The sequence below is a fragment of the Anolis sagrei genome, chromosome 6 (genome assembly GCF_037176765.1).
Source record: "Anolis sagrei isolate rAnoSag1 chromosome 6, rAnoSag1.mat, whole genome shotgun sequence".
Lineage (NCBI taxonomy): Eukaryota > Metazoa > Chordata > Lepidosauria > Squamata > Dactyloidae > Anolis > Anolis sagrei.
The window spans coordinates 80,494,995-80,619,121 of NC_090026.1; the positions used below are offsets into that span (position 1 = coordinate 80,494,995).

The following is a 124,127-nucleotide window of genomic DNA, read 5'->3' on the forward strand; positions in this document are numbered from 1 at the left end:
TATTGATCTACTTATATTGCATGCTTTTGAATTGCTAGATTGGCAGAAGATAGGGCTGACAGTCAGGAGCTCACCCTGACTAGCGGCTTTGAACTGCCAAACCTCCAGTCAACAGATTTCCTGCAGCTAGCAGTTTATTCCTATGAGGAGTGGCTTAAAGAGCTTGGAATGTTTAGCCTTCAGAAGAGAATGCTGAGAGAGATATGATAGCCATGTACATGTAAATATGAGAGAGAAAGTCATAGGGAGGAGGGAGCAAGCTTGTTTCCTACTGCCCTGGAGACTAGGATGCAAAACAATGGCTTCAAACTACAAGAAAGGAGATTCCATCTGAACATTAGGAAGAACTTCCTGACTGTGAGAGCTGTTTAGCAGTGGAACTCTCTGCCCCAGAGTGTGGTGGAGGCTCCTTCTATGGAGGTTTTTAAAAAGAGGCTGGAAGGTCTCCTGTTGGGAGTGCTTTGAATGCGATTTTCCTGCTTCTTGGCAGGGGGTTGGACTGGATGGCCCATGAGGTCTCTTCCAACTCTATGATTCTGTGATCAGTTCAATGCAATGTATTGTCTCTCATGGAAAAGCCCCAGAGGGACACACCCAAGCATAATATATTGTTAAAGTTTTTCCAAAAGACAAATTCTGGACTGAATACGTGCAGATATGATTTCCTGCTCCAGCACATCTTAGGTTTTTAAATATATATATAACATATATGTGGAGGTCCCAAAGGCTTATAGCCATTTAAGTGTTATAAGTTATTTTGAATGAGACCGAGATGTATAATTCTGAAACCATGAGCAAAACTCCTGAATTTGTACATAAGCTCTTTGGGTTTGGGGACTATATATTTCCTCTTCATTTTCAGTTATATTGGTGAAAGGTTAATTAATCTTCTCTGGAATGTGCAGTTTCTGGGCCAGACTACTAGAAATGAAGTCCATTATGGGCTGGGGAGATGTTAATATTCTGATACTACGAAACTTCATATAGGGTAAACATATAATAAAATTTATATATAATTTTTGAAATCATGTTGAGTATATCTTTTGGGAAGGGGATTGACAACACAGTTAGGGCAAAAAAGTGTTAGCATTTTAAAATGATTGCTATGCTCACCTTTGAACTTCAAAATATATTGTGCTACTTGAGTAAGTGTCCTAAAGGTACGATATTCTGTATGATCTTGGAAACTAAGCAGGGGGTGGCCCCAGATAATACTTTCAATTGAAGACAGCCAATGAACACTAGGTGTTGTTCACTATATTTTCAGAGATACGCACTGGCAAAGACTTGAATATCAATGGATTTGGATATCTACTGGGGATCCTGGAACCAAACCCCAGTAGGTATCAAGGGGCACACTGTCCTTCACTTCGAAGGAAAGGTGTGATTGAAATGAGAAAAATCTCTAGTTTTTTGAATATCTGTTTGGATCAGTTTCCATAATGAGGCTTTTTTTTGCTTTTTCATTCTCAGGAAAAAACATAGTCCTCCACGATTGAATGCCCTGGCCCAGTTTTGAAACAGTATTTGACTTTGCTTCAGAAAGACAACTGGTTTGTCTTATGATGTGTTTTTCCAGTTCCCCTCTCTCAACAAGAGATGGCAGTCATATTCATTTGTTATTATTTTTCCTGTTGAGATAGGAGTCTTCTCACACTACACAATTACAGCAATGTGATCCTGCCACAGCTCCATCCTTAGCACAGCAATCCTGGAAATGCTGTTTTCAGAATTCTCCACCAGAGAGCTCTAGTGTGTCTCCAGACTGAAAATCCCAGAATTTCATAGGGAACAGCCATAGGCATTGAAGGAAATTATATTAGCTCAATTCTGTATATATATTTCTGTGCCAAATACTGCCCTGGAAGGTTTCCAGAAATTTGAGTAGAGTTCGAAGACTGCACAGAAATCTTTGTATTGCTTTGTTCATGTAGCATATTCTCCAAGCATCCCCATTTGACAGGAAGCATTCAAATTAATCCACATATTTCCCATTTTCCAGTTGCTTTTAAAATCTCCCAGATTACACTATGTAACACAATTTTTGTTCCAGGGTTATAAATGACATTTTGTAATAGGGTCCATCATAAAAGAATGGAAAAATGTATTGAACTATTTTTGTAGAACATCCTGCAGCACATTTGGCTATATATTGTCGAAGGCTTTCATGGCTGGAATCACTGGGTTGTTGTAGGTTTTTTCGGGCTATATGGCCATGTTCTAGAGGCATTTTCTCCTGACGTTTCATGTGCATCTATGGCAAGCATCCTCACCTCACTACCTCTGAGGATGCTTGCCATAGATGCAGGCGAAACGTCAGGAGAAAATGCCTCTAGAATAGTGGTTCTCAACCTAGGATCCCCAGATATTTTTGGCCTACAACTCCCAGAAATCCCAGCCAGTTTAGCAGCTGTTAGGATTTCTGGGAGTTGAAGGCCAAAAACATCTGGGGACCCCAGGTTGAGAACCACTGCTCTAGAACATGGCCATATTGCCCAAAAAAACATACAACACATTTGGCTATCGTTTTTTAATGACTATCTCATAGAGACTCAATCAGTTCAAAATACTTTGTGGCAGCCACAAAAATGAAGTTTCTGGAGTATAACAACTACTTTCAAAGTACGAACCGCACATTTAAACAGGAAATAACACTTCCAAACCAGGAACAGTTTTTTTCCAAATTTTGTTACATAGTGTTATATCGACTCTTCCCACTTACTTCAGTTGATGCAAACTGGGTTCAGAGTGCAAAATTAGTTTCCAATTGACTCAGCAACGTGAAAGTAGATAATCCTTGCCTTCTTTGTAGCTTAAGGCAAAAGTAAACTGTTACAGCCTCTTCTATCTTGTGGGTCTTTCTGCACAAACAGCTTTGCCATCTTGCCCACACTCTGCTTTGTTTAGCCACATGTCTCCTGGTTTTCATCTGTGAAATATTGGAAGGAATGAAATAATGAGGCAGTTGGTTGTGAGAGAAAGTAACAAAAATATAGTGGTGCCTTCTCTTTTCTTAGCTCACTCTTTCTCCAAGTAAGAGAGTTTTTGATTGGTATCTGCTGTGACTGCTGCTGCTATCTCTCTACTACCCCGTGGTGACAGGTGATTGTCTTCTCATTCTTTGCACTTCAGAGTTGTCTTCTGAGTCCAGGCTTAGAACAAGAAGCTAGCCTCTTGCTCTTTGATATTGACACAGTCTTGGGGTAATGATGTCAGGCTGAGAAAGCCTGCTTTGACCGAAAAAACTCATATTGCTTCTATTGCAAGAGTGTGGATGGATATTATACGAGGGTTAGCCAAAAAGTAAGGTTACAAGATTTTTTTAAAAACATATACAAAGAATGAATATTTTAAAATAAAACTTACATGGATTGTAGTGTAGGTATTGCATTATTTTTCCACATAATCACCATTCAGTTCAATACATTTTGTCAACAATGAAATGAGTTTTTGAGGCCTGTGTCATAGAAGTTTCCCTCTACCTTTTTCAGCCAGTTCGTCACTTTGATTTTCACCTCCTCCTCATCAGAAAAGTGTTTTACTTCAAGTGTTCCTTCAATTTAGTGAACTCCATAATACAGGTTCTCATATTGTGGTGACCCCCAACCATAACATTATTTTCATTAGTACTTCATAACTGTAATTTTGCTACTGTTTTGAATCGTAATGTAAATATCTGATATACAGGATGCATTTTCATTCACTGGACCAAATTTGGTACAAATACCCAATACGCCCAAATTTGATTACTGGTGGGGTTAGAGGGGATTGATTTTGTCATTTGGGAGTTGTAGTTGCTGGGATTTATAGTTAACCTACAATCAGAGAACATTCTAAACTACACCAAGGATGGAATTGAACCAAATTTGGCACACAGAACTCCCATGGTCAACAGCAAATACTGGAAGGGTTTGATGGGCATTGACCTTGAGTTTTGGAGTTGTAGTTCACCTACATCCAGAAGCACTGTGGACTCAAAACAATGATGGATCTGGACCAAACTTGGCATGAATACTTAATATGCCCAAATGTGAACACTAGTGGAATTTGGGGAAACTAGACCTTGACATTTGGAAGTTGTAGTTGCTGGGATTTATAGTTTGCCTACAATCAAAGAACATTCTGAAGCCCACCAATGGGAGAATTGGGCCAAACTTCCCATACAGAACCCCCATTACCAACAGAAAATTTCTGATGGGCTTTAGCGACCCCTCTGACACCCTGTCACGACCCCCCCCCCCGGGGTCCCAACCCCCAGGTTGAGAAACTCTGCTTTAGGTTCTCATATAATGGACTATAATCTTGCCTTTCTTCACTCTACTCAGAAAAGGGGGTTGTTTCTTTTTTTAATAATGAGGGTACAATATTTTTATATAAAAAGAAACAATTCCCTTCTCCGAGTAGAGTGGCAGAAGGCTTTTTTAGATACGTGGGTACGAAAAAGCTGGTGATGGTCAGGGCGACTGGCTTTTCCCTTCTTCATGGAATGGACCTCAATTTATCCATGGGTCATATTAAGATCCATATTGTGCCCCCAAAACTTGCCCTCAATATGAGATTGGCTTACAACATGGGTGTATGTTGTACTTGACTAAGATATGGAGAGATACCTTCTCAAACATGAACCTACACAGGTGAAAAATAAATGAGGGCTTTGCCCCAATAAGGATTGTTCTCGCGGCAGGCAAGTAGCCGGGGGGGGGGGGGGGCTTGGGGGGCTTGGGGGGCTTCAGCCCCCCCCCCCCCCCAAATTCTCATGGTGGTTCGCGAAAAGGGCTTACTGGTGCATTATTTAAACTGTTATGTTTATTCATATCATGATCTGATCACCCTACTTAATATATCCCATATGCATGGGGGTATTGGGGTAACGATACAAAAGGTTTGCTAGGGTAAACCCTCTTTCACTCGGACTCAGCCCCCCCCCCGAAACAAACTCAGCCCCCCCCCCCCCCCCGAATCGAAATCCTGGCTACGAGTCTGTCTTGCGGTGACCAAATGTCTAGCATTGCAAAGAGAGACTCAAAACAGGGCTCTTCTATTTGCAGTGTTTGGGCTCGCTTGACAACTTTGCTTTGGATGCCTAAATTTTATTTCTGAATGCATAGCTGAGGGTTAAACCTATTGCAATGCTAGATGTTGAAGCATTGAAGAAAAATGTCATCGGGAAGGACAAAGTTTTATTGGGGGAGCAATGACCTCAACCCTCCCTTACACCCACACTATTCTTCTGAATTCTTAGTAGTGTAAAAATGGTTCAAAAGAGGATTGTGTTACATTTATTTAGTTAATAAATAAGGTGTGTATGTCTCCTTCTTATTAAAAAGCTCCAAAGGAACATCAAATAAAAACCACTCACTTAGAACAAAGCAAAGCAAGGAAGCCAGAGTCAGCAGAGCTCTTAAAAAATCTAGTGAGCAATTACATAAAAGCAGCCAAACCACAAATCCCCCATTAAAAGCCTTAGAGAATAAAATTGTTCTGTAATCTATTACATTAATGGTAATAAGTTATAACACTGATGGCTTGTGTTTCACAGTGGTTAGATAGACACAGCTCAGGAGAAGATGACCAGAAGAATTGTATGCGAGTGGCTTCTGCAACAAACTGTTACAGTGTTGACAGCAATGCAGAGAGTGGCCAGGCTTGGTGGGGAATTTTGGGAGTTGTATTCCCAAAAAGTAACACGGGTCATTGGTTCAAGCTGCACCAAAATGTTGCCTAAACATATTTACAGAAGTCCAATTCTACAATGTGGTTTAGAGGGACATAAAACCTCCTATTTCTTAGATATTCAAGCAAGTTGCAGTCATTTAAATCATCACAGCATGCATGCTACAGAAGCTGTTTAGTGGTGAGAAAAGCAATTTGGAGTTTCTCAGTATGCACAGTTGGCTTAAGCTGTCGGAATGAGTAAATACCTCAGAAAGGTATAATGACTGTATATTTGCCATCACCGTATGCTGATCTGAGTCTTAATCATAAACAGGGGACATGAGAAATATTTGGAAAATGCAAAAATGCTCCAACTTTTTTAAAAAAACCAAACAACCTTTAGCACAGATGGTATTATATATGCTAGATTAGGAATCTTATTTTATTTAGCTTTTCCTTGGGACAGCATTTTTCTTACAAACATCTGGATATGGAGATCTTTACTAAAGCTAAGTTTTAATTAATTCACTACAGAGGGGTGCTGCCCAGGTCACAGATGATCAGACTTTAAATGTCATGAGCCCATAATTACAAGTCCCCTAATTATGTTTCTTACATGATGTTTTGATCAGGGCCTGAATGTGCTGATTAAAATGACACAAATGACATTGCAAAGGTATTTATTTATTTGACTTACTGTATATCCTGCCTTTTTAAGGTACTAGGTGACCTCTGAAAGAATTCTAAAACAAGTAAAGGCTCATTCTTTTAATGATTAAAGCTTTCAGCCTTCATTATGCAGTCAACATTTGCATGGAAAAGGAATGCATTTCCCTTGCATTTGATGCTCTCTAGATCCCTTTGCATCTCCCAACAAGTACTGTATATACTCAAGTGCAAGCCTAGTTTCAGCCCTTTTTTTAGGCTGAAAACGTCCCTCTCGGCTTATACTCGAGTCAAATATATTTATTATTTTACTCTGTTATTATTATTTTTATTACAGTTATTATTTTATTCTATTTAATATTGTTATTATTGCATTTATTATTTTACTCTATTTAATATTGTTATTATTGCATTTATTATTTTACTCTATTACTATTGGCAGGATACATAATCATAGAATCATAGATTTGGAAGAGACCTCATGGGCCATCCAGTCCAACCCCCTGCCAAGAAGCAGGAATATTGCATTCAAATCACCCCTGACAGATGGCCATCCAGCCTCTGTTTAAAAACCTCCAAAGAAGGAGCCTCCACCACACTCTGGGGCAGAGAGTTCCACTGCTGAACAGCTCTCACAGTCAGGAAGTTCTTCCTAATGTTCAGATGGAATCTCCTTTCTTGTAGTTTGAAGCCATTGTTCCATGTTCTAGTCTCCAGGAAAGCAGAAAACAAGCTTGCTCCCTCATCCCTGTGACTTCCTCCCACATATTTATACATTGCTATCATGTCTCCTCTCAGCCTTCTCTTCTTCAGGCTAAACATGCCCAACTCTTTAAGCCGCTCTTCACACATAAGCAAATTTACATTGAAGAAGGTTAGAATAATGGTTTAATAAGAGTTCGACAGTCTTATCTTAGGGTTGTTGTAGGTCTTTCAGGCTAAATGGCCATGTTCTAGAAGCATTATCTCCTGACATTTTGGCTGCATCTATGGCAAGCATCCTCAGAAGTTGTGAGGTCACCTCACAACCTCTGAGACCTCGCAACCTCTGAGGAGGCTTGCCATAGATGCAGATGAAATGTCAGGAGAGAATGCTTCTAGAACATGGCCATATAGCCCGAAAAACCTACAACAACCCAGTGATTCCAGCCATGAAAGCCTTTGACAGTACATAGTCTTATCTTAAATTGCAGTTTTATGTAAATATTCAAAAACATTTAACCGACTGATGCCTTAATTAATATAATTGTATTGGTATCTATTTTTATTTTGAAATTTAACAGTAGCTGCTGCATTTCCCACCCTCGGCTTATACTCAAGTCAATCTGTTTCCCCAGTTTTTTTGTGGTAAAATTAGGTGCATTAGCTTATATTCGGGTCGGCTTATACTCGAGGATATATGGTACATGATTGCTAGTAACAGTTGTTGTTGTTATATGCCTTCAAGTTGTATCTGACTTATGGCAACCCTATCACAGGGTTATCTTGGCAAGATTTATTTAGGCGAGTTTATTATTGCCTTTATCAGTGCCTGAAAGAGCATGACTTGCCTATGGTCTCTATGGATTCCATGGCTGGGCAAGGATTCAAACTCTGGTCTCCAGGGCCATAATAGTCCAATGCTCCAGCCACTATAGCAAACTGATTTTCTGGCTAGTCCACCATTTCCCCCTCCTCCCTGAGCTGGGGCTTTGGAATAATGAAGGTCAACATAAATGGGGAGCACCAGATTGGGGAAGGCTGAAGTCATCAAATGGCTGCCAAAGCAAAGATTTAGAAAAAGCTGTGGCTTTTAGTACTGGCCTGTTTCTCAGTGAAGTCGGCTCTGCAAGTGAAACCTGTCTTGTATCAAGCACAGAAGCAGAGGGGGAGATAATGAGATTGCTTTTTCTGCCTGGCTTGCCTCACAACTTTTTGTCTGTCCTGCATGAGCTCAGACAGGCTGATGGGATTTGTGGCAGACAAGTGGGAACTCTTTAGTGTAACAACTGCCAAACATTTCCAGCTGGCTCCATTCCCAGCTTGCACATTGGCGTACCTAATTTCTACCTGGAGGGCTTGCAATGTTCACAGGAACAGTTCCCAGTGATCATGAAATGCTGGAAAGAAATACAAATAAAAATCTGTTGCTGAGGGAGGTTTAAGGTGTGCGAGTTATCCCTCCAAACCATATCCCCCACCTTCCCTTGGAGCTAGTTCTTTTGATTTTTCAGACAGCGGGTTGGAAAGTCAAGCCTGAACTCTGAGTAGATGCCTAGACAATCCAACTGAAGCTGTCAAATTTTGGACATCTCATGAGATGATTCATTAAAAAAGACAGAATGTTGGAGAAAAGCCTTGTCCCCATTTAATGCAGGATCAACCCTAATGACAACTTTGTGCACTCTACTGAACCCTCTGTGGCATTGCTTTGATGTCTAGACAGTCCATGACAGCATTGACCCCTTGTCATCCACATCAATGCTGCCACTCCTTGCCAGTCAGAGACCTCACTTCGGTGTTGCAGATGTCGTAGTTACATCTGTTGAAACCATAATGGGGTGCCCACAGAATTAAGCAGGAGTGGGCAGAGCGATTCCCTTCTTATTGCTGATCCCATGGGCACCCCATTCTGACCTCAGCAGACATGACCATAGGGAGCTCCATGGCCATTAAGCAGTAGTGGCAACAACACAGGAATGACCCCATCCCCTTCCCTGTGCCGATTAATGCAGGAAAAGGTGATAGTGACAGTATGTGTATGGATAATGGATCAGGCCAAAATAGACTCAGATATCAGAAAAGCCCTGGGATACTCCAGTTTCCTGTACATACCCAAATATTCCCCAAATTTGCATAGTGTGGAACAAAATCGAGTTAAGGGCTAAACTTTCTTTATATTTACCAGAAGTTGCCTGCATCATGAAGAATGCCAGCACCGGATTTGGGCTTTTTTTTTTGTTCCTGTATAGACATGGACAAAGTAGAAGGCAATAAGGAAAGAGGAAGAAGATGTTACAGAGGGATTGGTTCAGTAAAGGAAGCTATAGCCCCGAACTTGCAGAACCTGAGCACAACTGTTGATGACCAGGGTTTATAGAAGTTTCTTATTTGTACAGTCACCATATCAAATTGAAGCAGACTTGATGGGAGATAACAATAACAATAAGTCAGGCCTAAAGAGCTGTGGCTTTTCAGATGCTTTGGATTTTAACTCTTAAACTCTTTTGCCATCATCTGTACTAGCTGGGGCTCCAAGCATTGTGTGTTGCCCCCTCATTAGATTGATTTTTTTCCCCCTTATCACATGGGGGTTCCTCTTTGGCCACAGAACCAGATGCACTCCATCAGATGACGCAGGCCAGGGGTTGGGGTGGTGGGGTGGGGGTGGGGTCATTAGTGTGATGAGGTCCTTAGACTATTATTCTGGAACCCAGAGTTTGGATCCTTACTTGGTCATGGAACCGCACTGGGTGAACTTGGGCAAGTCACATACTCTCAGCCTCAGAGACCCATGTAATAGGGTCACCTTAGCATTGCAATAAATTTGAAATGACTTGAAGGCACAAAACAACAAAATACATCTACTTTCTTAGCAAAAGAGAAAGGCAGTGACAAATGTCCTCTGAAGAAATCTTCCCAAGAAAACCCAAGTATAGGATTGCATTTGTCCTGATTTGTTAGATAGAATCTGTAATCACACTTTTTTCAGATATTTCTAAAATGTCCCAATTTTTCTATATTCCTCCCCTTTTGTCCCAGGCTAACTTTGATTACAATAAACTGAGTTTAAAGAGCAAAAGTAGTTGACACTATATTCATCAAGGAGAAGTGAAATATTTTGGAAAACCACTGGTTACATGACCTTTTGGATATTTCATGATCTTTGAAAAGGATGACCTTGTTAGAAGTCACAACCTTTTGAAAAATAATGCCATAACCTCTTGGTAAAAAGCATGACCTATTAGAGTCATAACCCTTTGGGGAAAATGCCATTCACCAGCATTCATGCAAGGCAACTAGCTTTCTCGGTTGTTAACTGATGTACCTAAGTACGTCTTTGAACTGTTAGGGATAAAGATATTCCAATGCACAAAAATATATTGTTACTCAGCAGAGTTTCAGAAATGTACCTTTCAGTTGCCCCTCAAAAAACTACTCTTCCTTAAAATATATTTGCCTTTAAATCATGCTCTCAAGAGACAAAAATAAGCAGGCTTCTTTCAAAGTAACATAGTTGGTTTTCTCACAAACTCCATGTATTCAGCATACAGGTACTTTCCTTATCAATCCAGTTACAAGTAGTTTTAAAGTAGTTTATCTGTGATAACACAGGGCATCTGTTGCAACTCAGGGTAGTTTTCAACTTGCTCCACACCAAGGCTGTAGGTTTTTGTAGTTTATTGAGAAAAGCAAAATCAAAATAAAGAAATAAAAATGCAATAGTTCCATAGGCAAAACAGAGACTTAAATGTAAAAGCAAAGTTCCCAAGATCCAAAGCCAAAAACATGAAGCACAATCCTTTAGCAATGGTCAAACAAAAGTCCATGGTAAAACAGTTGAAAACCAGACCCAAATCCCAGACTCAGGAAGCCGAAAGTGTGCTGCGAAACGCCAGGACAAATCCCAGAAGTTAACATAGAAAGAGCAATGTTGGCCTGTCAGCTACAAGACTAAATACCCTTTGCGAACATGAAAGCATTGCGTTGACCTTGGGCACCTTTGGCTTCTCATTTGCTGGCCAAACGAGTGCTTCTCTGAAGCCTTAATTGCAAATTATCTTTTCTGATCATTAATTCATTATCTGCAAGGCTATGCAACCCCTTATCTGGGTCCAGCTGGAACGGATCCTCCACCTGGCCGTGTGGGATTTCACTCTCTCTAGCAGTCTCTCTAACTGCAGGAACATTCCTTTCCCCTGAGAACTGACTTGCTGTTTCTCCTTCAGCAGCCACACTATCAGCCCCGGCTGAAACATGTACAAGAATCTGTAACCCATCAGCCTCCTTGTCATCCTGCAGGCCAAAGTCAGGCTCAGAAGGCCCAAACAGCTCAGCTTCAGACTCAGAGTCAAGCTGAGTCACAACAGCATCAATCTTAGAAACAATAACCCATAGTCCAAAGCATCTCTCTCTTATGAGAGTATAACAGACTCTCTGTCTAATCTTAAAGTCCAAAGGAGTCTAATGGCTTTTGTACAGCATACTGTTCCTATTGAAGTCTCTACATTGAAAGTCTAAGGGCTTACACACTGCATACTTCCAAAAGCAAAACTCTTCTAAAATGGAATCTGAGTCCTGAACATGCCCAGTTCTGATCACATTGTCTGCTGCTCCTCCCACAATAAAGAGATAAAGTAAAATGTTATCCTTGAAGTGGCTGACTTGACCTTGAATGACCTGGGGGTGGCAACGGCCGACTGGGAGCTCTGGCGTGGGCTGGTACATGATGTCACAAAGAGTTGGAAGCGACTGAATTTTTTTAAAAAAACAACAACAAAATTGCAAACCATTACACAGATATTCAACACAGTAAGCAGTTATATAAATAACAAATAGCTAGTAGAGGCATGAGAAAGTTGCTATTTCCAACGAAGTGGAGGGATCAAAATCTCCTCAATAGACTCAGCCACAAGCAAGGTGATGCAGCCTCTCCTAGTTCTAGCTCTTGAGAAGTTCTTTCATATTAATAACGCTGCCATCTTGATCACACTCTGAATTTTCTTTGCTACATGTCTCCTGGTTTTCATCTTTGAAATGATGGGAGGATATTGGATCACCATAAGTCAGAATCAATCTGAAAGCACATAACAACAAAGATTTCCCTCTCCTGTTAGAAGGCTTTGAAACACGAATCTATTCACCAAAGGTTTAATGGGAAAGTCTTTTATATCTCCTAAAGGGGAAGGCATCAGGTATGACTCTCAAGATTCTTCCAGCCTTCAATTTTACAGGGCTTTTGACAGGCCCACGTCTCGGTTTCTGAGGTCAAATTCTTAAAATGTCAGGAATGCATTCAAAATGCCTATTTGCATGAAGGGACGGAAACTGAAGCAACTACACAAATCACCTGTCATGTCGCTCCCCATTTGCAGACAGAGCAACTTGATTCTCCCAGCAGGAATGAGTTTGACAGGAAATTGCTTATAAATGGAAGTGGTTCGAAATAAGAAAGGAGAAAGGAAATGAAATGCTTCCAAAAGAAAATGAAGATGGAAATCTATGAAGTAAACCAGCTGCTATTGTATTAAATTCACTTGAGATGTTATTTTTTAAAAAACAACAACAACAACAACAACAATGCACACATCAAATATGTTATCCTTTCCTCAGGTGTGTACTGAACTTTATAAAAAAACTTGAAAAGTCATGTTAATAGGGTCAAAAAGTCTCTCCTCCTGTAGAGGGAGAATTATAAAAATAGATTTTAGTGGTGTGATAATGGCAAAACAAAATCCTACAATAGATCATATAAGGTTATAAAGCCTACCATCTACCAACAGCACCACAAGCCAGCCAGCCAAATTGTGAGATATTACTATTTATTTCATGGAATTTAACCAGTGTTAAATACCAACTATAAATTGTCTTCAATGTAAATTCCCTGAAATAACCTGATATTGATTAATAAGGTGGTATGGTCCATATTTTATTCCATTGTGCTTCTGAAATAATGATTTTAATGTCTGTCTCCCTTTAAAAAAAACTTCTTTGCATTTCCACATGTTTCTTCAATTATACATCTTTATATAAATAAGAAACCAGACCATATTTATTTAATTATTTATTTACTATATTTATACTCCACCCTTCTCACCTCGAAGGGGACTTCAGAGCAGCTTACAAATTGGCAGCAATGCTGTATGAACAAACATATAAAACAATACACATATACATTAAACCATAAAAGTTAAGAAAACATCTATGTGTTAAAACCAATTATTGAAACCACACAAATCCAAAGTCAAAGTCCAGGATCCATTCCAATCGTGAGTGCACTTATTTCGTATCCACTTATTTCACGGAGTTTCTCTGTAATGGCTTGGTCTCACAGCCAAGCTTTTAATTTCTTTCTAAATATTTCGTTGGATATGGATAAATTAAATCAAGGAAAGTGATCCTTCAGATACGGGGGCCGCACTGTAATGCCCTTGATCCCAGATTTCTTCCAAGGATCTCCCAAGGATTTCTGTTATTTATTGAATTCTCAAGAGGTCATTGGGAGGTTTTTTGGACAAAGGTATGTCGTTTACTGTTGGCCCAAGACTTCTCAGTGAACTTAATGGCTGGGTCAGTATTCAACTTGTCAATGCTGACACTCTATCCACGAAGCAACCTTTTCACCTCCAGTTGTCTTCTAGAAGCTTTGTGTACTTTGTCATGTTTTGCACTATTTGAAGAATGGAGGAATACTTCAGTTAATAATGGCTCTACTTCTAGTCTGCTTTTACCTTCCTAGAAGGACAAGAGCCCATCTCTGACATACCCCAAATAAATAGAATCATAAAGTTGGAGGAGACCACAAGGGCTATTGAGTCCATCTCCCAACTGATGGTCATCAAGCCTTTGCTTAAAAACTTCCAGAGAAGGAGACTGCATGACATCTTGTGAGGCAGCATATTCCACTGCCGAAAAGCTCTTACTGTTAGGAAGTTCTTCCTAATGTTTAGATTTCAGATGGAATCTGAAATTTGAATCCATTGCTCTATGTCTCAGATTCCAGAATAGCAGAAAACAAGCTTGCCCCCTCCTCCATGTGACATCCTTTCAAATATTTAAGCATGGCTATTAGGTCCCCCCTCAGCCTTCTTTTCTCCCAGCTAAATATACCCAGCTCTCATGACCAAGGTGCCATTCTCATCAAAGAACTTGGTGATGGACTTGGTGAACTTGGCCTCCCGCTGTTGCTTGGTTCGCCCACTGATGAACATCATTTTGAGGGTGTATTTGTCATCAAACCTTTTCAGGTTTGAGGAAAGCTGCCAGATGTCATCAGGATCCATTCCTGTTGACTCTTTACTGTGTGCTACCAAGAAGATGCTCTTCTCGTTATATGAGGTATAAATGGTCAGAATCCCCATTATAACAAAATACGATACAACACATATGGCAAGGACTGGCATGGATTCAGGGAAGAGGTGAAGGTAATCCCATTATTAAAGCACAATGGCAAAGAGGCAGGAGATGGTGTAAATGATGAGGCGGCCATCAATCAGGCAGAAGTTCAGCCTTCTCTGCTAAAAGAGGTTCCTAAGACTATCAGAAATATGTTTTCTGGTGGTCTTTTCAGGTTCTGGTGGTCTTTTCAGGCGACCCCTCTGAAACCTCCTCATGACCCCCTCCTCTGGGAGAAATGCTGCTCTACACTGTAGAACGAATGTATTTTGAGCTGGAGGTCTTCAAGCTCCACGACAGCCTCCTCACAGAAAGGAAGACCAAGTAGGCAAAGCCCAGCACCCACCTTGCCAAGTTTAAGCCAATAAAGCAAAATAGCAACAAAAAAAAGTATACCCACCTCTCCAAGGCTTTCCGCATAGGGCTTGGCTTCCAGACCTTTGATCACTTTGATCACCCTTCTCTGGACACATTCCAGCTTGTCAAAATCCTTCTTGAATTGTGGTGCCCAGAACTGGACACAGTATTCCTGATGAGGTCTGACCAAAGCATTATAGATTCTTCTTTATCAACTCAGGTCAGCTTTTAAATTTTTAAGAGAAGGGGCTTTTATTGTGAAAAGAGGCTCTGCAAGCCAGCAGACCTCCGACTCCCCCTTCCCCTTCAGCCTGCCAGAGTTGGCACACTTTGAGCATTCAACAACTACAAAGTTTGTTGGCTGCTAACAAGCGTGATGCCGTCCGCCCATCTCTCCCCTCCCTCCAACTCCTTGCATGCTGTCCCCACCAGCACACATTTCAGAGCAAGTCTGCCAAGGAAATAGTTTGAGCACGCTCGGCAGAGAGTTTAGCAGCAGATCCCACACTCTGGAAATGGGAGAATTTAGTCCCACTTTTGGAATGAGCAGTAAGTGGATCAGTTAGATGTGCCAATGACCCAATTTATGAGTGGTGGCAACTGGGATGGCATCGCCTTGATGAAGTACCATCTGGTTGGTATTATCAAAAGGCAGGATGTGTGAATGAGGCTTGGAGAAATACAGTATGGCAACAGATGAAGTTCTGGACCTGGAAGTGGCTTATTTGAAGAAGCTCAAGAAGTGATGGGTATAGCAAAGCGATGATGGTAGTGCCTCAGAGAACAAAAGCAAGGAGATGATCCATGTCCATTGTCTTCTGCTGGAAGTGAAATAAGACAAAAGGAAGAGATGAGAACTATCAGCTGGAATATGGTAGGACTTAAATGTTTTATTCCTCATGGTCATACAAGAAAAAAAGTGGAGGGGACGTATCCCCCAAACTAAGACACCATAAAGAAAGGAGAAAAGGGGGAAGACAATCAACATGATAAACAAAATCTGTGCCAAAGTTGCATATGTAATGAATATGCAATATTTTGTACTTTATTTTACAGGTATAATTTTGGTGTGAATGTTGCTTGGAAGGTGTATTTCATTCCTCACCATGTCAGGCATTAGATATAGTTAGTTACTCAGAATTTATCGTATTTACTTATTTGAAATATTTATACCCTGATGTTCATCCTCAAAGGCTTACAAAACTGAGAATTAAGTCCCGTGGATCTAATTCACATTTGTTTGTGTGTAGGATTGTAGTTTGAATGCTTGTGAGTATTTAGGGAAGAGAGAGACAGTGTGGTGTTGTGGTTTGAAAACTGGACTACAACTCTATAGGTCAGAGTTGGAATTCTCACTCAGCCATGGAAAGCCGCTGGATAGCCCTGGGCAATTGACACACTGTCACCCTCAGAAAACCCTGTGGTAGGTTTGCCTTAGAGTTGTGATAAGTCAGAAATAACTTGAATTGACAACTAATGTAGGAAAAATATGGCTCATAATGGGAAACTGTAGAAGATAAGGGTGGTTTGGTGAAGTTATGTGGCTGCTGGGCTGGGACTTGGGAGGTATGGGTTCTAGCCATTATTGAATCTTGAAGCTCTTGAGTGATCCTGGTCCAATAATTTCCTTTCAACCTTCCCCATCCTCTGGGTTCTTCTGAAGATAAAAATGCAAATGCAAATACATGTACTGTCTTATGCTCACTAGAAAGGGGAGATACACACATAACTATTTTTTTTTTTAAAAAAAAGGATTCTCTACTTAATAGAGTTGGTAGCTCTTTCAGGGCTTTCCCAGTTGGGAACTATAAGCAGATGTCCCAACTTCCACATCACTACATTGGCTTCAGGGATTCTGCCTTGGAGTTGGGTGTAAGTCACACACAGGGCATGAATTCCCACCTGTGATAAGGGGCGTCTAAGACACAAATGTTCTATTTCTACCTCATCTCTCCCTGTCTAATCAGAATAAATGGGACTAAATTAGGGAGAGCAGGCATGAGGGCCAAGTCAACTGAAAAGGAAACAAATTATTCTGAATGTGGGAATTTCAGGGATAGCAGTGTCAACTTGAACTCTGTTCCTTCACTGTGGCATTGAAGTGGCCTACAAGACCAGAAGGTTGCATGTTCTGGGAAGTTCTATCAAAATAATAAGGCTTTGAATTAGGGTTAGAAAGAATACTAAAAAAAATCCAAAAGAAAAAAGTCTTATAACAAAGATTTCTTGAATCTCAGGAAACACTGATGAAGATCATCCTTGACTTGTAAGAATCTTTGCAGTACAGGACTTATTATGCATACCAATTGAATGTGTTTTCCTCCCACCCTCTTTTATATAGATTGTGAAGAAAAGCTGTTTGGAAAAGCCCTTCCCCCTGCCAAAAACCCCACCAAAAAAAAAAAAACCCTACAGTTCCCGCAATCTCTTATGTTCCATATTGGATTTTTCCAGGCTTTGGAATACAGGAGGCCCTGGGTCCAATTCTAGAATCTCTTTTTAGGGCCAAGGAAGGTTGCCAATCAGCCGGAACAATAATGGAATATTTGGACCCATAGTCTGAAAGCTTCTGAATACTACGGTGCTTCTCTGTGAAGGAGAAATAAAGTTGCTTTGGTCTTCAAAATTATATCTTTTTTGTATATAATACATCTGGTAGACATCTGTGGCCTAGCATTCCTGTTTGATTTACACACAAAAGTAAGAACTCAGAAAGAGGCTTGAAATATTTTATATGTTTTAATGTGTTTTAAATTCTATCTTAAAATGTTTATTATGATTGTACATTGTTTTAAGGCATCAAATAGTTGCCTATGTGTAAATCTGCCTTGAGTCCCCTTCAGGGTTGAGAAGGGTGGGGTATAAATATAGTAAACAAATAGATAATAAATAAATGTTCATCAAATGGAATGGTTCATCGAATGGTTGCCTGACTGTAAAGCTGCCTTGAATCCCCTTTGGGTTGGAGAAAGGTGGGATAGAAATGTTGTAAATAAATAAATAAACAAACTTTGTAATGCCCACTTAACCACAGAATGTATGCAGTAGGCCAGGGGTCCTCAAACTTTTTAAACAGAGGGCCAGGTTACAGTCCCTCAAACTGTTGGAGGGCCGGATTATAATTTGAAAAAAAAACAAAACATGAATGAATTCCTATGCATACTGCACATATCTTATTTGTAGTGCAAAAAATGCTTAAAAGCAATACAATAATTAAAATGAAGAACAATTTTAACAAATACAAACATTGGTATTTCAATGGGAAGTGTGGGCCTGCTTTTGGCTGATGAGATAGGATTGTTGTTGTTGTTGTTGTGTGCTGTCAAGTCTTGTCTGACTTAGGTTGACCCTGAGCAAGGGCCGGGTAAATGACCTTGGAGGGCCGTATCTGGCCCCTGGGCCTTGGTTTGAGGACCCCTGCAATAGACAATTGCTTTCACAGCAAACAAAATATGTATTGTCGAAGGCTTTCATGGCCGGAATCCATGCGTTGTTGTAGGTTTTTCTGGGCTATATGGCCATGTTCTGGAGGCAGAACATGGCCATATAGCCCGGAAAAACCTACAACAACCCAAACAAAATATGGATAGTGGTTTCCTACACTTGGCAGTAATTAAGGTTGTGGTTTATACCACCTGTCGCTTGTAATAGAGGTTTCATTTCAGTTTCTGCCTTGGGAAAAGTAGATTTGTTTTGGAACAAATCTAGAACTAGAAATGTTACCTTTTAAAACTAGAACTTCCAAAATAACTCAGCCACTGGTCATGTTGAATGTTGGGTTGCTGGTTGTCAAAAGGTAAGTTTTCCAAACTCCATGTCAAATTTCACTGCAGGCTTAACATAAGCTCTCCAACGTGCTGAACCCCTGCTCCCAAAGTGGTTCAGCATTGTGCAGGGCTCCTTTAAAGCTACCCAAAGTCTGGAATGAATTCACCCTTCCACTGTCATGGGAACCATAACTAACACTAGTTTATTTTGGCATTAATGGTAAGGTTGTTTGTGCTTCCCCTTTTGCAAACAAATGCTCGGGTATTTAATTATGTAATAATAGCAATAGCTAGTGATTTTTTTTAAAGAAGCCATCCATATCAGAGTCTTTTAAATGCAATGCAAATGTAATATGATGGACTTGTGCTTCCAATGGCCTTTAGAAGCACAGTTTTGGGTTATTGTCACTAGTACTTTGTTTGTGTTAATGTGTATTGGACATTTCTTTCTTTCACTTAAACATATAACCCTACATTTTCTCTAAAGAACTCATGTGTGCATAGCCTCATGTTATCCTCACTACAATCCCGTATACTAGTCAGGCTGAGAATCAGTGAGTTTCATGGATGAGCAGAGATTGACAGTTGGGTCTTGATAGTCCAAATCTGACACTTTATTTACTATACAACCCTGGTGTTAAAATACCATGAGACTTACTTACTTACTTACTTACTTAGGTGATCCCTCGTAGTCCAAGTAGAATTGTCATCCAAGATCAATGTACTGACAGTGGGCCCATAGGTGACTGTGGAGCCCTATTCTTGATCTGCATCTTCTCCTGCAGTGAGGGCATTGGTTTCCAGATGGAAGGCGGTCCCGGTTGGAGTTGCCTTGATGTACCTTCCTCGTGGCATGTTTCTCTTTTTCGCCCTCCGTTCGTGCCTCTTCAAATTTTACAGCACAGTTGGTCACAGCTGACCTCCAGCTGGAGCGCTCAAGGGCCAGGTCTTCCCAGTTCTCAGTGCCTATGCCAGAGTTTTTAAGGTTGGCTTTGAGCCCATCTTTAAATCTCTTTTCCTGCCCCCCAACATTCCATTTTCGGTTCTTGAGTTTGGAATAGAGCAACTGCTTTGGGAGATGGTGGTTGGGCATCCGGACAACGTGGCCAGTCCAGCGGAGTTGATAGCGGAGGACCATCGCTTCAGTGCTGGTGGTCTTTGCTTCTTCCAGCATGCTGACATTTGTCCGCCTATCTTCCCAAGAGATTTGCAGGATTTTTCGGAGGCAACACTGATGGAATTGTTCCAGGAGTTGCATGTGACATCTGTAGATAGTCCACGACTTGCAGGTGTATAGCAGGGTTGGGAGGACAATAGCTTTATAAAAAAGCACCTTGGTATCCCTACGGATGTCCCAGTCCTACAGATGTACCATGAGAAACTACCTTCTGAATATAGTTACAGAATGTTGCATTTTGCCAGTGTTCAAAAATGCGATACTTCATTTCTGTATTGTAATAACACGAGTACAGTTTTGATTTTTAAGATCTAGTGTTACAGTAAAGATATCTGTTACGCCTTCCTTTTTACCCCAAATATTTTCATTGTAAAGTACCCAGGACAATTTTCTTAAGCTCACTGTGCATTCCTATTCATATCAGTTCCAGAATACTTCTTGGAATGTTTGTAAGGAATGTAGATTTGAAATCAGCATTGTTCTTCCCTCTTCTGCTGATGATTGTCATTTCAAGGTCATTAGCAAATTGTATAGAACTTAGCATTGTCATTAGTTGGTTGGGGATTCTAGGAGGTCTAGTAACATTTTCGTGCTCTGCCTAATACAACAGAGGATAGCAGTTTTGGCAAGGATGGTGAACAATGCTTGATGGGAATTGCTTAACAATGTAAAAAATGGTAGCCTCGCTCGGAAGACATGAATGCTGAGCCTGATTGTTTTGTGGAGTGAAAGAATTGTTGGGTTTTCAAAAAATGTGCAAGGTTGCACATTTCGAGCATTGATGTAAACATGCAGTCTGCATATTAAAAGCAGCCACAGTATTCCTGGCATTTTTACTCCAGTGTGGCCTCAGTCCAGAACTGACAACTGCACAGCCAATGCTTGCCAGTTGCTGAAGAAAAGCACTGCCAAATGTGGGTCTGTCATCTCAGGACAACAGCTGTTTTGGAAACCGGATACTGTGCTTGACTTGGAAAAGTTACCATTTTGGACTACAACTTCCCAAATCTCTAGCTAACATGATTTGTGGCAATGCCAGCTGTGGGGTTCTAGGAGTTGACATCCAGGAGAGTAACTATTTAAAGCTCTACATCTTTGCAATCTTGCTCTTGGTCAGTTGCACAAAATCAGTGGCTCCTCTATGAGGCAGTAGCACACAGTGGGGGAATCACTCGCCACCTGTGATATCATGCTCATAGGTCACTTTATTTATTTATTTATTTATTTATCGTGTCAGGAGCGAACCAAAACAGTTGTATTGTATTAAAAACAAACAAACAAACAAACAAAACACAAAGTTTGCAGACTTGGTATTCTATTAAATGTCCTTTGACCAGTAGCTGGCCACGTGGAGTGCCTCTGGTGTTGCTGCAAGAAGGTCCTCCACTGTGCATGTGGCAGGGCTCAGGTTGCATTCCAGTAGGTGGTCTGTGGTTTGCTCTTCTCCACACTTGCATGTTGTGGATTCCACTTTGTAGCCCAATTTCTTAAGGTTGGCTCTGCATCTTGTGGTGCCAGAGTGCAGTCTGTTCAGTGCCTTCCAGGTCACCCAGTTTTCTGTGTGCCCAGGAGGGAGTCTCTCATTTGGTATCAGTCATTGATTGAAGTTCTGGGTTTGAGCCTGCCACTTCTGGACTCTTGCTTGCCGAGGTGTTCCAACGAATGTCTCTGTAGAACTTAGAAAACTCTTTCTTTATTTAAGTTGTTGGCGTGCTGGCTGATACCCAAACAGGGGGTGGGCTAAAGATGTCACTGCCTTGGTCCTTTCACTATTGGTTGCTACTCCCCGGCGGATGTCAGGTGGTGCAATACCGGCTAAACAGTGTAATTTCTCCAGTGGTGTAGGGCACAGACACCCCGTGATAATGCCACATCCACTGTTTTAGCATGGTTAGATGTGTTCCACACTAGGCATGCATACTCAGCAGCAGAGTAGCAAAGCGCAAGGACAGATGTCTTCACTGTGTCTGGTTGTGATCCCCAGGTTGTGCTAGTCAGCTTTCGTATGATATTGTTTCTAGCGCCCACTTTTTGCTTGATATTCAGGCAGTGCTTCTTGTAGGTCACTGATATCACATTAGTGATATAAAGTGGAGGGACTCATTTCCCTATCACCTGCCTTACTCCTGCAGAATTCTGGGAAATGTAGTTTATTTTTGGAAAAAATGGCATTCATAATCTTTTTGAAAAGAAAAATAATGTCATATTTTTTTAGCAAATGTGAATCTCCATGAATATCTGGAAATCACCTTTTGAAAACCACTAGTCAAGGAAAGGCATGACCTTGTTAGAAGTCAACCCTTTGAAAAAGTAATGTTCACAAGCATTCATGTAGTGGCACACAGGTAACTCAGCTGTTAAACTGGATAAACCATGTCTTTGAACTGCCAGGGACAAAGACATGCCATTGCACAAAATCATATATTTGGCTAGTAGAGTTTTTGAAATGTTTCTTTGAAGATGAAGTTGAAATTGCAGTTGCCCAAAACATATGCTTCCCCTTGAAACCGCTTAATTTAAAATATGCACTCAGAGACCAAAAAATGAAGTCATCTTCAAAAAGTAACATATTTTGTTTACTCACAAACATCTTGTATTAATTCACCATACAGGCACATTTCTTACCAAAGTTCAGTTATAGATAGGATGTAGTTTCTCTGTGTTGAGAGCACAGGGCATCATTCTTAATCAACAGTCCATACTCTTTAAGGCTACATCTTATGAAAGTCCAAACTGTATAACTGTACTCACTGCTTCTCAAAGCAAACATATAGTAAACTGTTCCTGCATAAGTCCAAAATGACATCTGCTTTCATTAAAGTCCAAAAGCATACTTCATTCACCGCCACTGATGTCTAAAGCGAATTGCTAACATTGAAGTCTAAAAGCATACTGATAACAAAATGGAGTCTTGAGTCTGAACATGTTTACTACAATCACATTTCTGTAGTCCTTCCCACACCAAAAAGGTCAGTCAAACTGGCAATACAGGTTAGCAAATATATACATTAACAAACAAATAGTGAAGGCTTGGAAGGTTGCTATTTCCAACAGTTTAGGGAAGCCAGGGACCTCTCTGACTGGGAATTCCAAAGGCCTTGCTCCAAACTACATTTCCTAGAATTCTGCAGGAGCAAAGTGGGCAATAGAAAAGTGGGGACTTCTGCTTTAGAAGACTAATGGAGGATGATAAAAGCCCTAATTTAAGTTGTCTCCCCAATGAAATTTTCATTCACTCCCCAAGTATCATTGATGCAGCGGCAACAATGTGATGTAGTGGCAAAAAAAGCCAACGGGATTTTGGTCTGCATCAATAGGAGTATACTGTCTAAATCCAGGGAAGTCATGCTACTCCGCTATTCTGCCTTGGTTAGACCACACCTGGAATACTGTGTCCAATTCTGGGCACCACAATTGAAGGGAGATGTTGACAAGCTGGAATGTGTCCAGAGGAGGGCAACTAAAATGATCAAGGGTCTGGAGAACAAACCCTATGAGGAGCGGCTTAAAGAGCTGAGCATGTTTAGGCTGAAGAAGAGAAGGCCGAGAGGAGATATGATAGTCATGTATAATTATGTGAGGGGAAGTCATAGGGAGGAGGGAGCAAGCTTGTTTTCTGCTTCCCTGGAGACTAGGACACGGAACAATGGCTTCAAACTACAAGAAAGGAGATTCCATCTGAACATTAGGAAGAACTTCCTGACTTTGAGAGCTGTTCAGCAGTGGAACTCTGCTCTGGAGTGTGGTGGAGGCTCCTTCTTTGGAGGCTTTTAAACAGAGGCTGGATGGCCATCTGTCGGGGGTACTTTTCATGCGATCTTCCTGCTCCTTGGCAGGAGTTTGGACTGGATGGCCCATGAGGTCTCTTCCAACTCTATGATTCTATGAGTGTTTCAACTATAGTGTAGGCATTCCAAAAAAGAAAACAGAAAGAAAAAGAGAAGCATATATTAGAATCCTACAAAACCCAGCACTAACACTTCATTAACTTACTAAACATTATGTCTGTATAAGGCAGTCTTTTCATGCATCTACAACTACGTGTGAAAATTCATTCCCAACTTTGACACGTAGCCTGTCCCTCATGCAAGTGTTCAATGGTTCACCTGAGAACATTTTTTAAAAAATCTTGATTTTTAATGGAAAACTACTACACATTACGCTTTTAAAACAGTTCAGATCATTATCGAATAACTTACCCCAATGTGCATTTACTTCTTAGACACTTGCGCAGTTATTTTGCATGTGGAAAATATTGCAGTTTCAGCGGTCTTACCTTTGGGGGGAAGAAGCTTTACAGCACACTTTCTGATTAAAAATGCATCAACTGGGAATTATATTTTTTTTATTACTTATGAAAAGGGTTTTGCTACACAGACCTCTCTTACAGGGGTCAGTGTCCATATCATTTTTTGGTTTGCCTCTCCAGTTTTTGTCAGTGAAAATGTCTGCTGAATGGTAAATACTATCTAGAGCAGTGGTTCCCAACCTGTGGTCCGTGGACCACTAGTGATCCGCAAGAACTAAAATATGGTCTGCGGCCTTAACAAGAGTGACTGGTCTCATGAAACTCTCTTATAGTGCTGAGGTTTATTAAATACTAGCTGTCCCCTTGTCTGCCTCGTTGTGTTTTGTGTGTGTATATGTGTATATATGTGGTTTTGCGCATGCACTGTAGTGTCTTTTTGTTTTTGGCTTTTTAAGTCCTTTATGCTGTGTTTTTCAGTGTTTTTGTGAGTGATGGTCATTCATTGGCCTGATAGGCATGTTGTGTCCAAATTTGGTGTCAATTCAGCCTGTGGTTTTCGGCTTATGTTAATCCCACAAATGAACATTACATTTTTACTTATACAGATGGTTTTCTGTGGGTGAGCAGATGGCATCTACTGGATGGCATATGTTCTGTATCAGAAACTAGAGCTGATGTGGTCTATCCAATGCAATTTTTGGAATCAGCATCTCAAATAACCAAACCGAATCTAAAGTTCATCAAAAACTGACTCGTACCTCTGTTGGACAGTGGTCTCTGGTCAAAGTGGTCGCTGATCAAGGGGTCCCTGGTCAAAAAAAAGGTTAGGAACGACTGATTTAGAGACTCAGTGAGCACTGCCTTTCTGCTGCCACCAAAAGGATAGTTAGCTGCCCCTATTGCTACTAGTTCCCATGCAACAGCTTTCCTTTCACTGCTTCCACTGGACTGAATCAACAACACAATTGGTGTCATGGATCTCTACTCCAACCTACAGGTTTATCTGCTCCTCCAATCTACTCCACAGGTGTAGTAGCCTCAGGGGCAGATGCAAGAAGTGTAAGGGTTTCCGTAGAGAGGAGAGGAGGTCCTGATGTGAGATTCAGAAGACTGCTTAGACAGCAATGAATGGAGCCACAACATGATCATTCCAGCTACAAGATTCTGGAAACTGCAATCCACAAAGCAAAATTTCCAAACTCTGAACTGAATCCCTTATTACTGCTCAATAGAAAAACAATTCTAGGATTAAGAAGGGAATGAAATATCAGCAGCATCACTTACAATCTCCCACTCTTGGCAACTGCTTGTCCTTTCAAATGCTAATTTATGTCCATGTCTCTGAAAAAGCCTTGCAAATGTAACTGTGAAAATGACAATGGCAGACGTCCCAGTCTGGCCTGCACACTCAATCCTTTCTCTTCTAGTTTTCCTGGCAGAGAAACTCTCAATTTGGGTCACTCCAGCAAGCTCAGAAATCCACAACCTATTTTTTAATCTCTTTAATCTCTTTTATTTTAAAAGTGTTTTGTTGACTCACATGGAGCAAGTCATGGCAAGGACCAAGCCATGGAAGTCCCAGGAAGAAAACTTCCCTGTGTTTGTGTGGGCCTTAGGATTGTGGCCAGAATATTCCTCTACCATTGAGACAATCTATGAGATCAAGATGACTCTGACCTTTCATGAGTTGAATTTTTGGGCTTCTAGATGTGAGACTTTGATGCCTTTTCCCCCTTGTGGGTGATAATTGGCAATAGATGTTGCCAGGTGTTCCTTTGCTAAGATGGTGGGAGAAAAACATTCGAGAAATGAAACTGATAGGGAACAGTGGGTGGTAAACAAACATACTCAACAGAAATTAAAGAAAATATTCTATGGAGATCACTAACTGCACGTAGATTACTAAACTGTGGGAAGATCTGAGATAGAGGGTAAAGCAAGAACATCTTCTTCTATGTGCATTCATGTTCATCCATGTTGGTTTCCATGGCTGCAGATCCATCATTTGGTAGCTGTTGAACCAGATACCGTTGATTCATGTTTGTGTAATTTACTTTTTGGTCATGGCAAAGATCAGAATCCTCTACTAACGCTCAGTATTCAAATTATCCTGACCCACTTTTAGTTGCTGCAGACCTTCATCACCAACCCAGCCACATTCACCTCAATCTGAATCCAATCCACAATCAGCATGTTCTGAAGCCACAAAGTATAGAATGGAGCCAACTGTAACAAATGCTACTATCCATTTGGGTAAATCAAATCACACAGTTACATTTCCCTCTTTGTTTTTTTAAAGTTGGCTGGTCTTTAATTTGCAAGACATCTCTGTATTTTTCTCTTAAGAGATGGGCAGCAATGTAAACAGTACTAGCTGTTTGACTGGTTTCCCCCCTCTCCTCTCATTGGAGCTTTAGGTGCCTTCGTGAATTCCTTCCACCATTCGCCTCCTCTGTCCAAAATGGACTAAATGTAGTTGCAAGCAGTGGTTTTCCCTTGCCCTTCAATTGAGTGCAGTGGTGGCTGGTGACTTCCAAGATATTGGGTTGGTGAATTCAGGTTCAATTGGGCCTTTAAAGGCACTGAATACTAGTTCTAAATAAGTTAGGCATCTTGGAGTGTTCCTTTGAAGCTACCAGAAACCTACAATAGATTCACTTTCCTCATCACACTAGAGAATGAATCCACTTTAAATATGGTTGCTGTCTCCTGCAGAATTCTGGGGTTTGTAGTTTAGGGAGGATCCTTTAACAGCCTTCCCAAACTACAAACCCCAGAATTCTGCAGGAGGCAGAAACCGGATTTAAAGTGGATTCATTCCCTAGTGTGATGAAGTTCTCAGTGAGTTTGCTGCTGGACTTGTTTGCCCTTGGGGATTCATTAGGGGATGATGTGCAGGAATGATGCTTCCCTTGAACCTATTTCTGTGCAAATTGAAGTGGTCTGAGGAATTGGTGAAATCCAGGCCTTAATACTGAATTATTATTATTTCCCCCTGGTGTAGAGGCTAGGACAAGAAGGAAATACTGGCCAATTATAAGCTGTGGAAATGATAGAATCGGTGCATGCTGAGTGAAGAGAGAGGGGGGCAGAAGACAGTTCCATCTTGTCTCCTGCCTCTATCATCAGTTGGGAGGCCTCTCCCCCACCCCCTGGCACCAACTGCTGTTCTAGCCAGAGTGAATTGGGGGGGGGGGGGGCATAAGACAGTTCCATCTTGTCTCCTGCCTATATACCCAGTCGAGAGGCCCCCCTCCCCGGTACGAACTGCTGCTGCTCTGGCCAGAGTGAAGAGAGAGGGGGCTACAGTTGAAGATAGTTCCATCTTGTCTCCTGTGCTTTACTAATAATATAATATAATGTATTGTATATACACATAATATTTAAAATATTATAATGTAATACAATATAATACTACTACTACTACTAATAATAATAATACAATATTATAATTATATATTATATTACATTTAATATTACCAATAATATTGCAATATAATGGTGTAGTACAATATAGTAATATATAATACTGATATTGTACTATGCTAATAATTTAATATATTGTATGCATATATATCAGGAAATAAAGCCCAACTGCTCGCTGGAGGGAAAGATATTAGAGGCCAAGATGAAGTATTTTGGCCACATAATGAGAAGACAGGAAAGCTTAGAGAAGACAATTATGCTGAGGAAAATGGAAGGAAAAAGGAAGAGGGGCCAACCAAGGGCAGGATGGATGGATGGCATCCTTGAAGTGACTGGCTTGACCTTGAAGGAGCTGGGGATGGTGACGGCCGGCAAGGAGCTCTGGTGTGGGCTGGTTCATGAGGTCACAAAGAGTTGGAAGCGACTGAACGAATGAACAACAACAACAAATGTATATATATCTTGTAAGCCGCTCTGAGTCCCCTTCAGGGTGAGAAGGGCAGCATAGAAATCTTGTAAATAAATAAATAAATAAATAAAACTGATGGTACCTTCAAAGTACAGCCTGAACCGAAATATGTAATTTTGTTTACACTATTTAATAAAGCACTATTATGAATCATCTCTAAACCACAATAGATGTTAGTTGCTTATCTGTCAACTCCTGTATTTTGGCACTCCAGAATACTGGAAGCGAGGAGAACACTTATTTCTCTCTTAGTATTTCAGTATTGAAACAGTGCTCACATTTTTCAAAAATCAGGAGTCAGTGGAATATTTCTGAGACAGCCAGGCCTCCGAGGAAAACCTCCATAAAACTTGGTATGGGCAACTTCCTTTGTCTGGGAGCTGCATTGAGCTCCCTTGAACTCATTTGTTGTATCATTGCCAGAAAGCAACAGCCATCTTTGAGCTGGTTTCTTCTATACAGTGGAGGAAGGTATAACAAAGTGAAAAGGAGCAGGAAGGATCTTTCTCTGTAGTGGGAAGGCAGACATTTGATACAATCCTCATTGTGGGACAATGCTAATGACTTAATTTAGTGGCATTAAGGCAACACAACGGGGCAAAAAAAAATAATAATTAAAAGCCACTTCTTCTGCATTTCACCCACCCAGATAAACAGAAATTAGACTCTGTTTCTTTTGAGTAAGCTCTTTCATCAGGATATCTTGGAATCTGAAGAATGCACTTTATTCCTCCTCTGGAGGGAAAAATGGAAATCGGATCTGCTGACTTGTACTCTCTATCCAAAATGCCTTTGAGGGAACCTGATGCTGTCCCCTGAGAACACCTTTTTAAAACCAGCATAATGTAGATTCTTGGAGAAGATAATTGAAAGTCTCTATGCAGTTTTCTTGAACTCCTTTTGAAAACAGACCATTAAAAATGAAGTTTTTTTCTTTTTTTAAAAAAAATCCAAATCATTAAGGATACCATGACAACATAACAGTGCTTTTAGGGCAGCTGGTGTCATAGCTGGTAATCTCATCAAGAAAGAATATAAATCAAGAGCACTATTTGCTTTCCCCTGTTGCTTATGGTTTAAACATATGTGATGGTGTGTGTAAGTGCTTTCAGCTTGCCGGTCGACTTATTGCAACCCCAAAACTTTCAAGGTTTTGTAAGGTAGTTTGAGTTATCTGCTACAGAGCTCTGGTGCGGTACAATGGGAGAGTGAACACTAGAACTCCTTAGAAGAGGATTCCAATTCCTCCACCAAACTGCAGATCTCAGGGTTTTGTAGAACAGAGCCAGGGTGGTTATATTGGTACTGAACTGTGTAGTGTCAATAGCATCCCAAAAAAACAAAAACAAAAAAGTCCAGATAGCAACTCAAAACATTCAGCAAATTGGACTGCAAATCAGCATGGACACTACCAGTTAGTTAGTTAGTTATTAGGGTGATCACTCGTTGTCCGAGTATGATGGTCTTCCAAGTGTAGTCTCTTGATGGTAGGTGACTTTGAAGCCCTACTCTTGATTTGCATATTCTTCCATAGTGAGATCATCGGTTTCCAGGTGGAAGGCAGTCCTGGTCAGGGTTAGCTTGACGCACCTTCTTCTTGACATGTTTCTCCCTCCATTTGAGCCTCTTCGAATTCCACAACACTGCTGGTCACAGCTGATCTCCAGTTAGACTGCTCAAGGGCCAAGGCTTCCCAGTTCTCGGTGTCTATGCCACAGTTTTTAAGGTTAGTTTTAAGCCCATCTTTAAATCTCTTTTCCTGTCTACCAACATTCAGTTTTCCATTCTTGAGTTGGGACTATAGTAACTGCTTAGGGAGACTGTGACTGGACATTTGGTCAAGGTGGCCAGTCCAGCGGAGTTGATGGCATAGGAGCATTGCTTCAGTGCTGGTGGTCTTTGCTTCTTCCAGCACACTGACATTTGTCCACCTGTCTTCCCAAAAGATTTGCAGGATTTTTCAGAAGCAACGCTGATGGAATCGTTCCAGGAGTTGAGTGTGACATCTGTAGACAGTCCATGTTTCGCAGGCGTATAATAGGGTTGGGAGGACAATAGCTTTATAAACAAGTACCTTGGTATTCCTACGACTATCCTGATCCTCAAACACTCTCTGCTTCATTCAGAAAAATGCTGCACTTGCAGAGCTCAGGTGGTGTTGTATTTCAGTGTCAATGTTGACTTTTGTGGAGAGGTGACTACCAAGGTAGTGGAACTGGTCAACGCTTTCTAACGTTACACCATTAAGCTATATTTCTGGCATTGCAGAGGGATTGGCTGGTGACTGCTGAAGAGCACTTTGGTTTTCTCGATGTTCAAGGAGAGGCTGAGCTTCTTGTATTCTTCTGCAAAGGTGGTTAGAGTGGCTTGTAGCTCTTTTCCTGAATGTGCACAGACTATGTTATCATTAGCATATTGGAGTTCTATAACATATGTTGTTGTGACCTTAGTTTTGGCTTTCAGTCTTCTGGGGTTAAATAGCTTGTCATCTGTCCCATAGATGATTTCCACTCTGGTGGGAAGCTGCCCATCAACAAGATGAATCATAGCGATGAAGATGGAAAATAAGGTTGGGGCAATAGTACATCTCTGTTTGACACCCGATTCCACCTTAAATGGGTCACTTTGGGAGCCACTGCTGTCATCATGGAGGAGCTACAGAATGTTCACAAATTTGACAGGGCACCCAATTTTTTGGAGGATGGTCCAGAGAGCACTGTAATTAACTTTGTTGAATGCCTTTACAAGGTCGATGAATGCCATGTACAGAGGTTGTTTTCGTTCCCTGCATTTTTCTTGGTGCTGTCGTGCACTGAAGATCATGCCCAGTGTTCCTCTGCCAGTAATTAACTGAGCAAGTAGCTGGTGATTTGGGATCACTATTTGTGTATTTTTATTGATTTTTTTGTTGTGTCAGGAGTGACATGAGAAACTGCAAGTCGCTTCTGGTGTGAGAGAATTGGCCGTCTTCAAGGATGTTACCTAGGGGACGCCTGGATGTTTTGATGTTTATCATCCTTGTGGAAGGCTTCTCTCATGTCCCCACATGGAGAGCTGGAGCTGACAGAGGGAGCTCATCCATGCTCTCCCTGGATTTGAATCTGCGACCTGTTGGTCTTCGGTCCTGGCGGCACAGGGGTTTAACCCACTGTGCCACCAGGGGCTCCTTTTTATTGAATAATTCATGTATTCATTCAATGAAATTCCACATAAGAAAAATTATCTAAAGTGGTCTACAAATCTTAGTGAAAATGGGTATTTAATTTGATTTCTACCATGCCTTATTACCAAAGAATTACATTCAAGGTCAGCTATTTGCTAACAAAAACCTTTAACACTATGAACTGGTTGACTTAAATAGGCTCAGAACCAGAGACTTAGCTAGAGGAGATGACAAAATGCTCCAAATAATAATTGCATCATCCAAAAAAAATTCTTCTCCAGTCCACAAATTTCTGGCATTGCAGGTAGTGAGAAATGAAAACCATTCATACCTAGAACTCTGTTCTCATTCCTTTGGTAACGTTGCCTGCTTCTTCTTTTTTCTTCTTCTTTTGGATGTGTAAACTATATCTCTGAAGCTTTAAGTTATTACAATAATAGAATTTGGGGCTGAATAAAAATTTAATTTGGGGGCAGAATTGTTATTTTGGGTGGAAATGTCCTCATTTTGCTCTCTCCAGTAGCTACATCCTTGCTTTAGGGACTGACTATGTAATACCACTTTGACAAGTGAAAGCAATTTCCAAAGATTTTTTTAAAGCTTTTAAACGAAAGCATATCCCATTACACATTGGCCAGATACAGCAAATAAATATTCCTGGAGCATCTTTGCTCTGTGGAATAATTGTGCTCTTCTGAAAGAGCCACGTTTCCCCAGTCTTTTCCAGCTTTTTTCATTGCCCAGCTAAGTTGCACTGCCAAGGTTTTACAAAAGAACGAAAGAGAAAAAGAGAAAGACTTTCTTTCCATTAAGAAGCAAACAAAGTGAGACTTCTGAACTTTTCCCAATCCCTCAGCCCTTGTGTTTGAGAAAGAGCTGAGAGAATAGATGGAATTGAAAGCAGTTAATATCAAGCAAACAGGGCTTGCAGAAAGCTGTTTACTTTTTGAAGTGAGATACATTGGCTTTCAGGATTAAAGCTGTGGTTTTGAGAAGGTAGCCGACGGTGCGTCTGGCTGAAAAAGCTTCACTTTCCATGAATCACAGGCTGTCTTGAATCTCAGTTCCCCACAGGCAGAAAGATTTATAGCGAAAAGATGCAGATGGCGGAGAAGAAATGAAGCTTTTTCTCCCAGGCCAAATCTATAAAGCATTACTGTATAATTGTATAATGGGTTTGTTTGAAGAGTCTTCTCCTTGCATGTGAGAGCCTTCATCAGACATACATCTCCTACCAGAAAACTACTGGCTGCCCATAAGTCAGTATTATGCTTGAAGAGATCCTGGGTCCATGTTGCAGTTGAGTAAATATATGTGGGATGCCACTTGCTATTCAGACATACATGTATTTATTGCTTATTAATTATGTGTATGGATGTTTTGTGTGATTAGTGTATTCTGAAAGAAACCTCAAACGAAAGCATAGTTTTCCACTACATGATAACACAACAGGGATGCCTCCGCCCTTCACTCACACCTTCCCGGTGAGGAACCCCTTCACCTCACCATCGGGACAGCATTCAGTCCACAAATCCTGATGAATGGTTTTTTTTCTCAGTTCTTGTGGGTTTTTTCGGGCTATATGGCCATGTTCTAGAGGCATTTCTCCTGACGTTTCGCCTGCATCTATGGCAGGCATCCTTAGAGGTGAGGTCTGCTGGAGCTGGGAAGAAAGGGGTTTATATATCTGTGGAAAGACCAGGGTGAGACAAAGGGCTTTTGTAAGTTGGGCTGGGTGTGGATCTTTCAGCTGACCACCTTGATTAGCATACAATGGGCTGACTGTGCCTGGAGGAAACTCTTCTTGAAAGGTGATTAGATGTCCCTGCCTGTTTTTCTCTCTGCTGTTTTGCTGTTGCAATTTTAGAATTTTTTAATACTGGTAGCCAGATTTTGTTCATTTTCATGGTTTCTTCCTTTCTGTTGAAATTGTCCACATGCTTGTGGATTTCATTGGCTTCTCTGTGTAGTCTGACATGGTGGTTGTTGGTGTGGTCCAGCATTTCTGTGTTCTCAAATAATATGCTGTGTCCAGGCTGGTTCATCAGGTGCTCTGCTATGGCTGATTTCTCTGGTTGGAGTAGTCTGCAGTGCCTTTCATGTTCCTGGATTCTTGTTTGGGCAATGCTGCGTTTGGTGGTCCCTATGTAGACTTGTCCACAGCTGCATGGTACACGGTAGACTCCTGCAGAGGTGAGAGGATCCCTCTTGTCCTTTGCTGAACGGAGCATTTGTTGGATTTTCTTGGTGGGTTTGTAGATTGTTTTTTTTCTACCATACTTGTACAGCGCCACCCTTAATGCTTTCATACAGTCACAGCATACGGCATGGTCGCAGCCACAGCCATTTTTGAGCTCCCCTCACCATATGCAGCAACCACAAATTCTCCAATCTGGATTGGAAGTTTCAGCACCCGCTCAATAAGACTCCCGGCATATAAGACTGCTCCCACGTATAAGGCCACTCCCGCATATAAGATGACCCCTGACTTTTGGGAAGATTTTCTTGGGTTAAAAAGTAGTCTTATGTACCAGAAAATATGGTAATTCTATGGAGGCAACTGGTGTTTACTGAAGAATTATGCTGAAGGGCCTAGAAAATGCCCAAAGTGGTATCTCTAGGTTCTCCAGAACAATGCTATTTAATAATATTTATAATATTATAATGTAATACAATATAATACTACTACTACTAAGAATAATAGTACATTTATAATTATATATTTTATATTACATGTAATATTACTAATAATATTACAATATAATGGTATAGTGGAAGTAGGAGGCCACCCACTCTGATGCTTCCTCTCATGGATCTGATGATGAAAATGACCTATGTCTCTCTAATCCCAGGGGATCTGGTGTGTGTTTGTATGGAGGGAAGAGCTGAAGACTGTGGCAGGAAACTGTAAGTTGGATGCCTTCTTTGCTCTACTCATGAGTAATTGGACCACGCCTTTCTCGGCTGTATAGCGTTCTTGGCATTTCCCAGGGCATGATTGTGAGATCACGCCCTTCACAGTTCTACAAAGAAACAGGCACATGTAGACACAGTTTTGGTGATATGTATATAATTTACAAAGAAAAGGATGCCGCTCTTTCCAAGGAAAAGCAGACAAGGAAATTAATAGCAGATTTTTGGCATAGCCCCTCTCTATAATTTATGTTAGTTTCTTTTTTTCATGATGCGAGACCAAGTTTACAGCAGAAGTCATGGGCAGAATATATAATAATAATAAAGAGGGACCTAGAGGAGTAAAAGGTACAGATGGAGAAAATAAGATACTGATGTTATTCTAGAGTCTGTGCAGGTAGGAATACAAGATTCCTCATTCTATCAACATGGACCTCACATAACTTTAATATGTTTCCAGACAGCAGAGTGAAGTCCTAAATTCTCGGTGCAGAAACTGTCTTGTGTTCTTTTTGGTAAGAGTCCTCTGTGCTCAGCAAAAGTCCCAGCGGGGGGATTCAATTTGGTCTTCAGGTCAGAAAAATGGGAACTCTGAAACACTTCAGTGCTCATAAATATGCCTGACACTAGCATATTTGTAAAGCTCTGGTTCTTGGGCACCTATGAGAACTACTTAAGAATTAAAATCAAGAGACATATAGTCATATAGGCTGGTTTTAAGGATGGCTCCAATGGAAACTGAACTTGTCTCTGTAAGATACAGTGGCCAAAATTCCAGGAGTTTCCTAAAGTAATTACTTGGATCTGGTTTTGAAAGGAAGTGAGCCTTACAGTGCTACTGGGACCAATAAAATAGTCAAATGGTTGGGCAAGAAGTAATAAAACAAAAAAAAAGCCTGATTTTTTAAAAATGATTTTGAGTTCATTGGAGAGGGAGGAAGCAAAGCAAGCCTGCTGTTTCACATGGAAATCTCTGTTTCAGCACTGGGCACGGTCAGGCAAATGCTGAAGGGTCCATGTGTTTCAGTAGGGCCTATTGCCGATGTTAGCCTACCCTACTACATCATTATTGCTTGGCCAATACCATTGGTATTAGTTCATTTCCCTGCTGTCATTCACCCTTTTTCTATGATGGGCTGATCTGGCACATCACATTTTTTGAATGAGCTGAAAAATGTCTATCTGTGTTAGTTTGCAGAAGGTAGTTGCCTCCTTAGCAGGCATGTAGCTGGGGGGGGGGGGGGGGGGCTTGAGGGGCTTCAGACCCCCCCCCCCCAACCCCAAATTCTCAGGGTGGCCCACGAGAAGGCCTTACTGGTACACTATTTAAACTGTTATGTTTATTCATATCATGACCTGATCACTATGCTCAATATATCCCATATTCATGGGGGTATTGGGATAACAATACAAAAGGTTTGCTAGGGTAGATCCTCAGCCCCCCCCCCCCGAATCAAACTCAGCCCCCCCCCATCAAATTCCTGGCTATGGGCCTGCTCCTTAGATTCCCTCTTGTTCTCAATTTTTTTAATTGTTGAAAAACAGTAGTTGAGATCATGTTTATCACTAGAATACTTTACATGTTAAGGTGCAGAAAAATGACAATACAAGATATATGGAGTAGTTACTGATAATTCTGGGTGCATCTACATTATAGAATTAATGTCGTTTGACACCACTTTAACTGTGGTGCCTCAATGTTATGAAATCCTGGGATTTGTAGTTTGATGAGGCACCAGTAGTCTTTGGCACAGAAGACGAAAGACCTTGTAAAACTACCGCTCCCAGGATTCCATTGCATTGAGCCATAACAGTTAAAGTGCTGTCGAACTGCATTCATTCTACAGTGTATTCACCTAATATTGCAAACAGGGAAGCAAAAAAACAAAACAAAACAAAACCCAACACCCCAAAACAAAATGGAATCCTGGAGCTAACAGAGGTAAAAAGGTAAAAGACCGGAAGACTTGGATGTTCCAATGTTCCAATGTGCCTTTGATGAATAGTTCAGTACTCCTCAAATTCTGCCTAGCCCTATTCTTTTATTAAGATCTCCATCACTTTATTCCCAGCCCCCGGCCCAACAGCCTGTGCTTGCACTAGCCCTTGTCCTTCCCCGTTAGCCCCAGATCTGCACATGCCCACTTTTCCCAACTATTGGTTGGCTGTTGCTTGGTTTACGTTTTATGATGTTTTATATTTATTGCTTTTATTGTTTTTTAGATGTTTGTTATAAGTTTTTAACCGTGAACTTTGTAACCTTGTTTATATTGGGCTTGGTCCCCATGTAAACCTCCCCAATTCCCTTCGGGGAGATGGAGGAAGGATATAGGAATACAGTTATTATTATTTTATAAATTTGGTAGTGTATGGAACTTCCTGGCTTCATTTGAAACAGTCTCTCGTGGGATCTGCTGCTATTGAACTGACATATAGATCTTGCAATTAAGTTAAATTTCAATTTTGAATTTATTTTGGAGTGTATATCTATATTAAATTCTCTAAAAGGCACTGCTTCAGGGCTGCATTAGTCATTGCATTTTCTGTTGTTTTTATAGTTATTTTATTCATTTATATTCCACCTTTCTCTCAATAATGAGACTCTAGGTGGCTAACAATATATTTAAAAACATTACAGATTAAGGACTTTATCACACAAGGTAGGCAAATTGCAATTGCAGCAAGGGAACAGTGCCTTTGCCTTGGAGGGAAATTGTTCAAATGTGTGTCTTTTGCAAAAGGATGCCAATAACGGATTATTAGTATTTGCAAAAGAAACACTTTCCTGACTATTTCCCACCAGGGGAGCGATAGGAGAGTAACAACATCATGTGGGAATTCCAAGGCTATTAAATAGTGATGTGACCAGTCAGTGCTTGCAGTAGAGAAGGAGATATCCGTCAGAGTCCTGCTACATCTAGGTCAAAGGCAATGGATTGGATACAGAAGTGTTGGGCTCCTCCCTGTGCAGTATCTCCAAAAGTGTTTGTGCCACATCACCGGGAGTTATGCCAGTATAATCCACTAACAGGTTTCTAACCACAATATCCAAAATAAGCTATTTCCCCCTTGTTTCATTAAGGAGGCTGTTATAGCCAGGAGGAGCATCCTTTCCTACAGTTTCATATTTGTGTCTGAGCATCAAGGGAAATGATACATACCTTCTCTTGCTCTCTAACCAGAGTTTACAAGGAAGTTATGTTAGGCAAAGTTTGTGTTTGCTGAGCACATACTCAGTTACAGCTCCTGTATAACCACATGCAAACATCCTGACCCCAAATTGGTAATGAGAAGGCACTGGCAGGTGGCACAACGGCAGAGCAAGATGGGGATGAAACGATCCTTTATCAAGGCTTCATGTTTTAGCTGTAGCGACACAAGATACCTGGAAAATGTGTGCATAGCTGAATATTTCCTTTATATGCATTGGCTTTAATAACTAGAGTAAAAAAGAACCATGGGATATAGAGTAATGTAGTGTATTAACACTGGGCGCAGACTCCAAAGACATGGGTTCAAATCGTCAGGCAACAATGGAAATTCACCGGGTGATCTTGGGAAAGGTACATTGAGAGCTTTAAAGGAAGGCAGTGGAAAAAACCCTGTAAACAAACTACATCATGAGAACCCTATCATAGGATTGCTGATTATGGCAATCTCAACATGATGTACGTGATGTTGTAGCATTAGCAAAAAACATGTAGTTATTTAGAGACTATATGAACAAGGAGAACTCAGAAGACAATGTTTGAGATTATTAGAAGACAACTAGAAAGTTACGATATTGGCAGATGAAACGAAAGGAGGAAGGAATGTGGAATTAATGTAAGATTTTAAGAGAATACATATAAACCAAGAAAGAAGACTGGAAGACCTGAGAAAGACCCTATCCACCTACCCCCCCCCCCCTTTTTTTTTCATTTTTCATTTGTAGTTTTTTTTCCCCTAGTTCCCTAACCCCTTTCCTGATATTTTTCCCGGTGATTTCCTTACCCCTTTACCCTCCCCATACCCACTTTCCTAACCGAGTTTGTGTCTGAGAGCAGCAGATTTGTCCAGAGCATCCTGGATATTTAATTGTCCATGGTAAGATGAGATGAGATCGAATGTCTCTATAAAACAGGCACTGCAGAAGCACATGCTCCATTGTTTCTATGTGACCTGAGTCACAGGAACATAGCCTCTCAGAGTATGGGGTTTTCTGGTAATGACCTTCCAGTATGGCAGAAGAAAGCGAATGGCATCGTGCCAAGGTGAAGGCTCTCCAATGGCTGGCTACCTCCAAAACAGTAAGATATTCCATAGGAGAGGTACTGTGCACCAGTTATAAAGAATGGGGCCCTAGATAGATCTGTTTGGAGCACAATGTCTATTATTCGTTGTTTAATCTGGGATTTGGCTTAGTCATATCCCATGCTGGTTAGTAGTTCTGGGGATAGACCCAGAGATGCAATTTTGCCTAGTATCTCCCTTTGCCAACTGGATTGAAAGTTGTCCTTCATAATGAGAGGTGCAAGACCCAGAGGAGAGAGGGATAGTCTGAGCCAGTAATTCAATATTACCACCCACACCCTGGCCTCAACTCTCAAGGAGCCAGTCTCCAGGCGTAGGGTGGCATTGGAGACACACCTTGGTATCTGGAGAGCCGATCTTAAGAATTTGGACTGAACAGTCTCCAGTGGGGCGAAGTCAGAAAAGGGGCCAATCTGGGAGTTTAGTATGGCAGATGAACTCCTTTGTGCATTCTCAGCCACATAAATTCCATGTGCTTTTCTGCTGCTGGAAGAGTGGAGGACTACCCCCAGATATCTTGTGGGTTGAGTTAGGTTTTAATAACTACTTGTATTGGTTTTTAGCTTAGATTTTAAAATTTGTTGAAGTTTGAAGAGTATAACCCCTTGAGTTTGATGTGAATGTATGGGGTTGGGTCCCCATGTTGTGATCTGGTCATTGACCGTAATAAACTTTACTTACTTACTTACACTTTCCTAGAATCTTTCCTAACACTATCCGAAACCGGCTCCTGCTACTGCTTTTAAAGAATATTTCCTCCCCACCCCCAAAATTTTTCAATAAAGATTATTTTAAAAAACAACAAAAACATGTAGACAAGCTTTAAGTTTCCTTTGTTATGGAGTATGCTGGCAGCAGCTGGTGAGGCTGTCTGAAGCAGGGCTTCATAAACTTTTCTACTTGCAACCCCTTCTTTACGTTACCCCAAGTATAGAAAATAAGCATACAAATCAAACATTTACTAATAATAAATCAATATTTGCAAGGCTTGTTAAACAAGTTGACTTTCCTTTTTGTGCAGTACAGCTGAAGCATTTTTTGCAGATGCACAATAAACATTGCACATTGTTCTAACAGATTTGTGTAAATGGGTGGCGTTCAGAAACTTTTTGCTGTTGCCAAAATTCTGGGGATCCCAAGATTGAGCTAATGGGACCCTACTTGGGTTTAGGACCCACAGTTTAAGAAGCAGTAGTCTAAAGATCCCACACCTGATTTATACAGTGCTTTTGGCTGTGATCTAATGAATGTGGAAGTTGCAGTCCAAACCTTCTGCAGATCTATGTTTCCCTGCCCCATAAATGTTATAAATGACTATATTCCCAGGCACCGTTGGTAGTATACCTCTTCCTTGCTTGGCATAAGCACAAAAAAATACTTTGCAAATGCAACTCACTCTGTTCTCCAACACATACAGGAAGATAACAAGAAATCTCTACGTGCTTGAGTTGTTCTGTTAGTTTTCTGTGTCCCCCCCCCGTCCCCCCCCCCAATTTTTTATCCAACTAAACTATGCCAGAATTAAAGATAATTAGAATTGCCCTACAGGAGAAAATGGATGACAATATTCAACCTAAGGCGCTTTTTAAACATCATAATTACTGCAGAAGCAATGATGTGGTAGAGGACACAGTTCCAGACATGCTTTTTAGAAGCGTAGGAGCAATGAGATCATCTGCTTAAGTGTCAATAGAAGTGACAGATTCTCCTTGCACTGGAATGTGAGTGAACAGATAACAAGGTTATCAAGTTTCATAATTGTTAGTAAAAGATTAATATGGATCAGAGCGATAATAAACAATGGCTCAATACTTCTTTCTGCTTTCTTGATGCGGCCCTGTATTTAAGTTTGAATGGCAATATTTATTCTCACAATTATTTAGATTTTTCAGTTTAAAAACACAGAACTGCATTTTATTTGATGGAAGATCTTTTGTTAAAAGTGCCCTGTGCTTTACAAGTTGAAGTTGTGGGAGTCAGAAGTAATGGTCTCGGATTGTGTGATTTTAATAATGTGTTTTAATTTTTATATGGCTCTTAAACTTTTATTGTATATGTTTATTTTATATTGTTGTTAATATGGCATTGAATTGCTGCATTTGTATGGCCGCTATGAGTCCCCTTCGGGGTGAGAAGGATGGGGTACAAATACAAATACAATAAATAAGTACCGGTAAGTAAGCACCACTGAGTTCAGTAGAGCTTAGTTGTAGCAGAGCAAGTCCAGATAAACATTTCAAATGTGTCCCAAAATGACATGGAAGCATTATAAGCCTAAGTAATATTTATGCAGTTTACCGAGCCATATATAAACTCCAACATTTCACAAATAAAAACTGGGATCTGTGTGGCCAAGCAGAGGTTGGTCAAGACAGCCAAAGGTACTAATAAGAAAGCAGAGACAAGAGTCCCCACTGGGAAAATAGGGCAAGATACAAATAAAGATTTTTTTTGTTATTATTAGAGACATAACAAGATTAGTACACAGCAAACAAGATCACTATGCTGACTTTTGTATTTGACCACATATCGGACACTTCCTAAGTATCTAGGACTGTGTGATGTTGTAAAGATGCCACCAATTTGCGAAGATGCCACCAATTTGTAACAATTTTGTAAAGGAGCCACCATTTTGTAAGGGCTTATTAAATTGATAGCGTAGCTAATAACTAGTAATATTGGATTGGTCTTCAAGGTGTAGCGTAACTTAACTTGGAAAGGATTTGTAACAGAGACCGGGCTTCAGAAGAAAATGTAACAAGTTTATTGAAATGTAACAGAAGCTTGTTGGTTTCAATGTTTCTTGACTCTTAGAGGCACATATCTTCAGAGGTTACATTTATAACATTCCTTAAAACAACTCTGGAAATGACTCTTTCTTCTACTAAACACGTTTCAGACTTATTTTTCTTCAAACTGTGTTTCTTTCCTTAATACATTACTTCAGATACAAGCTTATTCTTTTTTTTTTGGTGATATTTCTGTTGCAATAAAGATTCTCACTGGGTTTCTCTCACCCCTTTCTACTCATACACTAACTACTAATATGAATAAGTCAACTCGACTTATCTAAACTACCTAAGCTAAAAGCCAAAACCTTCCTAATTCTCACTACAGTAGAATCAGCCTTTCCCTGTAGTTTTTAAACTACAGTCTACTTTCCTGGTTCTCACTACTACAGAACCAGCCACTCTTGCAGTTCACAGACTGCAGACTGACCATTTTAAAATGGCTGCCCTGCCAAGTAACAGTTGGCTCCACCCCTTTTTCCATAGCAACCCAGCTCAAAGTAAGCTGAGCTGGCTACCATCCCCCCCCCCCCCCAGTTATGCAACTTTAAATACTTACCCTTTCAAACATCTATCTATAATTATACATATTGTTTTTACATATTGTTTTTTACATATTGTTTATACATATTGTTTTTTAAGTGCAGGCCAAGGTCTTTAGGCACTACACCCAGTGTGCCGATCACCACTGGGACCACCTTGACTGGCTTGTGCCAGAGTCTTTGCAGTTCAGTTTTTAAATCCTCATATTGTGTCAGCTTTTCCAGTTGTTTCTCTTCAATCCTACTGTCACCTGGGATTGCAACATCAACAATTGTTTTTTAACACAATTGTATTATTATTATTATTATTGTTATTATTATTATTATATACATAACAAGATTAGTACACAGCAAACAAGATCACTATGCTGGCTTTTGTATTTGGTCACATGTCAGACACTTCCTAAGTGTCTAGGACTGTGTGATGTGTTGGAAAATAATGCATGCAGATCCAAGAAAGGTGGCCTTTTGTAGCTGTCAGATAGTAATTTTGTCAGCACTGATTGTTTTTAAGTGGAGGCCCAAGGTCTTTAAGCACTGCACCCAGTGTGCCGATCACCACTAGGACCATCTTTACTGGCTTGTGCCAGAGTCTTTGCATTTCTATCTTTAAATCCTCATATTGTGTAAGCTTTTCCAATTGCTTCTCATCAATTCTACTGTCACCTGGGATTGCAACATCGACGATCCATACTTTGTTGTTGTTGTTGTTGTTGTTGTTGTTATTGTTATTATTATTATTATTATTAAAATATGAGAGACTGCAGTGGTTTGCTTTTGCCTGAGCCTACTGGAAAGGGCAAGATTCAAATACCTCCACTCGTTTCCCCCTTAGTATATATATCAGACCGGGGCAAACCTCTGCAGTCTCTCATATCTTAATAATGGAGCATAAAGTACATTTGCACTTTGAGCTAAGTTTGTTCCATGGAAGAGAAAACAAGGAAAAGAGGGAAGAAGAGAGAGAACCTGGAACATTTTAAAAGTAGGATAAAAGAGGAGTAATCAGGATAGTCCCTGTCGAATTAGGACAATTGCATAGTCCACTCTATTGACATAGTTTTTGGCACTCATAATTTTACATAATGACACCCTATAAACTTAATTTTGAAATTATAATAAATGCCTGATTGGTTAGTTGGTTTCAGATCTCTGTAGATGTTTTCATAGGAATGTTTGCTCCCTCTGGGTGGAATGCATATGGATATTTTCCTGATGGACATGGCTTTGGATGGTGTCCTAGTGAGTGCCTGCACTTTACAATATATCACTACACTGTTGTGTGGGAATATAAAATTGCCACTGGCTGTAGTTTCTTTTAATACATATTCCTGAGGTTTTCAATAAACAGGATAAAAGAGATTGTTTCCATGGCAATCAGGTGAGCTTTGTCACAGCTCCTAAAAGGAATTGTTTGTGGAAATCTCCATTCTTTTTCAATATGCCTATTAGGAATAAAGCAGATAAAAGCCCCCTGAGATGCGTGCACTGTGGGAAGGTGTCCTCCATGCTTTTGTAATCTCTAGTAATGCACAGCATGGTACTCTCTTTGAAGAACCAAGCCTTTTGCTTAACTCTCCTGCCAAATTCTCCAAGTAGACGTACCTGCATATATATGTATTTATGCAGCCATACTTCTCCTGGAACCTCCCAGATGTGTTGGATTTTAGCTCATGTTGTGTCTAGACAGCAAGGCCAAACTGGGGCTGATGGGAATGTTAATCAGGCACTATCTGGCAGGCTTAAGTTCCCTAACTCTGCTTTAACAACTGGTCTGTCCTATCCAAATATTAAGCTCGGTTTCCTTTATAACCATGTACCAATCCAGATTTTTTTGTGGGGTGAATGACAGCTAGGGCTCCCATGCTGAGGATGTTGAATGGTATAACTCATTTGGTGCCAGCATGTACATTGGTGAGTCATATTTAAAAATATTGTTATTGTTGTTGTGTCCCTTCAAGAAGGTTCTGATTTATGGTGAAACTAAGGCAACCCTATCACAGGGTTTTATTGGAAAATTTTGTTCAGAGGGAGTTTGCCCTTGTTTTCCTGGAAACTGGGTGGCTTTCCATGGCTGAATGGGGATTCAAAGCCTGGTTTCCTAGGACATTATCCAACACAATCCCATCCCCCTCATCCCTTAACAGTTCTAAAACAGTTCCTCAATGAAGCATCATGGAGTCCATCAAATGATGCAAACAGTTCTGCCAGGAAATTCTAAAAGTGTTTGGGGGGGGGGGGGAGAAATAATAATAATAATAATAATAATAATAATAATAATAATAATAATCTTTATTTATACCCCACCACCACCTCCCCAAAGTGGACATGAGGCCAAGCCCAGAAATGCTTTACAACAAAATAAAACGAAAATACGAAATAAACATCACAATAAAATAAATAAAGCGTAAGAATACAATAAAATAATGCAAAATACAGCTCAGAGATCATCTTCTGAGCACACGATTCGAGTGGAAATGGGAGAATACAGGAGGGGCACGTGGGATGGGATTGGTCAAATTTGCTCATGTTGTATTGCTTTGGTGATGTGGAGTAGTGGCTGCTCCTATAGGCAGTCTCCTACTAAGCATTGGCATTTCTTTCCCAAAATCCTGCTTCATGAGACCAACATGGTAATTAAAAAAAATTAATTTAAGTAATAGAAATAATGACACTTCAAGATATCATCATTTTGTTTTTCCTGTCATTTCGCCTTCATAGTAATCTTGGCTTTTGAAATTGTGCTACTGCTAGCTTTTTAACTTTGTTTCAGTCTTTCATGATTGAGAAATTGGAAGGAAAGGGGAGAAGCCCAGAGAAGGGGGGGGGGGGCTGCCTTAAGAACAATGCCTCCTGTCTTCTCGAGAGTAATGGGATTGGAGGAGAAAGTCAAGTATCCCAAAAGTGGTGTCTGTCTTAAGAACAGTCCCTTTGGTGTCCTCTATAGTAATGGGATTGAAGAGGGAAGTCAAGTATTCCAAAAGATTTTTCCAAAGTTAAAAAAATGGAGTGAGCAGGAACTCCACTTGCTTGTGTGATAAATCTGAAAACAGATGATTTCAGGAGAAAGGGCAAGAAAAGCAATATGTGATGGGATCTGAGATATGATATGATTTTAAAGACAATGGGAAAAAACACTATGCTAAAATGCCCCCCCCCCCCCAAATGGGATGAGGTCCCTAGTGTCCTGACCCATCATTCAAACCATGCACCATGCTGGCTCATTTGAAGACATGTAGGTAAAGTTAAAGGTTTTCCCCTGACATTAAGTCCAGTCGTGTCTGACTCTGGGATTGGTGTTCATCTCCATTTCTAAGCTGAAGAGCCGGCGTTGTCTGTAGATACCTCCTAGGCCATGTGGCCAGCATGACTGCATGGAGCACCGTTACCCACCCGCCGGAGCAGTACCTATTGATCTACTCACATCCGCATGTTTTCGAACTGCTAGGATGACAGAAGCTGGGTCTGACAGCGGAAACTTACGCTGCTCCCCGGATTCAAACCTGCGACCTTTCGGTCAACAAGTTTAGCAGCTCAGCGGTTTAGCCCACTGCACCACCGGGGGCATGTACAGACATTTATTTCCCTATCTCTCTGTATCCATAGCAGTTTGATGTATTGTTTTAAATGAATCAAACAAAAAATGATGGCACCTACAATTTGCCACATTTGCTTCACACCATGGTCCACAGAAGAATGGACCAAATGACAAGATCCTGTTTCACACAGTGTCCAATGAGACATTTCAAGGAAGTCCAACTAGATCTTGCTTCCTGTTACAAGAACCTGAGAATTGAAGTGGATGGTGCAAACCTGTATCTCTCCTCTGTACTTAATGGACAGCAAGCTTTCCAAACTTGCCCAAAATTGCATGCTAATCTCAACATTGGTGCCAATAAATTTTGATCATTCTGGGTTAGCATGTGCTGGATTGCACATGTTCCTGTTTTAGTCAAATTCTATGCCCATTGACGGATATCTGATAAGATAGGCATGCCAAAAGGTTGCCACTGTGCAGGATTGACTCAAACTTGAAGTTTCCGAACTAAAACCTGAGATCTAGGTTCAACTGCTGGTGATTTTATTGCGCAATCTTTATGAAGTACCAGCCACATTTGTCATTTCTTGCTCTTTGTTTGAAAATCATGTCAAAAATCTTAGTTAAATGAGCTGTTCCCAGATTAAAGCGAAATGAGGGGATTGTTCCTTCTTCTAAGGGAGATGATAGCATAAGGGGTATAAAAACCAAGCCTATTTGACTCTAACCAGAAGATGGGCTCAGATCAGAGGATGAATCTTGCTGTTGAAAACAACTGGGAGGGAAGGAGGAAGCTAAATGCATAGACTCTTGGAAAGTCTTTGCAAGTTGTTGCGGCAAATGAATTATGCCCTGCAAGTTGTAGCAAGCTGCTACTCTATTAGCTGTGTTGGAAATTTGCATGCAGCTCTTTCCTGGAGCTGAACTCACCCAACCTGGAGAAATTACTCTCATCACCTACCAGGAAATGACTTGTGAAAAACAGTATCAGGCCTGAACCCAGAGATCTGGCAACCCTGAAGCCAGGTGGGAAGACAACTAAAATAATAATAAAGCCAATTGATAAAGGAGAAAAATCTAGGTACCGTAAGTATCCAGTCTGTCCCAAACTCACATAGAGGCATTATGAGCCTCAAGAGACCCATAAAACTTAAATCTCCAATTTCAATATTTGAACATTTCAACTACATCCCTAAATGTTACCTCTGTTAACATGGTCTCTGTTGGGAATCAGGAGCTGTTAGGCTAAAAAATAACCCTCTCTGGGGGTGATTCCACCAAAAATATAGCAGAGTGCTGGATGCACAGTTCATAAGCAACAGAAACTTACATGTAGTGAGCAAGTATTGGCTTCCATTCAACAGGATGGAACAGGATTGCAGATCCACAACTTCATAGGATCAAAAATAATATGATTATTAAAGATAAAAGAAATTCATTCTAGATAGGAAAGGTTCTTGGAGCTAACTAGCTTCACTGAGCTATCTTCTAAGGAAAAAGAAAAAGAAAAAGAATAATAAAAGTAACTATGTCTACTACATCTTGCCTTAGACAATGGAGACAGACAAAGGGAGAAGACAAAGGGAGAAGAGGCCAGAAAATGGAGACAGTCCACATGGCCAGCCCAGGGCAATAAAAATACCTTTAAAAGAGGAAGTTACATTTCCCTAAAGAGATCACATTCCTAAGTATTCAAAGGGGAGGAGACAATGGCATGCAAAGATGAGTAAGACAGCTCCCTTTCTTAACCCCTTCTTAAAATAAACTATCTAGAGGAAATTGGGGAGGAATCCCTCAGTCTATCTAGGCTAACTACTCATTGAGAGCTGGAGATTTGTGCAGTCAGGGATGAAACCCAACAGTCTCATTTTTGTTTTTATTCCACAGATCCATCGAACATGTTATAGGATGAGGCTGAACAGATCTCCTGTAGCTGGCTGCTGCTTCTTGCTCGCCTTATCAGTGATCACTCTTACTAGCTTCTCTCCAGCATCCCTGAACAGATACAAGAAGTCTAATGCCCAGTTTCTATCTAGGGATGAGCCACGTGGGGCAGCTACTCGTTCCAAGCGTATGTGGATAAACTCTACCCCTTCCATTGCCCAGCAAGTATGGCGCTTCAGCGAGAGACAATGGGCAAACCCTCTGGGAAGACAAACTCCATCAAATTCTGTCTGCAAACAGAAGAAGAGGCCAAACAATCAGGATGGGATGAATCACAGAGATTTACAAGGAAGGAAGAATAATGGGCAGCTCAGGAAACATAACATTGCATCTCAAGGCTCTGAACAGAGCCAAAGATTCCAACAGAAAGACTACCCTTCCAGAGCTAACTACAAAAAGAAAAAAGAATTTAGAGGTTTTAATCTAAAGAGTGCTAGGGAAGAGATGAGTTTCCCCCCTCACTGGAGAACTGGGAAGGAAGTGGATTGGAAACCACAGAGTCCTGTGGTCTTCCCCTCTTCTCCTTTGAGAGATGGAAAGCTTGGATCTCTTCTATTGCTTCAGAATACATCCGCAGGCCAGCTGACTGTACCACAGGAGCAATGTAAAACAGATGTGCAGACAGCTGGCGCTGAACACCAACCCTCAGATTTGATCAAAGCTGTTATCTCAGGCAAGCAGCCTCTCCAGAGCATGACAGGCGCTTGGGGACGGATGGATAAATCTCACTCTCGGAGTCCACAGAGCACTCCAACTTGGATTAGAGATACAGAAGGGCTGCAGAAATCAGCATGGTGCAAAAAGCTTCAAGACTACGACCACCTTGGAAAACAGGAGGACAGACTGAGGTTTCATGAGAAGGCGCTTCCGTGGTTTACTCTCGATGATGTGCGCAAGATGAAGTTTCTGACCAATGCTACAGTGGAAAGCAAAGAGAGAATCCCTGCTCATGGGCAAATACTCAGAGTTGCCTTGTCATCCAACCAAGATGTCAATTGGCATGACTCCAAAAGTCCCTGTTTGGAGGGGCTCTGTGGTTTAATCAAAAGGCCCACTGACCTCTATGAGGTTCTGGCTTTTCACTTGGACAGAGTGTTGGGGCTACATCGGAGCCTACCTGTGGTGGCCAGGAAATTCAGCAGCCCCTTGCTACCTTACAAGTTCACCAATGGTGCCCCTCGACCCATTGTATGGTGGGTACCTGATCTGCAACACTTGAATGATTCCAATAATGACCAGAACTCCTTTGCTCTAGGATGGGAACAGTATCAGCTGTTACTGAAACAACGATGTGGCATGGAAGGTTCTGGAACGACTCTTGGGACACCTCCGTGTTTGACTGTCCTCCATCCAGAATGGGCCAAACTGGCACTCTTTGATTTTCTGCTACAGGTAGACATGGTGGTAGAGCAACGTTATTCTTTCTTTTCCTAAAGGTGGAGCAGCTGAAATCATGCTAACAAGGAGAAGTCTTGTGACAAAACTGTGGAAATTCATGTATACAAATTTTATGTTATACAACTCAAATTAAGCTGAGAATATATTCCTATTTAGTAGAAGTTGAAAATGGTGGCTGATTTGGTATTCAATCAGGGAACAGTTACACACCTTGTGATTGTGTTATATGTATTTAACCTCCAATTACAACAATTTAAAGAAACCTTGGGGCATTAACTAAAAAGGTTTCACTCCTGTTACATATCAGTATCACTCAGGCCAGGCGGGTACTTGAATGGGAGCCCACCAACAAACAGCAGGTTCTTTAAGGCTGTATTGCTGAGAAAAACAATGGCAAACCACCTCTGAGTATTCCTTGCCTAATAAAACCACGGGGTTGCCATGTGTGGCACACAGTAGAAATGTACATAGCAATTTGATCTATTATTTATACTTTATACCTTATTATGACTATTTCTAGAACCCTAAAACCAATTGTTGTTCCTGCTAGAATGGATTCCTTGAAACAATTAGAACATGATAAGTATTTAATGCAAATTCCATTGCTTCAGAGGATCACAGTTTCCAATTTCATATGAAATGGCTGCACTATGAAGTTCACATGACTTGTGTTTATCTTCTCTGGCAGAAGTTACTGTTGTAATATTTCTCACTATCATAATTGATCAGTCTAAAGCAATTCATTGCAGCTTCTAGAAATTGTATTCATTAAAACATAGGCAGTATTCACAAATATTCAACAAAAGCCCTGTGGGTTTTTTCACCTCTTCCCTGCCCTGTCCAGAAGACTCATGAGAGGACCATGGCAGGAGAAGCTGTTCTGTGGTGCTCCCCTATTGAGGGTAAAGAAGTCGCTGAGGTAGGCTGGGAGAGTGAGCAAAAGGGATGAAGAAAGGGAACTGGATATTGGCATAAGACGAGGAGGTGAGTACAAGTAGAGTTACAATTGCCTTCAGGGTATGTGCTAAGGATAGTGGGATAGAAGGGATTGGGCGGTGCTTAAGCTTTATATTAAGGGTCTTGAGCATCCATATGGAGCCCCTGATGGTCCAGTGGGTTAAACCCATGTGCTGGCAGGACTGCTGACCTGAAGGTTGAATTGCTGACCTGAAGGTTGCTGGTTTGAATCCAGGCAGAGCCCAGATGAGCTCTCTCTATCAGCTCCAGCTCCCCATGTGGGGATATGAGAGAAGCCTCCCACAACATTGGTGAAAGTTTGATAACTGGGACCCAGTGCTGGTAGCTCTATGCTGGTTGCATAACACGGCTCTGAATTAGAGAAGGGAACACGTACATGAGACAGCGCACTGAGTGAGAGATGCAGCTGTGGCAGGATACCAGTGAAGTAATGTAACGCAGGTGGGACAGGATAACAGTGAGGTAATGTAGCAGTTACTGGATTTCTTTCATTTTTCACCACTTCTCCTATTTCTCCCCTCGTTATCCTTCTTTCCAATGCAACAATGTTGGAGAACGTGTTTAGATAGGATCTCCAGTAGGCTACATGTGTATGCTTGGCTGTTTCCCCTCCCCTTTCCAGTGAACTACCTTGTTGACTCTGTCACAGCTGTGTCTCTCATTGCATGCGGCCTCTCGCGCACATGGTGCTGTGTCCCACACACGTGTTCCCTTCTCTAATTCAGAGCTGCGTTATGCAACCAGTGTAACATTACCAGCACTGGGTCCCAGCTATCATATTTTTATCAAAACATCCGGGTGTCCCCTGGGCAACATCCTTGCAAATAGCCAATTCTTTCACACTTGCAGTTTCTCTAGTCTCTCTTGACATAAAAAAAAAGCATCCACATTTTTGGTACCCATGGGAGTTCTCGAACCAATAACCCACAGATACAAAAGACCAACTATATAAATAAATAGGCAAATAAATATTGTTTATTTTGATAACATTAAGAAATAATGAACGCTTTGTGACCTCATCAGAAGGGGGTAAATTTTGTTCACCTTACCTTTTTCCATGGATCCCATTGGCTCCCATTACATGATGCACAGTTACTTCGGCAGGGCTTCGTGGAAAAAAAGGAAGGTGAACTGGTGCATGCTGCTGCCATGGGGAGTTGATGGGGAGATTGATGGGGAGAAGCTGGATGGTAAATGCTTCCCCCCATGGGATGGGGCCATGAGTGAGTCGGGCAATGCAGGGGGTGGGGCAATGGGTTCCCAATGCCCCCCCCCCCGCTGGATTTGCCACGATGCATGGTGATTCCAGCTGTTATTAAACTTAATATCTCAAAGTACATCTTTTATCTATACCAGGTTTTGTCCTTTATCACATAGTGAGTCTTCCTCCCTCCCACCCTGGTTGAACCTCTGTTCTCTGTTTAAAAACACAACTAAATCAAAATATAAAGGAGCTGGAAAGGGGCTGAGTACATCACCTTTGAGAAGAAACAGAGATAGGAAGGTCTATGAGAGTTAAATCACATAAGTTGTCAACATTTTATTGTTGGTGGTAGTGGTGGTTGTTATTTATAGAGCACCATCACTGTCCATGGCACTCTTCAATTACAAGAACAACCAAACAGTTCTCTGTCTTCAGGCTAGCAACTAATTAAAACACAACATGTAAGGGGAAGAGAAAGGGAATGGCAGTGTGGGATATTGTGTCTCTTCTTGCTCACAAAGGCTTGGATAGTGGCAGCTGGAATGAGGAGAGCTTTTTACTCACTCTCTCAAATTACATAGTTGTGTAGGAGTTTTTTCTTTTGAAAATGGCCTCAGGGACTGTCCCCAAGACCTCTTGAAAAGCACTGCTGAATCTATCATGGTAGCAGTGACATGAAGGGGGAGGCATCTTCCTTTCATCATCAAATACAAATCTCCTGGGAATCAAGATGGATGTGGCTGCTCTGAAGGCTTATGAGATTCTAGGAAGCCTCCTGAAAGTGTTATTAGCCTTGTCAACTAGGTCCATGTGTCATTGTTGCTTCTAGTGAAGCAAGGCACATTGATGACCCATGAACCTTGTTTATGAGACTGCTGATATATCCAGGAGGTGTTCTGGGTCATTAAAAACCTTCAAACAGCCCATTTGCATCCTGCCATCCTGTGCAGATTGTATTTTGATTTGAAAAAAGAACAAAGAGAAGAAAGTGTAATCACCACTGAAGATTTGGTACCAGACAGTGCTCCAAACATTGAGTGAAACATTGCCAGGAACTCTGGATGAATCTACACTATGCAACTCTAGTACTTTGATTCTACTTTAACTACCAGAGCTCCAATGCCCTCCAACAGCCCTGATCTGGCAGGAAATCAACCTTGGTCCCACTTTCTCAACCACCTTTAAAAATGTGCGTTGCTCTACCCTCCTCCCATCCCCCCTTTCCAAATTGCTGCAGACTGAATTCATAGTACAAAGGTAGTTTAAATTCCATTAGCCCAGCAGGAGGGAGAGGAGAAAAAAAGTGGTACACAATACATAAACTCCAGGCATTCCTGGCTTAAAATAGTTGTTTTGTGTGTTCTTGTTCAAAAATACCTTTTTGCCTCTTGTTCCTGGCTCATCACTCTCTGACGTGGATTGTTTACATGTGTTCCAGATGAAATGTTGGAAGGTTTAGGCTCCATCCTGTGAAATCATGGCATTTGTCATTTAGCATTTTTTGCCAGAGATGTTGAAAGCTGTAGCTCCAGAGAGAGCAGTAGAGAAATTTCACAAGGATTCTGCAAGATGGCACTGCACTTTGCTAAAGTGATAATAAACTTCTATAATTTAGATGTACCCACCACGGGAGATTCAAGACAAGTTTGAAATGTGCCATTTTTGAAAATATTGAAACCCAAATAACGACCCTTCAAGGATACCAGTCTTGATCTGAATGGCTCCAGAAGAGATTTTGATTACAGTAGTCTTGCTTATCCAACCTTCGCTTATCTGACATTCCGCCTTATCCGATCCTCTTATCCAATGTTCCCATTTTCCTCCAGCATTTCCCCTTCAATTAAAGGAGCTCTCCCCAAGTCTCTCTCCATTTCCAATAAGTGAAAAGGCAAGATGAAGAGGAGGAGGAGGGAGGAAAGGGGAAAAGGAGGCAGGACTAAAAGCGGAAGCATCATCCCTCCTTCCCTCTGATTTCCACCGTCCTCTTCCACATGTGCATACTTCCTGCTGGGCCACTCTAGCCCTGAGACATTGCTTTTCCTTAACTCTTTGAGTCCCTGTTGTTAGTATTCTAGGTATCTAGTGCCGCGTCGGATGGAAAATAGGAGACTCTGTATTAGCCAACATTTTCGTTTATCCGATGTTCTGCCAGCCCATTTATGTCAGATAAGCAAGACTCTACTGTATGTGAATGGAGCCCTAAGATTTGTTCATGCAGAGAGTCATTCTGAGGAAGAGTTAGATTTCTCAGTCTTACAAAATGGTTTACAAATTTTACTGAGATGAGATAGTTTTTCCATTATCACGAGTTGTTACTGGACTTTACTTCAATCTCATTATTATGTATACCACATCTAGCTGTTTCGTGTAGTTTCCCACAAATCAGTTGCATTGTTTGAAAGTTATCTTATCCCCCCCACCACCTCATGAAAAGACCTCCAACTTGTAATTTTCTTTTTCATTCCTTGACTCACAGATCTAATTCTGATCACTCTGTGAATAGGTCTCCACAGAAATCAGAGCTTCCTGCCAAGGAAAACGCTCCTAACGGAGACAATTTAGTCTACTGTGAATAGCCTTTCTTGTCTTTCACATATTTCAGCTAACATCTTAACAGAATTTGAGTGAATGGAAAACCTTCAGAAGATGCATCTTATTCTTGTCCAGTTTTAATCTCCCTCCCTCCTTCCCTCCCTCTCTCTGGATCCTGTTATTGGTGTTTCTTTTAGTGAATCTTTCTGTGAAAAGGGATTCTTTCAGGCTTAACGTTCTTTGGTTCATTCAGGTGCCAAATGACTTAGATATTTGGTATGTCCACCCAAGGTGATAGAACAGAGACTCTTTTCAAAACTTGGTCTAAAACATCTGGCTATTTTTTTTAAAAAAAGAACAATTTCCATATGAAGTTACTTTGCAGCTATGTTCATGCAAATGCATGCTTGTACAACCATGTGCAATGAACTCTTTTTTTCCTTTTGTCTTTCTTTCTTTTATTTTTTTGTTCTGTAGTGATTAAATATGTGATATCTACAAATTATGCAGTTCATGAATTCTTTAAAAGAGTGGATGGACAATTGGTGTGGGCCTCTAAGTTATCTATAACTATTAACTGAAGGCGAAACCAGATTATGTTTGAGTTTGAGTTATTCAAGAACAGTGGTTCTCAACCTGTGGGTCCCCAGGTGTTTTGATCTACAACTCCCAGAAATCCCAGTCAGTTTACTAACTGTTGGGATTTCTGGGCCCTGAAGAACAAAATATCTGGGGACCCACAGGTTGAGAACCACCGTTCTAGAAGCAGTAGCATGGAAAATACCAAATAGCATAGGTGCCAGCACAAAAAAAAAATCTCATTTTCAGTCCTGTAAAACAAGCTCTGTGTGTATCTTGCATAAGAGAACCCTGTGAAATTTGTGAAGTCACCTATTAGTACAAACTTTTTTTTCTTCAAAATATGAAACAAAAAATTATATTAAAAACACAATGCTTAAATGGTTTAAAGCACATTTAAAACATACTAAAAAGATAAAAGTACAAGATATTCCAGTAAAAGTTTGATCTACAACAGATTGAAAACCCAAGGCCTGTCTAAAGGTCTTTGCTCTGGAAAGACAGCAGAGTGGGATCCAAATGAATGTCCCATTAGGACGGAGTTCCTCAAGCTGGGAGCATCCACTGAGGCCCCATCAACACTGCCATATAATACAGTTTTGAAATTATATAATACAGTTTAACACAGTTTCTAAATATGGCAATGTACATGGGGCCTGAGAAGGTTCTCTTTTACAAACATTATAAAGTCTTTGTAGCACAGAAGCAAGTCCTGAGAGAATATACAATCCAGTATTTTCCATAATATTCATGCAGAATCCCCTAATATCTGGAATTCATAAAAACAGATATAAATGTGTAACCTAAAATTGTGCATTCTCAACTGATTCATATTTGTGATCCTTACATTTGCACAATTTTTGCAATAGTGTATGAATATCCAATATCCCTGTATAATAGTCGCACACACACCCTTTCTTGAGGGGGGGGGGATAATAAAACCCTTTGAAGGGACTTTTCCATGTCATAATAGTCCCTGGTGGGTACCTGTACAGTTGTGGCCCCAAAGCAGGTGGGCAATTTCACCCGCTTGGAGGGAAGAGGTGACCCATGAAGGAAGGCTGCAATCATTATGGGAGCAATCCTAAAATACCAAAACCAGGACCCCAAAAGGGAGGGAAGACTATTATGTGATTAAATATGGTATTTAGAGATCTTAAAAGTTGTTCCATCCTGCTTTTTTATACAGTAGCTGCTGCAAACAATAGAGCTCTGTTCTTCTGTGACCAGGACCCAGATCATCAACATTTCCACCTCCTTCCTGCCAGTGACCTCTGGAAGGATCTTGCTTCTGATTTACACATTGGATATCGCTAATGGGAGAGGGTTGGAAACATCAGTATACTGTGTCCCAGTCAACGGATCTGCATTGCTTGCAATGGTTGAACATGAGCCAACAGTGTAATGCAGCAGCTAAAAAGCCAATGAGATTTTGGGCTGTATCAAAAGGAGTATAGTGTCTAGATCAAGATAAGTATTCTGCCTTTGTATTCTGCTTTGGTTAGACTTCATCTGGAATACTGTGTCTAGTTCTTGGCACCACAGTTTAAGAGATATATTGACAAGCTTGAAGGTGTCCAGAGGAGGGCAACTAACATGATCAAAGGTCTGGAGACCATGCCCTATGAGGAGAGTCTTAAAGAACTGGGTATGTTTAGCCTGCAGAAGAGAAGGTCGAGAGGAGATATGATAGCCATGTATAAATATGTGAAAGGGTGTCATAAGGAAGAGGGAGCAGGCTTGCTTTCTGCTGCCCTGGAAACTAGGACTCAGAGCAATGGGTTCAGATTACAGGAAAAGGGATTCCACCTGAACATTAAGAAGAACTTCCTGACCATGCAAACTGTGCAGCAGTGGAACCCTCTGCCTCGGAGTGTGGTGGCAGCTCCTTCCTTGGAAACCTTTAAACAGAGGCTGAATGGCCATCTGTCAGGATACTTTGATTGTGCTTTGCTGCATGGCAGGGGGTTGGACTAGATGGCTCATGTGGTCTCTTCCAATGCTATTTCTCTATGATTCTAGCCCTTTCCTTAAAATAAATCTTCATTTCTTGAAGCCTATAATATAAAAAGGCCTTAGCCTACCAGTGGAATGATTCTGGCCTCCCTAGTCAGTGAGTTCCAGAACCTAGAAGCAGCTACTGAGAACGTCCTACTTTATGGGTGGGAAAGCAATGGGTGCGAGCATGGATTTTGAGCCAAAAAGCAGTTTGAACGATCAACGTTAAGTAACTCAGTTTCTGTTTTCTCTGTTCCACCCCTTGATTTCATCTGCTTTTAAAGCTACACAGCATTGGGAGGGAGGCTGGTACTTATTTGGCCCCAAGTACCAGTGATTGCAATCATATTGGCTTCAACGTGAGCATACTTATAATCAGGCTACATGGCTAATCTAAAATGTAACAACTTCAATTTGACATTGTGACAAAAAATGTTAAACTTGCATTGTTCCTGGAATGATTCCAATTCCAAACACTTCCTTGCTTCCTGTGTGTTTTAGCATGGGTTTTCTTTGGCAGGAACTGGGAGTTTTATCAAGAGAAAGAGATGCATGTGGGACACTGTGGAATACGAAACCTAGAGGAGCAAGATTATTCTTTTTGAAAGATGAAAATCTCTATGGACTCCTTTGGCCACCTGTTTTGTGAGCTGGGCTGGCAATGAGTCAGAAAACGATATCAGGTATACTCAAAATATTACAATGCATGCGGTAGGATTTTGCATACAATTTGCTACATTTTAAGTGGATTCTGAAACTCTCCCTGGCTTCAGAAGTTATCTTCAGAGGTTTTTTTATTGTGTCAGAAGTGACTTGAGAAACTGCAAATCACTTCTGGTGTGAGAGGAATGGCTGTCTGCAAAGACATTGCCCAGGGGATGCCTAGATGTGTTACCATCCTGTGGGAGGCTTCTCTCATGTCCCATCTGCAGTGTGAGTGACATTTAGAGTTCATTTAAAAAACTGAAACAGATGATAGAAGTCATGAAGGACTTGTGTGACATGCTTCTCATTTTTCCTTGCTGGAAGGACTTAATACAGTTCCTCATGTTGTGGAGACCCCCAACCATAAAATTATTTTCATTGCTACTTCATAACAGTGGTTTTGCTACTGTTATGAATCATAATGTAAATATCTGATAGGATGTATTTTCATTCACTGGACCACATTTGACACAAATACCCAATATGCCCAAATTTGAATACTGGTAGGGTTGGGGATGGGGTTGATTTTGTCGTTGAGAGTTCTAGTTGCTGGGATTTATAGTTAACCTACAATCAAAAAGCATTCTGAACTCCACCAATGATGGAATTGAACCAAACTTGGCACACAGAACTCCCATGACCAACAGAAAATACTGGAAGGGTTTGGTGGACATTGACATTGAGTTTTGGAGTTGTAGTTCACCCACATCCAGAGAGCACTGTGGACTCAAACTGTTATGGATCTGGACCAAACTTGGCACAAATACTCAATATGCCCAAATGTGAACACTTGTGGAGTTTGGGGAAAATAGACCTTGGCATTTGGGAGTTGTAGTTGCTGGGATTTATAGTTGACCTACAATCAAAGAGCATTTTGAGCCCCACCAATGACAGAATTGGGTCAAACCTTCCACAGAGAACCCTTACAACCAACAGAAATTACTGTGTTTTCTGATGGTCTTTGGCAACCTCCAGATTGAGAAACTGGACTAGAGCCTTTGTGGTTTGTAAAAAAAAAAAAAAGCCAAGTTTTTTTTTTTGGAATTCTATTGATGCCATCAGATTCTGTATGCCCTTGAGCAACTGAACATGTGGTCAGTGGGGTGCTACAGGAATAGAAAGTTACTTTTTTGTACTACCATTTCCAGATTGTGTGAGTTGTAGCTCGCTTCTAAAGTAGTTTTCCCCAGCTCTGCAAGGATACATATATAGGTAGCTTTGCTGAGATGGATTTTCAGTCATCTTTACTTGCTCTTTATGAAAAAGATTAAAATCTAAGATACACATTGCTTTCCTCCTTTTTCTTGCCAATCTAAAGAGTGAAATCTTTTCAGATTTGTGGAAGGGTGGATTGGGGAGCCGTAATTTCACTGCCACCAGCTGTGTCATGGAGGCAGTAGGATATTTTTTTGGAAGGTGTCAATATTTCCCCTGGCAACCCAGAAGGCGAGAAAGCAGAGCGATGGTGTGAATGCCTGCCAACTCTCACAGTTGCAAATATTCTGTTAACACGCTCTCTGCTGAAATGGTGAGAATATCAGCTCAGTTTTATTAGAGAAATAACTGCATTTTCTCATGTTATGAAACCAGATGAAGAAATGTTTAGCAACTAGAGCTGCTAAAAAGTTAAGAAGGCCACAGCTCAAACCTTACCAGATGTTAGCTTTCTTCAAAGTTGAAGGTGACGTTATGAAGTCTTACATCTATTTGATCTGACCAGGGGCCCTTTCACACTACACAAATATGCTTCCACTTTAACTTCCATGACAACATCCTATGAAATCCTAGGTTTGTAGTTCAAGTGGCACTCGAGCAATCTGGTTGAGAATTCCAAGTACTCTTCCCCAACTATAAATACTAGTACTCTATAGGGTGAAATTGTGACCTTTAAAGTGGAACCATAGTGCTGTAAGGTGGAGTGTAAAGGGACCCAGGTCACCTATATGCCTACTTGGCTCCATCTGCAATTTGATGCTGTCAGTGGGTGACCTTATGGCACTCATTCTCTTTTTAATAGTTCTTTACCTTTGACCTAAACATCAGCTGTACTGCTCTTCACACGGATGACATTTGCTGATAGAGAACTGCCCTCTGACAGCTCTTCAATGGAGGAGTTGCCTCTCTAAAGTAAAATGACACAAGGCTGCCCTGGTCAGGTGTAGTAGCTCTCCACAGATACACATGATGAATATCAAGCAGGCATTTGTCTGGGAAATAGAGCAGACTTGTGCAGCTAAAAGAAGATGCAGAGGTAGCTGGCATATCACTGTTTATCTGCCATGCAATCATTCAGTGGGTTGGATGTAATATATGATAATAACACTTTATTTATATTCTGCCCTTCTCCTTGAAAGGACTCAGAGAAGATTTCTGTATATATAAAGCAGACACAGACAAACATTCAATGCCTACTTACATTCACATACAATGAAACACACAAACACAGACAAAGGCAAAGGCTTCTCCTTTCATTTCCGGCTTTGGAGGCAATGCTCATTTCTGACTCTGGGGGAGCTGCTCTTCTCCATTTCCAAGCCGAGGAGCCTATGATGTCATCTCCAGACCATGTAGTGGCATGATTGCTTGGAGAGTCTTTCACCTTTCCCCACTATTTATCTACTCACATTTGCATGTTTTCAAACTGCTAGGTTGACAGGAGCTAGAGCTAACAGCAGGAGCTCACTCCATCCCATGGATTCAAACTGCCAACCTTCAGGTTAGCAGTTTAGCAGCACAAGAGTTTAACCCATTGCACCGCTACAGCCCCTGCACCACAGGAAAAGAGAGAGAGAGCTTTCAAATATATAAATATTTTCTGGACATTCTACGTTCTTATTACTCTTTCTTTTGAGGAGCTGATGCGTGGAAATCCAATTCCTTTTTTCAACACTCCTTTCAATATGTGGATGATGGGTGTATGACTATAGCAACAGGAGTGCTGTTAGAGCCAAACTGGTGGGCATAAGTCTATGTCCACATGGCCCCAAACGACAGTAGTGCAGAGCTACTTTATTTTTTCCAGTCTCCATTTAATATTTTTTCCACAGAAGTTGTTCTTGGTATGTATCCACACTGCATAATTATAGCAGTTTGATCCTTCTTGAAGAGACATGGCCCCATCCTAGGAAATCCTGAAATCTGCAGTTTGATGAGATAAGTTAGACATTTTTGCTAGAGAGCTTAGATCTAGGCTTCAAACATACAGCAGAGAATTCTGAGTACAATAACTTTAACTCATATTACAGTATATGTTGCAATTCACATCCTCTGAAATGCTTTGCAATTCACATTCTTCTCTATCTGTGTTCTGAATCCAGAATAGGTCTTCATAGCCATTTACAGATCCACTGCCAGGACTCTACCCTTGGAAGGAAATCATACTTGACCAAGAGTGATCACCTAAGATGATTATTATTGTTTTATTTCATTATTACTTCTTGATGGGAAAGGCGTATGGCAGGGTTGTATACTCTCACCCAACCTATTCAACTTGTATGCAGAACACATCATGCGATGTGCGGGGCTTGACGAATGCAAGGCTGGGGTGAAAATTGCTGGAAGAAACATTAATAACCTTAGATATGCAGATGATACCACCCTGATGGCCAAATGTGATGAGGAGCTGATCAAGGTGAAAGAGGAAAGCGCAAAAGCTGGGTTGCTGCTAAACATAAAAACCCAAGATTATGGCAACAAGAATGATTGATAACTGGGAAATAGAGGAAGAAAACGTGGAGGTAGTGACAGACTTTGCATTTCTAGGTGCAAAGATTACTGCAGATGCAGCCTGCAGCCAGGAAATCAGGAGACACTTACTTCTTGGGAGGAGAGCAATGACCAATCTCAATAAAATAGTGAACAGTTGAGACATCACACTGGCAACAAAGATCCACATAGTTAAAGCAATGGTATTCTCCATAGTCACCTACGGATGTGAGAGCTGGACCATAAGGAAGACTGAGCGAAGAAAGATAGATGCTTTTGAACTGTGTTGTTGGAGCAAAGTTCTGAGAGTGCCTTGGACAGCGAGAAGATCCAACCAGTTCATACTTCAGGAAATAAAGCCCGACTACTCATTGGAGGGAAGAATAGTAGAGGCAAAGATGAATTACGTTGGCCACATCATGAGAAGAAAGGAAGGCTTAGAGAAGACAATGATGCTGGGGGAAAAGGAAAGAAAAAGGAAGAGGGGCAGGGCAAGGGCAAGATGGATGGATGGCATCCTTGAAGTGACTGGATTGACCTTAAAGGAGCTGGGGGTGTTGATGGCCGACAGGGAGCTCTGGTGTGGGCTGGTCCGTGAGGTCACGAAGAGTTGGAAACAACTGAACGAATGAACAACAAGAAGAAGAGTTCTGCCTCTTCCCCCATAAAATTATTTCAGTTCCTGAATTTCTTGAGTTGTCATAACTTAAAACTTGTACATTTAGGAAGGCAGTTGTGGCATCCATAGAAAAAGAGTGGACAAAGTTACCAGTGGAGTGTGAACACAGCAAATGTCATAGTTCTAGGTGTGAATGATTTTTAATGTCTCACTCAATACAAGAATTCATTGTGGGGAACGAAGGAACATTTCATTTTGCTGGGGCAAAGCCCTAATGGTGCTTCTCTTTGTCTCTATACTCCATGGCTTCTTGACCTGGATTTCTTAACAGCACTGCTCACCAGCAGGGAATATGATGTGAGGAATGGTGAGTGAGTAGAGTGTGAACATGCACATAGGGCTTGTAATATTTAGCTGTCAGTAAAAATCAGCCAGCCTGAAACCTATGGGCGATAAAATAAAAAACCTAAAAAAGCCAAGGGAAACAGTATGTTTTAATTCAAACAAGCAAAACTTTTTGTGTGCAGAGGGAAGTTTGTTCCAGGTCCAGATAAACCACACTTGGGAACATGATGTTATGAACTATATGAATGGAGAACAAAGGAAAAATAGAATGAAAAGGGGGGAAGTTTGGACTCAAGGCTTTGTTTTACTTTAGCTCTCAGAATCCCCTACCCTGCAATGGCTGGAAATTATGGAAACTGTGGTCCTAAAAGGAAATCTTCTGAAGTTTGATTTTTTTTCATGTCAGCAGCAACTTGAAAAACTGCAAGTCACTTCTGGTGTGAGAGAATTGGCTGTCTGCAAAGATGTTGCTCAGGAGATGTCCGGATGTTTGATGTTTTACCATCCTTGTGGGAGTCTTCTCTCATGTCCCCACATAGAGAGCTGGAGCTGACAGAGGGAGCTCAACCTTCTCTCCCCGGATTCAAACCGCTGACTATTGGTCAGCAGTCCTGCTGGCACAAAGGTTTAACTCATTGCACCACCAGGGGCTCCTCTGAAGTTTGATTTCTTAATAGCTTTATAGTTACATGTCACATCTTTGATTGAAATTGGATTAACATTTTGGAGTAAATTCCACTGAACATTTTGGAGTAAATTCCACTCATACAAAAAATAGACTGTATGTGTGAAAATATTAGCTTGTTTTGCTGTCATTATGTACTGCTCTATCTTCTTGATATATGAACTAAGCTGAAGATGTGACTGATGTGGGATTTGAATCCTTCTTCTAGATTAGTGTGTGATCTACACTACAAATAATCCAGAGCTGCCTTTTGTATGGCTTCCCATCAGGCCCGTAGCCAAGATTTCGATTCGGGGGGGGGGGGGCGGCTGTGTTTGTTTCGGGGGGAGGGCTGAGTCTGGGTGAAAGAGGGTCTACCCTAGCAAACCTTTTGTATCGTTACCCCAATACCCCCGTGCATATGGGATATATTGAGTATAGTGATCAGATCATGATATGAATAAACTTAACAGTTTAAATAATGCACCAGTAAGGCCTTTTCGCGAACCACCATGAGAATTTCAGCTACATGCCTGCTTCCCATCTACATCTCCCCCCCCCCCCCCCCAGCTACATGTCTGCTTCCCATCTACATCTCACTTCTGCTACCAAGTGTGGGGACCTTGGCTTGTATCTGACTGCTGCCGACACCAAACATGGGATTTACACTCTTTATGTGAGGATTCCACCTTTTATCCCATTTGCAGGTTTTTTCACTCAGATGATGCTCATTGAATGTGAGGAAAATTCCCCCAAATGTGAAGGCTTCTATGGTGTTCACTTCAAATACACATTGTGAGGTCTTTCCTGATCTCTGCCTCTAACACACACACAGACTTCTTCATGTCTTTCTTTTGTAATGCCAGTGGGAGAGTCAGTCTAAATGCCCTCAAGGTTCCAGTGAAGATTTATATCACACCCCTCCCCCCACCACACAAAAAGGACACTACGTTTCCAGCTTCAAAGTTGCCATCATAAAGATCTTGTACGAAATCCAATTCTCAGAATTATAGATTCCAAAACCCAAAGTACAGGCAGTTCCCAAATTACAAACAAGATAGGTTGTATAAGTTTGTTCCTAAGTTGAATTTGTTTGTAAGTTGAAACATTTACATTTTTTAAGTGTAACTTCAGATATCTATCTATCTATCTATCTGTCTATCTATCTATCTATCTATCTATCTATCTATCTATCTATCTATCTATCTATCAATCATCTATCTATCTATCATCTATCTATCTTTGGAAAGCACAGGGAAGAATTAACAACCCTGTCATGTTTGTTTTGCTGTCTTGTGCCTCTGTGCAGAAGGTTCCACCTCACATTCTGTCCTTGTGATAATTGGATTTTGAAAACATTGGCTTGTTGTGGAAACAAGGATTGGCGATAAAGCTTCAGTGGAGACACCTTTTCCCCATGACAATTCTATCAGTACTAAATTTTCCTTCCGAGGGGTAAATTTCTCTCACTTCTTGTTGTCTCATCTCCGTTCTTAACTATGAGCCATTTGTATGTTGAATGTTTGTAGCTCGGGGACTGCCTGTATAGAAAAACAAAAGCTAATTTCTATTTACAAAAGTTAAACCTAACACATGTGTAGCATTTGAGATACAACACTTCATCATCTCAACTAAATCAGACCTTTTCCAATCACACAACTCAAACTAATTTCTCTCCCTTCATAGTTAGTCTCCTTTAACATCCTCTCAAACTTATTTCCAGCTGCACTCTTTTTAAAGCAACTCAGCTAAAGTGACTCCACTCAAACTCTAACTTCAACTCCCTTTCACCAATGGCCCCATACAAAGTTCCTCCAACATTCAACAAATTGGTATCCACTTCAAGACTCCATTCATTCCTTGCTTCCAACTGCTACTTAACCTACATGTATGTATGATGTGGCTTCATCTCACCTGTTGGCTTATGAAAACACCATAACCAGAGAGGACATCTCAAGCGAAAGAAGCTTTGCAAAAGCAAGTCATTTAGTCATAAAAAGTAGCAAGCATTTTGATTAATTTGTTTGGAGCTTCTTTTTCTTTTACCCCTGCTTTTGTATTTGTGGACACAAGATGTGGCTTACAAAACAGAAGAGCGTTTGTATAGATGATGTGATGTGGAAAGAGGGAAGGAAATCCCATGGTGGGGGAGCCATCCCTTCTTAAGACTTCTCAGGCTCGTTCATGCAGATGTGCCTTCAACTCCTACAGTGACCTTGTGTATTTTGTAAGGTTTTCTTAGGTAAGAAATACTCAGAGGTGGTTTCTCCCGTTCCTTTCCTGAAATATAGCATACAGCACCTGATATTCATTGGTGGTCTCTCATCCAAATACTAACCAGAACTAATCTGCTTAGCTTCCAAGATCAGACAGGAATGGGTGTCATAAATGAAGCAACAGTTTTATATATAAACAATGACTTCACATGTCCCCCCTTCTTCCCAAGCAGAACATACTTCCCTTGTTTATCCTTGTAATGTAACTTAATTGCCTCATAGGCATTGCAAAAATCAATTAATTACAAGTACCACTGTTTATTCCTAACTATTTCCAGTCTCCATTATTGATATGAAATTCTGATGCTTCTAAAACATCCACATTTTCCACAGGTCCATGACCGCCTGGATCGATATTGCTGTGGCTTTCAGCCAGACTCTTCTGAGCCCTGCGTTCAGGAAATGCTCCATGAGAAATGCCGAAACCCTGCAGAGTTGGTCTTGGTTCATATCTTGGTATGCCATTTCCCAACGGTTTGACTATTTTTCTGTTCTGGCCTCAGTAATTGATGGCCTGGAGTGTTCATGCCTGCCTGCATTTCACTGTACTTTTCTGCTAATGAACAGGATAAAATGTCTGGGATGAAAAAGAGTATTGCAAATGGAAAGAAGTCTGAGGCCTAACTGACAGAGGAAGGGACTTTGATTAACTAGCAAAGTAAAGCATAATTAATTGAATACAGACCTGAGATGGGAAACTTATTTACCGATTTATTTATCGTATTTATTTATTGATATTCCGGGAAGGCCCTGCTCTCGATCCAACCTCTGTCGCAAACACGCTTGACAGGGATGAGAGGCAGGGCCTTCTTGGTGGTGGCCCCCCGCCTGTGGAACTCACTCCCCAGTGAAATTAGGTCAACTGCTTCCCTCCTGTCCTTCAGGAAAAAGTTGAAAATGTGGCTATGGGACCAGGCATTTGGATAGTAGATTGATAAATGATGACAGTGCTATGGTAAATGGACTATGGACAGGCTTCGGACCAAGTTGTTAATTGTAGAACTCAGATTTAGATTTGGCCAATTAATTGAATTTGCACTATTTTAAATGGTTTTAATTTATATTAATGTTTTATCTATTTTGTAATTGCTGTTTTATTTGTGTGTATATGGGAGGCATCGAATTGTGGTCAGCTGTAAGCCACCCTGAGTCCCCCTTCGGGGGTAGAGAAGGGCGGGGTACAAATATTTGAAATAAATAAATAAATAAATAAAAATCATATTTATACCTTTCTCAACCCTATAAGGAACTCAAGGCAGCTTACATATATGGGCAACGATTTGATGCCATGTAGACCTCGGTGGTGCAGTGGGTTAAAGCGCTGAACTGCTGAGCTTGTTGTCTGAAAGGTCGCAGGTTCGATTCCGGGGAGCGGTGTCAGCCCTAGCTTCTGCCAACCTAGCAGTTTGAAAACATGCAAATGTGAGTAGATCAATAGGTACCGCTCTGGCGGGAAAGTTAGCGGTGCTCCATGCAGTCATGCCGGCCACATGACCTTGAAGATGTCTATGGACAACGTCGGCTCTTCGGCTTAGAAATTGAGATGAGCACCACATCCCAGAGTCAGACATGACTGGACTTAATGTCAGGGGAAAACCTTTACCTTTATCTAGACATACATACATAGTAAAATAAGCATACACATTAAAACAGTCATTAAAAACATACCAATATACCCTTTTAAAAAATACAATTTCCAGAATATCACAGACCCTTGACTATATTTGTATTGTAATCCACTGCAAATGAATTGTTCTGAACGTGCCTCATTATTATTATTTTTTTGTAGAAACTGGTGCCCCTTTTTACACTGCCATATAATCTGGTTCAAAGCAAATAATCTGGATTTTATATGGCAGGGTAGAAGGGAGCTGGCTGGCATCCTCTTAGTAACCCACACAAGTGTAATCCCACCTTACACTTGGATATGCTTGTTGGGGATCATTGCAAAGGTCAGTATTTGCTTTCTGCCTTCATGGGAATAAAGGCATTCCCTAAGATCCCACAATTTTACTGCAATACTGCCCCTCCTAAATGCCAGCCTCCTTTCTTTTCTGCATCTTGAGACATTGCTGAAAAACGTTCCGCCCTAAATGAATTAAACAGGAAAGCAAAAATACACGAATGCCCTGAAACATTACGTTATGTGGACTAATCATATACACAGCCATGTCCTCATTTTACTGCCAAGTTTTACTCTTCTTTTCCAGATCCGGAAGAGCAAACCTTCTCATTTGGTATTTATTGACAATGCAGGCAGGCCTCTCCATCCAGAAGCTAAACTTAATTTCAGGCTTCTCCAAGGCATAGATGGGTAAGATGCATGGTAGGCAAATATTATGGGAAGCCACTCGTAAATGCCATGGTGTATATGTCTTTAATAATATTATTCCTCTGCCCTGTAAAACAGTAATATTGGGTTGGAATCAGACATATATAAAGTACATCTATCAGACTGGGGAAAATATTGCACAAGAACCTTGTACAATATCAGGAAAAGCTCCTAAACCAGCATAAGCTCCAGTTAAGCTAATGTAACTATGAAAATTATGCATAAAGTCAGAGCTTGTTTTCTTACCAGACTGATTATACTCCATGTCTGAAGCAAAATATCTTATCCTTAAATACCTATCCTTTTGCATAAAATATTGCAAACTTAGAAATCTAAATGTCTAAAGGAGCTGATATATGATTGCTTCATGTGTTGTAATTACCTCGGCTTATGAGATTCTGTGCCTGAGTGATGATTTCTCCTTTTTTTCTTTCTCTTTTCCTTCTTTAATGCTCATCATCAGGTTTCCCAAGACAGCTGTGACTGTGCTCAAGTCGGGATGTTTACAAAACCTACTTTTACAATCACTGTATGTTGATAAGGAATTCTGGGAAAACCAGGGTGGATCTGAAGGTCTTAAGCACTGGCTTCACACCATTGACAGGAGAGGACAGATCTTGCTTCAGTATATTCAAGACCATAACTTGACTGTCACTGAAGACTCCTTGCTTTAAACTTAGGCCACAAAATTAATGGATTCACTTGCCTGAAAAAGTACATTGAGCCATGCAGGTAAAAAAAAAACAAAAAAACAAAAAAAACCCCTTAGCATTAAGACACCAGCAAATCCACCATATTGACTTCTGCCATATGTGAATTCAGAGACCAAAATAAACATGAAAACTAATTGTTTGGCTGTGCCTATTGTTGTGTTGCATATTTATTCGAAATTACAAGGCTGTCATTCACATAATATTAACAGGAAAAATATATTTCCTAGGGTTTTGTTGATGTACAATAGGCCCTCCACTTTTGCAGAAGTAAGGGATATAGGTCCCCTGTGACACTGAGAAAACCAACAATTAACACTCCCTCTGTTTAATTTTTTACTCCACTGAACAACTCTCTAGGAATTATATGTATCTTCCAAAATTGTGTTGGAAAATATAGATTTTCTTGGAGAGGTGTTTTTTCCTAAGATTCTCTAGAGATCCTACAGTATGACTCTATGGTCAAGGGGTTGACTACTGAGTACCAAGATATTAATCAAATCTGTAAATTATCAACTTCATAAAAGTTCAACATGCAAATATGGAGGGCTGATTGCAATTCTCTTCACTTCCACTAAATAATGAACAAAGAAGCTTTCAATCCGATGCTATTCTCATCCATCAGGCTATACCTGGTACTGGTTTAAATAAATCTCCTCTCATTGCTTAGAATAGGAGGGATTACTCATGTTGTAAGCATTAAAAAACACTACTGAGGAGAGATCATCCTGACTTCTACCTCCACTGTTTCATCTTGGCTGCCTTTATTTCTCCATCATTGCCAATGCAAATTGCTCGTAATACATTCTCCTTTCTCCACCCAGATTCACTTCCTTCATCCTCTCATCTTTTCTGTCTATCAGCTTCTCCCCCAGTTTGGTCATAATGTGCTGCAGTTTTGCCATGCTGATGTAACCACAACTGTTTTTGTTGAAAACCCAAAGGGTCTCTCCTTCTTGATGTAACTGTCCTTCTACAACAGTGGTGATGGCCCCATCTCCAACTTTGTTGAGCAGTTTAAAGGCTTCTTTATATTCTGCCAGCTATTCTTTGGTAAGACGATGAGCCATGTTGCTGTCTCTAATCCCTCACAACATCTTCTCTCTTCTTTTTGAGAAGAATGCACATGCTGGTTGTCCTCTTGAAACAGAGAGTATATTGTGGGAAGAGAAAGCAATGAGGAGGCCAACAAGTGCAGTCCATATCTATTTATGGCACAAGCATTGGATTTTCAGCTTTCTAGAGAAAACTATGGCGAGAAAAGGCTAATCCCTTGTAGCTGATACTTTTGTAGAATTGCTAAAGGTAGAGGGTGCTCTATTTCCAGATGTCCACATCTCTGCAATCTCAAAAATTGGTGGCAGGTGAAACCAGAATGGTTGTAACTTTGGGTGTGCCTGCAGTATAGAATGAATGCAGGTTGCCACTACTTTAATTGCCATGATTCAGTGCTACAGAATCCTGGAAGTTGTATTTTACAAAGTCTTTAGCCTTCTCTGGCAAAGAATTCTGGAATCTGTGTACACAGAACTATCAGAAAGCAAAGGTGTCACTACCTCAGCAACCTATGCGGGCAGTTTTGGATTTTGGAGGATATTTAAATCACTGATAAGGGGTGTTCAATCTGTATTTCTTACTTCTGTGTACAATTGTGAAAACCGAACATTGAAGAATGGTGATAGGAAGAAAATCACCTAATTTGAAATGTGGCACTGGAGAAAGGTTCTGTGGATATCATGGATGGCTATAAAAGAATGATAAATGACTCCATAAGGAAATCAAGCCTGAACTCTCTCAAGAAGCCAAAATGAGTCAACTGAGGCTATCACGCTCTGGCCATACCATGAGAAGAGCTGGCTCATTAGAAAAGACAGTGTTGCTTTGGAAGGCAGAAGGCACCAGGAATAGAGGAAGGCCACATTCCAGGTAGATGTGTTTAATGAAGGAAGTCATGACTTTGAGTCTGAAAGATCTGAGCAGTTTGTTGAGAACAGGATGGCTTGGAAATCTCTCATTTATACAGTCTCCATAAATCCAAGTTGACTTGACTCCAGTTAACAACAACACTGGACAAAAGGCTTGTCTGTGGAGGTCAATGATTGTAGGAAAGTTATTGGGAACGATATGAGGCCACACTTTGTTCACCCTTGATTTACACCATAGGTTCCCTTAGAAACACAGAATTGCTCAAGGCGTCCTACCCACCCAATTTCCCCATTGAAAAACATCACAACAGAAAGAGTGTTATTAATTTATTCCTAACACATGCATGTATACATACCCCAGGGCTTGAGGCATCATAATGTGAATGTTATGATATGAGAGGAGGTTGAAGCTGTTTTGGTGGGGTGTGTCTCCCCATTGGGAAAAAACCACACCAGAGAAGGTTCCCCGAGTTCAATATGGGCTCTTCAAAAGAAGGAATCTCCGAATATCACGCAAGGATGGAGTAGAAGCAGAAAGATGATCTTTGTTTTTCATCAGCTCTTGTGTTTCAGTAGAAGCGGATTCATAGTCACACTGCAAAAACAGACCAGGGCAGAAGAGAGAGAGGTTAAAATATGGCTTATACCAGGCATGGGCAAACTTCGGCCCTCCAGGTGTTTTGAACTTCAACTCCCACAATTCCTAACAGCCTACTGGCTGTTAGGAATTGTGAGAGTTTAAGTCCAAAACACCTGGAGGGTTGAAGTTTGCCCATACCTGGCTTATACCCTCTGCATTGAGAAAAAATATCCCTGTAAGGGACTTCACCTGTCTGTAGGACAGTTGTAGAAAGCCAAAGCAAATATCATGACTCAAGTTCTGTAAACAGTAAAGCTTTCTCAGAACATGAATAAACCCAAAGATCCTCCATTCCAGCCCCACAGCAATGCAACTGCACTCTGCATAAGACAGTAATATTGTTCACTCATTTGGGTTTTTTGTTTGTTTAACAGCCTTCCTTTTTGCTTGTATGAGAAATAAAGATGTTGACTGACAACAGGATTTTTAAATGCTCTTAAAAACATAAACTCTTTAAAAAATCATTAAATAATCTTTGAAACAGTTTAAATATCTCGAGAGAAATGCAAATTAAAGAAGAATAAAAAAGAACTAGAGGTTTGGTTTGCTGATTCTTAAAGGCAAAACACAACTTGAAATCCACAGGAGGACATTGTCTTTGATAGGCAAATTGCATTTCCATACTGAATGAACTTGTTTCTGAGTTTTCCAGAATCCCAGGAAGAGAGGCACCAAGACTTACAAAATATGCCTTGATGTTTTAAATCAGAGATTCATGAGTAGTCCTTTGTTGGTTGTGGACTGCAAATCTAAAGCAGTCCTAGGTTGTATGGTGAGAGATGCTGGGAAACGCAGCCCAACAAGTTCAGGAGAATCATGTAATTCCCACTCCTGTTTTGGACTATATTGTGTGCAATCATAGTCCCAAGATAGAGTGTTTAGGTTTGTTGCATCACTAATAGATGTGCGAGTATCCCATAACACCTGGCAATGTCAGCTGGAATGATGACAAACTGGTGTGTCCCTATTAAATGGACTTGCCATCTACGTGTTCCAAGAGCTCTGCTCCTCTCTCAAATCATGCCCCAAAACATGTACCTTCTAACCTCCCAACAACCCCAATTAATCCTCTGCCATCCCAGCTTCTCAGTTGTTTTAAAATGTTTAGCTTTTTCTCTCTTTCTCCCACTTCCCCCCTCAATTCAGTTGCAGCAAACTGAGTTCAAAGCACAAAAGTAGTTTGCACTCAGCATAATCCAGAAAAGGTGGGGGGAGGGGGCAGAATTTTTATGACCCTCAGTTTTGCAAATCTGTGTAACCTTTGCCTTATTGATGCCTGCAAATTGCCTTTAGACCAAAGCCTTATGCCATACCCTACGATCTGCTAATCAATATTGATGGAACCATTTCTGTTATGGGGAGGAAAGACACTATCAAATCAAATACATCCTCCGTGCCAGTTGTATCCCCAATAGTCTCAGTCTTTGCCTCCATAAAGGTGATGCTATTTACTTATTTTTTAAACAAAATATTTCTTGCAAAGGCATTTTAACATCTGAAGTGGGACCAAATGGACGAACAATACCAAATTCCCTAACGTTTGCCTTCTCATTCAGTGCCAGAATCCCCCATGCCCTGGGGTCATCTTGCTGAGATTCCAAGAAAAAGGAGTTCATCTAGGATTTAAAAGGCAATTAATGGTAGATCTTGTCACCTGCTTCATATTAGCTTTGTTTCTCTGGATTTGTCTTTGCTCTCTGCTTGTTCTCAAGCTCAGAACTGGAAGGTCCTTCAGGCAAAGACCTGTCCTGAAGCTAGATGCCTTCTTGATGCAATTGAAAATAAGGAAATAAAATATAAATCAGTACCTAATGAGGACAACCTCGGAGAGCCCCTATTTCTTCTCCAGCATCTTCAGAAACTCTTCATAGCTCACTTTCCCGTCTCCATCTGTGTCAATCTCTTTGATCATAGCATCCAACTTCTCATCCATAATTTCTTCTGCAAATTTGAGTTTCAGGTCTTCAAAGGAGCCTAAGACTGTCTTCAGTTCCTTAGTGCTGATGGTCCCATCACCATCTACATCAAAGTGTGAGAAAAGCTCTTTGAAAATATCAAGTTCTGCCTTGGTGAAGGAGTGTGCCATCTTGCCCTTTCTGATACCCACAGTAGGTTTGCTTTCTTCTTAAAGGCAGCTCACCAAAACAGGAAAATCTGACATTCGGCACAACCTGAGTCCACACCCACTTCACAGCCCAAGGCTTGGATTTGCATTTTATCTGTTGGTAGGAGCAGGTTGGCTTCAAATGTAGGCCAAGCCCTTTTTGGCATGTTTAAAAAACCACAGGAATGGATGACAGGTGGAGAGGGCACATGCTGTAATCTTTGATAGATGACATATCTGGCTTTGTGATTTCAGGATGCCATTCTGTAGAGTGTGTAATCTCAATGTAGGTGTTTCTACAGTAAATGTGCTCACCTATGTCTATATCCTTCATTTGCCCCAGCTTGGCAAGGACAGTCACAATAAATGCTCTGTTGTCCCATTTTTTTTCAGTTACTTCAAAAATGTTCCAGTTTCTCACTTCCTCTCTCCCATGTCACCTTTGTCTTCAGGTTTTTTTTCATGTCAGGAGTGACTTGAGAAACTGCAAGTTTCTTCTGGTGTGAGAGAATTGGCCGTCTAAAAGGACATTGTACAGGGGACGCCCAGATGTTTTACCATCCAGTGGGAGGGTTCTCTCATGTTCCCACATGGGAAACTGGAGCTGACAAATGGGAGCTCACCCCACTGCCTGGATTCAAACCACCAACCTTTTGGTCAGCAGTCCTGCCAGCACAAGGGTTTAACCCATTGCGCCACTGGATTACTGTACATATCCATGTATAGGTCTAGAAATTTAATTTAAAAACTAACTAAAAAAAACCCTGAATTTACTTTTGTATATGGGTCAGTCTAAGGGAGCCATTCCCTCCTCTGAGTAGAGTGGGGGAGAGCTTAATCTGTCCCTAAAAGATGCACCAACCCCCCACTCTTTCTATTGTGGTGTTGTTTCTGGCCCCTTTGAATGCCTGAGCGGGGAAATGATGGTCGGAGCCACTGACTTTGAGGCAGATCTGGTACTTTTCCCTCCCCTTGTAATCCACGTATAGTAACTTCACTTTCCATTCTACCTTCTGAATATTAAATTATATTTATTAAAATTTATGTTTGTAATGATATTTTGACCGTCACTTATGAGTCTTGTTCTGTGGTTTGTTTGTTTTTTAAAATTACTCTTCCAAGTCTTTGCAAAGAAATTTCTTGTGAATATGATTATATCACAAAACAGGTTCTTGTTTACCTTGTGAAGTGACTAATTTAACATAATTCAGTGAACACACCATGGGCTCTGGTATGAGATTTAATTGAAACATTTCATTAGTTGCCACCATCACCATTTTTCAAAAATGTAATTGTTTCCCTACAGTAAATACACACAAAGTCACCTTTTATCTCACTATCAAAACAGAGCTTACTTTCTCCTACTTTATATATAGTATTGAAAGGGTCTTTGAGTGAAATTTGCAAATGCTAAGCAAGGGGCTTTGAATTAAATTAACAGCAAAAGGGAAATATACCCTTTCTCTGTAGAAAAGGAGCAACAGGGAAGAAAATGTTTTTAAGAAACAAGATGTGACATGTAGATGTCATACAAAGTTCAAGCCTACACAGGAAGTAGTTGTGTTGTGGTTAAGTTCAAAGGTTGTGGTTAAGCGCAGTCTGCAGGTACAAGAAGGTACTTTCCATCAAAAGGTCAAGGGAAAGGGGCTGGAAAGAGAGTACTTTCCATGACCTATTACTTGAGTATAAAAGTCAGCAGAAAAAGAGGAGGGGCACGGCAGTCACTTGAAGGGTAGCATCTGTGTATGCCGCTAGGCTGTCCGTCTTCTTCATGAAGAAACTAAAATAAACCTTGTTTTTTTAATCTTTTTTGGGACTGTCTCCTTCCTTACGTGTTCCCGTGATGTGGACCTAAGAAGACCCAATTTAGGGTCTCCAACAGTATGAGTTTTACAAGTTCTCAGATGTCATTAAATGGTGATATTATAAAAATAAATAAAGATAGCCATGTTGATCCATGCAAAGAAAAATGCAAAGATGAACCAAGAAGTATTACCTTTAGTATGACCAGTCAAAATGTCACATAAGGAACGGCATGCTTTTGCAGCATTTTAGTTGGACTTTGCAAAATCTCTGCCAAATATTGATTTCCACCTCTTGTAACAATTGTCTTAATCATTTATATGGGCAAAAAACCCACTACCATAAATAAATATACCTGTCAATTTATAGCAACACCGTGAAATTCATTAGGTTTTCTTAGGTAATATGTCCTCAGAGGTGGTTTGCCTTTGCCTTCTATTGAAAATATCAGAATGAAATCAGATACCAGAAAAGCAGTCATGTGGAAGATGGAGTCAGCTTTCTTGCACCTGTTCCAGGGAAAAAGACTAGAACTAATGGATTCAAATGGCAAGAAAGGACATTTTAACTAGTTTTCATAAAGAACTTCCTGACCTCAGCACAAACTGCCTTGGAAATTGGTGGCCTTTCCTTCATTGGGAATTTTTAAGCAGATGCTAAAACAGTGGTTCCCAATCGTGTTATTTTTTTTGTTTGTTTTTTACAAAGGACCACTTGATCAGGGACCACTTTGACCAGGGACCACTCTCCAACATTAATACCAAAAGGTTTACGAAACAGTTTGATAATCAGGAGCTGATGTTGTCTAGCCAATGCAATTTTCTGAATCAAACCCCCCAAATAATCCCAGAAACAGCCTAAAACAAAGACACCAAGGCACCCCTGCTTCCAGGCACCACATAAAACAGTTCCACTCAGATGGAGGGAGGAGGAGAAGCAGCAGTCAGGAGGTTTGTTGTGCCTTTTTTGGGTAGTCAGCCTCTCCCCTTCCGACATCTCCATTGCCTCAGCACTATAAGAGGTTTTTGCAAGACCAGTTGCTCTTGTTGCAATGGTGTAGTAATAGTGAGGCCATGGACCACCAGTTGGGAACCACTGTGCTAGAAGGACACTTATCAGAGGTATTTTAACAGTGGATTCCTGCACTAATGGGAGCCTGAACTATGGATTTATTGCCCAAAGATGACAAACCTACAGAGAAACTGGACTGCCACCAAAGGAACCCCTATTGCAGTGCAGGAATCCTTATTGCACTTTCCTGTTACAAACTCATCCCTTGCTACTGATGAGCAAAACCTACCAATAGCCCTTGATTGCACCACAATATCACAACATACCTAGTGTGATCATCCCCAGCCAATTCTCTGTTAGCAAGCCAGCATAGATGTGATGTCAGGGAATGAGTTCCTTTCCCATAGTTAAACATAAAAAGATGTTAAAAGAAAATGAAAAGTCTATTTTAATACTTATGGATCTGTGGAACTGTGGGAGGGCAACAGGATATTGGGGTATAGGACAACAGAGTGATGAAGCATCACTGTGGTGGAACTACTGAAAATGTTTTTTGGTTGATTAAAAAAAAAAGGTTCAACACTTGTTTTGGATGTGCTGGTGGTTTGATTCAGAACTGAATTCCAAATTTTTCCAAAAAAAATTCAGAACTTTCTGAAATTTCCAAATTGCTTCGTTAATGGCGGACAAACAGCCCTGAGAGCTTTTGGAGTCTTTTGAGCTGATTTCACAATTTAGGGAAGTATAGGCATGCAAGTATGGGAGTTCTAGTGTCTTCTTAGGCAACTCACAGCAAACAAACAAAAAACAGCCCTGAGAGCTTTGGGGGCCTTTTGAACTGATTTCACAATTTAGGGAAGTATAGGCATAAAAATATGGGATTTCTAGTGTCTTCTTAGGCAACTCACAGCAAACAAACAAAAAACAACCCTGAGAGCTTTGGGGGCCTTTTGAACTGATTTCACAAGTTAGGGAAGTATAGGCATGAAAGTATGGGATTTCTAGTGTCTTCTTACGCAACTCTGAGTCGCCTGAGGGCTGAGAAGAGTGGTATACAAGTGAAGTAAGTAAGTAAGTAAGTAAGTAAATAAACTCACCGCGAACAAATAAAATAACAAACAGCCCTGCCCTTTTTGCCTTGGAAGCTGATTTCACTACTTTAGGAAGCAGAGTTTGTGTTCAAAAAGTGGCTTGAATTGATGGGAGATCTAGTTCTTTTGAGGCAATTGGCAACACAAACTAAAAAACACTGAGGCCAGAGAGACCAGCTGCTATGTTGGCTTTTTAAAATGCTGGAGTGAGTGCTTTGGTTCCTCCGTGTTGCTCCTTCCACTCACTCCACTCACGCCCACCCGTCCCAAACCCCAACAGCAACAACACACAAGCAGCAAGGCAGGCTGACCACTGCCCAGCCAGCCAGCCAGGCACGGCTGGCAACAGCCCTTCTCTCAGCCCTTCTTCCTTTATGCTTGCTTGCTTGCCCACCGTGCTCTTTATCCAACCTCCCTTCCACCCAACCTCCCTATGCCGTCACACCCAGACCCTATAAAAATAAAACTAAGACGTGCTTCTCTCTTTGTCTGGGCGGACCACGAGGTCTTTCTTTAGAAGCTCAAAAATTCTCAGCAACTGAGGCCACTTCAGGTTTGGAACATCAAAACAGAATATTTATTTCTCAAAGTCCTTGCAGACTTCGCACAGCTTGTCAAAGTTACAAATAAAACAGTCAATTGATGAAACCATAGAGATTATCAATGTATTGTCGAAGGCTTTCATGGCTGGAATCACTAGGTTCTTGTGGGTTTTTTCGGGCTATAGAGCCATGTTCTAGAGGCATTTCTCCTGACGTTGCAGGCGAAATGTCAGGAGAAATGCCTCTAGAACATGGCTCTATAGCCCGAAAAAACCCACAAGAACCATAGAGATTATCTTTCTTTTTTCTTCAGTTACTGAGGTAACTCTTCCCCAAATGGTAGAAAATATCCTGGGATCCTTTCACCCTAACCCTGAGCTGCTATGGTTAGAAAAAAAAGGTTTTTCCCTATCTATAGCTCAAGGTTACCTTTGGAGATGAAGTACTGCTCAATAATATTCAACAACTTTTCTATATCTCAATTGCTATCTATAACTCAACTGCTATTCTATCTATCTATCTCAATTAGCTTCTTTATCTATATAACTCAATCACTCAATCAACTCGGTCGTACTTACAATGATTTTTCAGAGTTACCTAGCTGACCAACAGCACATCTGAAGCTTTCTTTCTCTACTGAAGGAGGTGGGGAGATTCCAAAATGGAGATCTCATCCCCTGGAAAAAGGGCGGTCTCTAGACCCAAAGAGATACTTTCTAAACCAATAACTGCAGGGAGCCTGCAGTCTGGCTTTGCAGACTCTGATACTGTTTGACTTCCAGGGTGCTGTTGAGTCTGTAGCAGCCCTGGGGAAATGCAAAAGAACACTATGCCATATAACTAAAAGGTAATGCAAACTATGCTCCTGGAAGACGGAACACTCCCTTCCCTTTGTCTTTGTCTTTGTCTTTGTCTTTGTTTTTCCCTTTCCCTTTCCCCTTCTCCCTTCTCCCTTCCTGGCTCTGAATGAGCCTCTGAGCCATGTGCTCCCTTTTATATAAAGCAATGGCAGCCAGTGCCAAAACCCCTTCCCTCCCCAATACCTCTCCCCTGATTGGCTGTGAGGGGAGGCAAGGAGCCTCCCGGCCTCCCAGCAGGCCAGGTGGCTGAAAATACACTGAATCACTTCTGACTCACTTCCCGAGTCGTAACAAAAATGGCGGAAAAAGCTTCGGAAGGGCAAAGGGACTTCCGAGTTTTTAAAATGCTTCGAAATCGCTTCAAAAAGGTAACTTTAACGAAATTCTTACAAGTAACGAGTAATCCGACGTGGCTCTATCCATGCCTATTCAATACTTTGGGTGATTGTCCTGGTATATTGCTGGGAGCAATGGATGCTTTGTGATGTTTCTTCCAACTTCATAGTTCTGTGATTTTATAACAAGCAATTTCATCTTCCTTGATAGTAGCTTTGCTAGCAGCACGTGAAGATACCTGGAAGCTTCCCCACTTCCACACACATTAGGAAAAGGCTTTTAAAAAGAATAACTGGCAAGCTTCAAAATGATTCAGTTCCTTTGTTTTGACTACACAGATCAAATGAGACACATCTTTCTATAAACATCTTTTTTGCCTTTTCATTGCTAGAGATCCTCTTTTAACAGAGTAGGTTTAGGTATAACTGAGTGTAACTGAAAATGTCTTGGCAGCTCAAACCTATAAGGTCTTTCCATGCTTCTCTGCTTTTTCCACTCTCTCGCGTCCTGAGCTCTCGCAAACACCCAATTGTGGCGACATCAACAATTCATATAACAGACTAGCATTCCCATTGTTTGCCCTCTTCATCCTGAAACACCAGCCAACAGCTTTAGAAAGCCCATCTTGAAATTGCTTCCGACTTTCCTTTGCCACTGTTAGTTGCCATGGAAATGATTAAGAAAATTTATCCTGGAAGGCAGCCATCGAGAGCTAAAGAACCTTTGCAAAATAAATATCCTATTTTAATGTAAATCATTTCTGATCATAATAATGAATCAGGGGAGAAGGTGAGAAAAGCAAACTTGACACTGTCAACACAAGATTGCAACTGCAAATGACAGAAATGTTATCCATTTTGTGTTGACATTCCATTAAAAGTCCGGTGCTCCAGCTGACATACACAAGGCAATTCGTGGGTAAATTATTTCCTCAGCATCAATATTCCACTATATAAAAAATTAAAAAGAAGATGTATATGCCAGAAAGGGGGAAAGTCAATTTGGTTTGCTCACCCACTCCTGTTTTTAAGATTTTTTTTCAGCCACTCCTGTTTTTCCAGATGGTAATTTGACCCTTTGAGAGCTTCATTAAGTCCAAATGACTTCAAGGAAAAGGAATAATAAACTCCAGTTTCCTTTGCATGTTTTCTTCCTTGATGTTCATTCAAGTGGAATCTATACGATGAAATCTGGAAGGAACTACTATTAAGCTATTCATTAAATGGCCCTTTATGAATCAGATCAGAGAAAAGGCAGTGGATGTTACTGCATGCATTATTGATCCTTCTTAACCATTATTAATTGAAATGGATTAAACATACATTCCTATAAAATGGACTAGGGTCCCAATCCTCACTCAGCCATAGAAACCCACTGTTTCTAGGGTATAATAATAATAATAATAATAATAATAATAATAATAATAATAATTTTATTTTTATACCCCATCACCATTTCCTCAAAGGAACTCGGGGTGGCTTACATGTGGAACCAAGCCCAAGGCATACAATAAGATATATCAACCAAATGCAGTTAAAAATAATATACATGTATAATAGCCTAATTAATTAAATAAAAACAGTTAGATATAAAAACATCATTAAAACACCAAAACCAAACCTCAGTAACCAGTAACCAGGGATATGGTGGACAGAATTAGAGAGCGCTGGGGAACGACTTGTGCAAAGAGCATACTATACTGCCAGGGCTGGAGGTAAAGTGCTGAATAATAATAATAATAATAATAATAATAATAATAATAATTTTATTTATACCCCACCACCATCTCCCCAAAGGGGCTCGGGGCAGCTTACATGAGGCCAAGCCCAACAAATACATCAGTACAACAATAAAGCAGTCTATTGATCAATAAGAGCTAGACATTTATGAACATGGCCTAATAATCAAATGAACACTAGAATAACCAGGTTTTCAGCTCCCTGTGGAAGGCGAACAGAGTAGGGGCTAACCCAAGGGCGGCTCAACCCATTGCGCAAAGTAAGCATTTGCAGTATAGTTGATTTTGCCCAGGGGCACTCTTGAGGCGCTCTTGGGGGGAAATAGACCTTGATATATGCGAGTTGTAGTTACTGGGATGTATAGTTCACCTAAAATCAAAGAGCATTCTGAACTCCACCAATGATGGAATTTAACCAAATATGGCACACAGAACTCCCATGACAAACAGAAAATATATATCAGTGATTGGTTGCGGGGGGGGGGGGGGGGGCAAATACTGCTTGCTTACCATTGAAAATTACCTAGGGCCGCCTCTGGGCTAACCTAATCTCTCCTGGGAGGGAGTTCCAGAGCTGGTGGAACTACCGAGAAGGCCCTCTCTCTGGTCCCCACCAACCATGCTTGTGACGGTGGTGGGAGCGAGAGGATGGCCTTCCCGGCAGATCTTAGGGTCCACACACCCTCTCATCTTCTGAAGAAGGCAAAAGCAAACCCCTACAAATAAACAGTGCCAAGAAAAGTCTGACAGATTCATGTTAGAGTTGCTGTAAGTCAAAAATGATTTGTCACTACACAACAACAAAATCAATCAGTCAGTCAATCAATCAATAACTGGCCACTAGGCTTGTGCATTTTGGGTGAATCACTATCCATTTCTGCTTGCCCGATGCCAGAAGCCCCTCATATCCGTTTTTGCATGCTTCCTGAAGACGGACGTGATGATAAATGAACGTTTTCGTTTTACATCCAAAAAAGTGGCCCATTATTGGCAACGGGGAACTTACAAGGCCCCCCTTTTCCTTGGGAGCCTTTACTTTTTTCCCTTCAAAGGAGCCTGTGTGTCTGCAACTGGGTTAAGAAAGCATCCTAACCAGCCCATTATTGGGGGGGGGGGGGGGGACTTCTCACAGGTTCTTCTTCCATATCCTTAAGATATGGAAGAGGAGGATCTGGATCCTTTACCTTCTGTTTGTAGAGGAGACCAAGTTTAATGCTTCTTAAAGCTGTTTCTATCTAGAGAAGAGGCAGGCGTGCACACTTTCTCTCCCAGCATTAGCAGCACACCATACAGCTTTCCAAAGTATTTTAAGGAGGTCCAGGGAAGGAAGAGCCATGATCTGGAGCTCAGTGGAGCTATCCTCCCTTGACTATCTTAAAAACCCTTCTCTCTTCTGCCTGCAATCTCATTTCTGCTTGGGCTTTTGCTCCCTTAAAGCTGTTTCTACTTTTTACTCTAGAAGAGAGGTGGGCTTCTCTTTTTGTTTGCTGGGATTACTATTACTAATAATAATTACTATTTTTAGAAGTGTTTTCTGAAGGAGAGGAAGGGAATAAGAAAAAGAAGCTAAAAGAGTGGCTCCCCAAGACCCCAAACATGCACGTGTGCACCTCACCCACCATCCCTCAGGTCCCCAACTCCCAGTCAGTCCCACTAAATAAAATAAATCGGGAAAATAAAGAAAAATAAAAAAGATTCAACTGTGATGCCAAATAGGGGAGTCGAAATTGGCTGCCACATGGTCTCTTTTCGGATGGGAATCCATGACAGCTGGTCCCTTGTTGTTATGGATACCGGATCAAACCTAAACTGGATTGGCTGAAGGGAATTACTAAAAATGGATCCAGGCTCAAGCCTACTGGCCACCTTCGTGAGGAATGCTTTTTTGCAGAAACCAATATAATTAGGTTCTTTTGTACACGAATGCTTGTGAAATTGTTTACAGATGAGAGAAATATGATAGAATTTCTCAGCAATGCATCTGTGACATGGTTCTAAGTCAGTAATAGCCATCAAGCTCAATGCTATTGGAAAGAAAAGAGAAAAAAGCAACAAAAATCTCAGCATCTGAATTCTCAGGGGCAGTTTACACAGTGATGTCTGTAATGTCTCAGATACCAACTTGATATTACTTATTTATTCCACACTTGTGGCACAACCTGGTCAAAGCTAAGTGTTTTTAAGGCCTTTGATTTGAATTACAGCGATTAAAGGCTTAACTCCCTCACTGAAACTCATGGAGCTGGAAAATGGTTAAGAAGGGAAGGCTCCTGACCTTGATGGTTTCCCAAAGATGTTCATGTGTAAGCTTGGAGATAACACTTATTGCTACAAAAGTGCTCTGCTGTGGCTGATCTGTTATCAACAAGATAGCAGACAGAGTTCCATTCTATCACAGCAGAGCTTTTATCTTTCATGGAAGTAAACAAAACAGCAGATTAATCTACCTCTATTAATCTTTCTGCCTTCTGCTTATATACATTTTAAATATTGTCATTATTCCTAAGTAAAATAGGAATTCAGCAACCAGTCATCAATGGAAACCCAGTTTTTAAAGTATCAGTATAAGGAGCAAATGAAGGATGTGAGATGTGGAAACTAGGGAAGAAATGCTGCAATAGGAAGAAACAGCTGTGGTTAGGAAACAGCCTAAGTAACAATGCATATCTTCTAATCATAACATTGTTTCAGCTGCTATGATGTCATAGAATGTTTTGGAGGATAACACTTCACACAGGACATGGGAGTGTCCAATAGTGGGAAAACATGCAAGAAATAGGTGAGATTGAGTTTCCAAGGTACCCTTTGCTCCCTTGTATGCATGTTACATATCCGCCAACATTTAACAGATGAAGATCAGGACATACATATCCAAGCACTGTATGGTCAAGATATCAATGGCCCCCAAAGTGACCCATTTAAAGTGGAATCAGGTGTCAAACAGGGATGTGTTATTGCCCCAACCTTATTTCCCATCTTCATCACTATGATACCTCATCTTGTTGATGGGAAGCTTCCCACCGGAGTGAAAATCATCTATCGGACAGATGGCTATTCAAGCTCAGCAGACTGAAAGCCAAAACCAAGGTTACAACAACATTTGTTAAAGAACTCCAGTGTGCCGATGACAATGTCATCTGGGTGCATTCAGAAGAAGACCTACAAGCCACTCTAAACACCTTTGCAGGAGCATATGAGAAGCTTGGTCTCTCATTGAACATCAAGAAAACCGAAGTGCTCTTCCAGCAGGCACCTTATTTGCCTGCAATGCCAGAAATAGAGCTTAATGGTGTAACAATAGAAAATGTTGACCATTTCTGCTACCTTAGCAGCCACCCCTACACAAAAGTCAACTTTGACACTGAAATACAACACCGCCTGAGCTCCGCGAGTGTAGCATTCTTCCAAATGAAGTAGAGAGTGTTTGAGGACTGGGACATACATAGGGATACCAAGATGCTTGTTTATAAATCTATTGTCCACCCAACCCTGTTATATGACTGTGAAACGTGGACTATCTACAGACGTCACATGCAACTCCTGGAACGATTCCATCAGCATTGCCTCTGAAAAATCCTGCAAGTCTCTTGGGAAGACAGGCGGACAAATGTCAGTGTGCTGGAAGAAGCAAAAAGCACCAGCATTGAAGCGATGGTCCTCTGCCATCAACTCTGCTGGACTGGCCACAGGCATGTAGCCGGGGGGGGGGGGGGAGGCTCGGGGGGCTTCAGCCCCCCCCCTGAAATTCTCGTGGTGGTTCGTGAAAAGGCCTTACTGGTGCATTATTTAAACTGTTATGTTTATTCATATCATGATCTGATCACCATACTCAATATATCCCATATGCATGGGGGTATTGGGGTAATGATACAAAAGGTTTGCTAGGCTAGACCCTCTTTCACTCAGCCCCCCTGAAACTCAGCCCCCCCGAAACCCCCCCTGAAAAAAATTCAGCCCCCCCCCCCCCCCCCCGATATGAAATCCTGGCTATGGGCCTGACTGGCCATGTTGTTCGAATGCCCAATCACCGTCTCCCAAAGCAGTTACTCTACTCCAATTTGAATGGAAAATGTAATGTTGGAGGACAGGAAAAGAGATTTAAAGATGGGCTCAAAGCCAACCTTAAAAAACTGTGGCATAGACACTGAGAACTGGGAAGCTCTGGCCCTTGAGCACTCTAGTTGGAGGTCAGCTGTGATCAGCAGTGCTGTAGAATTTGAAGAGGCACAAATGGAAGGTATTTTTTTTTATTTATCGTGTCATCAGCAACCATTGTATTACAATTCTAACAGAGCAAAACAAACACAGAGATTAAAAAGAAAAAGAAAAAAAAGAAAAAAAAGGGAAAAAAACCCCCCCACAGATTTTGCAAATTTGGTATTTGGTTAAATGTCCTTTGACCAGTATCTGGCCACTTGGAGTGCCTCTGGGGTTGCCACAAGAAGGTCCTCCATCGTGCATGTGGCAGGGCTCAGGGTGCATTTCAGCAGCTGGTCAGTGGTTTGTTCTTCTCCGCACTCGCATGCCAAGGATTCCACCCTGTAGCCCCATTTCTTAAGATTGGCTCTGCATCTCGTGGTGCCCGAGCGCAGTCTGTTCAGCGCCTTCCAAGTCGCCCAGTCTTCTGAGTGCCCAGGGGGGAGTCTCTCATCTGGTATCACCCATGAATTGAGGTGCTGGGTTTGGGCCTGCCACTTTTGGACTCTCGCTTGCTGGGGTGTTCCAGCGAGTGTCTCTGTAGATCCAAAGAGAGAAATGTGCCAAGAGGAAGGTGCATCAAGCCAACCCCAAGTGGGACCACCTTCCACCTGGAAACCGATGCCCTCACTGTGGGAGAACATGCAGGTCAAGAATAGGGCTCCCCAGTCACCTACGTACTCATCACCAGGACACTGAACTTGAAGGACAATCTTACTCGGACAACAAGGGATCGCCTAAGTAAGTAAGTAAGTAAGTAAGTAAGTAAGGTCAAGATAGCCAAAGTTATAAACGAAAAAGAACACCTACGCTAGGAAAAAGCTATAGCAGTTTTCTTCTGCCTGAGGCAACTGGAAAGAGCAACATTTCCCCTCCCTCTCTTCCCCTGATTCTGAGTTCGAATACCCTTTACACTGGGACATTTTAACAGCAGCTGTAAAACTGGAACAGCAGAGGAGTAATCAGGACTCTTCCTGTCAAATCAGGACAGTTAAAGATATATTAGTGTAACAATTACTGATGCTTGATGTTTTTATATATTTCATGAGGACATGCAGCAAAGTTTCAAGACATGAAATGATAAAGCTACACCTAAGAGCAACATTTAAAAAACTTGACTCCTTTAGTGTTAAATGAACACGGCAACTGTTCTACAAGTTTTCCAAAACTTTTGTTTGCATTAGTGATTATAATAGCTGGCATCCATCGCTATTGCCTAACTTTCTGGAGGTAATGTTATTTATTTATACTGTTGGTAGATGATGCTCAAAAGAACTTCTCATGAATATGTCATACCATAGTAACAGTGGCCCTAGAGACGAATGGATGTAAATTAGTCGGCGGCTTTATTTGCATCCAACAAAGAAAGAGATAAAGCTCCCACTGTGATGGATTTCCTTCATTAGTTAGAGAATGCCTAAGGTAGCACAGCTGACATTATCGCTTTCAAATGGTTAGGCAAACAGTTCATCAAAAGAGTCCCAAATTGTCAGGAAATGAAATAGATTAATGATCAGTACAGCTAAGATTGCTGAATTCCATGTTTGAAGTTGCTGTTAAATGGAGTTTTTATTTTGTAACTTCAAGTACATGCATGTACAAGCAAAGAAGCATAAAATGCCATGAAGAGGCGAGCCACACTTTCCAGTCATACTAAAATTGTTTTCATTATAGAAATAAATAGCTAGCTAGAAAAAGATAGAAAGAAAAGAAGGGGGGGGGGGGGGGAGAGATATACTGGTTATTTATTTATCATATCAGAAGTGAACCAAGGGTACTGTTGTAATGTATTTAAAAAACACAAAGTTTTAAAGCTTGGCATTATACTAAATGTCCTTTAACCAGTAAATGGCCACTTGGAGTGCCTCTGGATGGCTATAAGGAGGTCCTCCATTGTGTATGTGGCAGGACTCAGACTGCATTGTAATAGATGGTCTGTGGTTTGCTCTTCTCTACACTCACATGTTGTGGACTCCACTTTGTGGCCCTATTTCTTAAGGTTGGCTCTGCATCTCATGGTGCCAGAGTTCCAGACAAGATGGACCCTTAGTGGAAGCTCATTTCTAAATACAGAGGGGGTACATTTTTAACTTTGATTTCTCTGTTTCATGATCACTGCTCTATCAATAGTATCTGCGTATTTGCAGCATAGAAGGAAAGTCTGAGGACGCCTGCCATAGATGTGGGCGAAATGTCAGGAGAGAATGCTTCTGGAACATGTACATACAGCCCAAAAAAACCTCACAGCAACCCAGTGATTCTGGCTATGAAAGCCTTCGACAATGGTTAAATGACATCTTCACAAGATTTGTATCTAAACTGAGACCCTGTTATCCTGACTAAACAGAACAAGTTGCAGCTTCCCAGATATTACGGTATCACATCTCCCATCAGCTCTAGTCATGGTGTCAAAAGATGAGGAATACCGAAATTGCAGTCCAGCATCTGGAGGGCAAAATACAATGGTATGGCAGGTCGGATTCAGTTAACAGGCCCTGGATTTGACACTTGTAAGCTAAGATATCAACTATTCTGGATTTGATCCTAACCAATATGGAGGAGTTGGTCACTGGAATCAAAGCAGTCGGCACTTTAGGCAGAAGTGACTGTGCAATGCTAGAGAGTGTAATTGTGGTACAGGGCAAAGACAAATACAGCTAAACATAGATCTTGGGCTTCAGGAAAGTTGGTTTTAACCAGGTCAGGGAAATTACTTACTAGAACATCATGGTGATATAGGTTAAAGGAAAAGGATGCCCAGCAGGGGTAAGAGTTCTTAAAGAAAAAAGCAGAATCACAAATGGTCCAATGGAAGAAGGAAAATGGGACACATCATAAAAAGTCAATGAGACTGCGCAGCAAATCAAGAAGTCAAAAGAAAAAAAGAGTATGTATAAAGAATGGAAAGCAGGACAAATCGCTGAGGAACAGCACAGATGTGTAGTCCAGAAATAGTATAAAGAAAGCTATACCTCAGAATAAATTGAGACTGGCTAGGTTTTTGTCTTTTACTGTTAATATGATCAGTGGACTAATCAATAAACTTTACTTACTTTGGTAAGTAAAGAGTAAACAGATAGAAAGAGGTGAAAGTATTCTAATAACAACAACATTTTATTATGGTTCAAAGACCCTTATCACTCCGTAAGTGTACAAAATATGCAAGGTTAATAAGATTAAGAACAGGTGACTGATTTCTTTGGGGAGTGAAGAGTAAATAGAAAGAGGTGAAAGTATTTTAAAAGACTTTTGCAACATGTTACTGATAATTTGTTGGTGTGAAAAAAAATCCCGTCAAAGGCACTAAAATAAATCACACTAGAATGCCAGCATCAGTACAACTAACTAAATGGACAACAACTAGCTAAACCAATTTTAAAAAATCAATTATTTGAAAGTACTACAAGTGGAATGATTTTTTGCTTCTTTTTTTTTCAAATTCAGCACAGCAAAATGCATTATTATTATTATTATTATTATTATTATTATTATTATTATTTGAAACACAACAAGATGAGTCCACAGCAGACAAGATCACTCTGCTGGCTGTTGTATTGGATCACACTTCAGACACCTCCTAAGTGTCTAGGACTGTGTGATGTATCGGCGAATAATGCGTGCAGATCCCAGTAAGGTAGCCTTCTGCAGCTGGCAGATGGTAATCTTGTCAGCGCAGATTATGTTTAGGCACTGCACCCAATGTGCCGATCACTACTGGGACCACCTTTACTGGCTTGTGCCACAGTCTTTGCAGTTCGATCTTTAAATCCTCATATCGTGTCATCTTTTCCAGTTGTTTCTCTTCAATCCTGCTGTCACCTGGGGTTGCAACATCAACAATCCATACTTTGTTTTTTAACATGATCGTGAGGTCAGGAGTGTTGTGCTCCAAAACTCTGTCTGTCTGAATCTGGAAGTCCCGGAGTAGCTTGGCGTGTTCATTTTCTGTAACTTTTTCCAGCTTTTGAGCCCACCAGTTCTTTGTCGCAGGCAGATGGTATTTGTGGCACAGGTTCCAATGAATCATCTGAGTATTATTATTATTATTATTATTATTATTATTATTATTCTGACACAAAACACAGTAAACGAGATCTATATGCTGGATTTCGTATCAAAAAATCACAAGTCGAACACTTCCCAAGCCTCTAGGATTTATTATTATTATTATTATTATTATTATTATTAATAATAATAATAATAATAATTGAAAGCCTTTTGAATTAGTGCAGAACCACTGCTTGGACCTGTAGAGATAGTGCCCTCTTCTGGAAAAGGCTGTTACTGCAATTTGTAGTTTAAGCTACTCCTAATTGATGCTGATGATTAGAAAAAGGAGGAGTAGGTGGAGTAACCTATTACAAAGGGCATCATATCCAAATAACTCTGTGCCCAGAATCAGCACTGTAAAAATCACTTGAAGATAATTTCCATTTCAAAAGAAAGATGAAGGAAGAACAGGATCAGCAATCTTGGGTTTTATCACAACCGATAGTGTGGAATTGGTCATTGGAATCAAAATATTCAGTACTTTATGGACCTTGCTCATGTAATGATAGAATTCACAAATGTGGGTTATGGCAAATGAGAGTACAGTCACGCATGGATGTTGGGTTTCAGAAAAGCTGATTTCAATCAATTTAGGGAAATACTGTGTGGAATCCAAGTTGCAAAAAGCACCCTTACAATCCCATGGAAGAAGGAGAACATGGAGACACCATTCAGTAAAAATGGTAAAAACAGAGCATTATTTGCCCAAAGACACACAATGGCTTCCATGGCTAAATAAGGATTCAAACCCTGGAGTTTCAACACTTAAACCATTATACCATGCTGAATTAAATAGAAGTTAAAGTACTTCATCCCATTGATTTCAATGAGTCTACTTCAAGTAGGACTGAGTTTGGAATGAACTCAACGAGCCCTCCAGAACCTAAGTAGTATCAGATCCTGAGATTACAGGGTAAAAAGGAGTTTGCAAAAGTTCATAGTACAGAAGTTGGTTTTATTTGCAGCAACAATTAACAAGATTGTTGTGAGTTTTCTGGGCTGTATGGCCATGTTCCAGAAGCATTCTTTCCTGACGTTTTGCCTGCATCTATGGAAGGCATCCTCAGAGGTTGAGAGGTCTCTTGGAAACTAGGAAAATTGGGTTTATATATCGATGGAATGTCCAGGGTGGGAGAAAGAACTCTTGTCTCTTTGAGGTAGGTGTGAATGTTTCAATTGGCCACCTTGATTAGCATTTAATGGCCTAGCAGTTTCAAGGTCTCGCTTCTTACTTGCCTGGAGAGAATCCTTTCTTGGGAGGTGATTAGCCTACCTCAAACAGACAAGAGTTCTTTCTGGACATTCCACAGATGTAAAACCCAATTTTCCTAGTTTCCAATAGACCTCACAACTTCTGAGGATGCCTGCCATAGATGCAGGTGAAACGTAAGGAGAGAATGCTTCTGGAACATGGCCAAACAGCCCGGAAAACTCACAACAATCCAGTGATTCTGGCCATGAAAACCTTTGACAATAGATTAATAAGGGTTAGGCCTCCTATTGAAAGAAATCTGTGCAACAGAGTAGTAATAAACAGGCTTTGGATTTTTGCAAAGCAGTATTTTATTGAATATGTTAACTGTGCATCATTACATTTCCCCCAGATCCTACCTGCTCTTCACACCATTTGACAGTGAGACTAGAAAGTCACAACCTAAACTGTAGATCAGCATTACTTACACATTCTGTCATCTCTCAGCAGTTCAGATAAATTATGCCAATGCATCAGGCTGATAAGCCCTATTAGTGAAAGCACACTTCTTTAAATAGGTTCGCCCTGATGACAGGCATGTCTTCTCTCCTCTCCCCTTTTCTTCCGCTAATTATTCAATTCTTTCTATAGCTATTATTAATAGTCTGCAGGCTTTTAGACTTTGAAGGAACTGTTAACAAAGGATGTGTCAAAGATTACAAATTCCAACACATCTAAAACAATAACTGGACAATATTAATACATCTGCTTTATTCAGTGTTACCATTCACAGCCCTTCTCTGTTGTTCACAGCTAGTACGGTCATGATGCAGAAAGTGGTTTGAAAATGTTACCACTTATATTCTACACCAACTACTTATTTATGTATGTATGCATAACTCAGTAATATATCCAGCCCCTCACAACCTACCTTCAAGTTGACAGCCACATAGGTGCCATGATTAGCACAGCAGTTAAACCATCAGTTGCAGAAAATCTTGCCAACCTGAAGGTTGGTAGTTCAAGCTGTGGGTCAGGGTGAGCTCCTGCCATCAGCTCTCGCTTCTGCTTATCTAGCAGTTTGAAGACAATAATATGAGTAGATCAATAGGTGTCACGTTGCCAGGGTTCTGCCTTATTTAGGTAGAGAAGAATCAAACTCCCAGTTTTATCAAACACTTTAATTAAAACAGCACTTACTTGCTGGCTGTTTTAATAGACCAAACCATAAAACATGAAGATAGCAAAAACAACTCCATAGTCAAAAGGGTCCAGTCCAGTGGTCAAATGCTAAGAGTTCAATAAACAAAGTCCAGGGATCAAGAGTCTATACCGTAGTCAAAAGCCAGTCCAAAGGTCCAAGGTTCCAGGATTCCAAGATTACAAGAGACAGGTCAGGATACCACAAAATCCAACAGACCTAGGGGGAAAACCAGCAGCATCCACCACCAAAATACAACAGATACTTTTCTCCCAAAGATCAGTCCCAAGGTTAGCTCCTTAAATCCAGTAACACCTAGCTGCAACCCATCTCCTGCACACCTCCACCCCTAATTGCTTTCACCCATCAACTTCCACTTGCAGATTACCAAACCCTCTCACATTAAGCCTTCCATCACCAACCACCATCAACTACAGAACATATGACAATAGGTACCGCTTTGATGGGGAGGTACAAAGGTGCCCATGAAGACATGCTGACAATTTGATTAGGAAGGTGTCCATAGACAACAAGCACCTTGGCATGGAAAATGGAACAACAGCACCCCCCCCCCCCCATGGCTGGAGTCAAGCACAACCTCCAGATACCAAAGATGGTAAAAGATGGGAAGCCTTTACCTCTGTTTCTGCACTTTCTGTCTTTGTTAATTGTATCGATCTCTCCCTCTACTACAAAGATAACCAGCTGAAGCCTAACCCTGCCAAGACACAAGTGTGTGCTTTCTATCTACACAATCGTGAAGCCAACAGGAAATTGAAAGTCACCTGGGAAGGTCAAGAGCTTGAATATTGTTTCCATCCTAAATATCTTGGTGTCATCTTAGATTGAACACTAGCATATAGGAAACAGTGCTTGAACACCAAGTACAAAGTAGCTGCACGCAATAACATCCTGTGGAAACTTACTGGCAGCACATGGGGTGCAGGCCCAAAATTAGTAGGAACATCAGCCCTAGCCTTGTCTTACTCAACTGCCAAGTATGCCTGTCCTGTTTGGCATAGGTCTGCCCATGCAAAGCAGGTGAACATAGCATTGAATGAAACATGCAGAATAATCACAGGATGTCTTAAACCTACACCTGTTGATAAACTCTACAAGCTGGCATTGCCCCTCCCCCCGTTGTGTGACAGGAAGTTGTTGCTAAATGTGAGATAAATAAGGCTGAACACTGTGAAAGCCACCCACTGCATGGCTACCAGCCTCCTCCCAATAGACTCAAGTCAAAGAAAAGCTTTATAAGAACTACCACTCCTCTTGGCGTCCCTCCAGCAACAGCAAGGTATACCTCTGGGCAGTTAAACCAGGAAACCCCAACTGAATGGCCCCCCCACAAGAATGGGCAGTAAACCAAGAATGGGCAACTTGGAGGTCCCTAAACCGACTCAGAAGAGGAGTGGGCAGAACAAAAGACAACATGGCAAAATGGCACTACCTAAAAGAATCCCACACCTTCTGTGACTGCGGAGCAGAACAGACAACTCCGCATCTGTATGCTTGTCCACTATGCCCTGCCTTGTGTACAGATGAAGAATTGTTACAGACAATGCCATTGCTGTTTCCCGTTTTTGGTCGTAAAGATATTTAGCCACCTGCAATCCTTCTATTTTTATTGGTTTTATACTAATTTATGCAATGCTTTTGATATGAAATAAATAAAACTGTATAATGGCTTTGAATGTTTGCCATATATGTTCTGTAATCCACTCTGAGTCCCCTTGGGATGATAGAGCAAAATATAAATAAGGTTTATCATCATCATCACCATCATCATTGACCACAAGAAGGATGTTATCAACTGCCGAGTATGCCTGGATGTTTCACAGCTGCAAATAAGAAGCAATTGTGATAGGATCCTGCTTATTGTTACAGCCTTATTGCTGATAGGAGAGGGCTGGAAAAATCCTCCTCCTTGTACCTAAACAGAAGACCTCCTCTGCCCAATATGACTGCTGATTGTTAAGGTGGGTTGCGGGGTCATTTAGGTAGTCTTACAGTAGTCTTACTGAATACAGAGCAGTCACAGATCTGTAGCTCTAGGTTATAAATCCGTAACAGAATGCCAGCCAAATTTTTCTTCTGCAGAGAAGAGACATATTTATTTCAGTGGCCTATGAATAAGATTCAAAATACAGAGTAGTCAACAAAGAGGCTGACAGATTGTCAGGGTTAGTGGTGGCTAGAGGGAAAGAGTTTCTATTCATATAGATAGTTGAATCCAAAAATAGGTGGAGAAGAAAGGACACACCATCTGCTCAGAGTGGCAAAGAGATGTGCCCGTGCTACAAATTTTACTGGACTCGGGATTCTTTCAAACAACATAATACGCCATTGTGGTTCCACTTAAACTGCCATGGCAACATGTGATAGGACCTTGGGGTTTGTAGTCTGGTGAGGTATCAGAGCTTTCTGGCAGAGATTTCCAAATACCCTTCTGTAAACTATAAACTCCGTATTCCCTAGGATGCAACCAAAATAGTTAAAGTGGAATCGCGACACTATAACTGTATGCTGTGAAATAGCTTCTAGTGGAGCCGTGGGCAAACTTTGGCCCTCCAGGTGTTTTGGACTTCAACTCCCACAATTCCTAACAGCCGATAGGTTGTTAGGAATTGTGGGAGTTGAAGTCCAAAACACCTGGAGGACCAAAGTTTGCCCATGGCTGTTCTAGTGGATGGGAATATTTGACTTCATGATTCATTTGATTCTCCCAAACCGACATTATGATTTTCTGTCAAAGTTTGGTTAAGAATAGGAATTAAATGCTACATTACTGACCATCTGACAATCCCATTAATTGTAGTGCATTTAGATCTCAAAATAATGAATGGTCAGTACCATAAAGCAATGCTGATAGTCCACTATCAGCAGCATAGTTAATATTGTATTCGCATTGCAGTCAGTTTAAATACATTTAAGATTCCTTTGAGGATAAATATACTTTTAACAATAATTAATCCAGCCTGAGTCAGATAATTTATTTGTTAATAATGAGGGAGGTGATTTGTTCACAGTGAAATTCATCCTTCTGCACACTAATCATGTACGAGTGGGAAGTTTTTATTTGCTAATAAAGAAATTAGTGTTTCCATATGACAAATCTATTATTTGTTGGGAAGTTTTTTTAATAAGGCATCTTTAATGTTGTAATCGGAATCCATTGTTTGGTTGTTGCATAGGTTAAGGCAGCAGCTCCCATTCGATCTTTGAAGCAAAGCAGAGTCAGCCCTGGTTAGTACTTGGATAGGAGGCCACAAGTAGACGTCAGGAGCTGCAGGCTATGTTTCAGAAACTGCAAAACCATCCCTGAATTTTCTTCACCTGAGAAAACCCTATGCAATTCATAGGGTCACCACAAGTTACAGGTTGCTTGAATGCACATGCATATACACACTAAGTTAAAAATTCTTTACCAGTGTCCAACAATCAAAATACGCTGCCCTAATACACTCACTCACACATAAACATTCGCATTAGCAGCCTCCACATAACATTTCTTGGTTGGTGAAGAGCAGGGAGAACAGCAGACAAATGTTCTTAGCAGGGCTTCAGCTTAGTACTTACTTACTTTACTTACTTACTTAGGTGATCCCTTGTAGCCCAAGGATGGTGGTCCTCCAAGTGTAGTGTCTTGGTGGTGGCTCCGTAGGTGGCCGTGGAGCCCTATTCTTTCATCCGCATGTTCTTTTGCAGCGAGGACATCAGTTTCCAGGTGGAAGGTAGTCCCAGCCAGTGTTGGCTTGATGCACCTTCCTCTTGGCATATTTCTCCCTTTTGCCCTCCATTAGTGCCTCTTTGAATTCTGTAGCACTGCTGGTCACAGCTGACCTCCAGTTAGAGCACTCAAGGGCCAGGGCTTCCCAGTTCTCTTTGTCTATGCCACTGTTTTAGCTTTAAGACCATCTTTAAATCTCTTTTTCTGTCCACCAACATTATATTTCCCGTTCTTGAGTTGGGAGTATAGTAACTGCTTTGGGAGAAGGTGGCCAGTCTCCCAGAGTTGATGGCGTAGGGGCATTGCTTCAATGCTGGTGGTCATTGCTTCTTCTGGCATGCTGACATTTGTCTGCCTGTCTTCCCAAGAGATTTGCAGGATTTTTCGAAGGCAACGCTGCTGGAAACGTTCCAGGAGTTGAGTGTGACATCTGTAGACAGTCCACGTTTCACAGACATATAGCAGGATTGGGAGGACAATAGCTTTATAAACAAGCACCTTGTTTTCCCTTATGAATGTTCCGGTCCTCAAACACTCTCTGCTTCATTCAGAAAAATGCTGCATTCGCAGAGCTCAGGCGGTGTTGTATTTAAGTGTTAATGTTGACTTTTGTGGAGAGGTGGCTGCCAAGGTAGCGGAAATGGTCAACATTTTCTAATGTTATACCATTAAACTGTATTTCTGGCATTGTCTTTTTTGATTGGTGAAGAGCAGGGAGAACAGCAGACAAATGTCCTCAGCAGGGCTTCAACTCAGTAGCAGGAGGCCAGTTGGTTGCCTCCTGCTACTGGTTAACAAATGGCCTTCCTCTAGCCATAAATGAGTGTCAATGACTTGATTTCTGAGAGTTTCCTCAGCATGTCAAGACACACACAGCAGCAAAACTCCCAGAAGTTATCAGGAGTGTAGATGTGCTGGTAGATAGAGAAATGTAACCTGCTGGCAGAATCATAGAACAAGCTGACAGGCAACATTTGGGAGCAAAATGATCTTAGTTCTTGTAGAGGTGAGCAGAGGGGAAGTACTCAACACAGCTAATATATAAAGGATTAAAAAGAAGTGATAGAACAGACCATAGGATAATTCTGCCTGAAATGCAGGCATTTATATTATATTTTACTATCTAAGGAAATACATTAAACAATATTCTTTAATGTACAAAAAAAGCAAAAATATGGTATCCTAGGAGTAAGAACCTGATATATTGCGAACCCTAATGAAAGGGTGCAGTGGGTTAAACTGCTAAGCTGCAGAACTTGCTGATCAGAAATTCAGCAGTTCAAATCCGCAGATGTGGTGAGCTCCCCTTGTTAGCCCCAGCTTCTGCCAACCTAGCAGTTTGAAAACATGCAAATGGGAGTAGATCAATAGGCATGAAGGTAACAATGCTCCAGGCAGTCATGCTGGCCACATGGTCTATGGACAACACCAGCTCTTCTGCTTAGAAATGGAGATGAGTACCACCCTCCAGAATCAGACTTGACTAGACTTAATGTCAAGCAGAAATCTTTACCTTTACCTTTTAATGAAAAGTGAGCCTATCATAAATGCATGTCGTTTTATTCTGCTACATCTCTCAGTTAACCAAATGATGACATACTTCTTGGAAATCCTGACTATTATTATTATTATTATTATTATTATTATTATTATTATCCAACTGTCATACTCGAACAAGTGTTTAGTTTCACTTTAACAGTTTATTGGCAGTTCTTTATGTCAGCTGCTTCTAAAGTAGTGATTTTATTCAAAGTGTTCAATGTCAGTGCTAATGCTTCTTACTTTTGCTTTTCGGTGTGTGTGTTTTGTCTGGGTTTTTTGAAAAATACTTTTGCATTTTTATATCACCATTTGTTTAGATTTAATTATATGTAATAAGTGGGGCTAATGCTTAACATTAACTTTTTCTTATTTTCATCTATCTCAGAGTACTTCATATGTTTCATTATGTATGTTGTTGTTCATTCGTTCAGTCGTCTCCGACTCTTCGTGACCTCATGGACCAGCCCACGCCAGAGCTCCCTATTGGCCGTTACCACCCTCAGCTCTCTCAAGGTCAGTCCAGTCACTTCAAGGATGCCATCCATCCATCTTGCCCTTGGTCGGCCCCTCTTCCTTTTTCCTTCCACTTTCCCCAGCATAATTGTCTTCTCTAGGCTTTCCTGTCTCCTCATGATGTGGCCAAAGTACTTCAACTTTGTCTCTAGTATCTTTCCCTCCAGTGAGCAGTCGGGCTTTATTTCCTGGAGGATGGACTGGTTGGATCTTCTCGCAGTCCAAGGCACTCTCAGAACTTTCCTCCAGCACCACAGTTCAAAAGCATCGATCTTCCTTCGCTCAGCCTTCCCTAAGGTCCAGCTCTCACATCCGTAGGTGACTACAGGGAATACCATGGCTTTGACTAGGCGGATCTTTGTTGCCAGTCTGATGTCTCTACTCTTGACTATTTTATCGAGATTGGACATTGCTCTCCTCCCAAGAAGTAAGCGTCTTCTGATTTCCTGGCCACAGTCTGCATCTGCAGTAATCTTTGCACCTAGAAATACAAAGTCTGTCACGGCCTCCACGGTTTCTCCCTCTATTTCCCAGTTGTCAATCATTCTTGTTGCCATAATCTTGGTTTTTTTGACGTTTAGCTGCAACCCGGCTTTTGCGCTTTCTTCTTTCACCTTGATTAGAAGGTTCCTCAGCTCCTCCTCACTTTCGGCCATCAGAGTGGTGTCATCTGCATATCTGAGGTTGTTAATGTTTCTTCCTTCATTATGTATAGTCTACATATATTCAGATTTAATAGGACTAATAAGCACTAAAATGGTGTTTCATTGAAAGATGTGAATAATATCAAAGCTTAATAACTTTGGGTTGTTAATGGTAGAAGGCATTAAAGCACAAATGATCAAGTTTTGTAATATATATAAAATAACGTTTCAGAGTATTACCATAATAAGCAGGATTCAAAAGTTTTCTTTGAAACATTAATGCAACTCCTCTCCAACAACAACAACCTTGTTTAAACAAAACAAGACAAAACACCCTTGAGTTTTTTCCAACCATGAGAAAAGTGACTTCTAAGGGTTCTTCCACACAGCAATATAACCCAAAATATCAAGGCAAATAATCCACAATATCTGCTTTGAACTGGATTATCTGAGTCCACATTGTCATATAATTCAGTTCAATATGGATTGTATACAGTTGTGTGGAAGGAACCTAAGATCTTAGAACTTGAACAGGCTCATGGGAAGATGTGGCCCTTCACATAGGCCCCTTCTACACTGCCATGTATTCCAGATTATCAAAGTAGATAATCCACATTATTTGCTTTGAACTGGATTATATGAGTCTACCCTGTCATATAATCTAGTTCAAAACAGATAATCTGTGTTTCTATGGCAGTGTTGATGGAGCCATAGTCTGCTCCCAAACTTTAAAGGTGGGGTCACTAGATCTCTATATGGGGTTTGTACTGGCAACTACATTAAACATAATACATTAAGCATTTGCACAGAGAATAGCATTCAAACAACCTCCCCCAAACCGGTCTAGCAAATGAGGATAATATATATGCACACTGTATACATTCTGAAACTCATTTCTCACCCAGAAATATCTCCCCAGAAAGATCGAGGCCCCAAGATCTAGGAACTCTTTCTAGGTCATAACCAGCACCTTGACTTGTACTTGGAAATAGACTGGCAGCCAATAATGCTATTAGAACAATTGTAACAGACGCAATACGGCCGCTACTCTTTGGATCAGCTGAAGTTTCCAAACGTTCTTTAAAGGTAGCTGTACACATTGCAGTAACCCAAACAGGATGTTAACCAAGCAAAATGTCACCATGACCAAGTCAGATGTTGCTAGGAACAGATTCAGTTGGCACACCAGTTTTAATTGTGCAAATATACTTCTAGCCAATGCCAAAACCTGAGCAACCAGGTTCAAGACACCAAACCCTTGACTTCGTGAGGAGTGTAACTCTTAATACAGAGTGAACTCCTCTCCCAATATCTTTAAAAAAAAAAAAAAAAAAAAACCTCAAATGGGGCACCTCTGATTTGTCTAGATTAAGACTGAGTTTCTTTGGCTTCATCCAGTCCATTACTGTCAATAGGCATCAGTTTATTATTATGGCAGCGACTCTCAAATCACCATATCTTGGGGTGCTATATTATTAAGCAGACCTGGAGCAAGTGTACGCTGGCCAGGAAATCCATGGTAAGCGTGACTTGTGGGGACGAGGGAGAGGGCCTTCTCCATTGTGGCCCCTTGGCTTTGGAACTTGCTACCCGGTGAGATTCGGCAAGCCCCCACCCTGGCAGCCTTTAAGAATGGCCTAAAAACCTGGCTCTTCCGATGTGCCTTTGACGAATGAACACATACCCCATATTATATTTGTCCTAATACAGACCTGTCCTCTTGATGCACTTTCACTCGTTCCTTAGTGAATGTCAATCCTTCTGTTGACATTCACTGTTCACCCCTTCTGAGTTCTCCCCTCAGACACACACTACTCCATTTACTTATTTCACCCAGGATTTTAACAATTTTATCCCATGCATTTGGCCCACCCACTCTGTTTTTAATTCTTCTACCATTTTTTCCTATGTTTGTTTATTGTATACTTGTTATTGTTTGCATTTTATTTTGAGGTTATTACTTGTTTGCTGTATTTTACCTTGCTGTATTGTAACTTTTTGGGCTTGGCCTTATGTTAGCCACCCCGAGTCCCTTTTGGGGAGATGGTGCTGGGGTATAAATAAAGATTATTATTATTATTATTATTATTAGTCAAAAACAAAAATGTTCTGAACTTGCTTTAGAGGTGGCCCCAGGAAACCACTGAAGAACTGCATCAGTGTCCACTAGGGCTGGGCGGTTTCGTTTCGTTAATTCGTAATTTGTTAAAAATTCGTTATTTTTTGTTAACGAAGCGATAACGAACCATTCTGGAGCAACTTAAAAACGAAACGAATTTTTCGATTCGTTTCGTAAATGCTTCGTATTTCATTATGTATTCGTTTCGTTATTGGTTTGAGGTCGTTTCGTTATTATTTCCGCATGTCTGGGGCAAGTTTTATAGTTGTTTTTTGTTTACTTAGTGAAAAAAAATTATAATATCAAACCAACAGTCAACAACAGAGGGAGAGGGAAGCTTCAGAAGTTTTTTTAGCGTATTGCGCGATCGCGGCTGCCATTAATGAATCGATTCGTTATTGTTTCGTTATTGTTTTGTAATTTTTTTACCATTTACGAAATTTCGTAAATATCGAACTTTTTTTAAGGAAAATTTCGGAATTCTTTTAAATATCGAAACGCAAAAAACTCCAAAAAACGAATCAATTTTAGAAACAAATTTTTCCGTTGTTACCCAGGCCTAGTGTCCACATGGCAGCAATCTCCCAAAGTGTACAAGAGCAAAGCAGACAGCAGTCTCCCAAAGCAGGTAAAAATGAGGCATGGAGCAATGAGGCATGGAGGCTGCTCTCCATGTACTTTACTCTCCTGCTAGCACTCCCTGTCCCACAAGTGCTCCCACTGATGCTAGTGCTCCTTCTGAAGTCAAGGTTCCACTGTAAATTAAAATTTAACACCATTATAAAATATACTTTTAAGACTCTACTCTGACTATAGGTTTAGAAAAGATAACTTAGACTTAAAATTATGTCATATTAAAACATTATATTATATTAAAAACATCTAGTCTTGTATTATCTGACTGCTGGATGTCCCTTTTTATTTTTTACAAATTGATGCACAATATAGTTCCCCCCCCCCCCTTTTGGCTAGTATTGACAGTTGTTCTTGACACTGTGTCCATTTGTTTACTGGCAGTAAACTCTCTTCCACTCTTTTTCTTGGGCTTGACATTGTGATTTCCTGGATCCACATTGTATAAGGTATTTAACTCTGGGGGTACAGTTTGTTGAATTTGGCATGTGTTCCAATGTTTTGGAGTGATATGCAATGTCTTACAGCCATTCTAGATGATGCATTGCCCTGTGAAGAAAAGGGGGCTATGAATCAGAATTTTTCTCATAGTGACTTAATAGAAATGCATTTGTCTTTCAATTCAAAACCCAGAATTTTGCATACATGTTTAGAAATATAATTAGAACGTTTATTCTACAAGCCTTTCGAAACGCGGGTTTCTTTAAAGCATCTGCAGTAAATCTACTTTGCTGGCTATGTCAGAAAGGTAATAAAATGTATGCCTAAATAAACAATGGTGATACTTTGGGGAGTAAGACTTCCCTTGCATGAATATAAAGACTATATCTTGTATCATTAGTTTATAAAGAGAAGCATAAGTTACCTCCTGTGGTGTTTAAATAATTGACTAGATTAAAGCCAACGGCTCCACAAGAATTAATAGCAAATAATATAGTTCTTTATGCAATTCATGCTATTAGACCTCCTCTAGCAGTGGGGAATCATTGCTCCTGGGGAGGGAAATTCGGAGCCTTGGGGCTGCATGCAGCCCTCTGTTTAGGCTTCCTCAATCACATTGTATTCTGGTCATAAAGATGAATTTTATCCCTGGAAGTTAGCAGAAGCAGTCATTTTAGTTTTAAATAGCTTTCACATTCTGCTCTGTGCTATTTAACACACACAAAAACCTCCCAACTTGTTTTGTCAAAACAGAAGTGGGCTTGCTTCTAAGTACTTCCAGTTTTGTTTTTCTTTTACCCTTTTGGGGGACATTTTTGGAAAATTATGCACCCCCCCTTTTCTGGTTCTTAATGCATGCCATCTGATTAACACAGGCTGTACCCCTTTGCACCATGTGCCCCCCAGTTTGAAAACAAATGGAGGTGTCCAGGAGAACTGACCTACAGTATCCTCCCAGATGTGATACAAAGCTAGGATGAGCCCTGAAACTGAGCAGGAAGGCAAGCAGATGATAAACAGTAACTTTGGACAAAGGATCTTCCATGCCCCAGCACTGCTTTCAATCCAACCTAGGCACAGCACTGGCTGAGATATAGTCTTTTCAAAGTATCAGTGTTTTATAAAACTTCAGAATTATGTAAAGACAAAGTGCCCAGTATTTAATGCATACATAGCAATCCTGATCTGAGGTCTTTGTGTAGCCACATATTGTTGTTGATGTTCTCAGGGTCTGGCATTGTATGTAGTCATGAGCTCTGGTTGTTGGACCTGGGTTTATAATATTGCAGTGAGTATTTCCATCAAAACATAAACAACCGTGAACAATATTGGCCATGGAGAGATGTCAGCTTTTGACATAATGGAGTTATTCAGGATCACTAAAAACAGTGAAACAAATCATTGTACAGCTGAATGTTTAATTCTTATTTTATACCACATGTGGCAAAGTCCGCAGGCCAAATCTGGCCCACCATGTCATTTTATTTGTTCCTCCAGATGCTACACTACCACTCCTATATTCCTCATCATTAGACATCATGACTAGAGCTGATGGGAGGTGTGATACAGTAGCATCCAGAAGGCTGCAGTTTATTCTATTTAGTCAGGATTGTGGGGTTTCGATTTAGATACAAAGCTTGTGGATATGATATCTGACTTTGAAATGTACTGTAAACTTTCTCCAATCTCAGAACCACAAGTGCAGTTAAGTTGCAATTTCCATTATTCCCAGTCTGCATGGTGGATAATGAGGTTGTCATTGGACAACATCGGGGGACACAAAATGGCTTCAAACTACAAGAAAGGAGATTCCATCTGAACATTAGGAAGAACTTTCTGACTGTGGCAGCTGTTCGGCAGTGGAACTCTTTGCCCGGCCCGGAGTGTGGTGGAGGCTCCTTTGGAAGCTTTTAAACAGAGACTGGATGGCCACCTGTCAGGGGTGCTTTGAATGCAATATTCCTGCTTCTTGGCAGGGGGTTGGACTGGATGGCCCATGAGGTCTCTTTCAACTCCATGATTCTATGATTCTAAAAGCTAAAGGATTTGGATGTTAACCACTATGTAAAGAAATATATAATTAGCCCTCTGTATCCAGGGATTTTCCATCCATGAATTCAACAACCTCTTTAAAGGCAACCATAAGGCTGGTGTGGCCCTTGATGAAAATGAGTTTGACATTCCTGTTTTACACCAACAGAGAAAACTTGGTACAGAGAAGAATAAGGCCTGGATATGTATGTTCCTTCCTCTTCTCCTGCAGGATGAACAAAGATAAAAAGCAGGGCCGGCTCAACCCATTACGCAAAGTAAGCATTTGCAGTATAGTTGATTTTGCCCAGGGGCGCTCTTGAGGCACTCTTGGGGGAAAATAGACCTTGACATATGCGAGTTGTAGTTACTGGGATGTATAGTTCACCTACAATAAAAGAGCATTCTGAACTCCACCAATGATGGAACTGAACCAAATATGGCACACAGAACTCCCACGACGAACAGAAAATATATATCAGTGATTGGTTGGGGGGGGGGGGGGCAAAATACTGTTTGCTTACTGTTGAAAATTACCTAGGGCCACCTCTGATAAAGAGTCACATCTATAGTTCCATTCATTTGTCTCTTCCTCCACTTTTGTCTCTGGTTTTGTCCATTTTTGGAATGCAGACTACAACAGATTTCAATTAACCTCATGTAGTATCTCAAGGATAAATGTCTCCCTCTAACCATCTTAAAAAAGAAGTTTTGACAGAAGGCAGAATTATTTTCTCTTCTGGAGCAGAGTTTGAGAGACTGATTTTTGGGGGGATATTTTGGTGGATTCTGGGATTTGTAGTCCAACACGTTATTTTTCCAAAACTCTGTAACAGATTGGTATTTGATATGACCCTGTAGATCTTTTTCAGATGCCCTTCCATAAATATTATGCTTATGGTAAGATACTTGAAATATAGGTATTACAGAATTGAAGAGGTTTTGATGTTTCATAATTTAAGAAAGGGAAAACAATTGCCAGATCCAACCAAAACAATCTAAAAAATAGTAGTGATGGAGGAAGTAGGATGGAATAGCTTTTGGAGTTCACTGGAAAACATAGGACTGCTTTTGTATAACCAATCCGACTTTTCCTTCCTCACTTAGAACAGCACCGCAAACCCGGCAAGTGTGATAGTGGGCATAGGACTGTCTTTGCTTCTGCTGATCAAAGACATTTCGTGACACATAACAAAGTACAAAGAGTGCAGGAAGATCTGCAAAGGCCAAATGACAATGTATTCTTCTGTCACAATAGCTTAGTAACCACAGATGATGCAGGGCTGGGAAATGGTGCAATCTCTGCCTCCTGCTTTTCTGTTTTTAAATATCATTGCTATTATTTTGCTTTCCTTCCTCAGCTCTGGGAACAATCTTAAAAGCACAACCTGTGCACAAACCCGTAAACTGTGCTTGCAAAAGAGCCCAATTGGGCCATGTGATCCGATTGTGTGATTCTTTCTGAAATACGCCTTGTGTTATTTAGAGATACAAACAAGAAATAAACAATACCCGTGAGACCTAAATCAAGAACAATTATTCCAGTAAACATAATAGAACCATTTAAGATATGGAATAGTAAGTGAAAATAAGCTCCTTCAAATATATCAGCAGTATGCATATTTACCAAATAAGAGTTAATTCCTATTCTTTATTTATAATGTACAAATTCATTTTCTGTTTATAAGCAACCAAGAGAAATGTAGCAAGGTGGAACAAGACTTTTTTGGGGGACGGGAGTGTTGGTGGAATAGTGTCTGCTATCCTTTTATTTTCCCTCCCAAGAGAAATTTTAGATTTTACGACAGTATTTGTTTTATGCACACAATAAGCAGAATTATGGACATCGCCATGGTTGATACCAGATAAAATTTCTAGTAATTTTTTATCATTTAAAGCAGGTTTGCAGGGAATGTGTGACCCCACAGATATACTTGGATTGCAGTGCCCAGAAAGCCTAAGCAAGAAAGCCTATGATAAGTGGTGATGGGAAATGCCATCCAAAACATCTGATGGGACAAACAGTCTCCATCCCTTATTTAAAAGGTCTATAATGTATCTCACCATACAAGGGAAAACAATGACCAGACGAACTTTGTATCTATTCAGTTGATAGGCAACTTCAAGGCCTCTGTTTTCCATTCTGGTCAAATAAACAAATAACGTTTTCAGACATAAATCAGATCTAATAAACAGCTAGTTAGCCTCTGGGTGAATCCCGATGTCCAGATACACAAATAATTTCCCATTCTAATGGCATGTGTTCTTTCTTATTTGCCAATGGCAAAGTGCACTCTTTTTTCTTTATGTCAGTTATCATAAAATATGATATGATTAAAAATATATTCAGTCTGGTTTATACAGCAGCCTTCAGCTCAAAGTAATAGTGACATTAATCTCATAATACATCTTTGGTGCTTGTTCTTTTCTTTACTAAATGCAAAACTTGGACATGTTGTTATTGATTGATTGATTTACATCTTCAACATAAAAATATTGGAAAACTATAAATTCCAGGATCCATAATCTTTAGCTATTGCACTTAAAGTGTCAAACTGCATTAGTTCTACAATGTAGATATATTCCTAATCTGTCTGAGCTCTCAATTGCTTGAAATATCTATATAAAAATGTAAATGTCAATTTGTTCAAAACCTTAAATCTCTCAAAATACTTCACTGATTGCTTTAAAATTTTGACACAACAAAGCATTTGAATAGGCACATGTTTTTATGTTTTCACATATCTACTATTATATAGATATCACACCCGTGACAGATAAAATGTGCTTTTTAAAAAAAAAACAACGCCATCTGCAGGATGTCAAAGCAACGCACGCTATACTACATATTTTACGATTCTATTTCAATCTTTCTGAATGCATTGCTACATGGAATTTCATAGATTTCAATTTAGTTTCATTTTGATTTCATTGCGTTGGCATTGAGATGTGTCGTTTACCATAGCACTCATTTTGTGAGTATAGTTTATTGTCCTTCTTTGCTTCAGTGCTGCTTGCACTGCCCTGAAGGGGGTGGGATTGCATGGGGTCATGTGGTGGGGCCAGCCTTGGGGCTGCACCTTCGCCTTCTTCCCTCAACACTGCTTCTCTGCCTCAGTCCAAAGTTGCACCCGAGGGAAAGGAAGTGCGCCTCGGGGACTCACCCAATCAGGCAGGCTTCTTTGGCCAGAGAAGGCAGGCTTCACCTCTTGGGTTCTGTGTGTTTATTTGGCTGCATGGACATACGCATCATGCCTCCTCCATTGGGTTTCCCTAATTTCAAAGCCCCCCCCCCCCTTTTAAAAAAGCCCTTGCTTTCAATCAGGCCTGTAGCCAGGATTTCGATTGGGGGGGGGGCTGAGTTTGTTTCAGGGGGGGCTGAGTCTGAGTGAAAGAGGGTCTACCCTAGCAAACCTTTTGTAACGTTAACCCAATACCCCCATGCATATGGGATATATTGAGTATGGTGATCAGATCATGATATAAATAAACATAAGTTTAAATAATGCACCAGTAGGGCCTTTTCGTGAACCACCATGAGAATTTCAGGGGGGGGGGGGGCTGAAGCCCCTCAAGCCCTCCCTCCCCCCGGCTACATGCCTGCTTTCAATCATTTCCTCATTTTACGGAGGCGGACCTTCCTCCCTCCTTCCCTACTCCAATGCCACCCGGCCTCAGAAATGTTGCTATATGTTTATTATTTACTTCATTGGGACTCCTTTGGGTGCCTTGTGTCTTTCTTTAGGCCCCTTCCACACAGCTGTATTTAATCCACATTACATGGCAGTCTGGATTCAGATAACCTAGTTCAAAGCAGACATTTTGGATCATCTGCCTTGATGTTCTGGGTTCTATGGCTGTAAGGAAGCGCTCTAACTCTACACCAACATATAATCCACTACAAAGCAGACATTGTGGATTATCTGCCTTCATATTCTGGGTTGAAGATGTCCTCATTCCTCACATTCCTATGATTCCAGCAGATATGCCATTTCTATTTAAGAGAATTCCCAATTTGATTTGTGTTTGCAGTCACCATCAACACAACTCAGGGCCAATCTTTAGAATTGTGCGGTTCAGATCTAGACATGGATTGCTTCTCACATCAACAAGTATTTGTTGCCTGTTCTAGAGTTCGTAAACCAGATAATCTCTATATCTGCAGACAGTGGAACAACAACAAATATTGTATACCAAGAAGCATTGTGAAATTATATATATTAGATATATATTAGATATATATATTATTTAGCAACGCTAGCTAAATGATATCTAATTTGTTTCCATTTACATTCCATTGTCTTCCAAACACAGAAATTTAGAGTTAAAAACAGTAATATGAAATTCCTTGGGTCTGAATCTGACAAAAATATTGCTGGGATTGCCACTTTATAATTTCCCCATGTAAATATCAGCAAACTCAGACAATGTGGTATCTACAATAATACTCTTGCAAAAACCACTATCTCCACATTTCAAATGCACAGGAACCAAGCCAGATTTTAATGAACGACATGGATAGAGAACACATGAAGGGAAGGTAGTTTGTTTCACAGCTCATTTTAGTAACCTTCCCTGCATCCTTCCCTAAATTTTCACTTTCTGATCCCAATTACTTCTTTCGGCTGCATATGAAGGGGCAGACGAGGGGCAGATTTATCAAACTGCATTCGTGATATATTTTTAAAATGCCTCTGCTGAGCGTTAAGAAAGAGAGGGAGCTTTAAGACTAATAAAAGGCTTTGATGCAGAAATCTTGGGCTTGTATCAAAGGGCATATTTAAAAATGAAATGTACTATATCAAACAGTCTAGAGCTACACAGAACAGACTATTTTGTTTTTCCAAGGATTCCACAATTATTAGCACTGTTTCTTCTTGCAGATGGAAAATATAATCTCCATGCTGGATGCATCAAAGAAAGCTTTCCACTAAACCAATATTCTTGATTCAGGATATGAGTTCACTTTCTATCTCTGGACACCATTCCTACATTATATGAATTATATCACTGTCAGATGTATTCATATGTTCATGTTAAGCCAGAATGAAACAGCACCTTCATGCCTGATCTCCTTCATCACAAAAATAATATGCAATAAATAAATGTAAACAATGTTACAACATCTGTTTCAACCATAACACAGAGGCATCATAGAAAGATGGAACTCATTAACAGTTATTTTTGGGACTACATCTCCAACTACCTCTCAGTCAATATGAACAAGGAATATTCTGATCAGAAAAGGGAGTCCTCAAACTGTAAACATCTTGTAGTTATAGCCATATTAATTTTCAGGAGAACTGGAAGGCTGGCTCCCCCCTCCAGAGATAATACTATAATATCTCCCCAAACAGGTACCAGGCTTATCAAGATGTATATCTAGAGGAGGGCATTCAGAACCATTAAAGCTCACCTCAGATTCTGTGCAGCTTCATGTGAGAAGCTATTTTTCAGATACACAAGGTATTGAGGGCTTTGAAGGTCAAAACCAATACCCTTGAATTGGATTTTGAAGAAAATTGGCGCACCATGGAATAGTCTGACTCCTACATTTTGTGCCGGGCTTTAGCACAGCAGGTTAACCGCCAGCTGCAGTAAATTTTGTCAATTGAAAGGCTGACAGTTTAAAGCCCAAGTCAGGTGAGCTCCTGGTCTTTAGCCCAGCTTCCGCCTCCCTAGCAGTTTCAAAAACAGCAATGTGAGTAGATAAATAGGTACCTCTTAAACGAGGAGGTATTTAAGCCACCCATAAGGAAATGCCAGAAAAAAATGCTAGTGATTTTCTCAAGGAGGAAGTTTACAAACAACACTCTTTGGCAGGGAAAAGTGAAGCAACAGCACTACCCTCCCGTGGCCAGAACTTAGCACAGTCTCCAAGATGCCAAAGATGGGAAAGCCAATGTATACCTCTATCTAGGTACAGTTGTCTGCCCTGTCAGTGTATAACGGCATTAAATGTTTTCTGTATGTGTGTTCTGTGATCCACTCTGAGTGCCCTTCAGGATAAGAAGGGCAGAATAGAAATGCTGTAAGTAAATAAATTAAATAAACTTGAGCTTTCAAACATTTTTCAAAGTCACTCTCAAATAAAACACATTACAGCAGTCTCTAGACTTCTAGTTCAGAGGCAGCATAGTGTAGTGGTTAAAGGGATGGACTGCAGTTTTGGAGGCCTATTCCCCACTGAGCCTTTCAATTCGATAGATCAGGCTTCCTAAACTTTCCACTCAGGAGTGCTTTTGGCCCAAGAAATGTTTATGTGACTCCAGGTATATAGGGGTATGAAATAAGGATAAAATCAAACTTTTTTTTATAACAAATCATCATTTGCAAGGCTTGCTAAACAGTTTAATTTCCATTTTAATGAAGTATGGCTAAAGCAGCTTTTGCAGAGTCCACTGTAAGCACTGCACAACAGATTTATGTAAATGTCTAAAAAAAAGCCACTGGGTGACATTAAGTAAACTTTCACTGTTTCCAAAATATTGGGGACTCAAACATTGAGTTGAGGAGAGCAGTTTAAGGAGTACATTAGATGATTTTGGACCAGTCACATTCTCTCTCTCTCGCCATATCTGACATACCACACATGGATATTGAGGGAGAAATAGAGCCACGGATACCACCTTGAACTCACATTGAGTAACCTTGAGGAAAGAGAGGCAAAATATGACAATTAATAAATACATTCTAATAGAAGATAGTGGTATATGTAGACTAGATGTGTGCTTGGTCATCAGATTCATGACTGCCACCTGTAAATCAGGAGACATGGCCATTCCAGGATCTATTGAAGTTTCTTACATATGACTGTGCATATCAAACATTGGCCCCAAGATTTTGGGAACAAGGCTGCTTGTCAGATAGAAGCATATTAAGAATCTGAATTGTTGCTGTTCTAATTTTTTGTGCGTGAGTTAACAATCATTATTAACTTCTCTGATGGCATTTCAGTATTTTTACTGTATATTATGTTATAGCAAATTAGACTATAAATATATGTATATGTATGTGTATATCCCATCACCTCTGTGAATGCATATGGTTCTTAAAATTAGGAATAATTTTAAGAGATTTGGCTAGGCTAGTTCTTCTGATTCTGTCATAGCTTATTAATAGCAACCAGATACCTCTGAAAATGAATCTAGATTTTGTTTACATAACCAATCCTTATTTAAATTTACCTCCTTGCAGCAACTAATCTTCTTGGAAAAGGTCAATAACTGATTTTCTCTTCTGTCTGGAGAATCTTTACTTTGTATCGGAAACAGCAATGACTCCTGAAGCCTGAACTTTTCTCTCATATTCCCTGATTGGGGAATATGAGAGAAAAGCACACAAATTATATTACACAGAGTCGTGCTAGGGATCAGTTCCTTCAGGGGTATGTAGATACATTCTTAACATTTCATAAGTTTCCACCCTTCCTTCTCCTTTCCTGTAGAGCTAAGGTAACAAAATTATCAAATCTTGTTAATAAGTAAATCTCATGCCCCCTGAGATAAAAATTGCCACTGTTCTATCCTAACGTCTGAAATGCACAAACATGAAGCAGGAGGTTTGACAGGTGGGAAAATATTACTGGCATGCAGTTTTCTACCCAACTGTAGTTGAGATTAATGGCACGGCTGCAGCCCTCAATGTACCAATGAAATTGAATTTCAGATCAATCAGAAAGAAGACAGAGGCAGGTTTTCTTTGGAGCTGCCAATCTCCTAGTTCTCAGTTACTTCTACCTGAACAGCTCCAATACTTTTTGTATCTGTATGTGAGTGTATAAATCTATTAAATCTACTTCATACAGAGTTCCCCACTTCTGTGAAAGAATGAACCATGTAGATTGATGGATAATTATTTGGGTGGTAGGGGACACTATTGGCTGTCCAAGAGACTTTGGTGTCACACACACACCCCTGCCTACCCCGTAACTTTTTAAAATGGGCCCTAGGAGCCACAAAATGGTTCTGTGGGATGACTGGCTCACAGGCCACAGTTTCCCCACTCCTGTTGTAGAGTCACAGAAATCAGCTTCCAACACCTTTGGCTGCATTTCCCCAAATGCATCAGGAAAAATAAAAACATCAAGTTCATATTTCGAGACAATCTCTGTTGGCCTTCTTATTGGAGTTTCTGTTGTAGGCTGTCTATTCTTACACAAGTCCAGAGGCTGAAGCACAGATCTGCAATAATAAAGCATTGGAGGTCAAAAAGACATAAATCAGAACAAAGTCCAAGCAGAGAACTCAGTAAGCAGTCTGAGGATCATAAATCCAAGATGTGTAACAGTACTGTCTGGTGTTCATGAGGTGGGGTGAAATTGCTTTCAACCAGCAAGAAGACACCAGCCTGCTTTTAAAGAGACTCAGCTCAACCCGGATATTATTTAGAGAGCATGTCTTGCAGCCATAGGCTGTATCTTGGGGGTCTATGCCAGAGACATTCTGATTTCACAGCTAGACTGCCTCAGTGTCTTGCCACCTTAATAGTCTACAAGCCCCATAATTCTATGGAATGCTGCCATTCTGTGGAATGCAGTTAAGGTGGGATTGTAGCACTATAACTAAGTAGAGTAAAAGGCATCTAAACAATTATACTTACTAGTTTAGTTGACTATAAAAAGCAAATGGACTGTGTAATGGAGGAAAATCAGTGTGTTCTAGTCATAAAGGTATTTTATCTGTATTTCCTCTGCATTTCTTTGTGATGCCTTCAGAATGAAACTTATGACTTCATCACAAACAATAAAAACGGTGTTTCTACACATTTAAGAATTGGCAACCAATGGAGCTAAAGTAGGCCGCAGGCTTTTTTTAGCCTACAGCACTTGGTATTCCCAGTCAGTCTCCCATCCAAGTACTAATCAGGCCCAACCCTGCTTAGCTTCTGAGATCAGATGAGATCAGGCATGTTCACCAGTTCAGGGTGGTATGGCCACAGCCAGTTTCTAAACTATGGGTTTTTCCCACAATGTCTAAGTTGATTGGCAATCAACATATTTTTCAATTCCCTGCATAGAGACATGTAAAAACACCCAATTTAACATGCAGTGGGACCCCCCCCTTGCAATGACATCATCATGGGGGGAAGAGCCGAGATGGAGAGTATATAATCCTTTCTTCCGCCATAATCTTTAGAACCAAGGAAGTAATTTATATGTGTTTAAGACAATGGCTAATGCTCCTTCAGGTGGTGTGGCTCCCACTGAAATAAGAGGGAGCCACTTATTAACTCTGCTTTAGTACGTAGAAGGGTCTTGAGGGCAAATGATCCCAGAAATGTGGTGCCTTAAAACTGATGCTTTAGCAATACTTCAAAGAAAATGAGGGAGGAGACATATGTTTACCGTGTGATGGCAAACCAAACAAATCTTAAAGCAGAGAAAAGGATTAGGTATGATGGGGTTGGAAAATCTTCTGTTTGATTTCAAAATGGGGTGTAGCCAAATTTAAGGGAAAACCAACGATCTCAAACGTTTTACTTATTCTGTGGGATTAAGTTCCTAGTATAGTACCAAATACCAGGTGCTAAGGGGAAAAAAATGACAAAGGACTGCAGTAGTTCTCAACCTATGAGTCCCCAGGTATTTTGTCCTACAACTCCCAGAAATTCCAGCCAGTTTACCAGCTGTTAGGATTTCTGGGAGTTGAAAGCCAAAACATCTGGGGATCCACAGCTTGAGAACCACTGACCTAATATCTCAGTTGAACATTTAGAAATGGAGCTTATATATTCAAAGTGATTGAGAGAATGTGGACACCCCAAATAGACAAATTCTAGATGTGAAATATTTTCCCTCTATGCAATGCTAGAAGTTCAGTGACTGGAGGCAGAATTTTTAGTAGAATAGGTAGTGCCTTCATTCTCCCACTTCCAACTATACCCCTGTCCCAAATAGCATGCTTAATTTTGCCAAATGGGAGAGATATTTCCAGTTTTCACAAAAACGAGTGAATGCTGTCAGAAGAGGCAGGAGGTTAGAAAACAGGATAATGTGTTACCTGGCTTGCCTGTATTGCTGAACCCAGCACCCTCCCCAATAATTTATAGTTCCCAAGAACACCTAAACAAAATAAGATGAAATGATTTATTTTCCGCTTTCTGTGAGATCTCCGTGACCCCTCTATGACGGACCAGCAGCCCCAAACCTCCCTCAGAAGCTCATTTTTAATTTTATATTTTTTTTTTATTAAGAACTAGCTTGGAGACCTGGCACTGCCCAGGTTATTTGAGAAAAGCATTGTGTGCCAAGGTTGGTCTTTATCAGTTATTTATGTGGCTTGCAGTGGTCTCAGGAAGTTAGTGAAAGTACTACGAGTCACATCGTCCGTGGTTCATCCTCCTCCAAACACTACCAGGATGTATAGTGGGTCATGGGGGCTCTGTGTGCCAAGTTTGGTTTTCATCAATTATTAGATGAGGTTCACAGCGGTCTCAGAAAGTGAGTGGAGGTACTTCAAGTCCCATCATCCATGGTCCATCCTCCTCCAAACTGCACCCAGATGTAGAGTGAGTCATGAGGGCTCTGTGTGCCAAGTTTGGTCTTGATCAGTCATTGGATGAGGGTTGCAGCAGTCTTGGGAAGTGAGTGGAGGTACTTCAAGTTCCATCATCCATGGTCTGTCCTTCTTGAAACTGCACCAGGATGTTGAATGGGTCATGGGGACTCTGTGTGCCAAGTTTGGTCTTGATCAGTCATTCAATGATGTTTGCAGCAGTCTCAGGAAGTGAGTGAAGGTACTTCAAGTCCCATCATCCATGGTCCACCCTCCTCCAAACTGCAGAAGGATGTAAAGTGGGTCCTGGGGGCTCTGTGTGCCAATTTTGGTCTTTATTGGTTTTTGTTGGGGGCCGCAGTGGTCTGTGGGAACTGAAGGTTTGAAAGTACTACAAATCCCATCATCCATCCCCCCCCCCAAAAAAAAACCTCACCAGGATGTAAAAGGGGTCATGGCAGTTATGTGTGCCAAGTTTGATCTTGATTAGTCATTGGATGAGATTCGTAACTTTCTCGTGAAGTGAGTGGAAGTACTTCAAGTCCCATCATCCATGGTCCACCCTCTTCCAAACTGCAGGAGGATGTAGAGAGGGTCATGGGGCTCTGTGTGCCAAATTTGGTCTTTATCGGTCTTTGTTGGGGGCCACAGTGGTCTGTGGGAACAAAATGGTTTTAAAGTACTACAAATCCCATAATCCGTTGTCCACCTCCCCCAAACTGCACCAGGATGTAAAGTGGGTCATGGGGGTTATTTGTGCCAAGTTTGGTCCTGGTCTGTCGCCCGTGCATGTCAGAGTGGCCTGTGAAAGTGGCAGGAGAGCGGAGGAGGGAGGGGAAGGAAAATTGCCCCCCCCCTCTCCTGGCGCATCATTTCTATGCACTGGGAGAGCTCTGGCTACAGTCTACCAGAGGCCAGGAAAGTTTTCCTTACTTTTCAAAAGGGTTTGGGGGCTGTGGGGGAAGGTAGTAAGGCCTCCAGATGTTCTCACGGGCCAGTCCCATGATAGCATCTGGACACTCACCTCAGAAAGTGTGTGCTAGGAACATCTGCATTTAAAAAATGTGGATGGTTCTGGGGTAAAGACCTATCTAGAACTGCCCTAAATCCTCCAATATGGCTGTATGGTTAGCTTCCTGCAGTCATGCGAAAGAACTAAGAGATTTCTAGAACTAACACCTTTCTGGAAATCTGCAGGTCCTCCAATGTGATTCAGCTTCCAGAAGAAATTCTTAACGCTGTGTTCTCAGATTTTAAAAAAACCCTAGAAATTTCTTTATTTGCATGTTTTCACTTTTATGGGGTCCCCAGCGAATGTGAAAGGTTGACTGTATATGCATTCATGGATTTTTAAATCTTGCCCTTCAGCAGGCATTTCAAAGGTGGTGTGACAAATTTGAACCATCTATAATAATAAACTGTCTATTTGTGGCAGCCACAACTCATTGTGACATGCTGCTATATGAGACTAAATCTGGCAAGTGGGTTTTTTCCCTTTCTTTTTAAATTGGGACTCATTAAAAGCAAAGAAGGAACCCAGCCATAACTCATCAGAAAATTATGGAAGACATCTCAATCCCTGGCAGTATTTTGGATTGTCTCTTAACATTTTCAAGTTAAAATGCCAAAAGCGGAAGGATTTATAGAAGAAAACAGAAGCTGTCATAACTCTGTGGCAATCGTTTGACATTTTGGCAGGTTATTTTCCTCCTGTCACATAACTGGCTGTGGCCAGTTTTATATCGAAAATTCAGACATAAGACTTCCTATGAGCAAAAAGAAGGAGACTGCCAAAACTCATCAGGAATTTTTTTTAAAAAATCTAGAAAGCAGATAAGTGCTGTGTGAAGCCATTCTTCTAAATTTGTGGAGGAAAATGCTGGTAAGATTTTGTAAAGGAGGGAAGTGGGAAAACAGAGGCTCTAGAGACCCTTTTGAAATATTAGGTACAAACCTGGGCAGCACCAGGTATACTTCAGAACAAAGTATCAAAATAATAACTTTTGACTCAAGAAAAAGCCTGGAAAAGTTATTTTCATGAACAACACAGAAGTCACTAGCCCAGTGGTTCTCATCCTGTGGGTCTCCAGATGTTTTGTCCTACAACTCCCAGAAATCCCAGCCAGTTTACCAGCTGTTAGGATTTCTGGGAGTTAAATGCCAAAAACATCTGGAGACCCACAGGTTGAGAACCACTGTATTAGGTTATTCCAATGCTAGAAATTTGAGAAATGGGGGAACATTTCAGTGCCCCCCCCCCCAAGAGCTATACCTTGGTCTGTCTCTCCAGAGGTGGCCTTAGGTGATTTTCAATGGTAAGCAAAGAGTATCCCCCCCCCCCAACCTATCACTAACATATATTTTCTGTTCGTCGTGGGAGTTCTGTGTGCCATATTTGGTGGAGTTCAGAATGCTTTGATTGTAGGTGAACTATACATCCCAGGATTTTGTTTCGGGGGGGGGGGCTGAGGTTGGTTCGGTGGGGGAGCTGAGGTTGGTTCAGGGGAGGGGCTGAATCTGAGTGAAAGAGGGTCTACCCTAGCAAACCTTTTGTATCGTTACCCCAATACCCTCATGCATATGGGATATATTGAGTATAGTGATCAGATCATGATATGAATAATCATAGCAGTTTAAATAATGCACCAGTAAGGCCTTCTCGCGGACCTCCATCAGAATTTCGGGGGGGGGGGGGGGCTGAAGCCCTCAAGCCCCCCCCCCCCCCCCACGGCTACATGCCTGCATCCCAGTAACTACAACTCGTATATGTCAAGGTCTATTTTCCCCCAAGAGCACCTCAAGAGCGCCCCTAGGCAAAATCAATTATACTGCAAATGCTTACTTTGCGTAATGGGTTAAGCCGCCCCTGTGTCCCTCTGAAATAGCCTTCATATTGGAAATCATGTCTGCAGGAGACTTTTGCAGGTATGGTTCTCCATTTTAAGCTAATAAAATATTTTTGTGATGAGAGTGGGTCCCAAGGTTTTTGCAGGCTATGCAGTTCCCATGTCTGCTTTAGGTACTCTCCCCATCTTCACTTTGATGGGTTGAAAGAGGAATCTACTTCAAACAGCAAAGTGTTTTGGGCCAGCCTGTCTGCATCGCAATCCATAAATACCATTGGATTAATATGCATTTTAACTGACAGAGACAGAAAAGTCGGGAACAAAATGATGAGGTAAGAAAGGACTGAGTAAATGCTTTTCCAGATGCCTAAATTAAAAATTCAAACATCATAATGCTTGTATGAGTTTGACTGGATTAAGAATTTTTGACTTACATCTTGTGTCTTACATCCCCGTTGAGCCTCCAGAACAGGGAGATAAACAACAATACATCCCAGATCAGCTTCATTCTCTATCGCCGCCTTGATTTTCTCCATCCTCTTATCTGTAAAACAGAATCTCACATAAACACAAGCATTTTATTAAGCTCCTGTTGGAAGGCCTCCAGGCTCCTGCTAGGCAATCGGAACATCCGTCTGTCATCCACTTTGTTCCAGTCCAGAACTGCCATATATTTTTTACTAACAAGACGGGCAAAATGCTGTGATGCGATGGTGGTGCAGTTGTAAAAAGAAAAAAGGAGGGGGGCTTTCTTTGTGCAATCAATCCATCCATCAATGCATTCTTGTTCAAGCTGTGAAGATGACCTTAACAGGAAAATTAATGTAGTAACAACAAATGACCAGCCAATAAAATCTTGCTCATTACTTGACATTGGGGGTGCTTTTCCCAGAGCTTAACTGGGAAATATAGTCCAAGAAAGGCACTTTCCCAAGTGCATATCTCCTTGCACAGTTTCTCATGTTTAACAAAGATTACCTGCAGCAAAATGTGTGCTATCTTAGAGTGATAAAGCTTGTTGGAAGCAACAAGGGTTAGTGATATTGAATGAAGTATAGGCAGCCCATGGGTTATGAACAAGATAGGTTCCGTAGGTTTGTTCTTAAGCTGGATTTGTATGTAAATCAGAACAGTCCTGGATCACACTGCTGACTAGTTACAGTTAAAAAGGGAGTGAGGTTTAGGGCCTTTCCACACTGCCATATAACCCAGAATATTAAAGCAGAAAACCCCACAATATCTGCTTTGAACTAGGCTATCTGAGTCCACACATCCATATATTCCAGTTCAAAGCAGATAATATGGGATTTTATTCAGCTATGTGGAAGGGGCCTTAGTAATTATGTAGTATCAGAGACAAATCAATAATACTATAAGGCAAAGGTGGGGACTGTCCTTCACAGCCCAACACAAAGGGCAGGTCAAATGCACAAGATAAAATGTTAAAACCCTGGATGAGATAGGGATAGAAGAAGTGTGTTTGTGAGAGAGGAACTCATAAAGGAGGAGCAGTGGGGTTTGGCCTTCATCAAGGACAGTGGAAAGTGCATGGAGAGGACAAATGTAGATGGATACAAACAAAATGGATTAAATTGTCACTCTCCAAAGGCAGATCGGAAAAGCCAAGTTTTTAGATCTTTCTTAAAGGCTGCTAGGGTGGGGTTTGCCTAATCTCACCAGGTAGTTAGTTCCAAAGCCGGGGGGGGGGGGGCACAGCGGAGAAGGAGGGCCTCTCCAGAAGATTGAAGAGATTGTGCAGGTTTATGGTAGGGTATGCAGTCACAAAGGTAGACGGATCCCAAACCATTCAGGGCTTTATAAGTGATGACTTGCACCTTGAATTGGAAGATCCAAAAGCCAGTTTCAAAGATACTAGAGTCCAAGGTCAATCCAAAATCCAAATGCCAAAATCCAAGAGTTAGTCCAAGGTCCACGAATCTCAAAATCACCAACATCTGTGGCCACAACTCCAAACTCTGAGGTTGCTGCCAGCAACATTATGCAACATGAGCACTTTTTAAGATAGTTTCTCAGGTGTTGCCTATTGAAAGCTCATTTTTCTGCTAATCAGGTGTACCTGCAAACTTGAGTCTTTTTCCTTTGCAAGTCTAAAAGAGCCAAAACACTTATCCCTTCCTCCACCTGCTAACATGAAATTGCTTGTACTTACTCTGCAGGCTGAGGAGTGGTAGCTACGCCCAAAGGCCCTTCTTCCAAGCTCAGCTGAGCAAGCTCGAACTTGAACACCAGCCCTTCAACCAGCTCCTCCTCACTCTCACTGTCAGAGCTAGCTTTGACAGAGGGATGCCTTCCTCACTCCCTGGGCACCCCATCATCTTGGCCAATGTCACTGCCATGATGACTCACAGGTAAGGACCCATATTGCTGACAAAGACTACCACAACATCATGGCTGTGGAGGGAGGGTAGAAAAGAGGCCACTGGGTAGTGGGGACTCCCTCCTACTTCTACAGAGGCTGGGGAACTTCCTATATGACCCATACCTGGGGCTGATCTGGCATATGGCATGCCAAATTGGATTCAGATTATCAGTTAGTGCAGATCTGCCCTTGGACTAAGTGGGACAGACAGTAGGGTATATCTCCAATATGACCACATGAAGAAAGCACCAAGTTAGTGTGGTGCAGAAGGGAAATGTTGACAGTTCTATCATGCACAAAGGAGAGAGGATCTTAACAGCACTTCTCATTCACAGTCTAAATGAGGAAAATTTTGTGACATCGTTGATGTTATCTTCTTTGGAATCTCTACATTTTACTATTGTTAGCAGACCACAAAAGAACTGGGGTGAGGGGAAGGTGATTGTTAATTGTCATCTGAGTTGCCCTCATTGAGGTTTTCTCTTTTTAATTTCCTTTCTTCATGTGAGATAATCTAGTTTAATTTTCTGTTTATCTTTCTTATTAATTTGCCTGTTTAATGAATCTGGCTGTGTTTTAGGTAGTGAAAGTTACTTTGCCTCTAGTTATTGCTGTTGGTTTATAGCAGGAATTATCTCCCAGCTTGCCTTGGCCTCTGAGGCGACATATTACTATTTATAGCATTAAATATATGCAGATTGAACAGATAAAAACATTGTTTAAAATAGATTAAAACATTTACTTGCAAATGACTTAAAAACCATACAAAGTTAAAACAGCAAGAACCGGTGGCATGGAATTCGTATTCAAAGAGATAGCTGTGTTAGTTCCTTGCAGAATGAAAAGGAGAATTTTCATGTGAGAATTTTAGATAAACATTCACTTCTATGGGATGCAGTACAACAGAGGTCCCCCCCCCTTTTTTTTAACCAGGGACCACTTTGACCAGGGACCACTCTCCTACATTAGTACCAGAACCATTAAGAATCAGTTTTTAGTCAACTTTAGTTTGGTCTGGTTATTTGGGGTGCTGATTCAGAAAATTGCATTGGATAGACCACATTAGCTCTAATTTCTGATACAGAACATATGCCACCCAGTTGTCGCCATCTGCTCACCCACAGAAAACCATATAAGCCTTAGCACTATAAGAGGTTTTTGCTCTTGTTGCAATAGTGTAGTAACGGTGAGGCCATGGACCATATTTTAGTTTTTGCAGACCACTGGTGGTCCATGGACCACAAGTTGGGAACTACTGCATTACAGAATAACAAATGTTCAGGTATAAAGTGTAATTACATAGTTGTGGGAGTCAAATGGAATGGGATCCAGAAAGATGCAAATCATTACTCTCTCCCTCAATTTTCCAAATCATTACTCTCTCTGGGTTGTTGTAGGTTTTCCGGGCTATATGACCATGTTCTAGAGGCATTTTCTTGGAAAACCTACAACAACCCAGTGATTCCGGTCATGAAAGCCTTCAACAATACATTACTCTCTCCCTTAATTACAAGTGTGAGTCAAAAATTATCTGCACTCTGGCTGTAGAATTTATTTTAATCAACTTTCCTACATTGTAGCCTGCACCCATGACCATGTAAATATGCTTTATTTGTTAACTGTTTAGGCAATTTTGATTTAGGGCAATTTCATGAATGACTCCCAGGTTACCCTATCATCAAGTCCTACTCAGCTCTTGAAGAGCTTCTTTGGTTAAGTTTATCAGTCTCTAATGTGGCTTCCTCTTTTCCTTCTTTCTTACCAAGCATGATTGTCTTTTCTAATGAGTCAAGTCTTCCCCATGATACTGAAATAGAGCAATTTAAAGCAGATAGTGAAATCAGGGCCGCAGATGACAGAACCTGATAAGCGGATACTGGTACCAGCCAAAAGTCTCTGCGGATCTGTGCAGCTGGCAAGATGAAGAAGCTATCCAATGTTTCCAAATAAATCTCACCAAGTTGAAGGAGCCACCAAGGTTGTTTATTGAAATCAACTGAAGTGATGCCAGCCCGCGGTTCTCTGCCAAAGTAAGCTGAGATACAATACAAAGCATGCATTTTTAAAGTTAAATCCTTTGTCTTTCCCACTCCTGCCCCAGCTGGAGCCAGCTCCATGCTGATTGAAGCTGCTCTGATGCCATGACCAGTTGGGAGGGACTCCCTCTGTGAGTTGGAACTGCAGCACCTGCCAGCCAATCAGGGAGCATTCCCTGTTGCCAATGCAGTTTTCTGTTCTCCAATGGCTGATGAGGGGCTGGTCGATCCAGAAGACAAAGATGCTGAAATTAGTTCTGAATGGATTATCAGGTCCCGGCAGAGGAACAAACAAAGGGGTGCATCAGGTCCCATGAGTCTTTATTATTAAGATGATTGTAATCTGAGTCCCCAGTGAATGGGTACAGCACCTCAAGTGTAAATGTCCAGAGTCCAAAGCAGAAATATTGTTCATCCTGATAGGATTACATGACAAGCTCCTGGGAAATTTGATTGTGCGACTACAGGACATGACCCGCAGCATACTGGATGGTTTATACCATTCCAGCCTGATGCCCTCAGCAAACTATAAGTTCCCTAATTATAAACTATCTTTTAAAGGAGGTGGATGTCACGTTCAACTACAATGCAAGTTTCTCAGTTTAGTCATTTTGGCTTCTAAGGAGACTTCAGGCTTGATTTGATCTTGGGCTCATTTATTTGACATTTCAGCAGTCCACAGAATCCATAGAACTCTTTTCCAGCACTGCATTTAAAATGAGTTGATTTTCTTTCTTTCAGCTTTCTTCACAGTCCAGCTTTCACAACCATACATAGAAAATGGAAATATGATGAGATGGACAACCCTAACTTGAATATTTAATTATCTATCTTTACACTTCAGGATCTGTTCTAGTTCCTTCATAGCTATCCTTCCAAATCCTCCTCTTCTCCTGATTTTTTTTTTGGACTGAAGTCTCCATTCAGATTAATAATTGAGCCAAGATAATGAAAAAATTGAAACTATTTCAATTTATTATTCATCTACTTTAAAGTTATGTAAATCCTCGGTGGTTATTATTTTTGTTTTCCTTATGTTCAACTGTAAATCTGCCTTTCTTCAGCACTCATTCCATCTCTTTGCTATTTTCTGCTAGCAGTGTGGTCACCTGCATATTTTGAATTATTATCACTCTGTACTGCATCTGTTTATATCCACAAAAGTGCATGCAATTTAAAAAAAAAAACAGACTCAAAGGTGCTGTCACATAACTTCCTCCTTTTTTTTTTTTTTTTTTGGATAGCTGTGACCTGTAACAAAGTGAGAATAGCCAGGGGTGGATGAGGGCTGAGAAGAAACGGCTAAGAGGCTGCAATTGCTGTCTCTCAGCATCTGCTGCCTGAGTAATTGCCTCACTCTGTCTAAAGTAGGGTCAGCCTTCCTGCATTTGAAATCTTACAAAATGTGGTCCAGGTTATTTGACAAACACAGGAAGGCTTCCATCCATCACGGCATCATGTGCAGCCCACCGTTATCCATCAAATGAGAGGGGATATAATGACAAAAAGGGCAACCTTGAGCTTAGCCTGTTAATTTTAATGGAGTGACTGCAGCAGTTTGTCACGTAGCTGAGGATCTGGCTCTTGTCTGTTCCAGGAAACTGTTTGAAGACAGAGATATATGAAAAGCTGCTTTTGTTCCTTCCACAGATGGGTTTGCTTTCCACACCTCCCTAACTACAGATGGGCTTTCAGTCATGATGCTGAATATACTTAAAAAGCACACATTTCTAATCCAAAGCCAAAAAAGGGTGGGTGGATCATGTTCTTTTAAATACCTTAATCCTGCTGCCTTTTATAATGCACAGGAATATAAATATTTTAGAACAAAATCTGCTATATTTACAGAGTTTAGCTGATGTGTTTCACCAGTCATTTTCAAAGACCAACATTATGGTAGTTCAACTATCTAAATAAAAATGTAATGTTCGTTTGTGGGATTAACATAACTCAAAAACCATTGAATGAATTGACACGAAATTAGGACACTATACCCCTAACAGACCAATGAGTGACCATCACTCATAAACCCCTCCCAAAATATAGCGGAAAGGACTTAAAACCCCCCAAAAGCTAAATGATGATACAGTGCATATGCGAAAACAACATCCCCTAGACCAGGCCCTTTAGGGAAGGAGGATGCTCCAAATGCACTGCTTCCAAACTGCAAGCTTGCTTCTCCTTGGATTTCTTTAAGCGCATCCCAATCCATACATATTTCCTATTTCCTATTCCTGGACTGCAACTCCCAGCAATCCTCCAGATACATAAGATAGATATATTAGATAGAGATAGATAGTAGGTAGCTAGATCAGTCAGGAGGACTGCTGGGAGTTACAGTCCAAAAATAGGTAGAGAAGGAAGAAAGGAGAGAAAGAAAAAGGGAGGGGAAGGAAGGAAAGAGGAAGAGAAGGAAGAAAGGAAAGAAGGAAGGAAGGAGAGAAGGAAATAAAAAAAGGAAGGAAAGAGGGAGGGAGGGAGGGAGGGAGGGAGAGAAGGTTGGCCACAGCAATGTGTGGTGGGTACAGCTAGTCTATATAAATAAAAATATAATGTTAGTTTGTGGGATTAACATAACTCAAAAACCACTGGACGAATTGACACAAAATTTGGACACTAAACCCCTAACAGATCAACGAGTGACCATCACTCACAAATCCCTCCCAAAATACATACGTAAAACGACAGCTTGCAGCATCCTCTAGACCAGGCCCTTTAGGAGGAGGATGCTCCAAATGCACTGCTTCCAGGCTGCAAGCTTGCTTCTCCTAGGATTTCTTTGAGAGTATCCCAATCCGTTCATATTTCTTATTCCTATAAATAAATAAATAACTCCCAGCAATCCTCCAGATAGATAAAACATATAGATTAGATATATATAGATAGTAGGTAGATGGATAAATCAGGAGGACTGCTGGGAGTTACAGTCCAAGAATAGGTAGAGAAGGAAGAAAGAAGAGAAATATCCATGGGAAATGCAGGCGAAATGCTCTACAATCAGGTCCTAGATCCCACAGAAGTGATAAATCTATTTCTGATAGGTCTGAATGTTCTTCCACATTAAATTTACCAATAACATGCTGATATATGAAACTCTGCTTGTAATGCAACAGTGGAAACATTATGGTCCTCCAGCTATTGTTGGATTGCAACTCCCATGAAATCTTAACAAGAACATAGAGCTGATGTCAAATAACATGGGGAAGGGACTATATGTTTCCCACTTATTTTAGGAGCATACATTTTCAAGTGATCATGCACAATTGGAGAACATTTTGATTTTGTAAAAGGGGTTTAAAAGTAACTACAAAACAATACTTTACCGCCCAAAATGGAGTAACAAGAAGTGGTAATTTCGCATTTTTTTAAAAAAAGGTAATTATGTTTAAATAGTAAAACCTCCAACCTTTGCTTCTGCAGAAGCATTCTCTGAGTGAACAAAAGAAAAGTTATGACAGAACACTTGTCCCTGAAGTTGCTTTTCTCTATGAAAGAATCTAGTTTCATTTTTTGAGCTTTCCGTATAGAGCAGGGGTCCTCAAACTAAGGCCCAGGGGCCGGATAAGGCCCTTCAAGGTCATTTACCTGGCCCTCGCTCAAGGTCAACCTAAGGCTGAAATGACTTGAAAGCACACAACAACAACAACAACAACAATCCTATCTCATCAGCCAAAAGCAGGCCCACACTTCCCATTGAAATACTAATATGTTTATATGTTCATTTTAATTATTGTATAGTTTTAAAGTGTTTTTTGCAATACAAATAAGGTATGTGCAGTGTGCATTGGAATTCATTCATGATTTTTTCAAATTATAATCCGGCCCTCTAACAGTTTGAGAGACTGTGACATGGCCCTCTGTTTAAAAAGTTTGAGGACCCTGGTATAGAGCATTATTCACTGGTGGTAAGTGAGTGCTGCAGAACGATGCAAGCATACATATGCCAATAGCATAGAATGGGGATGAGACTATCATTCTAGTGCAAGGCAAACTCCTGAACCTTACAAGAGAAGGAAGATACAGCTCACTGGGGTCTCATCCAATCTCATTAAACTAACATAAATATATGACTTGAAACAGTAGACAGATGCTAATGGATAAATGAAAGCCCACCAGATGTCATTATTCTACAGAAAGCCCTTTCCTCATTCGCAATGTGGTGTGATTGTTTAATGGCTCTTCAAATCTGTTTCTATACACGTTCCTCTCTGTTAAATGACAAAATTTAAGCAGGCACTCATTTCCAAATGCAAGGGTGTACCTATTGTCCTATAGGTGTTCACTATCACATTTAAGAAAGCCCTAGAGCAGTGGTTCTCAACCTGTGTATCTCTCCTTACGAACCATTTAGGAATTTAAGATCTTCTGGGGAGGCCCTTCTCTTGTTCCTGCCATCTTCACAGGTTTGGTTGGCAGGGACGAGAGTCAGGGCCTTCTCAACGGTGCCCCCTCGGCTGTGGAATGCCCTTTCCAGGGACATTAGATCAGCCCCAACCTCTTAACATTTCATAAAAGAGTCAAAACCTGGCTATTTGAGCAGGCTTTCCCAAATGCAGTGTAGCAGATAAACTTTGATCTCGGAATGGCTGGACAACACAACTGGGTAATGAAATGCGGAGGATTTATTGTTTTATGATGTTTTTATTGATGTTATCATGTAGTGAATTTTTATCTATGTTTAAATGTTTTAGCTATTTTTTATTGTTATGGGCATCGAATTGTGCCATTCTGTAAACCGCCATGAGTCGGCCCCGGGCTGAGAATGGCAGTATAGAAATATAGTAAATATATAAAATAAATGAATAAATAGTGGGAAGGCATCACATCAGGAGGCATTGACACATTTACCCATCATTTAAGAGGGACTCCAGTCACAAAGGGAAGGCAAACCTGTAGCTGGGTGCATAAGTCTTTGTGTGATAGCTACCAGTAAAGG

General features: G+C 40.8%; 1 protein-coding gene, 1 long non-coding RNA gene and 1 pseudogene across 2 annotated transcripts; 1 reads left to right on the forward strand and 2 right to left on the reverse strand.

Annotated features, from left to right (window-relative positions):
• The first annotated feature begins 15,100 nt into the window (after positions 1-15,100).
• On the forward strand, positions 15,101-67,224 carry GASK1A (golgi associated kinase 1A). Its single transcript, XM_060781850.2, has 5 exons — positions 15,101-15,646; positions 46,986-48,434; positions 64,379-64,501; positions 66,256-66,359; positions 66,841-67,224. The coding sequence occupies exons 1-5, from the start codon at positions 15,623-15,625 to the stop codon at positions 67,049-67,051; spliced, it is 1,911 nt and encodes a 636-aa protein (XP_060637833.2). The 5' UTR covers positions 15,101-15,622; the 3' UTR covers positions 67,052-67,224.
• A 2,220-nt stretch (positions 67,225-69,444) lies between these two features.
• LOC132779757 (uncharacterized) lies at positions 69,445-71,912 on the reverse strand. The gene is made up of 2 exons (XR_010910188.1): positions 71,461-71,912; positions 69,445-69,607 (listed from the first exon to the last, which is right to left on the reverse strand). It is a non-coding gene; the product is annotated as an uncharacterized lncRNA (long non-coding RNA).
• A 38,336-nt stretch (positions 71,913-110,248) lies between these two features.
• On the reverse strand, positions 110,249-110,375 carry LOC132779832 (5S ribosomal RNA; annotated as a pseudogene).
• Positions 110,376-124,127: the final 13,752 nt, after the last annotated feature.

Excerpts from the sequence above, each read along its gene's own strand:
- GASK1A (XM_060781850.2), top strand. The coding sequence starts at position 15,623 with ATGAGAACTATCAGCTGGAATATG. Across the intron at positions 48,435-64,378 it reads TCTTTGATTTTCTGCTACAG|GTCCATGACCGCCTGGATCG; the intron begins GTAGACATGGTG and ends CATTTTCCACAG. Across the intron at positions 66,360-66,840 it reads CTTCTCCAAGGCATAGATGG|GTTTCCCAAGACAGCTGTGA; the intron begins GTAAGATGCATG and ends GCTCATCATCAG.